Below are 139109 nucleotides of genomic sequence, written 5' to 3'. Positions count from 1 at the left end.
ACAGGACGGTCATTTTCCCTCCATCACATTTACCCAAATGTCTGAAGACACACATTTCCAGAATGTTAAAGATCCTCTTGTGGAAATAATTTGTAGGAAAACTGGACTCAATGACACAGGTGAGGACAGATGAATCATATTTGAATATTCTACAGCCAAACGAGAACATCATCACACACAGAAGGTCCTGTGGAAATAATATTTAGTTTGACTTCTGAGACCATCCTTGGGTCCACTGAGGTTGAGTCAGTCTGAAAGTTGATTAAGGCCAATGGGATGTGTCTGCAGACACAGATGCTGCGTGTCAACAATGTCTCATTACACAATCTGAAACTGAACAATGAAATGAAAAATCTCAACCATGCCACAAAAGTCATTTCACATTAAATACTTAAGAATATGCTTATATATGTAAAATCATCAACAAGTAGATGCCCTGTGCACAGTGCTGTCAGCCTTCACTTCCTGGTGCAGGTGATGCCAGGAAACATCAGATGAGTCATTGAAGAAGGAGGCTGAATTGCTTCACTTTAATTCATCTTATTTAAAAAGTACAAAAAAAAAGCATATGCGAACAACGTGTTTCGCCGACTGGCTTCCTCAGGTTCGCTCTCTTTGCTTATATGCTTATTATATCTACATGCAAAAACTTTTTTTTTTTTTTTTTTTCGATTTCAGTATAAAATCACTGAAACATCTCTAAACATCTTGTAGAATATATGCCTTACAATAAATTTATTTTTCCATATGGGTGATCTACAGTTGTTGACTTGGAAAGAACCTAACAATATATATTGATGATTCAAGTTTCCCAAAAATGTATTCTGGGTCTGTGAGTAAGCACGCTTGCCATTGCTTGCTGTTTGTACTGGTGCGTTGTGCGTGTATGCACTTGGACAAAACCCTGTGATTCACCTGTACCCAGCCGAGTCTGGTGGAAGTCTTTTCATGGAGGAAATAAATCACCTTGAAACTGAGCTGATCTTGGCAGAGCCCAACAAGGCTCTTTGATTGAGGCCTAAAGTAATGTCGCACTCGAAGTCTGCCTGCCTGCGCGTGTGTGTGTGTGTGTGTGTGTGTGTGTGTGTGTGTGTGCGCGTGTCTGTGTGTGTGTGTGTGGTGTGTGCGTGCGTGCGTGTGCGTGTGTGTTTGTGTGTGTGTGTGCGTGTGTGTTTGTGTGTGTGTGTGTGTGTGTGTGTGTGTGCGTGTGTTTGTGTGCATGTGTGTCACAGCAGTAACACCGGAGCATGCCACACAGTGAGACAGCGCTGGGATCCGTCATCAGAACCATTATCCTTTGTTGCAGTCAGACCCACCAACGTCAGGCGATGAAAGTTCAGGTTAAAGAGCACTCGGCTGAGGAAAGCTCTCTGCTCTCTGCTTTCTTTAATGCCCAAATTAATTTGGCCTGATAGGACGGAAACGTTTGCATCCATTACATGGCTGTGTGACTCACTGTCCAGTGACCTTCAAGAGGAACTATTTAAAGATATTTATTGGTGTTAGGGTTCCATCTAACTGTCAAGCGAGATCTTAAGCAAACTTTTGTAAATGCAAATGAGGTGCGTTTCTATCAGCTGGGGTTGAGACAAATAAATAACAATTCTTAAATGTCAAGAAAACACATCTGTTACGGCTCCATCCATATTGTACGTTTGACTGTTCTGTTTCAGGTATTGAGCCATTTTTGTCTCTTCTTCTGACCATAACGACACATTCCCTCCATGGAGTGGCATGAGGTGATTGTAAAGTGTGTGAAGGACAACGGCAGAATACAGACTCACACACACCTACAGCACGTTCCCTCTGAGCCTTACAGACTCACACACACCTACAGCACGTTCCCTCCGAGCCTTATAGCCTAACCACAAAACACACGAGAGGCCACCCACAAAAATGTTTCTCATAACAGCTCCCATCTCCACTGATAAGCCCTGAGCCAAGATAAATAAGAACACGCTCCTCTGCCAGCCTCCTGGTTTATACTGGAAATACTGCCGGAGTGTGCGTCGTCTACCACAGTGATTCCCAACCAGGGGTACGTGTACCCCTAGGGGTACTTGAGCAGCTTGCAGGGGGTACTTGGAAAGATTTGGGATTATCATTTATTTCCAAAATGATGTGAAAATAATAATTTCATTTCATAAGACCATTGTTAAAATGGGATGTGCACGCCGCAACTACTTTCCCCCCGACAGGTGTCTACTGTTACATTACTGATAAATGGCCTGGGCCTAGGCCCGCCCACTTCTTGCCTAGGCCCATCCAATCACGAGACTTAACACACGTAAAATTCTGTCATGTAAACATTCATCATTATCATTATAACATCATTATCATTATAACACCCTTCATCGGACGGCTTGTGCCCCTGCCAATCTCTAGGGGAGTGCCGCAAGGCTCCATCTTAGCACCCATTCTTTTTGCCATCTACATACATCTATAGGTCACTCAGTAGGGAACTCCACCTCTATGCCGATGACACTATTTTATACTCTTGTTGTTATTTCCTTTCGCCAAACCCTGTTCCCACAGGAGGTCTTTTGCCTCCTGCCAGGCCATTATTGTAAGTAAGAATTAGTTCTTAACTAACTTGCTTGGTAAGATAAAGGTTGTTGATGATGATTGTTTGTCTCTCTAAACTTCCAGAGATCATAGGCAGTTCTATTTTATTTCTATTATTCATTCATATTATTAACATTGTATTTCTGAAAGTGTGGTATTTCAGCAGTTTCCATTCATTCAGAGGTCTGTGCACACACACACCTCGACCTCCCCCTGAATTCATTATCACCTCTCATGTGTAAATGGGAAACGGATGAAAGAGATCATTTGAAGCCCCTTGTGTTTATCAAACAGAAGAGTTGGTCAAATATCTGTCCAACTTCAGAAGGGGAGAAGGTCGAACCGCTCTCCAAGGAGAATTAAGAAGAAACATCGAGTCTCGTGTTGAAAGACAACTGATGGAACGGAAGCAGAGTTGTGCTTTGTTGGCTGGTCAGGTGTCGTCTGCCCACTGACCCCAACATAAGCCACAGCTTTCAAGCAGCAGACACAGCCTCCACACAAACCACAGGCCACATGAGACCTACTGTAGTCCCCACTCATAGCACACTGGGCAAGCAGAAATCCATGATCCGTGATCCGATTTTCTGTGACTTTTTCTTCATACCTTCTTCATTAATTAAAAAACCCCACATCATCTTAAGTTCATAAATGATTTAACTAACCGTGGGGGGTGGGGGGTTTGGGGTGGAGAGGGTGTTCTCCTCTATTTCCTTTTAATTTCTTTTTGTTTTGTGGTAAATAAAACTGATGTCATTCATCACATGTTCTGATGGGTATTGGGTGGGTGATATGAGTGGGCGGGTGGTAAGAGGGCTCATACATCCTGGCTAATGTCTATCAACAATGTCATGTACTTGTATTGAATGAATTATGTCAATAAAAAATGTATCACAAAAAAAATATTTAACTGGCACTATGAGGGACATTCCAAGGAGATATTCAAATTTATGTCACACATATTGCCTTGAAATGCATATTCAGGGCCCTTACTATTACTATATGTACATATATTTGGATAATATGTCATTCTTTCCAGCTACTATATGCACATACAGTACTGCAGCCAATCAAACGAAATATTGCCCCTAAGCTACAACAGGCATTTGAGTTTTTAGTCAGGTATACAGTCAAAGCCCAAATCTATCTCACCCATGTTCTCATTCAAGAGCCATTGGAACCCATATTTTTTCCATGTGTATTGTTAAATATCTGGCAGGCTGTCTCCTGAGGCAATGTGCTGCCAGCCCATCACTCATGAGTGTCTTCAGTGTCGGCGTATTCCTCCATACTCATCATTTGATGATCTCTTCTTTGCCGGAAGCCTGGAGCTTAATACTTCTGTTAATAGTCTCAACTCCTGAGAATGTGCCTGATCAGACAGACACCGCGTGCCCGGCAGACTGAGGTTTTCTAAATGGGGAAGGTGGGAATTCCCTATATTGCCACTGATGAACTCTTCCCTATGGCATTTCACAATGAGTGCTCACTAATTGACTTATTATAAAATCAAAGCGTTGTGGCTTGTGCCAAGGTTGTCACTTTGTGACAATAGCTATCATGAGATATGGCTTAGCCTATTATTCAATTTGTTTCAGTAGTAAAATGTCTCTTTAATGAAGAACATTGTAATTCTTTATGAATTACACTGGACTGGAGATAAGTGAAATTGTCTTGACCACAAAGGCTCTTCACGTAATAATAGACGAACCATTGCGCTGTTCAGAGAAAGCTGTAGCACCAATAATGGCTGAATGTCTTCACCACCTCCACCAGAGATCAAGAGGGACACATGTACTTCCAGGATTTCTGGGTAATGAAGTCCTTCAAAATGTCAAACTCTGAAAGTAATCAAAGTTGCCCAGTGCAGATGGACAATGGACAGTTTTTGCAGACTGAAAACAACACAGTTCTGAGGCTCGCATTGTAAGAGACTACATTACATTACATTGGACTGTAAGACGTGCATTGGGCTATATATTAGTGACATCCATGGTTATTGGGTCATTTTGATCTTTATGTCAATTTTCAACAGTGTTTCTGAAAACCTAGTTTTCATCTAAATTTTTTGCTTTAGTGTACGATGTGGCATCGCTACGCTACTATAGGTGAACCCCTGGTTGATATATAGCTTAACCCTGCCATTATAAGAGGTCATACTCGCATGCTAACACACCAGCAAGCACAAGCAGGAACACATGCTTACATAAATCAGCCTTTCACCCTCTCTGTAGCTGAAGATACTGATCTACAGCATCTACTGTGTGCTTTGCATCAACGCAACCATGAGCACCGGGAATGCCCATACGGCCCAGCACAGCAGCAGGTTTGCTGCAGCAGCACTATCGATATGAAGAGAAGTTTCTCCGTGGTCTGCAACTCAATACCTGCTTCTCCCCCATCAGCGATGAGATGTCTTTTGATCATGGGACCCCTACCCGGTTCTCACGTTGCGACTCGGCCATGCACTTCACGTGCACTCCACGTGCACTCCACGTGCACTTCACGTGCACTTCACCACCACTTAAGAGTGCATCACTGATGGTACATTTCACAAACACCGGTGTGAAAATGGCTGCTGTCATTGATTTGATGAAGACAGGTTCACTGTCCTGATGAAATGTCCCATTAAGATGCTTCATAGATCAGCACTGCTTCAGATCATGTTTGATCAAAAGCATTTTCCATTCAGATATCTCCATGGCCTTTGCTTCTGATGTGAGGAAGAGATGCGTAAAAACAGTTATTATCATTCATATTATTTCTTATTTGAAATATATGATGATATAGGCTATATGTGTTGAACACTTAGTTCTGATTGGCCGAGATATTTCCTTTTTTATACTTGCAAAATGCAGCTTTCAAACCATTCCTAACATACAATGATGTGAGCAAGTAAGTGGCAAAATAGCAGGGAATCCCAACTATACTACCGGTATACTACTTTATATTGCTATTACTATTACTATTACTATTACTATTACTATTACTATTACTGCATTAACATTGAACTGGAGCACAGCAACTAAGAATTTCATGTGTAGGCTACTTGTGCCTGTAGCCTAGATGACAAATAAAGGTTACACTTGATATTGCACAGGCCTAGCTCACATCTCCCTAAAGTCAGACTTCGGCAAATATAAAAACTGAGATGTAAAATCACAACTGAAAAGATAAACTCATGTAATTCTAGCAGCTGCAGGATGATTACATGCTAAACTTGGGTTGTGCAACAGATCTCAACTTTTCCTCAGATCCACATCTTCTAAATTTGGCACATTTGCAGAATTAGGACATTGTTAGTGTCTTATAGAAAGGACACCTATCCAGATGTGCGTGCGTGCACCCACATGAACATAAAACTACGTGCATAAGCCCACATGTGTGCGCACGCACACGCGCACACACACACACACACACACACACACACACACACACACACACACACACTCACTCACTCACTCACTCACTCACTCAAGGTTGTGAGTCGAGGCCATTCCATACGCCCATTCTATAAGGAGATAAGTGTGCAAGAGGGGAGATAGCCTCAAACAGCTGGGATCTGAATGAGTGCACAACAAAAGCCAGGTATCTAGCAATGATATGCATTCCATATCTGTTTCTGCTGGGTGGCAGAGACAGTAATCTGCTGTGTGTGTCCATGCTGCAGGCCTGTATGCTGTGTGTGTCCATGCTGCAGGCCTGTCTGCTGTGTGTGTCCATGCTGCAGGCCTGTATGCCTCCGGCTATAGTGAAGCACAGCCAGGCTGCTGGCCTATCAGGCTTCAGCTCAAACCTGGAACACAGAGCAGAAGGATCGTCTGGGAAATGTCAGAACCTCACACATAATTCCAGCCACAAATAGACAAGATACAGAGTTTCTCCTCCCATCCATTCTATATTAGGGAGAACACTGAGTCTGACACTACTAACAGGTGGTGGATTTTCCAGACTCTGCTTTGGAACAGCGCTGACCGAGGGCCTGGGAACAACACGTTTTCTCGGAAAATAACTAAGCACCTCCGCCCAGGGACAAACCTACAGCTTCCCCTCTGTTCCTGAATACTTTAGGAGGACAAAGGTCGCCTCAGAAATGCCACCTTTCTTGGAGGTGATGGGAAATCTGCAGATCAAAGGTGCAAAAGCATCTTTTCGAGAAACAATAAATTCGTGTCCATCTTTCACAATTAAAGTCCTAACTATTACAGTCATCGACTGTGCTCTCGACTGCCCATTTGAGTAAGCTCAACATGAGTGTTCCATATATTTTAAAGGGTTTTATGTGATATTTACGCAGTGACATAAAACAGACCTGTATGTTGAGTTACGATGAGCTTATCAGGGCTTTACGTTCAGGACTACAGAAAAGCTACAGCGCCAAGTGATATGCAACAACATAATGATGATGTCTTGATGTCACCAGCAGAAAATATCATTATAGTTAACGACCTAGCATACAGTATACTGTACAAGCGGGCCATTTATGAAAGCCCTAAGGCATAAACCGTATATTTGCATACCGCTGCTCTGCCACTGACGGACAATGATTGACATTTACACATGATAAGAGCGCGGACTTAATGAGTTTGTCAGTAGGAAGAGATCATTCATCATGTTGGGAAAGTGAGTCAGAGAGGGTCAGAACACGCAACTGTTAGTCACATGCGTCTTCCTCATTTCCTCAAACACATTTTGATCCTCCACCAAATGATTCATCTGCACAGAATTCTGAGATCAATAATCTGTGCTCTGCAGACCTGCCAGAATATAGACTGCATTTCACCATCTGTGCTCTGCAGACCTGCCAGAATATAGACTGCATTTCACCATCTGTGCTCTGCAGACCTGCCAGAATATAGACTGCATTTCACCATCTGTGCTCTGCAGACCTGCCAGAAGATGCTCGTGGTGGAAGAGATTGTATGCAAATGAGTCACGAAGGCAATTTAATGCTCTGTTGATGATGCTCCTAAATCAATGTATCTCGCCTTATGGTGACATCCAAAACGTGTTGAATTTCTTTCACGTTTCGATCTGACGAGCATGTATGTGCCTTCGAAACCTCAGGGAGATTGACGAGGGCGTTCTCCAAAGAAAATCCCTGCTGTAAGCGTCGCGGCAAACTCCTCCTCATCTCTATGTCCTGTGGACTAAGAGGTTTGGAAGGAGCGCAGGGAATTACCATTGTGCCCCGGGGGCCGAGACAGAGAGCTGATAATGGCTGAGCTGCGGTCATCACGGCACGCAGTGAGTAATTAAAAGCTACCTGTAGCTTCTTGCTGCCGTGCACCTTCAGCTCACCGAGGGCTGATGTGAGGAGTGATAGAATCTAGCCTACTCTAGAGCCGTGGTTCTCCGGGGCGTCTGGGTAGTGCAGAGGTAAAAGCCCCCGTGGAGACGCGGGTTCAATTCCCGGCAGCGATACTCTTGGCTTGGTCAGACGTTCCTACAGACACAATTGGCCGTGTCTGCGGGTGGAAAGCCCGGTGGGGTATGAGTCCTGTACTGCCCCCTCTGGTTGGTTGGGGCCACCTGTTTGGGGGGAGGGCAACTGGGGGGAATAGCGTGACGTCGCCCTGCCAGTGAAACACCTCGCTGTTAGGTGAAAAGAAGCGGCTGGGCGACCGCACGTGTCAGAGGAAGCATGTGCAAGTCGCACGGCTCTACCCAGCTCGGCAGAGGGGGTGGAGCAACGACCAGGGACAACAGGGAAAATTGGCCAAGTAGAATTGGGGAGAAAATGGGAGGGACAAAAGAAAACAAATAGAACAGTGGTTCTCAATGTGGGGTCCGGAGACCAAATTGATGCTTTGTTTTTTTTACTTCAGCATTATTTAATGGACAAGAAGTTCAGTTCAGTTGGAGAACACGCTAAAAAGGTGAAAGAGTCTTTGTTAATTCCATTGTAACGTTAACACTTTGCTCTTCACAGCTGAACTATCTGTGCGCGGTGCAGCTTTGCTCTCAGGGGGCGGTGTGTGTCGGGCGACCTGCGGGTGACTCAGTGACCCCAGGATCAAAGCAGATGGTGTACCTGTGCGAGCATCACTTGTTGAGTACAAAGGCCCGTGCTGTCAGACTGACCCACCATGTAGCTGACCTGCAGCACCCACACCGACACACTCCCCTCCCCCACCCCCACCCCAAACACACTGCTGGAACACTTCAAACGCACCACTCAGCTCCCAACTTCATTACCTCACATGAAAGACACAGAGTGATCTTTCGTTTGAGCCAGACGTTTCGTTTGATGCGATGCACTGGATGGTGTTCAGAGACCTATATGTTTGATGCAATGCACTGGATGGTGTTCAGAGACCTATATGTTTGATGCAATGCACTGGATGGTGTTCAGAGACCTATATGTTTGATGCAATGCACTGGATGGTGTTCAGAGACCTACATGTTTGATGCAATGCACTGGATGGTGTTCAGCGACCTATATGTTTGATGCAATGCACTGGATGGTGTTCAGAGACCTATATGTTTGATGCAATGCACTGGATGGTGTTCAGAGACCTATATGTTTGATGCAATGCACTGGATGGTGTTCAGAGACCTACATGTTTGATGCAATGCACTGGATGGTGTTCAGCGACCTATATGTTTGATGCAATGCACTGGATGGTGTTCAGAGACCTATATGTTTGATGCAATGCACTGGATGGTGTTCAGAGACCTATATGTTTGATGCAATGCACTGGATGGTGTTCAGAGACCTATATGTTTGATGCAATGCACTGGATGGTGTTCAGAGACCTACATGTTTGATGCAATGCACTGGATGGTGTTCAGAGACCTACATGTTTGATGCAATGCACTGGATGGTGTTCAGCGACCTATATGTTTGATGCAATGCACTGGATGGTGTTCAGAGACCTATATGTTTGATGCAATGCACTGGATGGTGTTCAGAGACCTATATGTTTGATGCAATGCACTGGATGGTGTTCAGAGACCTATATGTTTGATGCAATGCACTGGATGGTGTTCAGAGACCTACATGTTTGATGCAATGCACTGGATGGTGTTCAGATACCTACATGTTTGATGCAATGCACTGGATGGTGTTCAGAGACCTATATGTTTGATGCAATGCACTGGATGGTGTTCAGAGACCTATAGTTTGATGCAATGCACTGGATGGTGTTCAGCGACCTATATGTTTGATGCAATGCACTGGATGGTGTTCAGAGACCTATATGTTTGATGCAATGCACTGGATGGTGTTCAGAGACCTATATGTTTGATGCAATGCACTGGATGGTGTTCAGAGACCTATATGTTTGATGCAATGCACTGGATGGTGTTCAGAGACCTATATGTTTGATGCAATGCACTGGATGGTGTTCAGAGACCTACATGTTTGATGCAATGCACTGGGTGGTGTTCAGAGACCTACATGTTTGATGCAATGCACTGGATGGTGTTCAGAGACCTATATGTTTGATGCAATGCACTGGATGGTGTTCAGAGACCTATATGTTTGATGCAATGCACTGGATGGTGTTCAGAGACCTATATGTTTGATACAATGCACTGGATGGTGTTCAGAGACCTATATGTTTGATGCAATGCACTGGATGGTGTTCAGAGACCTATAGTTTGATGCAATGCACTGGATGGTGTTCAGAGACCTATATGTTTGATGCAATGCACTGGATGGTGTTCAGAGACCTATATGTTTGATGCAATGCACTGGATGGTGTTCAGAGACCTATATGTTTGATGCAATGCACTGGATGGTGTTCAGAGACCTACATGTTTGATGCAATGCACTGGATGGTGTTCAGCGTCCTATATGTATTTCTTAGGCCAAGGTAACACACCTGTAATGTTTTGACTGGCCAGTGGTCACAATGGCAAGTGGACAGGCCAATTTGGTTCTTTAGCTTCCTGTACATACTTATTTAACTATTTAAATAAGAAGGAAGCCTAAACACAACTGATTTCCTGCTAAAGTGAAGTGAACTTAGCAGCATAACATGGCTGGTGCAAAGTGTTACTGTAATATAAGTAAACCCAAAATTGTATGTATGTATGTACAGTATGTATGCATGTATGCATGTACTGTATGTATGTATGTATGTACTGTATGTATGTATGTATGTATGTATGTATGTATGTATGTATGTATGTATTGTATGTATGTATGTATGTATGTATGTATGTATGTATGTATGTATGTATGTATGTATGTATGATTGTATGATTGTATGGGCAATAGACAGACAACTGTTGAACCAAATAATGATAAGTTACACTTCAACCAGGTTCCCTGAAGGTGGGAAAGAATAGGCCTACAGTATGTTAAGGAATGATAAATGCGCCTTCACTTGGCTTTTATTTTTTTTGCCTTCTTTTTACAGCCACGTGAGTGCTTGGTATGTCACACAAAGTCTCCCCCTTCCTCTGGTCATATGTGTGATAATATGACGCTATATGATGTATCGGTAGTTATAGTGTTCACTCCTTTCACCCCAGCAGACAACAGTGCTCCTGGTGTTATACTTGTTCCAGCTTTCAGGGAACCTGGTTTACAAATGTAACCTACGTTCCCTTTCAAGGGACTGTATCATCCCACCCTGACAAGGCTCTGAGAAGACAGACAGGCTGTAACGTCCAGATTAAAGGAGCCTCCACTGACCCGAACACACTTGAGATCTGGCGGTAAGAACATCCACTATCCAGGCAGTCACCCCTACCTATTAGGGCTCACTGGTTTTTATCGCTTTCTCAAGTTTTCATTACTAAGAATATGGCCCGAAATCATTCAGATCACATTCCTCATCGTTGTTAGAAGAACAAAGAGGAAATATCATTAAAATTAACTTGTGATCTTAGACCGGTCATGAAAAACTGATACGGAGCCATCAGAACCATGATAATGCTACTGGGCCGTAGTAAAACCTGGCCATGTTGCGCCACCACAGGCTGCAGCCAATAAAATGCCGTTTTCACACCGACAACCGTATTTCTCAGCCATAGCTTCATGCAAAGCCTGCAGAACATTCTGCTCTATAAAGTTACTGTTCGAATCAATGTAGGCTATTTGTGAACTTCTACCTCAATGGCTGACTGAAGGTAACCTACTGTAGTCCTAAGCTTTGATATCAGACTGAATTGTCAACTCTTTACACTCCATTTCCTTCTTCAGTCTGACATTGCCGCCACTGTAACCGACTTCCATAGGGGAAATCCCCCGGGGGGATTCCATTCTCCCTAACCAATCACTAGAGGCCAGCGTATCCACCTAAATATAATCCAGTGTGGGGGGCTGCCTTCAAAGCAGAGCGTTCAGGTTTCAAAGTAATTGACCTTTTTTTACGTCCGCTGCTCCTAATCGGCTTCCCCGATTCTGCAGCCACAATTCAAACGATGAATCTCGCCAAAACTCCTCTCGATGCTCCTGTGAGTGTTAAGAATCCACTCAGGGTGTGCTGACTTTTTCATGTTGTTTTGTTATTGTCTGCGACCACTATATCCACTAACCTAATGGATATTAAACATGCAGGATTTTCCACTGGCAAACGCTCCACAATCCAGAAATGCAAATCTGATCTCGCTTGTGTTATTGTGTAATTTCTTTTTAGTATAATTGCATTTTTCAATCTGTGTACCTTTCCACCTATACCGTGTAATTAAGAGGAGCTCTGGGAGCCATTACGATAAAAACGAGGGGGAATTTTCCATAACGCGCATATCCAAGAAAAATAAGAAAAGACAATAAAAACTCCGTCATCTGAAATAGCATTTGCGTGATTGCAGCTATGACAAAGACGAATCAATCAAAATGAGACACCGCCGGTCACATCAAGAGACATTCCTAAACACATTAAACCCGGAGAAGAGCGAGATAAGCATGACTAATCGTGAGTGTGCCAACAATTGCAAGGTACGCGGCGCGGTAAACAAAGTGGTGATCTTACGCAAACAGAAGCTCTTTGATTCGTCGGCGGTTTTCATACACGGCCTCACAGAGTACTACTGCATGATAGGACTAATAGAGATCAGAGATCCCTGAGATCAGACACAGAGTATAAGATGAATTATAGTGTATAATCAGCCAATGATAGGCATCACTGAACCGGAGCCCGTGACAGGACCCGGCGTTGCCGTGCCAGCGTGGGAGCCGGAGCCTCTGCTCGGAAAGAAAGCATCATATCTACCTCTGGAAAAGCTGACTCAGGTCTTCTTCGCACACGAGTCTGATTAGCTCTGATTATCGCAATGTCACATTCGGAGCAAGTGTGGAAAACAAAGCGTTTGAGGTGAGATGTTCTGTGGATGAGAAGCTGCAGCAGGCACGGTGGCCGCCCGGCACTGAGCGGGGAGGAAACCCTTTCGGGGGGAAGAATGTGTTTTCACTCGCCATCCATTCCAGCATGTGCCGGAGTGGAAAATGTAGGCATGCATCTGATGCTCAGACAGGTTACGCAAGTGTATTGTGCAAGTGAACATTCTTTCATCAGCGTGCTATGGCTGTTGGATTAGTACAGTCTGCCCTCTATTGTCTACCTGCAGCTCACTGCTGGTGCCATGAGGCTTTCAAGATGATTACTCTGTTATGGAATGCTACAGTAGTGTATAGGTGATGTAGCCTTACCGATATGACACCTGATTTTGAGTTCATGACGATATTCTCATGACATCAGACGTGAAAACAGAGTATAGCTGTAAGAAGACAAGAACTAAAGCAAACACAACAATAAAACAGAGGTATGAATTACTATTACTTACATACATGGGTTTCTATATGTGTTGTAGCTATATAAATGATGTAAAGTATATCAATAAGGCCCACAAGGTGCAGTGTGTGATTATTTTGTTCCACAAGATATTGTGACAGTACATCACCTTTATAGTAAGTGTGTTGACATTTTGATAGGTTGTCACCTGTAATCCCCCCCCCCCCCCCCCCCCCCCCTCAGATGAAGGAGAAGATCTGAGTCCTTTTATCTGCTGGGAGAAACAGGCAGTTGTGCAGAAACCCCCATTCACATGGTGACTGAGCATCCATGATCAGACAGCTCCATGTCAGATAGCAGCCTTGTGGAGCTGTAGACCATAAGAGGATTGAACACATGCGAGTGGGGTGCATGTGCTGGTTTCTGCCTGGCTGACAGCACCAGCAAATGGGTATAACGCAATTAGCAGCAGCAACCCTGGACTGAACCCTGCAGAGAGCAACTGATGTGAAGTGCCAGACTGTGAACTGAGTGCTGATGCGATGCGAGCTACAGTCTGCGTGGGGCTTTATAAGGAGCAGGATTGTTATAGTCTGGGTTTTTTTCAATTCTCCACCTGGTCCTCGGTCTGCCCCCCTGACCTCCTCCCAGCTGGACGTGCCTGGAAAACCTCCCTGTGGAGGCGCCCAGGGGGGCATCCTTACTAGATGGACGACCCACCTCAACTGGCTCATTCTGTGTGAAGGAGAAGGGGCTCTACTTGGAGTGATTACATCTCCACACTGGCCTGGGAATGCCTTGTTGGGATCCCCCAGTCACAGCTGGGTAATGTGGCCAGGCAGGGAGAGGGGAGTTTGGTGTCCCCTGCTACCTCCGTGACCCGACTCCGGATAAGCCAGTGAAGGTGAATGAAGATGGATGGGGTTTTTGTTCCTTTTTTTATTTTTATTTTTTTCTGTTGTCCGGGTCTTTGCTCCACGCCCTTTGCTGATCTGGGGAGAGTTGTAGACTAGCACATGCTTCCTCCAATACATGTGCAGTCACCAGCTGCTTTTTTTGGGGGGGACATTTTGCCTTTATCTGATAGGCCAATAGGCAGACAGGAAAGGTGGGGAGAGAGAGAGGGGATGACATGCGGGTCGGTTTCATACCCCGGGTCGGCCGCGCAAAGGACCGAGCCTTCGTGATACGCGTGCTACCAGAGTGAGCCACCAGAATGCCCACCAGCCGCTTCTTTCCACCTGACACTGAGGAGTTTCACTGTTAGGACGTAGTACGTGGAAGGATCACACTATTCTCCCCAGTTCCCCTCCCCCGGCCCGAACAGTCGGCCGACCAGAGGAGGCACTAGTGTAGCGACCAGGACACATTCCATTCATCTGGCTTCCCCCCCCCCGCAGACATGGCAAATTGTGCAAGTATGGACGCCCAACCAAGCCAGAGGTAACATGGGGGCTCAAACCTGTGACCCTCATGTTGGTAGGCAGGGAATCTACCACTGTACTTCCCCGGACGCCCCGGGTGGGGTTTTTCCCAATTGTTTATTTTATTTTCATGTTGTTTTTTTATTTTTTTATTTAAATTTCAGTTTAGTTTTAGTTTTCAGTCTGGTAGTTTTAGTTTAGTTTTTCATTCTAGGTTCCACAGCCTAATGCAGTGAAGCTCACAGGAGTTCAGCTGGTAAAACTGCCTTCCAGCTTGAGGCTATTTGAAGTAAAACCTGCTTGATTTCTCTGCTGCACAGAGCCTTCGGTCAGGTAAGAGCTCTCGTTTCTTCAGATCTCCACTGAAGATCAAAGCCAGCCGGCCTGAATCCTCAACGTGTGTGATGTTGCTCATTTGCATCAGCACATCACTGATGGTCTCCAGAAATACATTTTCCATAAGCGGTTGCTTAGCTGTCATTTCAAGGCCTCTTCACTAAACTAGGATGTCATTTTGATAGGGTGAAACTGTTATGGGTTTTTGAAGGCTGATGCTGAAATTTTAGCATTGAAGCTGCTAAAAACAACAGTGTTTCATCCACAATGTGATTGTTGTCAGGATGGAAAATCCTTACTTTAGTGTTCCTGGGACCACTGGCGGTCCGTGAGGCTCCACCTGGTGGTACTCAAGATTCAAGATTTACTTGAAGAAAAAAATGTTGGGAGGTGGTACTTGGGAAATTTGTTTTGGTACAGTACATAGCGGTAGCCTACTTGGTCTGAAAAATTGGGAACCTCTAGTTTAGACGATCATAAAGACAAAGGGACCGACCGCACCTATTCAAATTTGAATTGCCAATTTGAGACGCCAGTTGTCTTGAAACATGGAGACTAAAACAATGATAATTTTCCTTTTTGCCGCTGTCACACAACTACTGATAAGTAGGACTTTTATTTTGGAATCCAACACAATACAAGGGAAATTAATCTTCATCTCTGACATCATCTGAGTCGCCACAACTTCCTGTGTGACCTGCGATGTCAGCCGAGTGGTCGGTGTAGTTTTTTCCCCCTGCTCTCTCTATTCGGCAGGACTCTTAACACTAAACCCAGGAAAGGGTCATTTTGTTATTAACCTTTTTTGTGTTTCAAATATCTATTGTTTTGTTCTAATAAACTTCACAGAGCCCACAGTCTGGGACTTTCCCTAAAATAGCATCATTCATCATTTCACAGACTTAGAACGAGGCAACAAAACAAAGACGTTCTAAGCATTTAAACGTACTTCAGCCAAAAGGTCAAATTGACCCCTGCTTGGGGGCGTCTGGGTAGTGTAGAGATAAAAGCACTGGCTTACCACCGCGGAGACCCGGGTTCAATTCCCAGCAGCGGTACTTCCAGCCTGGTCAGACGTTCCTACAGACACAATTGGCCGTGTCTGCGGGTGGGAAGCCGGTGGGGTATGAGTCCTGGTCTAGTGCCTCCTCTGGTCGGTCAGGGCGCCAGTTCGGGGAGAGGGGAGCTGGGGGGGAGAGGGGAGCTGGGGGGGGGACAGCATGATCGTCCCACACGCTACATCCTGCAGGTGTAAGCCCTCGCTGTCAGGTGAAAATAAGCAGCTGGTGACTGCACATGTATCAGAGGCAGCATGGTGCTAGTTTACGGCTCTCCCCACATCGACAGAGGGGATGGAGCAATGACTGGGACAGCAGGGGGGGAATTGGCCAAGTACAATTGGGAGTAAAAATAGGAGAAAGAAAGAAAGAAAGAAAGAAAGAAAGAAAGAAAGAAAGAAAGAAAGAAAGAAAGAAAGAAAGAAAGAAAAGAATTTGGCATTTGGCATTGGCCAGATCTGCTTTAAAATAATTATTAACTCTGAATAATTATTTTAACCATCATTTTCTCTCAATTTATTCTCATTTAGCGAAAGTGAATCTCTGTATGAATTTTACATTAGATCCTCATGTTTTTGTGTGGAATCAGTGCAGTAAAACTAGATGGTGTGGAATTAACTTGTTGCCATTTTTAGGCAGTAGTAGAATAACACTGGTTTGTCTTTCCTGACCTCACCTCCCTCCATATAATGACTGTAGGTGTCTTCTTGATAAACCTTTGAAGGAAAGGTTGATCATCACATGGTCACACATGGTCACATGGTCACACCCCTACATGTGTGGGATGCCACCTCAATAGCCGGATGTGTCTGTGCGTCAGATGGAAGGAAAGAGAGGCCACCCAGTGTAACTAGGCTCAGCAGTGCCAGACCAAACCCCACCCAATCAGCAGCATGGACCATTGCTTCTTGTGATGAAGGTATCTAAATACTTGTCATGGAAAGGGTGAAATGTAATGAATGCATAGGGATGAAGATGAATATCGGCACAAAAACAGCTTATCGGCAGCTTCAGCTCAAAAACCCTCTGGTCTTCTTCTGGCATCAGAATATTGGTCCCTATATTATTTATTTACACGGTGACCTGCCAGAGATTGGTCCACCCTACTTTCCGGTTTAAAGGCTATCTATTGGCTGATGTGCACCATGTATTAATAGAGCTGTGGTAGAACGGCCCACACCCTTTCCAGGGTGGGCCGACTGGAGGGTGTGACGCACAGCACACACTCCCATGGAGCAGTGAAAGGGGAGATAAAAGGAGTGAGGATAAGGACCAGTGAGACTTAATGAGAACTGGGTCATCTTCAGAAAATAAGGGAGGGAGAGGAGCTGTAGAGAGAGTGTTTAGTTTAAGTTTTAGACCCAGTTACTGTATCTACTGTACCGGGTGCTGAGACTCGTCTGTTGCTCTGTCTGCCACTAGATGGAGCTGTTGGCTCACTGTTCACTCAGGAAGGAACTGATGTCCATGGGCACCAGTGTTGCGTATTAAAGTGGTTGATGATGTGGAAAAATTGACAGTGACATTTTGGCAGACACTGGAGTAGAATTTAATCCGCACTTTTATTGAGCAAATGAAAACAGTTTGGTCATTGTATGTCGATTGGTGAGATGTAAATGATATGTGGCAGCTGAAACTGTACATGCTGTGTGAAGGACTACTGAGGAACAGTCTGGGGGTGTAACCGCAGATCCGATTCATTCCTGTTCGATACGGAGGAGTTTGTCAGGTGTGTACAAGACTGCATGATTTTGCCCTGAGATAATTACAACACAGTAACACAATCTGATATGTCCAGTAATAGGGAAAGAATATAAAGTGATATCGACAAAAACTCAACATTAATATTCTCAGTGCTGCGTTTTCCCATGCATTTCCCGTGGCAGGGTTGAATGCTTTCTGGTATGTTTTGCACTGGATTTCAACACTTAACATTTTAACAAATCAAGTCTTTAAAAAAATAATATATACTAATCTTTTTTCCATCCACATAAAAAAAATTGAGTGGTGAAAAGTGCCCCGATTTGACTTCTAGTGCTGAAAAGGTTTATTCTTTTCTTTTTCTTTTCTCAGACTTTCATGATTAATTCATAATCCTCATGAAAATTAACATTCATATTAGGAGGTCAAAGAGCAGGAGGCTTAAAATGAGTAAAGCAGAGCGCCAACTACCGACCTGGACCTGTGCAGTGACCTGTGACCTGTGTAGCACCTTGCCACTGGCCAATCCATAGGGAGACACAGCTTGGCTAGGCAACATTCTAAAAACGTGGTGCATAGAAGCAAATTACACTGGCAATATTCAAGCTGATAACAGATACTTTGGTAAATATAAGGGTTCATGGGGGAACGTGCCAGACTGGCAGTTTGATAGATCTGGCAGAACCTTTTTGATTGTGCGACGGAAAAGGAGGCGATAAGGTCTTCGGCCATCAAAATGCTTGAATATGAATGTTGAGATGCATTACACGAGGAATTTGCACAATACGCTGAGAAACGTAGCACCATATGAAATTCTCAGTCATTTCTCTGTCTGTCTGTCTGTCTGTCTGTCTTTGGGGAAGAGAAGGGTCTCACATAGAGCTGGCAGTGATGAAGACGTAGATCCTGGCCAGGAACGTGGTGACCGTCCCCTGCCGCAGCAGCTTCATCTCCACGTCTATGAGGAAGTCTTTGGGCTGGTGCACCTGTCTCTGCAGGTAGACGGCGCCCGTGAAGCCGTTGAGCTTCCGCGTGCTGAAGTAGCCCTCCTCGTTGCCCCTGGTGATGCTGATGGCGATGTGGTCGCCGGAGTAGGCAGGCGACGGCCCGATTCGGAAGATCTGTGCAGGGATGACGATGTTGGTCTGGAAGCTGAGCTGGTAGTAGGTGATCCTCAGCGGGGAGTTCTGGCACTCTAAGGAGTTGCTGGGGCAGCCGAGCCTCTCGCAGCGGCTGGAAACCAAGAAGCCCAGATTAGCCGTGTTCCCATTCAGATTCTGCGCAAATTCTAAGTGCTGTTTCTGCCCACTGGAGCGTAGAGGGGCCGGCACTACAGAGAGCGCCCCCCACTGGAGCGTAGAGGGGCCGGCACTACAGAGAGCGACCCCCACTGGAGCGTAGAGAGCCGGCACTACAGAGAGCGCCCTGGGAAGCGCAGGCCCAATCAAAGCCATCTGGCTCCATCGGTGGGAATCGTGTTCGGTCACCAGCCAATCTCAATACCTGCCATAGATTCACCAGGGTTAACAAGGGCCTGCTGGGCTGCAAGGGCATATAGTATCTCTCATTATATATAGTATATAGTATCTCTCATTATATATAGTATATACATATAGTATCTCTCATTACTGCAGCTCAGTCTGTCTGTAGAGAGACTCTATGGTCAAATCCTAGGGTGCAGGCCAGTGCCTAAAGGGGCAAGACTTCTTACTGCCCCCCCAAGCACAAAATGACTGTCACTGTCATGTCTGGGGGTCCTCCCCCCCTCCCTACTGCCCCTTTTTCCCTACCCCCCTTTCCTGACTTGTAAAGCGACCTTGGGTTTCTAGAAAGGCACTATATAAATTTGATTTATTATTATTATTATTATTATTATTATTATTATTATTATTATTATTATTATTATTATAAATCTTTCGGTGATGAGATTTCTGGCTTTCAAATCCAGCTCTGTTTTGGAACTCCTTGGAATTTCAAGGCACTTCCAATCTCAATCCTGATCTCGTGACTCTCACGCGTAGCTACAGTATGCAGGCTAAACAGCTTTGTTCTCAAGCCAAAGATACAAACAACAAAGCATAATTGTCAGGGGCAGAGACAGACTTGTGTAAGACGCCATAAGTTATACAGATGATGTTGCAATTCCTGCTGCTCACCACCTGGGGCTGGGTCAGTTATGATACCAGTACCAGTACCCTTAACCCATTGGTACCTGATGCAGCATTTGCGTGTATATCCCTCATTTGTGTGCGTATCCCTTTAAGACCGCGAACCGCGTTAACGCGGTTCGCGGTCTTAAAGGGATACACACACAAATGCTGCATCAGGTATCAATGGGTTAAAGTGATACCGATACCAATAGAGGACTTGATTGGATACGTTCTGGTGGCATTCCAGCATGCTGAACAGCCAACTCCATCACATACACCACACTCAACTTCACCACCATAGACTGTATGGGTTGTAGCTGCTAATCACATGTCACATTCAAATCTTGCGGTGATTGGCTGCGAGCAAAACCATACAAATACTCTCTCTTTTTTTCTAGATCTGTGTACAAAAAGGATTGAATGCAGGTATCGTTTGACTTTCTATACTACTTGGTACTGGGTTATTTCATACAGAGTACGGTTACCCAGCCCTATCACCAACAGAGGGCGATAAAGCTCATAGGGCAATGATAATATAGTTACTGTAGACTAGTTCTGGGTCAGTACTTTGATCACGTCTGAACTCTGTACTCTCTAATGCAGAAACCAAACCAGCCATATAGAATTATAGCATTTAAGCATGTTTTGCACGAGTTTGTTTGTATGATCTATGTACTTGTGTACATGTGTAATGTGATGTTGTTGAATGTATTGTGGTGTGGTGTGATGTGGTGGCTCGGAGCCCAAGACAAGTTTCCCTACGGGACAATAAAGTATATCTTATCTTATCTTATCTTATCATATACGACTGTACTGTAGGGGAGATGCAAGGCTGGAGCCAAGCCATTTTAAGAGGCTTCGGGAATTCTTGAAATAAAGAAAAGGGAAGTGTCCAATTTAGAGATAGAACAAGACTCACATGTCTGACACCTTCTTGTAGTTCTGAGGACAGTCGAATGAGAGGCATCTGAAGCCTCCCTGGATGTTATAGCAGCTTTGCCCAGATGAGCAGTTGTGGGCTCCAGTCGTGCACTCGTCAATATCTGAGAAAGATGAATAAATAAAAGGATGAGCAGTGAAAGAATATCACGTAGCAGCACACTTTGATGATGAGTTACATATTTAGCACAAAATGTCAACACAGTAGCACATCCAATACAGGAGATATGATTGGTAAAAATCGAGTTCTTCCTCATACTATCGACAATCTTTGTCTGCATAGTTAAAGCTGGAAACACAATTTGAGCTTATGAAGATGTGCGCGGTATTGTTTTCCTCTTTTATTTGCATGCTTATGAAGATGTGCGCGGTATTGTTTTCCTCTTTTATTTGCATGCTTATGAAGATGTGCGCGGTATTGTTTTTCTCTTTTATTTGCATGCTTATGAAGATGTGCGCGGTATTGTTTTCCTCTTTTATTTGCATGCTTATGAAGATGTGCGCGGTATTGTTTTCCTCTTTTATTTGCATGCTTATGAAGATGTGCGCGGTATTGTTTTCCTCTTTTATTTGCATGCTTATGAAGATGTGCGCGGTATTGTTTTCCTCTTTTATTTGCATGCTTATGAAGATGTGCGCGGTATTGTTTTTCTCTTTTATTTGCATGCTTATGAAGATGTGCGCGGTATTGTTTTCCTCTTTTATTTGCATGCTTATGAAGATGTGCGCGGTATTGTTTTCTCTTTTATTTGCATGCTTATGAAGATGTGCGCGGTATTGTTTTTCTCTTTTATTTGCATGCTTATGAAGATGTGCGCGGTATTGTTTTCCTCTTTTATTTGCATGCTTATGAAGATGTGCGCGGTATTGTTTTCCTCTTTTATTTGCATGCTTATGAAGATGTGCGCGGTATTGTTTTTCTCTTTTATTTGCATGCTTATGAAGATGTGCGCGGTATTGTTTTTCTCTCTCTCTTTGCTGATGATTTCCCGAGTGTCTCTAGCAGGAACAGTAAATGCAGGCACCTCATAGACCTGCTGATTCGTCCTATACTCCAATCAGATTGAACTGTTACATTTTTATTTTTTAGGTTTAGGTTAGGACCAATCAGGGTCATTTGATAAATGCTGGATCTAACTTACATCTTGCATCTTTCTCCTTACATTTGTCAAAATTAAATAGACCTAAAATCACTTCACAGGACAGCAGGATTACTGGTCTTACAGTCAGTCCACTGCTGTGTCCAGGAGGCACATTTTCATTGGGCCCTCACCTTTGCATGTGCGTCCATTGGCTGACATGGTGTAGCCATGGGGAGGACAGGCACACTGGTAGCTGCCAGCAACATTGACACACTGGAAGGCACAGAGGTTCCCAATGCTCTGGGCACACTCGTCAATATCTGCCAAGAAGATACACACACACACGCACGCACGCACGCACGCACGCACACACACACACACACACACACACACACACACACACACACACACACACACACACACACACACACACACACACACACACGTTAAACTAGTCTAGTGTTACATTTTCTCTTGATTATTCAGTCAAAATAGTGGGTGTTGCTTTGTAGCCTGGGTAAACCCATCACTAGTGACTGAGAGCAGGGTAAGCCTGAGAGCAGGTCACGTGGGGGATGGGTTTACCCAGGCTAGTTGCTTTGCATGTGTTTGTGTAGGCTATTTCCCTCTCTGGTTCTAGTTATGGAAGCTACACCTTAAGGCACTGTCACCTAAGACAACATCCAATATATGAGTGATGACAAGACTCATGGTGCCATTGATCCAGCTTCAGCACTCATAGAAACATTGTATCATCTCTTGAATCAATGGAAGCTAAATATTAGCCTCTGTGTGGACCTTTGATTAGAAGAGGTACAGTAGGAGTTAGTCCCCAAAGTGTTTGCCTGCGTGTTCTTTTTAGAGAGCGGCTCTGTGAGAAGCACTGATGTCTAGGGATGGTGTAGTGATTAACATCTACCCCTGCTGGCCTGGAATCAAGCCTGACAGAAACAACGCCTCCACTGTGGTTCCCATACTCTGTCTCTCCTTCTACCTTCGTAGAGCTTCAAGCTTTTCTTCATGCCAACTGGCATTCGCTTTTGCAATGCTGCCCCAGCCTAGCAAAATGTCAAAAGCCATATAGGTATATAGGTATGTTGGTATATTATAATATATATAATATATTATTATATATATCATTTTATATATATAATATACGTATATATAATTTTGGTAGCAAGTTGAACATGCTGCTTAGTGCTTATCCTCTCTACCATTATTTATTGTAGTAGCGTTAATTAATTACAATTAGCCATTTGGCAGTAATTGTAATTCATTATTGACATTGCAATCTACACTCTACTCTCTATTCATACCCAGTCTTGATTTGTTGATTTTTATTTTTACTTTGAATGATGCAATTTCCCCACAGAGATCATTGAACTTTCATCTCTCTCATCTCATCTTCCTACGGTCTCAGTAAAGAAAAACACTACTGGAACAACTGCTAAAAGTCAAAACAATCCCAAAGCCTCGACCAGGTATTCTGGAGAGGAGAAAACTCTCCTTTACCTTCACAGGTGCGTCCATCCTCCTTCAGGTAGTAGCCTTGGCGGCAGTAGCATTGGTAGGAGCCGTAGATGTTGGCGCATTCCTGGCCACAGGGTTTTTTGTCACATTCATTCGTATCTGATCGAGGATAAACACAAAGATGATTATAGATAGATAGATAGATAGATAGATAGATAGATAGATAGATAGATAGATAGATAGATAGATAGATAGAGTACTTTATTCATCCCCGAGGGGAAATTCTGGTGTTACAGCAGCAGTAGCATCAATGACAGCAACAAGAGCATCAATGACAAGAGCATCAATGACATTAAACAATTAAACAATAAAAAAAGTTACACAAATAAAAAAAGTTACACAACTAAGGTAAGGTGCAGAAACAGCAGTATTAAAATATTGCAATAAGAAAAGAAACAAACTCATAATAAATAAATAAATAAATACATACATGTCACACACACACACACACACACACACACACACACACACACACACACACACACACACACACACACACACACACACACACACACACACACACACACACACACACACACACACACAGAGGATCTGGACCTCCACCAGATGCCGGAGGTGTAACGATGATGTCTAATGCTGTTTACTGCTGCAGCCATACGTGTCTGAGAAGCACCAATCTGAAAAGCCCTCATCAAAATCTAATCATGTCACTCCACTAAGTCCTTAAAATAAACCCTGAAAAATAGATTCACCTTTGGGTTGTCAGCAGCAACGTTCACGGCTTGATTAAGTAGCCTAAATAATGGCTGTGGCGAGCACAGAATAATGTGCATCACACTGCTGGTCAGCTTTGCTATTTGAAGCACAACCGCTTCCACAACGAACGCACCCGTGATAGACTGCTGCACCTGGGCCAGGAAGCCATTATCTACGCACCGTCAGACATCCCCGCTACGCAACGCCAGTGACAGAGAATAAATTCATTTCCAGCAGAAAAGCAGTTTTGGCTGATAACAGATACTTGGAAATGGCTGAAATGGTTTGCTATCAACCATCTCAATGTCTCTTCCATTTAAACAAGGTGGCATTTAAAGTAATATTCCACATAGTCTTGGGGGTTATTTGGCACTTGACCGCCATGAAAACTAGAACATAAACTACTACTCACCACTACTCCATCTAGAATATAAACTACTCACCACTACTCCAGCTAGAACAAACTACTCACCATTACTCCAATATAAACTACTCACCACTACTCCAGCTAGAACATAAACTACTCACCACTACTCCAGCTAGAACATAAACTACTCACCACTACTCCAGCAAGAACATAAGCTACTCACCACTACTCCAGCTAGAACATAAACTACTCACCACTACTCCAGCTAGAACATAAACTACTCACCACTACTCCAGCAAGAACATAAACTACTCACCACTACTCCAGCTAGAACATAAACTACTCACCACTACTCCAGCAAGAACATAAACTACTCACCACTACTCCAGCTAGAACATAAACTACTCACCACTACTCCAGCTAGAACATAAACTACTCACCACTACTCCAGCTGGAACAGTGGTTCTCAACTGGTGTAGCCTCAGGACCCACTATTTTCCTTGTCATGAAGTCGCGACCCAAATTTCAGATTTTTTTTTAAACCACTCAAATTTATTGCACAAAAAATAGCGCATTCATTTAATACACAATGCCTTCATGCACTGTTATAAACCTCAAATGAACAAAAAAGTGCAATAGAAGTGCAACTACGGCTAAAATCCAATTGAAATAAGGCAGACTTGAATTACAGGCCTATATGTTTTTAAATTTAAACAAGTCAAACTGGTCATGCTCAGAAAGTCTTATTTGAACTGTATGAAATATGAAATAAAAGGCAGACTTATCTTGAATTACATGCCTATATGTTTTTAAACAAGTTAATAATTGGTCAATAAGTGGTCAGGCTAATCCAGTTTCAATAATCTGAATTTAACTCAAATGAAAATTTTTTTTTTGCCAATGTCCGCGACCCAATCAAAACAGCCCTGCGACCCACCTTTGGGTCGCGACCCACCAGTTGAGAAATGCTGAGCTAGAACATAAACTACTCACCACTACTCCAGCTAGAACATAAACTACTCACCACTACTCCAGCAAGAACATAAACTACTCACCACTACTCCAGCAAGAACATAAGCTACTCACCACTACTCCAGCTAGAACATAAACTACTCACCACTACTCCAGCTAGAACATAAACTACTCACCACTACTCCAGCTAGAACATAAACTACTCACCACTACTCCAGCTAGAACATAAACTACTCACCGCTACTCCAGCTGCACCTGATCTTGGCAATCCGTTCATATTCTGTCAAGTGCCAACTAACACCCATGTTAAAACTAAGTGGAATATTGCTTTGAAATTCTCAATTTGCTTGAAAAAAGTCTGGCGCATTGTACCTTCACAGTTCTTGCCATCAAACGCCAGGGAGAAGCCAGCTGTGCAGGAGCAGTGGTAGGAGCCTGGGGTGTTCTCACAGGTCTGGGCACACAGCCTTCCAGGATAGCGCCAGCACTCATTCACATCTGTCAGTTGAGGAGTAGGAGCTATTAGAGGACATACACATACCTCTGGGCCACCGTAGGCCTCATTGTCAATCCTCCTACAACCACAGACAAAAGTACTTTTTCCACAGAGTACACTTATTTTTTCTTTCATTCATGACTGGTGGCATTCATGATCTTTTGAAAGCCAGCAGCTACAGTAGCTAACTAGTTTACAACATACTGTTTTATAGCTATAGATTGGTAGAATTTTAATCCGGATGGTTAGCCAGGCTAACTAGCTAATCTAGATAACACTATGGCTACATTGTATTTTTTTTTTCAGTAAGTAGCACGCTTCATATAGCTTCCTCCTCTTTCACCCCTTGCCTTCTTCACTAGGGGGCAGTATAAAGTTACATGTGTTTCGCTTTTGCATCATACAGCACAAGCCGAAAAAACATACAAAATAAACAAACTGCAGTACTCACTTTTGATCATGTCGATTTTTATTATCTTGGACTCCCAGCATCAACGAATTTGACACTGTGGCTAATCTTTGTGATGCCAAGTGCAAGATATTAGGTGGCAGGCGTTATTATTTCCATTAAGTCCGACACATGAAGTGTTAGCCAGGTGTTAGCCAGAAAAACTGTGGTTCTTTGGCTCTGCCCACTGAGCCAATGAGATCATTTCTGCCCACAGAGCAGCTCTACTTTGAAAGAGATGTTTGTAGAACTAAAACAGCAGTGTCACAGACTTGGAGAGCGAGGCGTACCGGTGCAGACCTGGCGGAGGGCGTCATACTGGTAGCCCGTCTGACAGTCACAGCGGTAGCTGCCAGGGAGGTTGTGACAGATCTGGCCCGCTCCACAGCGGTGGCTTCCCATCTGACACTCGTCCATATCTACAGACAGGAAGGAAAATGCACCTCAACAACAACCAGGTCTCAGCATGAGAGAGGGGCTTCCTGAGACCCCCTAAACCTGAACCCACACACACATATACACGCACGCACGCACACGCACACACACGCGCACACACACACACACGCGCACTCACACACACACACACACACACACACACACACACACACACACCCACGTACACATCTTTCTCACACTCACTCGCTATCTCTATATCACACAAACACTCTCTGTCAATGTTGTAGGATGACAATGGAGTGATTAGATACATGAAGCAAGGACCGACTACCCTGACACTGCCAGATGGGGGCAGTATTGTCTTGTGAACACAATACCGCCCCCGTCTGGCAGGGTCAGGTTAAGGACCGACTTGACTGTATGTGAATGCTCACCAGTTACTTCAATGGTCCAACCTCACACCACACTCAAGCACACACCCTGTCCTTTAGATGGATCTACTTTGCCTAGTTGCTGCAGTGCCCCTGCTGGAGCAAATTAGGCTAGTTTTCTAAATGCTACATCTAAATGGCATGCTGCACCACTCACCCGAGTTGATGTCAAAATTGCCCCTGAAATATTGTACAGTATGTACTGAAAACTACCTCTTTCTAAAGTTCAAAACTGAAAAGGAGCTCCCCTAAGAAACAAGCAAACTGATGGACCGAAATATTTGCTTTGTCTTCACAATTAATTTTATTTATTTATTTATTTATATATTATTTATTTATTTATTAAGCATCTTAATGTTCTATTGTTGAGACATGATGCACTAACTGGTGTTTTAGACTAGTGCCTTAGTCAACATGTGGACTGTACCAAACATCTAGTGATGATGTTTTTAGACTAGTGCCTTAGTCAACATGTGGACTGTACCAAACATCTAGTGATGATGTGTTTAGACTAGTGCCTTAGTCCAGAGGTTCTCAAATGTTTTTCAGCCAAGGACCCCTTACAAGATAGAAAATATACCGGGGACCCCCTCATTCTGATTTGTGATTTTGGGCTAAGCTTAATTGTTTCCACGGGAACGTGCTCGACTTTTAATTTGATAGGTTTGTTATTAGAATGTAATCCATGAACCATTTTAGATTTAAAGCATAAACTATTTTCGTTGAACTATGAAGATTTTGCAAAAAAATATATATAATTTTTTTTTTTTTACATTACATTTACATTACGTCATTTAGCAGACGCTTTTGTTTTGTCCAAAGCGACTTACAATATCACAATTTGTCAACAGTACAGAAAACCACTATGCAACACAATCAATGACAGCCAAGATATTTTGATAGACTAGCACCATGTAGGAAGTAGTTTGAGAAGGAATAAGTAACATGTAGCATTTTTTTTTTTTTTTTTTTTTTTGAGAGGAGAGAGAGAGAGAGAGAGAGAGAGGAGAGAGAGAGAGAGAGAGAGAGAGAGAGAGAGAGCGCACAGAGTGGGAGACAAGGGCACCCATAATCACAGGCACGTGAGGTGGTTCTAAAAATCCATTTATCTCCAAACTCTCTGAAAATCTCTGAAACCATGCTGTACTCAACGGCTAATATCTACATAACTACTAACTCTGCAAACTAACTCTTTTAGACAGAGAAAGCACACATTCTATTAGTTATTTTTAGATGATTGGTGTTCACGAATTCTTAACAGAAAATAATCCTCGGCTCTTGTAAAATGAGCCAGAATCCTCAAAAAAAAACCTGGCACAACTTACCTACAGGATTGAAAAAATGGCTGGCACTCAATGTGTTAAATAAAAAAAATAAAACATTTTTTTTACCTGAACACTTTTCGCGGACCCCCTGGCAAAGTGCCACGGACCCCTGGGGGTCCGCGGACCCCCATTTAAGAACCACTGCCTTAGTCAACATGTGGACTGTACCAAACATCTAGTGATGATGTTTTTAGACTAGTGCCTTAGTCAACATGTGGACTGTACTAAACGTGTGTTCTCATGATCTCTTGTTCTCATGATCTTGTTCTTTCCCAAGTTGCCGACCTCCTGTGTCCATGCTGTGTCTGTGTCCATGCTGTGTGTTTGACTGGTGACTCTCACCGACACACTTGGCTCCATCAGGACTGGCCTGGTAGCCCGGGCCGCACATCACCACCTTCCGCTGGCAGGTGTAGGAGCCCACGGTGTTGATACAGTTAAAGCCTGGGCTGCACGGCTCACTCAGGGTACTGCACTCATTTATGTCTGCAGAGAGAGAGAGAGAGAGAGAGAGAGAGAGAGAGAGAGAGAGAGAGAGAGAGAGAGAGAGAGAGAGAGAGAGAGAGAGAGAGAGAGAGAGAGAGAGAGAGAGACACATCCAGAATACAAATGGATGAAAAAATGTACAGTTGCACACAAGAGTGATTGTGGGGGAGGTAGCTGTATAATCCTGACTGACAGACTATCTCATACATGATTGTCTATTTTCTGCTAACAATTCCAACTGCACAATTATTACTATGCAGTCAAGTATTTACTTCTTGGCAATAATCACACTTTCTTAGCATATATTGGTTCCAATACTGGGAGCGCAATGTGATGAAACAACAACAGTTACACAGTATATGCATACAGTCATGTAGGTGGTGGACAAAATAACAACAATGACACGATTTATTTTTTTAACTTTTAACAATTACAAAGGCAGCACACATAGTCGAGTTACAGTATATATAGCAAATAGAAGTACTGTGTCAGCTTTAAAACGAGTCTGATAATTACCACTGTTATGTCATGCAACCTGAGGCAACAGAGTTACACAAAGGCTGAACTGAATTGCAGGTGCTTTAATCACAAAATGTGCAAAATTATTTCATGTACAAGGGAAATAGTCTGGAAAATCATAATTGCCAAGTGAGACAGCATCAACAAAGAGGAAGTGTGATTATGAATTGTAGCTCACCAACATTTCCAGACAGGCTTTTTCATGGAGAAAGCCAAAGGAACCCCCCCCCCGCCCCCACCCGTTTCCTCCCCAATTGTACTTGGCCAATTCCTCCAGCCAAGCTGTCCCCCCTCTGCCGATCTGGGGAGAGTTGTAGACTAACACATGCTTCCTCTGATACATGTGCAGTCACCAGCCGCTGCTTTTCACCTGACAGCAAGGAGTTTCACCGGCAGGACACAGCAAATGGGAGGATCACACTATTCCCCCAGTTCCCCTCCCCGCTGAACAGGCACCCCGACTGACCAGAGGAGGCGCTAGTCATTAGGTTTGATTATTAGTTTTCATGATTGTATATTAGCCAAGGAATAGGTCATTTTACAGGACCAGAAGAAAAGGTCCAGTATCTATTACAGAGGTCCACACAGTTCAGGATGCAGTATGACAGCAGGCAGGACAGCGAGGACTGAAGCTGCTACTACTCACAGTATTACATCTGATAATTATATATTGTCGTTTGAATTATTTTGTCCACCCCTCTGCTGTATGACAGTGCTGCGGTTTGTAAAGTTCAGAGCCAGTAGGGGGCAGTAACATCTCTTACCGATACAGTTGCCATGGGAGTCTTGTGTGAACCCGGTGAGGCACTTGTGCTTGGGGTTGCACAGGAAAGAGCCGTCTGTGTTCTCACACACAAAGCCAATACCGCAGTTATGGGTCCGCACCATACATTCATCAATGTCTGTAAGAAGGGAGAGATTCCACATCAACACAACCTGTGCAAATGGGCCAACTTGAAACACCAGAATCCGTCCACACTGCGTTCCCTGCCAAAAACATTGTAGCTGGTTAACCAGCTATCAACTCTCTCAGATATGAACCACAGAATTGGAGTGAACATGATATTGGTTTGAGCTCACAAGTGAAGAGTAGCAGACAGACAGTAGGTGGCACTGTGGTTCAAGGACAGATACACGTGAAGCATCACAGAAACCCAAACTTTCAAAACTGTATGTTTAACTCGAGGAAAAAATTCCCCCCCATAAAAATAGAAGTTGTTGTAACTGCCGTAATTAACAGAAGTTGAACAGAACTTCTCATATGACAGTTATTGGATCTCTTGAGCGATGGCTGGAGTCTAAGTGTGAGATTTGTTCTTGCCTTCTTAGTCTCAGGAGGACTTGTTTTATTACAGGAGGCCCTCTGAGATGAGTGCCGGGGAACATAGAGATGTCTTCAGCCCTCTGAGATGAGTGCCGGGGAACATAGAGATGTCTTCAGCCCTCTGAGATGAGTGCCGGGGAACATAGAGATGTCTTCAGCCCTCTGAGATGAGTGCCGGGGAACATAGAGAGATGTCTTCAGCCCTCTGAGATGAGTGCCGGGGAACATAGAGATGTCTTCAGCCCTCTGAGATGAGTGCCGGGGAACATAGAGATGTCTACAGGAGGCCCTCTGAGATGAGTGCCGGGGAACATAGAGATGTCTACAGGAGGCCCTCTGAGATGAGTGCCGGGGAACATAGAGATGTCTACAGGAGGCCCTCTGAGATGAGTGCCGGGGAACATAGAGATGTCTACAGGAGGCCCTCTGAGATGAGTGCCGGGGAACATAGAGATGTCTACAGGAGGCCCTCTGAGATGAGTGCCGGGGAACATAGAGATGTCTACAGGAGGCCCTCTGAGATGAGTGCCGGGGAACATAGAGATGTCTACAGGAGGCCCTCTGAGATGAGTGCCGGGGAACATAGAGATGTCTACAGGAGGCCCTCTGAGATGAGTGCCGGGGAACATAGAGATGTCTACAGGAGGCCCTCTGAGATGAGTGCCGGGGAACATAGAGATGTCTTCAGCCCTCTGAGATGAGTGCCGGGGAACATAGAGATGTCTTCAGCCCTCTGAGATGAGTGCCGGGGAACATAGAGATGTCTTCAGCCCTCTGAGATGAGTGCCGGGGAACATAGAGATGTCTTCAGCCCTCTGAGATGAGTGCCGGGGAACATAGAGATGTCTTCATTTGGGCTTTTCTCATTCGATCATCATTAGAAGAAGGGCACATTTCCCACATCAGAGAAAAGATTTGTGCTTTCTTTCATGCAACTAACTCGTTGTTTCCCTGCTAGCTGGTCGGCTAAATATTACCTCCATGATCCAGCTGCATTGATTAGTCCTCCCTGGTGGCAAGTACTGATGACATGAGCCACAGAGCCTCAAAGTGCTTTGCCACACAGGTCAGGACATGCTGCCTTTCAGGCTGATTCAAACACTGAACCTGGCTACCTGCTGAAGCCCAAACATCACCAGGCCACGCTGCCTTTCAGGGTGGTTCAAACACTGAACCTGGCTACCTGCTGAAGCCCAAACATCACCAGGCCACGCTGCCTTTCAGGGTGATTCAAACACTGAACCTGGCTATCTGCTGAAGCCCAAACATCACCAGGCTGCCTTTCAGGCTGATTCAAACACTGAACCTGGCTACCTGCTGAAGCCCAAACATCACCATGCTGCCTTTCAGGCTGATTCAAACACTGAACCTGGCTACCTGCTGAAGCCCAAACATCACCATGCTGCCTTTCAGGCTGATTCAAACACTGAACCTGGCTATCTGCTGAAGCCCAAACATCACCAGGCTGCCTTTCAGGCTGATTCAAACACTGAACCTGGCTACCTGCTGAAACCCAAACATCACCAGGCCACGCTGCCTTTCAGGCTGATTCAAACACTGAACCTGGCTATCTGCTGAAGCCCAAACATCACCAGGCTGCCTTTCAGGCTGATTCAAACACTGAACCTGGCTACCTGCTGAAGCCCAAACATCACCAGGCTGCCTTTCAGGCTGATTCAAACACTGAACCTGGCTATCTGCTGAAGCCCAAACATCACCAGGCCACGCTGCCTTTCACACTGATTCAAACACTGAACCTGGCTATCTGCTGAAGCCCAAACATCACCAGGCCACGCTGCCTTTCAGGGTGATTCAAACACTGAACCTGGCTATCTGCTGAAGCCCAAACATCACCATGCTGCCTTTCAGGCTGATTCAAACACTGAACCTGGCTATCTGCTGAAGCCCAAACATCACCATGCTGCCTTTCAGGCTGATTCAAACACTGAACCTGGCTATCTGCTGAAGCCCAAACATCACCATGCTGCCTTTCAGGGTGATTCAAACACTGAACCTGGCTATCTGCTGAAGCCCAAACATCACCAGGCCACGCTGCCTTTCAGGCTGATTCAAACACTGAACCTGGCTACTTGCTGAAGCCCAAACATCACCAGGCCATGCTGCCTTTCAGGCTGATTCAAACACTGAACCTGGCTACCTGCTGAAGCCCAAACAAAACCAGTGAGGAGCCACGAAGTTAGCACAAACGTTAATAAACAATCATTTTACCAGGTGGCACTCACTATCAGCACAGCTCTGCTACGGGCAACTGAACACACACACTCACCAAAATGCCCGTCTTCTAACAGGAACCATGTCATGGAAATGATTGCAAATAATGTGTAACTCTGCACATTTCCTCTAATGTATGCAAACCGCTGAGAAGCTTTGGGGAGATCTTCTTGTTGTTAATGTGCATCGTACAGTTCTCTCATCTGCCCCGGGTTTGGGAATGAAAATGAGCCGTCTAAATGTATCCCAGAGGAAGACGGAGAGATCTCTGCTACAGAGCCTCATAGGAAACAAGGCTCTGTCATCCATAATAGCGAGACACACCAACCGTCTGATTGTGTTCACTTATTTATAATGTGCTACTCTGCAGTCCTGTATCACTTCTGGGCTCCTACTAAGTCCTGAGAAGCCATTTAAGGACAAATTAGTTTGGGTTTGTCTGAGATACACTTAGAAACCTCACTACTACAGGGATCATGACCAAGACCATAATAGTGTGTCCACTGTGCTGCAACGTGTGCCTGGGGCGTTTAACTTCTGTTGGTTATTATTACTGCTACTCAATCTGCCAACTTTCACAGAATTACCAAGAGAGAGACAGCACACGTCATGTTTAGCATGAAACTGCCTGATTCATGATTCAAGATTCACGATTCATGATTCAAGATTGATTTGCCATGTCAACACGTTGATTGGGATTTGTGATTAGTGAGCTCACATACAAAGACAAGCACATAAAGTCATGCATTCACACAATACAAAACAACAATGGAGAGAGCATGATTTGGCAATACTGCATCATAATACATTACTGCAGCTGTAAACACTATGGGAAGGAGGGGAGCAGCAACATTACGTAGTGTTTAAAGTGCAATGTAGGCCCCCTGCAAAGTGCTACAAGTGCATTATCTGAATTCTACAGTTAGTGTGTAAGACTAAGGGTGTTTAGAAGGTGGACAGCTTCAGGGTATGTGCTGTTCTGAAACCTGGATGTTCTGCTCTTAACACTTGTGAATCTTGTCTGAGAGGGCAGGAGGTTAAAGAGGCTGTTTGCTGGGTGAGACGGGTCCCTTAACATCTTCAGGGCCTTCTTTTTAAGCCTAGCCTTGTTCTGCTGGGGGTGGAACATTGCATCTGATGATTTTGGATGCACTGTGCACCACTCTATCCAACTGTCTCCTGTCCTCAGCACCACTCTATCCAACTGTCTCCTGTCCTCAGCAGACAAGTTTACTGTGCACCACTCTATCCAACTGTCTCCTGTCCTCAGCAGACAACACTGTGCACCACTCTATCCAACTGTCTCCTGTCCACAGCAGACAACACTGTGCACCACTCTATCCAACTGTCTCCTGTCCTCAGCAGACAAGTTTACAAACTTGGGTACTAGTAAGGTAGATATGGAAGGTTCCTCTGTTCTGCAATATTGTCCATGTTTTGAGTTGTTTCTGTTTTCATTCCTTCAGTACAAGAACCATGCACTGCACAGTACTAAAGTAGACAGCATCAGCATTTTAACACTGCCTGTGGAAATATTTGCTGTCTACATTGGCTTGATGACACACGTCAGGGACAGTGAACAGGGACAGGGACAGTGAACAGGGACAGTGGACAGGGACAGGGACAGTGAACAGGGGCAGTGGGACAGGGACAGGGACAGTGGACAGGGACAGTGGACAGGGGCAGTGGGACAGGGACAGGGACAGTGGACAGGGACAGGGACAGGGACAGTGGACAGGGGACAGGGACAGTGAACAGGGACAGTGGGACAGGGACAGGGACAGTGGACAGGGACAGTGGGACAGGGACAGTGAACTCACCCTCACAAACATGGTTCCTCCGTTGGTAGCCTGCGGGACAAGTGACCTGCCGCTCGCACATGAAGGCACCCAGCGTGTTGACACAGCGCTCACTGGGCCCACAGCTGTGGGTGTTGGTGACACACTCATTCACATCTGCAGGAGGAGAACAGCAGTGAGTGTGTGTGTGTGAAACGACAGAGAGAGAGAGAGAGAGAGAGAGAGAGAGAGAGAGAGACAGAGAGACAGAGAGAGAGAGAGGGAGAGAGGGGGAGAGAGAGACAGAGAGAGGGAGAGAGAGAGACAGAGAGACAGAGAGAGACAGAGAGAGAGACAGAGAGAGGGAGAGAGAGAGACAGAGAGAGAGAGAGACAGAGAGAAAGAGGGAGGGAGGGAGAGACAGAGAGAGGGAGGGAGGGAGAGACAGAGAGAGGGAGGGAGAGACAGAGAGAGGGAGGGAGGGAGAGAGAGAGGGAGGGAGGGAGAGACAGAGAGAGGGAGGGAGAGACAGAGAGAGGGAGGGAGGGAGAGAGAGAGGGAGGGAGGGAGGGAGAGACAGAGAGAGACAGAGAGAGAGGGAGAGACAGAGAGAGGGAGGGAGGGAGGGATGGAGAGAGAGAGGGAGAGAGGGAGAGACAGAGAGAGGGAGAGAGAGAGGGAGGGAGGGAGGGAGGGAGGGAGGGGGAGGTACTGGAGGTGAGGGTTGATGAACAGGGCCTGTGCGCGTAATTCGTCCCGGTCGGCCCATTCCTGCATCCTGCCTCTGTCACTGTGATGGAGTCCATTGAGTCAGCAGCAGATGGGCGGCGGGCAAATAAATACCGAGCCAAACGAACAAAGGAGGTCATTCTTACCTCGAGGAGTGCGAGGGCCGACCCGGGAACTGGCGTGTTTTGCTTTGGCCCGCTCCAAAATGGCCAGTCAGTTTGCTTTATGTACTGTCATGAGAGTGCCATGCCAGGGCACTTATTTTAAACAAAGATTTATATGGTGGCAGTAGCACCCGGACCGGGGCTCAGACACGTTACGCTGACAAGAACCTGCAGGTGTCCTGAAGTGCTGTTACCTTACCGCTATGTCAACTTTGGAAAATGACTGCTTTGTGTATCCTGAGTCAAATCCACAATACCAGTTCTTGGCCCAAGCTAAGTGTTAGTTTTCTTGTTAAGCTAGTTTGCCTCATCTGTATGGGTGAAGGAAAACAGGTGGAAACTGAAAGCCTTAAATCCCTATCAGTCAAACAGCACTACACCCGGTAAACACACACTGTTGATTTATGACATTAGCCGGTTTATGCCAAGATGGTGTTATCCTCTCTGTTGTGGCTCATCTTTATCAAGCTGCTGCAGTCCCTTATCATCACGCACGGCAGCGCAGGGCAGATTAGCTGGACGTGTGCTGATGGACTCTGCCATGTTGTGTTTGTTGTATGTTGTGGCGCTCCTCTCTGCCATGTTGTGTTTGTTGTATGTTGTGGCGCTCCTCTCTGCCATGTTGTGTTTGTACTGTATGTTGTGGCGCTCCTCCAGATTTGAAGATCACCCCTAAATATGGCGCATTCCACAGGGACGCCGACAAAAAAGGTTCTTCTGCATGTGGGAGCCAGCGATGGAAACGGCAGGAACAAGAGAGGCATATATTCTCTCCTGTGTTGCCCCATGCATCTGTTGGCAGCCGCTCTCTGAAATTCCTCTCTCCACTTTCAAAGCTTTCTCCTACAGGGGATCTGTATGAACTGTGAGCCTCGGATAGGAACACCTTCCCAGAGGGGAAGCGAGTGGAGGAAAAGCACTGATCTGAGGTTTCCGAGCAACATCCCCGAGTGCTTTTCCCCTTAAGGTTATTACCCCCGCTTGCAAACAGCAGACAAACGTCACCTCTCACAGCACAGCACAGCACAGGACACAGTGTGCTGTGCTGTATTAGGAGAAGCCTCTGTAGAATTGCAGGAAAACATTTGTCTCGCTAACCACAATTAACTGTTTTCCCTTTGATTCCTTTTTGCACAACACCCAGTAGAGTCTGTGGGACTCGTGCTGGAGAACAAGCACAACGTGGAAAACACTTGTTTTGGGGCTGCGGGAGGAATCGGTCGTCCTCGTTGTAGGGCAGCATCAGTGTTGGGCAAGTTACTTTCAAAATGTAATATACTACATATTACTAGTTACTTTCATTTGAAAGTAATAAGTTACTTTACAATATTACCGTCTGTGTAGAGTAACTCGTTACTTATTACACTACTTTTGCATTACTTTGACCAAAACAACAGCAGCAGCAGAATGACCATCGCTGCCCCGGAACCATCCCGAAAAATAATTTCAACCACCTTGAAGTCGGTGTAAACAATCCAAAATTCTACATTTTATCCTTTTCCTTTGTTATTGTCATGTTATTGTGGTTATTTGCATAAAAACACACAGTTTGATTAGGAAATGATTGTATCTCTTTTTTAAATATGTGATTTGATTTAATACAATGTAACTCAATTTGTAACTTGAGTTACTTGACAAAGTAACTGGTATAATATTACTGAAATCCTATAAGTAATAAGTTATATTACTGAGTTACTGCTAAAAGTAATATATTACATGTAATATGTTACTTTTGTAATGAGTTACCCCCAACACTGGGCAGCATAGGGCAGCATGGGGGCAAACAGCACCCAGACCTCTGTGGCCCTGCTCTCCAGACAGCTCTGTTTCCAAAGTGTGCAGAGAGAGTGGTCTTCTCCCTCCACTGTAGGGCTTTGGTCTTCTCCCTCCACTGCAGGGCTTTGGTCCTCTCCCTCCACTGCAGGGCTTTGGTCTTCTCCCTCCACTGCAGGGCTTTGGTCTTCTCCCTCCACTGCAGGGCTTTGGTCTTCTCCCTCCACTGTAGGGCTTTGGTCTTCTCCCTCCACTGCAGGGCTTTGGTCTTCTCCCTCCACTGCAGGGCTTTGGTCTTCTCCCTCCACTGCAGGGCTTTGGTCTTCTCCCTCCACTGCAGGGCTTTGGTCTTCTCCCTCCACTGCAGGGCTTTGGTCTTCTCCCTCCACTGCAGGGCTTTGGTCTTCTCCCTCCACTGCAGGGCTTTGGGGGCCAGTATTATTTCCAGTGCGTCATTCGAAGAAGAGGGGGGGGACGTCTTATTGCCTCTAGGTCCCCACCTTCCACGACTCTTCTCCAGGGGCAGCCAGATTACACTGTTGTTGGGAGTGAAGTGTGCCAATACAAGGCGGACACTAAGACTCTATTTTGGAAAATACTAATAGCGTAGCCGTACGGAGAGAGGGGGGAAGCTTTGGCAGGGTCTCGTCCAGAGAGCAGAGGAGGCTGTGCACAGAGACGTGTCTGAGAAGCAGCACAATTAAGCAGAGAGGGAAATGCACAAAGGAAATGCACCCGGGTGTATATTCCTTCACATCGATTTTGTAAAGAAAAACAAGAAGAAGAAGAAGAAAGTTCCAGCTGAGGTAGATGAAGTTAACTTGGCTTTTGGAGGCAGGCAGCTCCAAACTGTGAGAACGATCAAAGAAGAGTGTTATTTCTGAACCATCAGTCACATGGGATGCAGATTCTGAATGATGTGCCACTTAAAGGGTGTAGAGATGGACTCAATGTATAGATGTGTCAGATGCTCATTTTCAGTTTTCCAGGCTGTATCCCGAACCAAAAGGAACTATTATTGAGTAGCACACACTATAAGTCCCAATAGGAATATTATAGCAATATTATGGTGGTGTTGTTGTTGTTGTTGTTGTTTTCACTAGGGATGACCTTGGTCTGGCAGTGATGACCTGACTTGACCTTGGCCTGCTAGTGGATAGCACCATGAGGCGTTTCTCTGTTTGGGCGGGCGGAGTCGACATTTCTCAGAATGATGCGGTGAATCAGACTTTAATATCTTTCACAGATTCTTGTGGATTGGAATAATAGCGCTGTCCAAGAATCCCATTCACGCAAAACTAAAGATTACGTTAGCAATTCGACCACAGAAAAGGACAATAAAAGCTTATATGCTGCGCAGCAGGCCTTGATTGCGATTTGGTGCAGGGCCTCATCCGTGAATCCCTCCATGTAATACTCGATGTGGTTGTTAATGAAGTCTGAAGGCTTCCTGTGATCTTCCTGCATTGTTTTGAGTCGTGCAAAACAAAATCCGCCCATGCTGCCCACAGCAAGTTGTTCTGTCCTCCTCAGAGTGGATCTCATAATAGGGTGAAGATGGCAAACCGCATGCATGGGAGCTGGAAACCACTATGATGTCTGAATTGGAAACTTCTCTCTCTGCCCCGTGTGCCTGTGCCGTGTGTGTGTGTGCCGTGTGTGTGTGTGTGTGTGTGTGTGTGTGTGTGTGTGTGTGTGTGTGTGTGTGTGTGTGTGAAGTGTGTGTGTGTGGGTTTGCCTGGGAAACTTCAGAATATCCATTCACAGCTTGGTGATGAGTAGAATTAATGCCACAGCACTGCATTGCTGTCTTAGCCACACACTATGTTCCGGTGTTGAATTCATTCCCATCTTTACACAGTTGACAGTGTGAACCACAGGGAGAGGTACCGATGGAACAGAGACAATCAGCTTTGGTTTAGTTACTCTGCAAAACTATGTGAATGAAACATATCATGTCATCCATCATATTTGACAGGTGTGCGTACATTTCCCCAACTGATGACTTTACAGTACGAACACACGCTGTGCAAACATCCTAGGTGTTAATGATGACTTTACAGTAGGAACACACGCTGTGCAAACATCCTAGGTGTTAATGTGACTTTACAGTACGACACACGCTGTGCAAACATCCTAGGTGTTAATGTGACTTTACAGTACGAACACACGCTGTGCAAACATCCTAGGTGTTAATGATGACTTTACAGTACGAACACACGCTGTGCAAACATCCTAGGTGTTAATGATGACTTTACAGTAGGAACACACGCTGTGCAAACATCCTAGGTGTTAATGTGACTTTACAGTACGAACACACGCTGTGCAAACATCCTAGGTGTTAATGATGACTTTACAGTACGAACACACGCTGTGCAAACATCCTAGGTGTTAATGATGACTTTACAGTACGAACACACGCTGTGCAAACATCCTAGGTGTTAATGATGACTTTACAGTACGAACACACGCTGTGCAAACATCCTAGGTGTTAATGATGACTTTACAGTACGAACACACGCTGTGCAAACATCCTAGGTGTTAATGATGACTTTACAGTACGAACACACGCTGTGCAAACATCCTAGGTGTTAATGTGACTTTACAGTACGAACACACGCTGTGCAAACATCCTAGGTGTTAATGATGACTTTACAGTACGAACACACGCTGTGCAAACATCCTAGGTGTTAATGATGACTTTACAGTACGAACACACGCTGTGCAAACATCCTAGGTGTTAATGATGACTTTACAGTACGAACACACGCTGTGCAAACATCCTAGGTGTTAATGTGACTTTACAGTACGAACACACGCTGTGCAAACATCCTAGGTGTTAATGATGACTTTACAGTATGAACACACGCTGTGCAAACATCCTAGGTGTTAATAATGACTTTACAGTATGAACACACGCTGTGCAAACATCCTAGGTGTTAATGATGACTTTACAGTACGAACACACGCTGTGCAAACATCCTAGGTGTTAATAATGACTTTACAGTATGAACACACGCTGTGCAAACATCCTAGGTGTTAATGATGACTTTACAGTACGAACACACGCTGTGCAAACATCCTAGGTGTTAATGACTTTACAGTAGGAACACACGCTGTGCAAACATCCTAGGTGTTAATGACTTTACAGTACGAACACACGCTGTGCAAACATCCTAGGTGTTAATGCGTGTGGGTTTTCACAGCTTATATGATGTATCTACAGGGTGGTAACTGTTCAAGCACTCCAGCTTGCGTCACAGTCTAGTTGCATTTATGCATTGGAGTCAAATGTTCAAATTAATCCCAGTCATGAAGCAGCACCCCCCCCCCCCTAGCCTGACTCTGGCTATTTCCTTTGTCTCATTCCAGACTAAAGTGAATGTTGGCCACCCACAGGTTAACATGTGGGAACACTTTATAGGAGAAAGTCCGCTGAATGAAGTGATAGGAGGGGAAAACATGAACTCTTCGGCAATGCTTATGCATTCAGAAGTATTATCTCCCCTCAGATTAAATCAAGCCAGCGTGGACTGCACTTACAATCCATACTCTTATCTCAGCTCAAATGAAATCAATTTTTCCACAACAGACCCTCAATACATAAGCAGCACATCAGAGCACGGTAGCCCGGTCACGAGGCCCTTACCTAGGCATATACAGCCATGTTGTTTTGTTATATAAGTGACTTCCTTCTCGACGATTTCACTGATGCTTTCTTTCTTGTTAAACAGTGCAATTTGGGGGCAGGAAGGAATTTGGACAAGAGAGAATTATTGAGCTGGTGTGTATTGAATTCCAGGAGGTGGACCATACATCACATCTTTACAAAGGGAAATCACTGCCAAGTGTTAGCCTTGTAGCAAATCCACGGATCAATTTACTAACTACTGCACCAAATTTATTACTGTAAGGCCATTCATGGAAAAATAGTCTTTGGCATGGAAGCAATTACATTCTCTTCTGGGGAGAGGCTGAACGTAGATCGTCCAATATCAGCGGATTGAGTGCAACTTGAAGAAGTGAAGTAGCTAAGTACACAGTTGTAATGGCTGCTGTTTGTTATTGCAGCTATAGCTGCCGTAGAGTAATTGGCTATGGTTGACTCGTGCTCTAGGCAACAGGCTCCTCCACCAGGAAACAGGAGCCCAATCAGAGCAGGCATTGTTAAGTGTCACAGGACCTGCATTTTCCTCCTTCATGAGTGACTGAATCCAATTAAAAAAGTGTCCGGATCTCTGGACAAACTGCTCCATTGCCTTTTTGTTTTGCTGTCAATGGCTGTATGTATACGTATGTGTGTGTGTGTGTGTGTGTGTGTGTGTGTGTGTGTGTGTGTGTGTGTGTGTGTGTGTGTGTCCATTTGTGTGTTGTTTGTTACCTTGTGCAAACCCAGCTTGAGGGCGACGGCTTAAGGGATACATAAGAGCTTTGTGAATTGCACCAATTACTGGCGACACCAACACAACACAGGTGGTCCTCACCTCCACACAGAGAGTGGTGGTCCTCACCTCCACACAGAGAGTGGTGGCCCTCACCTCCACACAGAGAGTGGTGGCCCTCACCTCCACACAGAGAGTGGTGGTCCTCACCTCCAAACAGAGAGTGGTGGCCCTCACCTCCACACAGAGAGTGGTGGTCCTCACCTCCACACAGAGAGTGGTGGCCCTCACCTCCACACAGAGAGTGGTGGTCCTCACCTCCAAACAGAGAGTGGTGGTCCTCACCTCCACACAGAGAGTGGTGGTGGCCCTCACCTCCACACAGAGAGTGGTGGTGGCCCTCACCTCCACACAGAGAGTGGTGGTGGTCCTCACCTCCACACAGAGAGTGGTGGTGGCTCTCACCTCCACACAGAGAGTGGTGGTGGCCCTCACCTCCACACAGAGAGTGGTGGTCCTCACCTCCACACAGAGAGCGGTGGTGGCTCTCACCTCCACACAGAGAGTGGTGGTGGCTCTCACCTCCACACAGAGAGCGGTGGTCCTCACCTCCACACAGAGAGCGGTGGTCCTCACCTCCACACAGAGAGTGGTGGTCCTCACCTCCACACAGGGAGCAGTGGTCCTCACCTCCACACAGGGAGTGGTGTCCCTCACCTCCACACAGAGAGTGGTGGTCCTCACCTCCACACAGAGAGTGGTGGCTCTCACCTCCACACAGAGAGTGGTGGTGGCTCTCACCTCCACACAGAGAGTGGTGGTCCTCACCTCCACACAGAGAGTGGTGGCTCTCACCTCCACACAGAGAGTGGTGGTGGCTCTCACCTCCACACAGAGAGTGGTGGTGGCCCTCACCTCCACACAGGGAGTGGTGGCCCTCACCTCCACACAGGGAGTGGTGGCCCTCACCTCCACACAGAGAGTGGTGGTCCTCACCTCCACACAGAGAGTGGTGGCTCTCACCTCCACACAGAGAGTGGTGGTGGCCCTCACCTCCACACAGAGAGTGGTGGTGGCCCTCACCTCCACACAGAGAGTGGTGGTGGTCCTCACCTCCACACAGAGAGTGGTGGCCCTCACCTCCACACAGAGAGTGGTGGTGGCCCTCACCTCCACACAGAGAGTGGTGGTCCTCACCTCCATACAGAGAGTGGTGGCCCTCACCTCCACACAGAGAGTGGTGGTCCTCACCTCCACACAGGGAGTGGTGTCCCTCACCTCCACACAGGGAATGGTGGCCCTCACCTCCACACAGGGAGTGGTGGTGTCCCTCACCTCCACACAGGGAGTGGTGGTCCTCACCTCCACACAGAGAGTGGTGGTCCTCACCTTCACACATGCGTCCATCTGCCATCAGTGAGAAGCCTGGGAAGCAGGAGCAGCGCGCCTGGCCTGCCACTGCTGAACACTGCTGACTGCAAGGTCCATTTCCTAGAAGGGACAGAAAAACAAGCAGCATGTCACAATCATCTCCAAATTCCACACATCTATACCTCTGGGACAGTCTGTCAGTTGCAATGTCTTAAATATCCCCAGCTCCTTCTGTTTCTGTCCCGTCCTGGTAATGCATGGCCCCATTGTCGCGCTCCCCAAGGCTCCTCCGGACCCCGCCCTCCCCCCCTCGCTCCGATCAGCACTCCCCGCTGAAACAGGCCTCTCATGAACTACCTCATTCAGCGTGAGTGAATCAATTGTCCCTCGTGTATTTAACAGCTCCATAGTCACAAAGAGGCGTGGGCCAGGGACTGTTTCTGCACAGTTTCTCGCCGACGCATCCCTCGCTAAAGCTCTCCGGTCAAGAATTCGACCTGGCCATTCTGATAATGAACGATCAGAGGCAGTTTTAAGAAGTGGGGACTTTGGGCGTGCGGGTAGTGCAGCGGTAGATTCCCTGCCTACCAACACGAGGGTCGCAAGTTCGAGACCCGTGTTGCCTCCGGCTTGGTCGGGCGTCCATACAGGCACAATTGGCCGTGTCTGCGTGTGGGAAGCTGGGTTAAGGGTATGTGTCCTGGTCGCTGCACTACTGCCTCCTCTGCTCGATCAGGGGGCACCGGTTCGGGGGGAAGGGGAAGTGGGGGCAATGGCGTAATCCTCCCATGTGGCGCTATGTCCTGCCGGTGAAACCCCTCGCTGTCAGGTGAAAAGAAGAAGTGGCTGGCGACTGCACATGTATCAGAGGAGACATGTGCTGGTCTACAACTCTGCCCAGAGCAGCAGAGGGGGGTGAAGCAAACGGCTGGGACAGCCTAGCAGGGAACAGTTGGGGAGAAAATGGGGCGTAAATCAGAGAGGGGAAAAATTAATAAAAAAATAAGAAGAAGAAGTGGGGACTTTGACTCATAAGGGTGTTTCGCCCTGGGGCAGTCACATCACGTCAGCTCCTCTCAGCCCAGCCTGCCTGCCTGCCTTGTTTCAATCAAAGCAGAGCTGATGTGTTGGCCAGATGTATCCGGCCTTACTGGGTTCCTGACACACTGCACAGCGGAGTGGAGGAGACACCGGAGTAGAGCAAGCAGAGGAACCCACTGGCTGCTCTCGTGAGTTGTGCTCCACGGCTTTATATGAATCACCCTCGAAACCCCAAAGCACTCTCATCACTCATTACACATAACGCTGTAGCACATAAGCCCTTAGCCGAGGGAGGACTTGCTGAACAATATCACAGTGGGAGGCAAAGATCAGGGCCAAGAATCCATCAATCACATCTTTCTCATATTCCTACATGAAGGTCTGTCCTCCTGGTGGGTCGGTGGCCTGAGGCGCGTGCCATGTAGAGGGGGGCATCCTGCTTTCAAATCTGGCCCGCTACCTGTGTCGCAGGTCTATCTCGGGCATTCCTGTCTCTCTGCACTTTGTCTAATGAAGGCGACCATGCTACAGACACACACACACACACACACACACACACACACACACTCAACAAATGTACTAGTAATGCTGATCTCTAAACACTGGCAACTTTTTTTAATGCAATTTCTGTCAATTATCTCAACGCCTGCAAAATATGGCATTTTAATTTCAGCGTGGATGGTGATTTCATTGCCTTCCACAAGCCACCCATTGTCGGAAATGAGAGCAATCGGCATTGATCTGAACGTAGGCCTAACTTATGATCTGAACGTAGGCCTAACTTATGATCTGAACGTAGGCCTAACTTATGATCTGAACGTAGGCCTAACTTATGATCTGAACGTAGGCCTAACTTATGATCTGAACGTAGGCCTAACTTATGATCTGAACATAGGCCTAACTTATGATCTGAACATAGGCCTAATTTATGATCTGAACGTAGGCCTAACTTATGATCTGAACGTAGGCCTAACTTATGATCTGAACATAGGCCTAATTTATGATCTGAACGTAGGCCTAACTTATGATCTGAACGTAGGCCTAACTTATGATCTGAACGTATGCCTAACTTATGATCTGAACATAGGCCTAACTTATGATCTGAACGTAGGCCTAACTTATGATCTGAACGTAGGCCTAACTTATGATCTGAACGTAGGCCTAACTTATGATCTGAACGTAGGCCTAACTTATGATCTGAACGTAGGCCTAACTTATGATCTGAACGTAGGCCTAACTTATTTTCACAAGCACAACAGGCAAAAAGATCCCAGGAGTCGGTAGATAGCTGCAGTTTGTCACCTCTGTGAACTGCAGTTTACTGGAGTGCTGTGTCAGTGTGAGTTGGGGGAAACTGGCACACTGTGCTTTTGGTTCTACCATAGATATATGGCTATAGATGGGTCACCGCAGGCCCCCGCCAATTCTAACAAATGGTAGCAGCAAGTCTCCTAAATTGTCACGTGACTCCAATAGACTCAGACCGGCCGAAAGCCTCCTAAGTGGGCGTGTCCGTGGAAAACCATGGGCAAAACCCACGTGACAAAATGACAGGAAGTGAGTTGAAGTTGGCCCGTCTTGCTTGAAATCCCCTCGTCTTTGGTTAAACCAAAGAAGGTGTAAGTGCTAACTGGCAAAGTTCACAAGCTGGGCACTACTAACTGACTACTACTATCCAATGACTAACGGTAAAGTTACCTGCACATGGATTGAGGGGAACATGCGTGGTGGTGCTGCTGGTGGTACTAGGAGTAGTGGTGGTAGTCGTGGCTGGTGCTGGGACCAAGGCAGGGTGGTCCTCCTCTCTGACTCTGTTGTCTTCCTCAGGACTCACTGGATAAAAAAGAATTGGGTAATTACTTAAAAATCTATTTAAGAAAGACTGAATAGTAGGGATGTCACAATATATCATCCCACAATATATCATGATATCAAAACGTGACAATATGTATCGTTGAGATGAAATCTCATATCGTGAGAAAAAGAAGTTGAACATGGTGGCACTGATCTGCATCTGATCGCATGCTCGCTCTCCTTTTCATTGCTTTGTTTGAACAGACGAGGGACGTTACAGACACACGGAGGAGGAAAATGGTGAAATGACTCAAATTAGCGTGGAGGATGCCCCCTCAACTTACAAATCGATCGCAAAAAAATATTGTTAAAATATCGTATCGTATCGTTATCGTGAACCCAATATCGTGTATCGTATCGTATCGTGACTAGGGATGGGGGAGAGTACTCGGGTACTCGAGTACTCGTTTGTAACGAGAGTACTCGAGTACCGTTTCCGCTGTCCGGGTACTCGCCCCACCCCCCTCCCCTATAAAAATGGCCGATCTAACGTTAACAGCGTCTGGCGAATCGCCAGCAACACAGACGTCCATGTATATTAACGCAATCTATATTCAGCAGATGTAAAATAAACAAGATTTGATTGCAGTTGTTTTCCGTTCATGGCCAATTTATATATAGATGTGCAAGCAAAGATGGTAACGTTAGATGTTTTTTACTCGGACGGACCACTTTGACTAACGGACCCCTGACAGTAACTTTGTTTACCATAGCCAAACGTTCCGTGTTTCACCACGGGCGGGGACCATCACTCGGATGTTGTTGGTGGTTTTTGCGGTTAACGTTAGCCAACATTATTACTGTTTGCAGTTATCATGTTTGCAGTTATCACTTTTTGGCAGAACACCAGAGTTTTTAATAAGTGGATTTACTTAACAGTGATCAAGAAGCAGTATGGAATGATTACCGACATGTATTGGGAATTACTTTTACTGAGGTAGGCTAACTGCTAACACCGGATCACCTTATCACAGTCAATCTGTAAAAACTAAAAAGTGCACCAGGCAGCGCTTTTTCCATGCAAAATTGGTAATGTGTGTGAAGTTGCTGTGAACAGCCCCATACAAAGCAGATCACCCCTGCTCTCATCACAGGCATTTGGCGAATGCTAATGGTAACTGCTTAACATAGCCAAACTTAGGATCTTTCATGTGTGTGTGTCGTTCCCCCGGGGGGGGGGGAGTACTCGAGTACTCTTTCATAACAGAAGGAGAGTACTCGAGTATTTAAATCCCTTACAATGCCCATCCCTAATCGTGACACCCCTACTGAATAGCCAACAGAACTTGCATGTTCCTGGTAAAGTTATATGAAACCAATAAAAAAGTAATAGTTAGATTAAAGTATAATATTCCACATTATAGCACTTTCCTAATGGCGGGACAGAATTTGCCCGGCCATTTATGTCTTTTTGCTCTTAATAAAGCCGCCTGCTTTGTGAATTAATGACCTTTAATTTGAGGTTACTTTATGAGTCTGTTTAAGTGGCCTTTCCTCAAGTGCCATAACCAACTAGTGGTGGTTTAACCACACCATCATCATAGTAAAATAACCATAAAAATGAAGACAATAAAATCAAGATGCCTGTATTTAAATGAGTGAGAGAGAAATACTTTTTTAGTTTTATTGGGCCCTGGTGCCCTCATTCCCTGTCAGAGAATTCCTATCAAGCATCTGTGATATGACTAACCAGTGAAACGAATTGGAGTAAAGATGTATTTGAATCAATGTGAAGGAGACTAACCAATAACCATACTGTATAGAAACAATTGTTATCAGACTAGGCTGTTATCAGATCCACGTTTGCATTAGGTTAGTGTCATATGGCTGGTGGGGATGTCAACAGTCCAGCATCACATCCATGGCCATGAAGCATTTTAGATAAAGACTATCTGGGGGGAAATGGCTTCTGAATGATTTGAGAAGGACATCACTGGAACAGCATAAAAAACAGTCTGTATATTTAATGTGGATATATTTTACTGTTGGTCTCTGAGTAGCTCCACTGGAGCAGTTGTGGGTTTAATGCTTGGCTTAAGGCACCCGGGTGGTGTATCGGTATATTCACTCGCCTACAAACACGTGTTCACCTCCGGCTTGTTCGGGCGACCATACAGGCACAATAGACCCTTCTCACGGGGGCCATTTTGTGTCGAAAAGGCAGGGTAAACACAGGTGCAAGCAAAACAGTAATGAGGCTTTCCAACTTCCATGATTGGAAGTTGGCGGTTGGGAAGTCGGATAAGGGTATGTGTCCTGGTCGCTGCACTAGCTCCCCCTCTGGTCAGCCTGTTCAGCATTGAGGGGAACTGGGGGGGAATAACATGATGAAACTTGTCGCTGTCAGGTGGGAAGAAGCGGCTGGTGACTCCACATGCATCGGTGGAGGCATGCGAGTCTAAACTCTCCCCAGATCGGCAGAGGGGGAGGAGCAACGACCGGGACCACTTAGACAGGGCAGAGGGGGAGGAGCAACGACCGGGACCACTTAGACAGGAGGGGGAGGAGCAACGACCGGGACCACTTAGACAGGAGGGGGAGGAGCAACGACCGGGACCACTTAGACAGGGGGAAATTGGCCAAGAACAATTGGGAGAAAAATGCTTTGGCTCAAGGTCACTCTGACAGCAGCATTACAAAGCTTCACCACTTTGTTCTGCACTTCTCACAGCCAGTCAGCCAGATTCAAACTGGTGACTCTGGTCTTAAATCTAACGTTAACCTTTCAGCTACTGGAACATTTTCAAAGTCAATCTTTTGATTTCACACATGTACACACACACACACATGCACACACACACACACACACACACACACACGCGCGCATGCACACACACACACACACACACACACACACACACACACACACATACACACACACACACACACACACACACACACACACACACACACACACACACACACACACACACGCACGCGCTCCAAAAATGTTTAAAAACTCGGAAGTTTAAAAGTAACATATTTTAGCCACAAATCCTGCCTTTTTAGTGAATGCTTGGTGTTAGAAACCTCATATGACTTGATCAATCAAGCTAAACTTAATTTGATTTGAAGGCATGGGATGGGAGCTGCAGTTAGCTGGCTAGGTAGTTAACCTATAGCTAACATTTTGGAGAAGTGCTGTTAATGTACATGATTCCTTCTTAAAAAAAACAGTCACTACTAGTCAAAGCAATACAGAGGCAGCATGTCAGATAGCTACATATGAGATTAGCCTGCAGGCAGCCAAGTAATAATATTGTATTGCAGGCTGCTTACAATCCTAGATGTCTAAAGTCTGTCAGGCAGTTGGCTCTTTGCAGACAGAGACAAGCCAGTTGGCAGCCTTGTACTGGAGGAGGCCGCTGCCTGACAGAGGCCACTGAGGGTACTGCATGTCCCTGGGTGCTCACCGGGTGCACAGGAGTGTCCGTCCGGCTGCAGTGTGTAGCCCTGGTGGCAGCCACACCGGTACGAGCTCCAGGTGTTGGTGCACGTGTGCTGGCACAGCTGGCCCACGTACAGCTGACACTCATCCACATCCTCCTGCTCCTCCAGCGCGTTGGCAGCCTCGTCTACGCCGTCTATGGAGAAGGCCTCCTTGGGGAACTTGCTGTCGGAGACTGCAAAGGAGTGGAGGAGGGGGGGGGGAGAGGGGGGGATCTCAAATTAGAGACAGCACCAGATTGCCTGTATAATCTCCCCGGCACACTTACCTCATGAAATTACCTCAAACACATAGACCATCTGCTCCTCCTTTACATTTCAACTACTTAACGGATGTTCTTATCCGGAGTGACTTACCGGGAGTGCAATAGCAGCATAAGCTTCAAACTCCAAAAGACGGCTTGTAAAGATGGGTTTTCTTTTCAGCTCCCAATGTAAGACCTCGTCTCTACCTACAGCAACTGCTTCTATTACCTGCTGCTCCTTATCAAACTGTTTCCATCGTGTTTGTTCAGTTTCACTCTCGTCCAGAGTGCAAGCTGGAACTCAGCAGAAGATACGGTACACAAGGCAACCTTTTGGGCGGTACGGACGGGCAAACACAGCCCTAAAGGAGACGCCTCTCAGCAACAATGTTACAGTCATTATATAGGAACTTGTTGCCAAGGTGCGTTTTTGACGCATTTCACTTTGGAATGTTGCCCCATCTACTATAGTAGATCTACTACTACTATTATGAGGTGAACGCCATAAGTTACAAAGTAAACAGCAGTAACGGGTCCAGCACATATTTCTCACAGTCATTACCTGGGGTTTAAATTCAGAGGAGCAGGGGGAGATTAAATGTTTCCTGTTTTAATTAAAAGGCGGTGAGTCATAAGACTGAAAACATATCCCCCATGGAAATAATTACAGTGCATCTCATCCATTTTTTCGTCCATAAAACACTCTAAGCTAAGGCTGGAGCCTTGAAGCGTCCCGAGAGAAGGAGGGAGGGAAGGGGAGAGAGAGAGAGAGAGAGAGGGAGAGAGAGAGTGAGAGAGAGAGAGAGAGAGAGAGAGAGCGCACGTGGACAACTTTTACGGGTCCTAAACCTTGCACAGCTTTCTGCAGGTTGACTGACGCTCAGTTCAGGCTGACATCATTCAAAACAAATTCCCTCTTTAAAGTTGAAGAGAATGAGCTGCAGCGGTTGGTCCCATTAAAAGGCGGGATGATGAAGATCTCCTCTGATGTTGTAAGTGAAATAAAAGGCTGAGTCAAGGAGGAGGAAATGACCTTACCTCACCACCACACTTGGGTACGACAAGCCTCATAATTGGACGACCACTGTCCCCTGACTATCCTAGTACAAACCTTGGTGGCATGGGACTGTCATTTTACATTTTCTCTCCACTAATACACTCGTAAAAAAAACAACTAGAGCTGACAAATGGGTCTCTGTGGTACCACGTACACGATGCACTAACATGCCAATCCCTTTTCATGGACCTACCAGCTGCAAACAAGACTTTGTTTGAGGGCCATATTTGGAGGAGACTGTATTAAATAGGCAAGCAGATGAGTGCACATCCAACCTGATGTACGCCAAGTGCTAGATAAATGTAGGCATAGGCCTACACTGTGAGTAAAAGTACAAATGGTACTGCCTCTTATTGACATGCTGCTTTAGGAAAGGCGCCGGGTGCTTGAATCTAGTGTGTGGACCAGCTTTCATTTGTGCTTCAATGTTTTTGCAATGAGCCATTCTTATCCCACTCCTGCACTGCGAGGAGAATCCATTGATGTGAATGTCACTGGCACTTGGTCCTTGATGGATCAGAGGCAGAGGAAAACTTTGCTGGCTCAAGTAGAGACACCAGCCTGAGCGGCCATCTGCTCCTGATTCATCACAGCTTGCCTACATCTTCCCCCATTACTCCAAATGGTAACGTGACACCTGACCAATCAACCTTGAGCATCTGTCTTTGTGAAGATCAAACTCAGCCCGTACTCCACCTCTGTGACATAAACCTCAATGAGAGATAGAAATACCTCAACGTACGACTCCGTATTTTAGCTCTATCAAATGTGTTGATGGTTACATTAGCCACACAGGGATACTAGCTAGCTACATGTTTTTACACAGAATGGAGTTTTATACAAACATTTTTCAGAGACATAGGTGCTGTGGAGATACAATTAAGAGCCAGGTTTTTGATGCTAACTGATTTTGGAACTGATGTTGGTTCATATCTCCTGTTCTTTTTATCTTTGACTGGTCTGTTCTATTTTGTTTATGTGATGCTATGTGTTATTGTTTGCCCTGTTGTATAAGAAGACCAGGGACCATGTTGGAAATAAGTCTTTATACTTTTACATGTATATCCCTTGGATGTTGTTGTTCTTTATCCAGAATAAAATCAATCAATCAATCAAACAAAATATTCATGAACAGCATTCATGATCTTGGGAGGCTAGCTAACTGCCTTACCTAACTAGCTAGAGAGTGCCTATGCTCCGACATTGTGAGATTGCCCATGGGACCTGAGGAAGTGAATTCTCCATTCATTTCTCCATAGACGGTTTGGAAAATCTTTATAAAAAGAGTTTTACTTGGCCAAACCAAGCAATTGAACTATATTCAGAATCACGAGAGACAATAGAACTTTTTTCTTTTTTGGGGGGGTCCATGTGAATGTTCTATGGTCGCTCCTGATTCTGAATATAGCAAATTCCTTGGTTTGACCAAGAAAAACTCTTTTTATAAGGATTTTCCGAAACGTCAATGGGAAAATGAATGGGCAATGAAATCCCTTAGGTCCCATGCCGAACCCGGAAGAAGGCGTGACTTAGGTGCTCCTATAGGCTAGTATGGCTAGTTTGAAAGTAAGCTAGGCTTATTAAAACTAACCGAGACAACTTAGTATGGCTAGACTTCAGCTAGGCTTCAGCCAGAGAGCTGGGCTTGATATGAGCTTATTTCTGCCTCCAGAGAAACTCCGCCTCCAATGTTTGTATAACTAAACTCCAACCTACTATTTTAACACTTCATCATAATGTACACGGCTGCATGCTCAATGTCTTTTCCATGTCAGTGGACCACTGCTGTATAGTATAGTTACCTTTCCTGGGCATAGCTGTGGGCCTGGGCTTCTCCTTCCTCCTCAGTTGCAGCTGGCTCAGACCCCCCTCCTCCTTCTCCTCCTTCTCCTCCTCCTCCTCCTCCTCCTCCTCCTCCCCCTCCTCCTCGCAGCAGGTGAGGAAGATGTGGCCACACGGGTAGCCCAGGTACTGGTGGGCATCGCACCCCCGTCCTTCACTACGCACGCGTAAGCCAAGGGCACAGCAGCTGCAGCACACCTGGCCACCCAGAAACAACAGCAGAGCCTATTAGGAGTCTGTCACCAGGGTGCACGTCACACCTCTAATCATCACCTCTCTGCTGACAGCCCTGTTTAGTCAACAGCAGAGGGCGGGGCATATGCTGCCAGCCCTGTTTAGTAAACAGCAGAGGAGGGCGGGGCATATGCTGCCAGCCCTGTTTAGTAAACAGCAGAGGAGGGCGGGGCATATGCTGCCAGCCCTGTTTAGTAAACAGCAGAGGAGGGCGGGGCATATGCTGCCAGCCCTGTTTAGTAAACAGCAGAGGAGGGCGGGGCATATGCTGCCAGCCCTGTTTAGTAAACAGCAGAGGAGGGCGGGGCATATGCTGCCAGCCCTGTTTAGTAAACAGCAGAGGAGGGCGGGGCATATGCTGCCAGCCCTGTTTAGTAAACAGCAGAGGAGGGCGGGGCATAGCTCAACAGACGAGCGGGCTAGTACAGCCCTGTGCAGCAAAAAACGGCAAATTCCCAAAGAAACAATGACTCCCTTTACACCTACTGCTGCAGCATTAAAATGCATCTTGTATCCAGATTGTATCTACACAGTATGATTTAACCTGATGATTACATTGACACCCGGTATTAATATGTGTCTCCAGTGTCCACATTGAGATCCGATCGCTAATCGCTCTTGTTGCCAGATACAGCTGATGGGTTTCCAGCCCAAGAACTGTTCAAAAACCTGCCAAAACACACACAAAACCGCCAAAAATAACAAGCACAAAAGAAGCGACTTGACACCCAGGGAAAATGCCCAATCAGTGACCGAGTGACGAGTTGTTTGTCCCGACCGACGGCAGAGGAGCCCACGGGGCAGGCTGCCCGTGAGCACTGCTGCTTACACACTCCACTCTGTGGGCTGTCTGCTTCTCTCTGAGCTCGCTCAGGACACTAACGGGCTTGGCTTTATGAATGAACAACAAGAGAAATGGGCGCCATCGACCAATGAGAGGGATGAACCGCAGCTGAAAAGGTCTTGATGGTAAAGTCATGTGTAATGACACCGTGAGGGAAGCGTAGAGCAGCGCCATCAGCAGTGACTGTTGTATGTGGATTGAGAACACGTTTGCATTTACACTTTACACAGAGGTGGTTTGGCCGGTTGGATGACTTTACACCTGTATTTTCAACTTAAGTGCACATGCAATCCGATCAGCCGAAACACATTTTAATGCACGGTGTAAAAGGGCCTCAATGATTCAGCTCAGCTGCCTAAAGCACCCGAAGAGTTAGCTGAAGAGTTAGCTGAAGATTTAGCTGAAGAGTTAGCTGAAGATTTAGCTGAAGAGTTAGCTGAAGGGTTAGCTGAAGAGTTAGCTGAAGAGTTAGCTGAAGGGTTAGCTGAAGAGTTAGCTGAAGATTTAGCTGAAGAGTTAGCTGAAGGGTTAGCTGAAGAGTTAGCTGAAGATTTAGCTGAAGAGTTAGCTGAAGGGTTAGCTGAAGAGTTAGCTGAAGATTTAGCTGAAGAGTTAGCTGAAGGGTTAGCTGAAGAGTTAGCTGAAGAGTTAGCTGAAGGGTTAGCTGAAGAGTTAGCTGAAGATTTAGCTGAAGGGTTAGCTGAAGAGTTAGCTGAAGAGTTAGCTGAAGAGTTAGCTGAAGAGTTAGCTGAAGATTTAGCTGAAGAGTTAGCTGAAGATTTAGCTGAAGAGTTAGCTGAAGAGTTAGCTGAAGAGTTAGCTGAAGATTTAGCTGAAGAGTTAGCTGAAGGGTTAGCTGAAGAGTTAGCTGAAGAGTTAGCTGAAGGGTTAGCTGAAGAGGTAGCTGAAGAGTTAGCTGACGGGCCAAACCGCCGGGCTTCCTCTTGGAGAAACAGGGAATGCTATTTGAGCCGACACCGAGACAAAAGGCATGGCTACCATTTCCATATGGAAGTATTCACAGGTCTGAAGGATGCGTATAAAACGGGGGGTTTTGGAAGCTCTTCGCTAAAATTTCCCAACTCCAATAAACACAAATAAACTCTTTGACCTTAATGAAAACGTGCACGCCGGGGCACAGCTATCTGAAATTGAAATCTCACTCTGGCCAAAACAACGCAGCATTCCAGGGGATGTTTAAACAGTTTAAATATACACTAAATATGCACTGCCAAACTCCTCCGCTTTCACCCTATTATCATGGCACATCCAAAGGAACTGCAGTATTTGACAGCTGTCTACCTCATGGGACCTCATGGCTTGAATTGTTTATCCTGTAGAGATTGGTCGTCTTGAAACATTTAAAATGAAAGTGTGCCATTCTCTACCTGACTTCCTATTCGAGAGTTCAATTATCCTCCTCTCTGTAACTTCCTGTCACTCTCCACTGCCTACTATAAAAAAGCAGATTAATAAAGCAGAAACCACTCTAGAATAATAATTGAATATGTACGTTGGGGTTTCTACTCTTTTAAACAGCGAGCCTGTACAGTGGAAGCAGTTGTCATGGTGGTGATGCAGTGGTGCTGGACTTGCCTGGTAGGAGTCATCTGTGCACTGCTCCTCAACATCTACTTCACAAGTATCTCCTCCTCTGGCTGCAGTCATACCCGACGCACACTGGCTCTCCTTCAGAGAGCTTAAGCAGCACTGCTTCTGAGCAACACTGAGAGAGAGACACACACACACACACGCACGCACGCACGCACGCACACGCACGCACACACAAAATAAACATATAGGCATACACCACACAATGAACATTATGTTGACACAAAGTCATGCACGGAAAATGGGGGCACAATTTCTGGTAGATTGGCGCTTCAGTTCTACAAAAACTTCTCAAAGGCAGAGCACCTCCAGGTTTTCCTCAACCAATGAGATGAGTCAGTGCCTCCAGCTGGGAGGCTCCGCCTTACTTACCTGCATATCGAGTGCTTGTCGTTGTTGTGAAGAGGCATGAGGTCACAGTGGTGCTTCTCTGTGGCCCATCGCTGGCCCACAGCACAGCAGCTATCCACCAGCTCTTCAGCAGAAACACCTGGACCTGCAGTGGCTGCTGGACCTGGACCTGCAACCCAGAGACATGCAGGTATGTATGCAGGTACTGTATGTATATGCAGACATCAGCAGCAGAGATTTATGGAGCAGAAAACCGTGGTGCTGTAAATCCAGCATGTCTGCATGGCATCATGGCCCGGCCTGGTGGAACAGACTGCAGCCCGCACAGCACAGCACAGTGAACACACTAAAGCAGTCCGACATATGGTAGACTACCCAGCCTCACGGGCGCCGCTTTATGCTTTTGACAGCTGACTAAAAGTGTATAGTCGTGTTGACAGAATACGGTAGTCTGTTTTATGATTGGAAACTTTTTTTTACTCCCCGTACTCCCAATTTACAGATGGCAAAAGGCTGGGTGAGGCTGGAGTCTATATATATATACTTATATATATATATATATACTGTATATATATATACCGTATATACTTTTCACTCTCAGGAATTGCAGTCCTCTGGTAAGGTTAGGAGTGACAGGCTGACACAGAGCGGAGCCCGGATCACACAGCATATCTGTATGCTGCCAGCAGACACACTGACACCATGACGGGAGGCTGGAGGATGTGGATGTAATTGTGGATATGTAATATTGAATTGGTAATGAAGCTGACATCAGATGTCGCTGTATGAATGGCACTGCAAATTAAATTGGCCCATCTTACACTGGCTATAGTGAGAGAAGCACCAACATAAAACTCCAGTAATGGTTCCTATTTAAAACCATCTCTCCACGTTATTATCATCCACTTATGATATGCAGAGAATCATTTCCGTGTCATCAACTGAGGGGAATGAGCATAAAACATGTGTCAAACCAGGAACTCATTAAATCCCATAATTGAATGAATGCATCTCATATTTCTTAACCGCACACATTTTGTGGTCCTTCCATACCAAAAATGTACAATCTCAGTTTTATTGGTTTCAGCTGATTGGACGCGAGCCTCGCCGACGTCAAAGAGGCCGGTGACGTGGCGGCCCGTCATACAGCCGTCGCTGACATTCTCCGCTGCGCTGGAGGTCCTGGAGGTCCCACAGAGACTGAAATGACCCCCCACTGCTGAGTCTGCAGCACTGAGCCTGAGTGCTGCTGTGTGAGGAGGCACTATAGAGCCATCACAGCTCCACTGACTCCCCATAGCCTTCCTGTCATACCCCAGGCTGCAGGCGCACGCGCGCACACACGCACACACACACACACACACACACACACACACACGTCTCACACACACACACACACACGTCTCACACACACACACACGTCACACACACACGTCACACACACACACACACACACACACACACACACACACACACACACACACACACACGCTTCTCTCCATGCCCTTTGAAGAAAAAAGAGCTTTTGTTTTTCAGTTCAATAAACCCTTGTTGGCGTATACAGCTTATTGATATAGAACACCAGGCTTATGCTGCATCACCATCATCATAACTAAAAGGGAGCAAGTGGGCTCTGCGATTTTTGTCCTGGATTTTTGTCCTGGATGTAACCAACTGGAAGTGATGTCATCAGTGATGTCACTTGAGCAATTGTGCATTGTGACCAGTCTATGATTGTGACATCACTGATGATGTCATAGGCATAGTGACATAATCAGTGATGTCATAAGAGCACGTGAGCCCGCGCAGCGATCGAGCTGCAGGGTGGGCGAGGCCGCGTAGTGGCCGAGCTGCGTATGCAAGCTGCAGGGCCAGCTCAGGGAGCTGCAGGGCGGGAGGCCGCTAGTGAGCCCACGCAGCGGGCACCGATGAATGAAGTACCGCAAATTTCAATAACATTCAGGAACTAATAGTGCTGCAATGCATAAAAGCATTGAATACACATCTACTATACACAGCTACCAGAGTCATACTTTCACTTCATTTCACTATAAGTCCTGTTGACACATAGAGCTTATTCACTGTAGTTAAGAAAAAGTGATGCCAACAAATACAGTATAGCAGTGTGATCAGTTTACTGCCTGTATTATTTGGTCTTTCCGGAGAAAGGAATGATTTAATATCAATTCCATTGGCCCAGGAGCGTGATTAATCTAAACTATGCTAATACTGCACAGTGTACATTCAGATCAAAAGAACCACTGAGTCATAAAATGGTTCTGCTTTGAGCGTCGCTTTGAATCTCCTTTTATTTCAATCTGCCGCATCCCAGTCCTGATTTCTCTAATGCTCAGGAAACCATCTTAAAGCAAACTGATTTCTCTAATGCTCAGGAAACCATCTTAAAGCAAACTGATTTCTCTAATGCTCAGGAAACCATCTTAAAGCAAAGGCTGTCTGCAGATTGCTGTGCATAATGCATAAGCAGTGTCTTCAAAACAAGTGCAAACCTTTAAGCACACGGCACAGTGGTGTGTCCAGTCAGCTTTATGGCACCACACCTGCTCCCACCACCCACATCCCCTTAGCCACTCCCCCTACCCACCGCTCGAATCCCAACTCTCTACCACCTTCCTATCCCAAGCTACGGCCCCTAACTCCCTACCACCTTCCTATCCCAAGCTACGGCCCCTAACTCTCTACCACCTTCCTATCCCAAGCTACGGCCCCTAACTCCCTACCACCTTCCTATCCCAAGCTACGGCCCCTAACTCCCTACCACCTTCCTATCCCAAGCTACGGCCCCTAACTCTCTACCACCTTCCTATCCCTAGCTATGGCCCCTTTTTTTTTTACCACAACCCCCCTTCCTCGCCCCCCTCCCACCACCCATATCCCCCTAGCCACCCATCGAATCCTGACTCTCTACCACCTTCCTATCCCTAGCTACGACCACTCTTCCCTAGCCCCACCCGCTTCACTAAACCCACTATACGTTCGTGAGCGAAGCCCCTTTTAGATTGGCCAAAAATGCCACTAATATCCACAAACTATTGCCTTTTTATTCTGTCTAAAATTTGCCAAGCCATCCCGATCCAGTTTAGCCGACCCTCGATGTGAGGCGGGTTATTAACGCCACGCCTGTGAACGGCACTCAATATAAATGTTGGCGGTGGTCCAACACTTTATTTTCCACCCTGTGTTCCTCTCCTCTTGATTTAATGTATTTGCCTCTCCTTTTCCTTTCTTAACAGTTATTTACTTTCAAATGTACATTGACGGAATATGACGACAGAAAAAAAGCATTTCTCCCCATTTACTGCTGGGTGTCATGCGCATAGACTGTAAATATAGGCCGTCAAGTCAGCCAGAATGTAAGTAGATCATCCGCTTTAGGGATTTCAAAATAAAACCCTTGTTGTAACGTTAACATTAATGTTCATTTTGAGTAATGCTTTACAGCCACAGTTTCACTCCATATGTAATCTCAACAGCACGAGTATTTTGGTTTGCTGCTTTGTTTGTTAAAACACCTTTTTCTCCTCCAATGTGCATCAGTAAGGCTATTTACTTGTTTAAATGACATTATTTTGAAAGTTTTACCCAAAAGTTTCCATTTTGTTTTGGCTGACCTGACACTGGGCCTGGACAGGGAGGGGGAAGAGAGAGCCTGCAGCGGTGGAGAAACTGAACACTTTGAGATCTAAAAGTGTAAAAGGCGATGTTGGTGCTGCTGCCCCCTGCTGTTTTCCTAGGTAACAAAAGATACGTTTATAAGTGGTACTTTTGATGTAAAAAAAATTATCAGTGACTGAGTGTCCTGATTTTGCCATCTTCTGACCGTGGTGGGGCCCAGCACTGTGGGAAAAATACAGGGCAGATTGAGAGAACCACAAAGTAAAAGGAACTTCTCCCATTTGTGAGCATATTGTCCAGAAAGACTAATCGTCACCACATCGCCATCTCAGGTTGACATATCTCAGTTTTATTGATAAGTCAGTCTAAAATGGTCTAAATACAATCTATGAGATCTGTTTCTAATCCCAACAATGTGCACTCTAGTAGATCTCCGTCAGTCAATCAGAAGATGATTCCGGCCCCTCTGAGGACAGGCTTATATATAATAATAATATAATAATAAAATATATACAACGTGACTGGAAAAGATTGCACACACCACTTCCCTCGCTGATCCCATTGAATAGACCTTCTGAATGCGTTGTCAGAAGGGATCAGCAAACACCAGCAAACAAACCATCTGGACTTCATACTGAGACCATGCAGGTTCATTTCTTCTTGCACTGGAGAGGAGACGCACACACAAAGAAGTGGGAAGCGATGTCATTTCCCACTGCTATGTGAAGTATGTTCCGGGAGTGTTTGCCAAAGGCCAAACATGAGGTTCAACCGGAGGGTCAGACGCAGCTTAACATTCAGGAGTGGCCTACTAATTAGCTGGGGAACAATAGAAAGGAGCACACATATTTAAAGCTCGTAAAGCAGACTTTTGGCAAAAGCTGTTGACGCGGGGAATCGGCGTGGATCCCAGGATAGTCTCGCCTCTTGACCAAACTGGCCGGTTATCTAGCAGATACACTAAAAATAAGAGGTGTGCAGCTGCCTAAAAAGTCCCCCGAAAGCGGCTTAAGTAGCTCCCATGGGGTTTGTCTGGAGTGATTAGGCCGGCCTCACACTGCTTGACCATCATTACTCTGTCTGGCCCGATGCAGACCTGTCTCTCGACACGTCCAGACGGGGTGTCAGGCACATCTGCGCCACTCCAGAGCCCATGACAGCATCCAGATACCAACTGTGGCGTACGAGCTAATTAATCGCCCAAGCCTGCAATCTCTTTGTGAGACGGATGCCTCTTGGTGCTCATGGTCAGCAGTTAGGGACAATTACAGACTGAGGAAGAGCTGCCGGAGAATATAGGCTGACATGAAGCCTGACATGCAATGTGACATGTTCTCTGATGAAGTCCCTTTGGATGAAGGTGTCTGCTAAATGACGTCATGTCATGTCATGTCATGTAATTGTTCGCCTAAAGGCAGTAATCCCAGAGTGTGTCACCCTGCCATAAGGAGCTGCTAAGCCTTAAAGAATGTTCTCTGTGTTAGTGCTGGGAGATATGGACAAAATCAACGATCACAATATTTTTGACCAAATACCTCGATATCAATATTGCGTTTGTAGGGATGACTATTGGTGCTTTCACAAAAATATTTACATAATGAGATCTTTGATAAATAATCACCATAATCAGTAATGTGTAAATAATGACTAAGTGGGTAAAAGCAAATAATACACTAGAACAGATAGTCTGGTAAGTTCAGAAAATGTGAAATGAAAAAAAGAAAACACTTAACACGTTCACTGCCATTGACGAGTTATCTCGGCTTACAGAATCCAACGGTTCACTGCCAATGACGAGTTATCTCGGCTTAAAAAAAAAAAAAAAATTTGACGGTGGGACGTGGATCAACGCTCCCCACGTCTCCTATAAAAATATTGGAGTCAGCGAACGTGTACAACCCATTCCACGGACCCACTAAGTGGCGACAGTGCTCTCCACACTAGGAAAAGCAGAGCCAAAACTGTAGGGTAACGCGCGAGGAAACCATTCTCTACTGTAAAATGGATTGGCGAAAACGCTTTCACTTTCGCGCATTATCGCGCTGGGAGCTGGCGGTGGGGGATTCCAAAAATAGACTGGGTGGAAAACACACTTTGAAACATGCAGCATAAAGCCTAGAATCGCACAAAGCTTCATCAAAGCTCTCAAACCCAAGAAACAAGTGAGCCCTATCCACACTCGCTGCCAGGGAGGGAGGCTGCTCAAACTCGCAGCAGCAGCAGCAGCAGCAGAACACTCGCTTGTGACAAAAGCTGCTGAAAGCCACCAGACACGCCCACGGAGGGAGGAGTTTGAAGGAGAGGGCATTCAGAACTATATTGTTTAGATGTCTGATCTCTCACTGATGCCAAAAATAAATGGTTAAAGTGACTGTTCTGCCTGTTTGATTGAATTTCACAAAACTGCGATTATCTCAGCTTTCACTCTCAGACGCTGAAACCATGCTGTACTCAACGGCTAATATCTACATAACTACTAACTCTACAAACTAACTCTTTTAGACAGAGAAAGCACACATTCTATTAGTACTTTTGTGAAGTTTGTGTTCACAAAGTCCAAGCAGAAAATAATCCTCGGCTCTTGTAAAATGAGCCAGAATCCTCAAAAAAAAACCTCTGGCAGAACCTACCTACAGTAAAAAAAAAAGGCTGGCAGTGAATGTGTTAATATGCAATATCATGATATTACGATATCCAAAATGACAACGATATCTAGTGTCATATCGTGACATCGATATAATATTGATATATTGCCCAGCCCTAATCTGTGTGATTAAATGGAGCATTTGTAGTGTAGTGTAGGTTTTTAAATGCTGTTTCAGAGGCTTTTCCACCAGGGTATACAATTCTGGGGAAAACACTCGTTTGGGAGGGGGGGTCTTTTTGCAAGGAAATTGACAAATTTAAACAAGCTGATATCAAAATATGGGTTATGGGCTGCTTATGGGGAGGAGTCACATGAGGTACAGTAGAGGTGGAGATCTGCCCTTACAGCCCTGGCTAACAGCAGCTGGACCCAGACCAAACAGCACAGTTTGAAGAAAGGACTTCCCTTCTTTCCTGTTGAACTTTCACAGGCGTAAAACATGATGGATGCCATCTTTCCTGGCTCTGAGCGCTTTCTGTTTCGATGTGTTTATTTGTGCAGGGAGCATGTATGGATCGACTAGGCTGCCCGGGCATTCAGGGAGTGTCGTTTTTACGACGGTAATAATAAAACCCGAGCAAAGCGGTTAATGGCTTAGAACAATGCGAGGATGCTAACTGCTCTGACACGGTCGGCAAGCATTCCCTGCCCTGAAACACAATAGTGATGGCCATTCATCGAATGCTTCCTAAACAAATAGACCACACAAAGCGCAACTGACTTACTAACCTGCTCCACAACAATTTGGGGAGACTGCCAAATATCTTTCAAAATCCCCAAAAAGCACCATATCTAGGTTGACGTTGCCAAGGTACAAAGTTCCAGTAGGAATATGAGTAAGTATGAGACTCTGCTTCGCTGACACCGGTGACCTTTATCAACATAAATGAGCACACACACACACACAGTGGATGAGTTTTCAAATCTCAAAACAGGTACAACTTGAGTTGTGATATGTGAGATATCTCACATTAAAAAAATAAAAAATAAAAATAAAAACAACTTTATCCACAGCGACCATGACACATACCCATATGTGGCTTACCACCCGCAGACATGGCCAGTCCACCTGACCAAGTATGTTCCCTGGTATGCAGGGAATCTACCGCTACACTATCCGGACGCCCATCATTTTCACTTGCATTTCATTTTTGGGAAATCCACTTTACATAAGAATCTTGGCTAGTGTAGCTTTGCTATAATCAAATAATACATAATACTGCTTCTGAATCCCATACAATGGATAAATAGCTGGCCAATCAGTATTATGCAAGTATCCTCTCCCTTTCTTCTCACTCAGACCCCCAGGGTCTCATCTGTAAAGCAGATGGGAATATCATGGAATATAGAACAGATTGCCCTTCCATTGCATCAGGGTTGTCTTTGTGCCTGAAACATTTTGGTGGTTTCATCAAAATAACCACGTAATGTATAAAAGGAGTAAGAAGAGTACAGTGTGGCCCTCTCTGTCCCACACTCGACCATCCATATCGACAAAGGCAGACGTACTGTATTTGTGCATCTTCTGCCTGTTGTTTCTGAAACAATGGGAGCATTGAGCTTTGTTGTTACGATCGAGTAAAATGGCTTTCGTTTCTCCGGCGATGCCCGCCGCGCCCGTCGCCTCCCACCACCAATCAGCCCCTTTTTCATGTCTGGCAGTCTATCAGTCCCAGACGGCTGGCTGTCCAGAGCAACACTCTGGGTTCCTCATGAGAAACGTCTGCCGCTGTTTCCCTCCAAATATGAGACAGTAGGAACGGCTGTCAGCATTATGAGATGTTCATGCCAATAGTCACGTATATGGATGAATCAAAACCACTGACCTGGCTCATCACCATCATCCCTCAACTAATTGGCACAAAGACTGGCCCATAACCCCAGGTCAGCCTCTCTCTCTGTCATAGTGTATCATGCTTAACTCATTGAGTGCCAGCCACTTTTGGAGAACGGATGCTCCCAGTGCCAGAGTTTCAGAGCGTTTTCAGTGATTTCTCGAGGCCCACAGAATATTGTGTGATATTACTATGTAAACACTGAACACGCACAAAGAACGATGAGACTCTATTCTATCATCTGCAAAAAAAAGTTTATTGATCCCATTTTCCGTTCTTTAGTTATGAGCCGGAGAAGATAGGCTGTTTTGAGCAAAAAGACACTTTTCAAATTAGAAGCTGAGTTATTCCGCCTTTTGTGAAATGCAGCATTTCAAGCACATTCACTGAGTCATCTGGTGGGCATCGGATATTCTGGCTTGCGTTTGTCAATCCTGTCCTGCTGCCTGGGTCTGTCTGGGTGTTGTGTGTGTGCTGCTCTGCGTGCCCCCTCCCCCCCCCCCCCCCCCCGCCCCGCCTCGCCTCAACTGCACACTCCTCCTCCTGTCTGTGGTGGCTCTCTGCTGAGTTTGCTGTGCGCACAGTGAAGGGTGCTAGACATCCTGCTTTTTTACAGCGTTCCGCGTGTGTTTGTCACCGGCAACGATGCTTCCAGTTGGGAATAATAACAACTCCACGGTGTGGATGTGCGGATTTGCTGTCGCAACCGACACGGAGCGGCTCAATTGTGGGAGCAGATTGGCTGCTGCAGGCACAGCTGCAGTAACGTGCTTCAGCATATCGATGCATACGGATGCGATGCGATTTCCGTTTCCATAACGACTTCTTCTTTGTTTTTTCCTTGCCTTTCTGTTATGTGGAGAGCACTGTCGCCACCTAAGGGTTCTGTAAAATAGGTTAGACACATCCAATAGCTATAATATTTGTACATCAGAGGCAGAAGGCTTTGATCGACGCCCCACCGTCAAAAAACGCAATTGACGAACATGTCCGTCCTTGGCACTCTACGTTACTAATTGAAATGACGAACATGTCCGTCCTTGGCACTCAATGAGTTAATACTGACGACATCAGGCAGAAGCATTGTGGTAGGAAGTCACCCAACACAAGGCATTTGGATGAGATCTGAGCTGTGGACCAGACGGGGTCTTGGACGGGGACTTTGGCCCCTGGGCAACAAAACACCGAGACCCCTGCCATTTGGCGTTTTGGTGCAAATGTACAAACCTGAAGGCAAGGATACATTTAGAATATTTTTCCGTAAGGAAATGAAGCTTATGACCTCTTGGAGGGAGGATCCATCCGTTAAACTTTGAAAGGACTAGATTCTCGTGGCTACGCCCAAGTATGGTTATGGTAAGGTGAGAAAATAGTAACTACAAAGCTCCTTGTGGGGAAATTGGCTATATAATTAGCTAACCACACTGTATACTGTTCACACGTCCTAATCTGTAAGTGCATGTATGGGAAATATCAATATAGAAATGACCAAAGCCAAAATGCTGATGCAAGTGTCGTACTGCATGAGGTTAGGGTTAGGGTAAGTGTCATACTGCATGAGGTTAGGGTTAGGGTTAGGGTAAGTGTCATACTGCATGAGGTTAGGGTTAGGGTTAGGGTTAGGGTAAGTGTCATACTGCATGACGCTGGCTGCTGTTTTCTCTAATTGTGAAATTGTTTTCCTGACTCCTGGTGCACAGGGTCTTTATATTCTGAGTAGTATTTTCCTGCTGTCTACTCAACCAAACGCACAATGTGACTTTTGAGTATAATGCCATCCAGAAAACATTTGGATGCTAAACATAGCACCAAAATGAAAGCTGAGACGAAGTCCGTAGTCGACGTCCATAACTGCTGCCTGCATCGTCGTGGTGAAATCGGAACCTAAATAGCTTTCTGATATCAGTTCAAAAATTCCAAAAGCTGTTTTAATATGATTTTCTGCTTTTTTGCTTTGACGTTGAACATGTGTAACCTGCGTTGTGTTGACAGTTCTGGTAGCAACCCATTAAGGGCTTGCCCAGGGGTGGAGGCGGGACTCCATCGACCAATCTCCCGCTTGCAAAAGTGCACACATGCTAACCGCAACCCCAAGAGAGCTAGCTGCCTTGGCAGAGCTGGTTAACAAGTTGAATCAACTTACTCACTAGCACTCGGGACTCGAGGACTCACATTCACTCGGTTACACTCGCTCACCTCCTTGTCATCTGCTAAATCATTTTCAATTGGAAAAATAGTCCACAGCCAAATGTTCCATTCACCAACATTCTGCTCAGGCTTTGATTCCTGTTGTTGATCTACTCGGAAACCGGATGAGACACATTACATCTTTACTAGATCACCCTTTATCTATCCAATAAACTACTTGAATTGGAATGTTCTGTATTGGCATATCTGGTCTTGATCGTGAGCTTTGAAAAACTCTTAAGTGCTTAACTCCCCGCTCCGGATCTTAAGCCGTGACTTCCCATTGTTTCTCACGTCCTCCATACAAAGATGTGTTATTACAAGAGGGAGATCGTTGCCTCGATTAGTTAACGAGAATAGCGATGCTCAGTTTCCCTAATGACCTCCATCTCCATCCCCATTCACAAAGAAACAAGACGTTTGGTGTCTACTCAGTGAGTGACAGGTCTGAGTGTGTTTGTTGACGAGCTCGTCAACCGCGTCAGACATCCGACAGATAATCAAGCAGGTTAAATATATGGTGGCGCCGTCAACATACATACAGCCGATGAAAGCGCAACACAAGGGGTGAGGCCATCGACCGTCTAAACGCCTCTGACGTAAGCCGAGAACAAAGCAAGAGACAGCGCCACGACGAGAGACGAGCGCTTTCACAGATCCACTTAAGATATCTAAAGGAAAAGTACATCAGTACATCGGCACAGTTATATGCTTTGAAATAAAAATGGGAGATGAGACTCGATATCATCCATTATTCATAAGATCTGAAGTCGCTTTTAATGCAGACATCTTAAGAGACATGTTGTGTGAATACCAATAAAGAAAATGTTACACCCAGACTGTCTACGAACAGCGGAGCTCGATTCTACTCCGGTGCTTCTGAGCGGAGGAAAAAGGCTGCAGGCAATGGAAATGCAGGAAGCATGATTTCTTTGTGTGTGTGTCTTACATTTTGCTGACATGACACAGAACGGGGTCACGTCTAGGTTATATCCTTGGCAGCAACAAAAATGTTGGCTCACCCGCTCGCCTGTTGCACCAGTAAGGAACACTGCAACACAGCCTTCAGTGAGTGGCCTATATTTCTCTGTAGTCACTATATGTACAGTGTGTTTAGCCGCTATTGTTCTGGTGATTGGGGTCATAACTGTAGGTCAGGACGGACCTTCATAACAGCAGCCTCATCCGGGGACAGCAGAGCCACAGGGAAGCCACGATGAGTGTGGAGGCTCAGGAGGATGGTACCGAGTCCTCCTGAGTCCGAGGCAATAACAGAACCCTCCCATCCATCACACGTAATGCACTTCTCACACGCTGACTTCAGATTGGGGGGAAAAGAGAAGAAGAACGTCCTCAGGGAACCGTGAAGATCCCGTGCTAAATCAGGGGATAGGAGAAGGTGCGTAGCCCCAGGCAGGCAGCAGGAGACCCCGGGGTCGTTCGTCTCAGAGCCGATAATCGCACGGAGCTTCCACTAACATCGTAAATAACTGGGGATTCGGTCCCGCCTCTCCACTCCCTCTGCGGTGCAGGAGACCCTCACTAGCCTAGGTCACGTCAGAGCTGTGTGCAACACTATTAAGACACCCTGATGATTTGTGACCGCTGCTGCTGAGAATGTTGACTTCATTTCAGGGCTTTTCTCTCGACCTCTTCACCTCAATAGCTTGACCCCGGCAAAGGTCAACCTACCTAGGCCCAAAGATGGGCTCTGCAACAGCTTATATGGAGTGTTCTTAAGGACTCCATAAGCTGTTGTAAACCTTGCAGCCTTATTTTTTAGCTCAATGGACATGCATTTTTCTCTTTATCTATTGGTTTAGAAATGATTTAATCAACCCAAGGTTTGTTGAAAGAAGTGAGGACACAGGATAGTGGACCCAGCTGATACCGGGTGTTCAGAACAGCAAATGTAAGAGCTTTCACGGACTGATTATAGCTTGAATCATCATTGTATTATTTCAAATGACAGAGGATTTTCCCCCCCACATTTAGTGAAATAAAAAATGCAGGTGATTATTCATTTAATTGCCTCTGCCTGCCCCAAATTTACCCCTCTCCCACTCAACCTCACACACTAATTAATTTGCCATTTTGTGGCAGTCATTGTGAATGAGCTGAGTTTGAACAGACCTAATCAGTGGCAGTGTTGGAAGAAGCTTTGGATGATAAAAACGTTGGCTTTAATTTCGGGAGTTGCAGCCAAGGACAAACCACAAATGGTTGGTGGTATTAGGTGGTAAAAGTACTATTAATGAAGTCAATCCTAAAGAATGCAGACTTTCAAGTGCTCAAAAGATGACCACTCATCAAAAATGGGTGGTAATTAGAGTTTTTATAATGAGTACAGAACCAGGTGCCAAGGCTGTGGTGGGACAACAGTGAGTTACAGAGGGCGCCATCAGATTGCAATCTGATCACCCAAAGTGCATGCTAACGCCTGGTGTAAATGAAATCAGGGTCTAATGTGGTCAAGTACTATCCGATTGCAATCTGATCACAGAAAACGCATGTTAGTGCCAGGTCAGGTGTAAATGGCCTCATATTTGTGTCATGTATGTGTCCTGGTCCCTGCACTAGCGCCTCCTCTGGTCGGTCAGGGCACCTGTTTGGGGGAGGGGAACTGGGGAGAATAACGTGATCCTCCCAGGCGTCACGTCTTGCCGGCGAAACTCCTCGCTGTCAGGTGAAAAGAAGCGGCTGGTGACTGCACATGTATCGGAGGAAGCATGTGCTACAGTCCACAACTCTCCCCAGATTGGCAGAAGGGGTGGAGCAACAACCGGGACACAAGCAAGGTCGAGAGGCAAGAGATTCACACAGATAGTTCCTCTTGATGAGATGGAGCCAGAAAACAATCACCGTCTTTCTAAAGCCCAATTTATGCTTCGTCTGCCGACACTTTTGAAACGGTCGCCGACAGAAATGAGGACTTGAGTCGACACTTTCAAGTGTCGGCGAGAGGTGTCTGCTACCTAGTGAAATTTCTAGTGTCACTGACTACGTCACATAATGTCGCGCAAGTGTGATTGGCTATATAGACGGGCACGCGCGTGACTTCCTTGTTTTAGTTTTCGCTGAAATGAAATGAACATGTCCCCGCTATTTCTTATCAGCCTGTCCTTGATGTATGACTTCGTGAAAATCACAAAGAACACCGTGACCAACTTCCCAGAGAGAGAGGAGGTGAGTGGTGTGGTTGTGTGTCGTTATATGCGGCTGCAGTTACATCTTGCCTCCGACGTGGGTTCACTGACAGCATTCCCTCTCTTGGCTGGCTGTCTGCACTAGTTCTCTGTCTATAGCGTTCGAGTGTCACGTGACCGTTGAGCCCAGGAGAGAAGCATAAATGCAACACCATGAGCGACACTTTATTTTTCGTCTGTGACCATGTGCTGAGCGACACTTTCTAATAAGTATAAATTAAGCTTTAGACTCATCGTAGCAAGTTTTTAGTTTGTGTCATCCTTATTAGAAGAGGGAGCATGTGGGCAATGTTTCTCTGTTTCAATTTTTGTGCCGGCCACAGCTATGTCGTTTTACGTGCGATCGGGCTGAAACTTTCAGGGGGTGTAAAGAGCACCCGTGCCGGATTCTTTAATTACGTGATTGCCATAATTACCTAATGATGTAATGTCATCAGTGATGTCATCAGTGATGATGTCATCAGTGATGTCATCCTTCCTGGCTGAGGCTATAAGTTCAGTGATGATGTCATCAATGATGATGTCAATCGTCGATGATGTCAGCTCGCGTATGCGAGCTGCAGGGCCAGCTCGGCGAGCTGCAGGGCGGGCGAGGCCGTGCAGCGACTGAGCTAGTGAGCCTGCGAGCCTAGGAATTGAGCACCCATAGCCGTGCCTAGTCAAGAAAAAACGCTGCCTCCTCTTTGGGTACATTTCGGAAATCTGCAATCATGTGCATCCTGGACAAAGCGGGCAAAGACACAAAGAAACAGCATATTTTCAACGCACTTAAATCCACAATCTACACATGAGTCAAATCTATGAGACAAATGCTTCAACATGAAGGAACTGCGACCGCAGTGACATCAAGAGAAATAATCCACAAATGTGGTAAATCCAGTCCCAAAGCATTTCTTCAGTTGACTCGTCGTGTGTTTTGCATATCATGGCTAAATTCTAACAGTACGGTCCTGCTTGAGCTACTTAGCGCTTTGAAGGAAAATAATAAATGTCAGTAACCCTTCTCATCACTCGCACACAAAATAAATCCAGACATGCAGAGAGAGACGTGTGTGTTTTGAGTTTTGGGTACATTGGTACTGGTGATGTGAAAAGTCAGCTGCCAGTCCTTCTGTCTATTTACAGTATAGTGTGTAAAAGTGTGGCGATGTGGACAGCCATGACCGGTCCGGATCGTGTGAAGCACATCCCTTGACCATTCTATCTGTCAGTGAGCCGGGGAGCGTGACCACTGCTTTGAGTGTCATCTTTTCTCCCTGGGATCGTCCGGAGCCTTGAATATGGATCGCCCACAGAGGCTCCGCGGGCCCGGAGGACACTACGGGCGTCGCCCACAGAGGCTCCGCGGGCCCGGAGGACACTACGGAGACGTTTGGAGTGTACCCGGGCCGAGCCAGGCCAGGGGGGTGGATCTTCTGCAGTTGTGATGTGTCTTATTTTATTTCGTTTTTTGCTGTCCTATAGCGCCAAATGCCCCCTCACACACACACACACACCATCACCGCCTATTTGTAGACCCAGTATTCCAGTATTTAGCTAGATGCTTACTCCTCTCTGTTCTGGAAACTGTATTAATTCTGTGCATTACAGGTAAGCTGTGCCACACCTGTTGATGTTGCAGTTCCTTTGGTTGCGGATAATATAGGTTGAGAAGAATCATACATTACTTAACGCCTCTTTAAATGTATAGCTACACCAGCAATTCAAAGGTTTATGTCAGTAAAGGTAACAGTTTTATCCTGGGTTGAGTATCAAAGGAGCAAATCAATCATGCTAAACAAAACCGAGGGCAAAGAATTTTGTGTGTGTGTGTGTGTTTAGTTCACAGGAATGGCAAAGATGTCTTCAAAGCAGAGAAATGTAACAGATCAGAATTTGAACCATGCGTCGGCTTCAGACTCCGGCTGTTCCCATCATGCACTATTTATCATGATGATGGCAACCTTGGTGACTTCAGGACTGACTCACTGTCAGTCTGGACACGCAGAGTGTGAAGAGTCTGGACACGCAGAGTGTGAAGAGTCTGGACACACAGAGTGTGAAGAGTCTGGACACGCAGAGTGTGAAGAGTCTGGACACGCAGAGTGTGAAGAGTCTGGACACGCAGAGTGTGAAGAGTCTGGACACGCAGAGTGTGAAGAGTCTGGACACACAGAGTGTGAAGAGTCTGGACACGCAGAGTGTGAAGAGTCTGGACACACAGAGTGTGAAGAGTCTGGACACGCAGAGTGTGAAGAGTCTGGGCACGCAGAGTGTGAAGAGTCTGGACACACAGAGTGTGAAGAGTCTGGGCACGCAGAGTGTGAAGAGTCTGGACACGCAGAGTGTGAAGAGTCTGGACACGCAGAGTGTGAAGAGTCTGGACACGCAGAGTGTGAAGAGTCTGGACACACAGAGTGTGAAGAGTCTGGGCACACAGAGTGTGAAGAGTCTGGGCATGCAGAGTGTGAAGAGTCTGGACACACAGAGTGTGAAGAGTCTGGACACGCAGAGTGTGAAGAGTCTGGACACGCAGAGTGTGAAGAGTCTGGACACGCAGAGTGTGAAGAGTCTGGACACGCAGAGTGTGAAGAGTCTGGACACGCAGAGTGTGAAGAGTCTGGACACACAGAGTGTGAAGAGTCTGGGCACACAGAGTGTGAAGAGTCTGGACACACAGAGTGTGAAGAGTCTGGACACACAGAGTGTGGAGAGTCTGGGCACACAGAGTGTGAAGAGTCTGGACACACAGAGTGTGAAGAGTCTGGACACACAGAGTGTGAAGAGTCTGGACACGCAGAGTGTGAAGAGTCTGGACACACAGAGTGTGAAGAGTCTGGGCACACAGAGTGTGAAGAGTCTGGACACACAGAGTGTGAAGAGTCTGGACACACAGAGTGTGAAGAGTCTGGGCACGCAGAGTGTGAAGAGTCTGGACACACAGAGTGTGAAGAGTCTGGGCACGCAGAGTGTGAAGAGTCTGGACACACAGAGTGTGAAGAGTCTGGACACACAGAGTGTGAAGAGTCTGGGCACGCAGAGTGTGAAGAGTCTGGACACACAGAGTGTGAAGAGTCTGGGCATGCAGAGTGTGAAGAGTCTGGACACACAGAGTGTGAAGAGTCTGGACACGCAGAGTGAGAAGAGTCTGGGCACACAGAGTGTGAAGAGTCTGGACACACAGAGTGTGAAGAGTCTGGGCACGCAGAGTGAGAAGAGTCTGGGCACGCAGAGTGTGAAGAGTCTGGACACACAGAGTGTGAAGAGTCTGGGCACGCAGAGTGTGAAGAGTCTGGACACGCAGAGTGAGAAGAGTCTGGGCACACAGAGTGTGAAGAGTCTGGACACGCAGAGTGTGAAGAGTCTGGACACACAGAGTGTGAAGAGTCTGGACACACAGAGTGTGAAGAGTCTGGACACGCAGAGTGTGAAGAGTCTGGGCACGCAGAGTGTGAAGAGTCTGGACACGCAGAGTGTGAAGAGTCTGGGCACGCAGAGTGTGAAGAGTCTGGACACGCAGAGTGTGAAGAGTCTGGGCACGCAGAGTGTGAAGAGTCTGGGCACGCAGAGTGTGAAGAGTCTGGGCACGCAGAGTGTGAAGAGTCTGGGCACGCAGAGTGTGAAGAGTCTGGGCACGCAGAGTGTGAAGAGTCTGGGCACGCAGAGTGTGAAGAGTCTGGGCACACAGAGTGTGAAGAGTCTGGACACACAGAGTGTGAAGAGTCTGGACACGCAGAGTGTGAAGAGTCTGGACACGCAGAGTGTGAAGAGTCTGGACACACAGAGTGTGAAGAGTCTGGACACACAGAGTGTGAAGAGTCTGGACACACAGAGTGTGAAGAGTCTGGACACGCAGAGTGTGAAGAGTCTGGACACGCAGAGTGTGAAGAGTCTGGACACGCAGAGTGTGAAGAGTCTGGACACGCAGAGTGTGAAGAGTCTGGACACGCAGAGTGTGAAGAGTCTGGACACGCAGAGTGCGAAGAGTCTGGACACGCAGAGTGTGAAGAGTCTGGACACACAGAGTGTGAAGAGTCTGGGCACACAGAGTGTGAAGAGAAGAGTCTGGACACGCAGAGTGTGAAGAGTCTGGACACGCAGAGTGTGAAGAGTCTGGACACACAGAGTGTGAAGAGTCTGGACACACAGAGTGTGAAGAGTCTGGACACACAGAGTGTGAAGAGTCTGGACACGCAGAGTGTGAAGAGTCTGGACACACAGAGTGTGAAGAGTCTGGACACGCAGAGTGTGAAGAGTCTGGACACGCAGAGTGTGAAGAGTCTGGGCATGCAGAGTGTGAAGAGTCTGGGCACACAGAGTGTGAAGAGTCTGGGCATGCAGAGTGTGAAGAGTCTGGGCATGCAGAGTGTGAAGAGTCTGGACACGCAGAGTGTGAAGCCACGCGACATGACAAACAAATCACTCTGGCTTGACTGACGAGCCACTGAATCACCCTGACAGGCTGTTCAGGACATCTGACTGTCTTCAGCATCCTTCATCTGACTCACTGCAGGCGAACGACAGGTCAACAACAACAAACCGGAGGGGGAGGGGGGGGGGGGGCGTATTGTGACTTTTTTTTGTATTGCGATTTATTACATTCTGAAATATCGCCCCTTCCCTAGAAACCGTTAACATCAGTTATGGCAAGTTGTAAGCAGATGTGTTTCAAGCCGATAAGCAGGCGAGCCAAATCCTGACTTTCAGCAGCGTGCTTCAGACAGATAACCCAGAAGCACATTTTATAATAAATTGGGTCATTTGTGCCAGAAGTTAAAGTGCTGCCAGCCAAACGCTGCACTGCTCTGCCCGGCCCTCTCCACCGGGCTCTGCGCCATCAGCACTGATAAACTACTGTCCTGCTTCATTATCAGCCGCCCGGAGAGAGAGAGGGCCTGCCTGGACTTCCCCTCTATCTCCACAATATAAGATTGTGAGCAGGGAGGACTCATCTGTAAGTGTGGAGTGCGTCTATCTGGAGGAAGCAGGTTATCTGGAGAGAGCGAGAGCCCCCTGCCACACCGCCAGATAAGCCACCCGTAGCTTATCCTCATGCAGGAGAGGAGAGGAGAGGAGAGGCGCAACGTGTCACTTCTATCAAGTGCCACTGAAACTAGGCGCCATGCCGCTGCACAGAAGCCCCTCCTTCATTATTCTGATTCAATGAGCACATGGCCGGAGAGTAGATTAAATCTGGCACACGCGATGATTGTGTAATTACATTATCTCGTCAAAAGATTAATTGATCGTGACTAGTCTCCTAATAGATGAAGAAACGGATCACATGACTTTTCTGCATGCTCCATTCAATGGGTTTTATGAGCGAATGTGCCGAGTGTACACGCGTCACATTTGATATATCAGGCTGCTATGTAAGGCACATACTGTCTGTATATCCGAGCGCCCAGGGCACCAACATCTGGATCTGCTGCAGTGGCTATGCTGCTGCATACTTCCTCTAAAGACGACCGTTCTTATGCACCAGTAATGTATGGACTAACCCAAGTGTCTCATATAAAGTGCCACCATTTAGACCAGAGGTTAAAGTAACAATCCTTGATGTTTACATGTACTTTTTCTTACTCTCTTTCGTCAACTGCGATAACACAACAGTGATTCGACCGATAGCCAGTTCATGAGAGCTTTTACATAGAAGAATTGGGTAGTTAGCATGAGCAGCGATAGCCACATCATGGCTGAACAGACACATGAAAACAGCGCCACCTACAGAAATCCAAGGACACAGTCCCGCCCATACAGATTGATTAACAGGTGATCTCTGGGAAGTGCAGTGGGAAAAACAGCACAGGAATGAGCGTTTATCACAGCTTAACCCACATCTTTTCCTTACGCCTAAAAGGCTAGAAGACAGAGAGAATGTATCACCAAACACGGACGCCCTAGCTTGCTAGTCTTTCTCCAATGGGAGAACGTTGGTGATGTGCAGTAAAACGCGGAGCGGCCTTGTGTGCTGGGTGACGGATGGTGGTGACTGGTGGGCTTGTGAGTCCACTGGGAGGATGTTTGTGCACCCCAGCATGGCTGTTTGACTGCCTGCTCCAGACAGACGCCTCTGCTCTGTATTTACAGTATGTTCATGGCCAGGCACCTGGGGACCAGAGTGTCTCCACTCCTAACATGCTCACATGAAATATGGCTTGTCTTGGTATTTATAACCAGAAAGAGAAAGAAAACATTGTTCTCAATGTTTTGTAGATAAACATTGGGAAGACTGAGTGTCTAGATTTACATGATTTATGCTGATCCAAATGGGACACAGAATGCTGGACTCTATTTCATCACCGTTGTAAATTTTAATTCTCAGAATTGCTATAATTCAGATTTATGAAGTGCAACACAACTATATCCACAAGATAGTGCAGCTGACAGTGTCCCAATTTATTTCCCTCGCCGCAGTTTTTCAATTCCGATCTGGATCACATGGTTATGTGGTACAAAATAAAATCCTGAATCATCGCTGTGCAGGCTCACTTGCTCCCTCGCCCACCCTGCTGCATACATCACTGATGATGACCACTGCGCATCGCGGCCTCGCGCCTGCTCTATAACATCGTAATTAGGTCAATCACCTAATAAAAAAATCCGGCTCCGTCAAGTCACCCACACAGCCCACAGGCGGAAGCCATCGTGGTACTCCCATCACTTATATAGCCTCAGACTGATGACATCACTGATGACATCATCACTGATGACATCACTAATGACATCACTGAACTATAGCCTCAGCCTTGGGGCAATCAGCCTTAGGGCAATTAGGGCAATTAATCTGCCCTAATTTAAAAAATCCGGCTCTGTCAGGTCACCTGCACGGGTGCTCTTTACACCCCCTGAAAGTTTCAGCCCGATCGCACATAAAACGGCATAGCTGTGACTGGCACAAAAATTGAAACAGAGAACACAGAACAGAGAACAGACATTGCTCACATTGCCAAATTTATAGATATATAGATACTGTAGATACATAGATAGATAGATAGATAGATAGATAGATAGATAGATAGATAGATAGATAGATAGATACTGTAGATACATAGATAGATAGATAGATAGATAGATAGATAGATAGATAGATAGATAGATAGATGTACAAGAGAGCACAAAACAAAACTTAATATGTTCAAAACAAGTGGAAGAAGCGCAAAAACAGATGTGACATCTTTTGTTATTTTTACTCCTAGATGTGGGTCCCTACAGCCTAGCATAGACATGAACTGTCATCCAGGAAAAAGTAGCGATTGAAATTAGCATGAAGATGTGTGCAGTGTGAACGTGGCCTATTGGGCTCGAGGAGAAGAACAGTGTGCAGTGTGAACGTGGCCTATAGGTTTTGACTTACCTCCATCAGGCTTGAGGAGGAGAACAGGAGTGTCTTTCGCCTTGTTCTCTTGCTCTTCCTCCACCGTCTCTGAGTCTCCAGTGTGACGGTGAAGCAGCATCTGAGGTGGCTTTTTGCCAGGCTGACTCCCGGGCACATTGACCCTCAACGGCGGCTGGCTGGTGGTTCGGCTGGTGGTGCTGAAGCGGACCAGGGGGGTTGTTGTCTGGGGCTCGGGCGTCCCGGGCGAGCTCGTGCTAGGCTCGACAGTGGTCTTCTCATAGTTACTGGTTGGACTGCTGCCACCTGGTTCTCCGTGGCTTCTCTGCTGTTGTACCGTCTTTATATCGTAGGGCACATCCTTTCCTTCGGGCCCGGTGACATTCTGCAATGTTACTATCCTTTCCTCTCCCTCGTCTTCCTCCTCCTCTTCAATCTCATCTTCAGCGATCCCATCCTTATCGTATGGTGCCGCGGTCGCCTGTAATTGGATCTGATCCTTGGCACTAGCCTGGCGACGGGTTGGAGTTTCTGGGCTTCTCGGCGGGTGTAGTGGAACATCTGAACTCTTCTGCGGGCGGGTTTGACTCTCTGTGCGTCTCGCTGGATGGAGTGAGTAGATCTGACTCTCTGAACCTCTAAGTGGGTGCAGTGGGAGTACCGGCACACTATCTGACCCATTCTTTGTATGCGTCTTACTCTCAGGGTCTGTATGCGGATAGATCTGACTCTCTGACCTCTCGTGTGGATGAACCAAGTGCTTTTCACGCCCCGAACTGCTGCGGTGTAGTGGAAAATTCACCCAATCTGAACTCTTCTGCGGGCGGGTTTGACTCTCTGCGCGTCTCGCTGGATGGAGTGAGTAGATCTGACTCTCTGAACCTCTAAGTGGGTGCAGTGGGAGTACCGGCACACTATCTGACCCATTCTTTGTACGTGTCTTACTCTCAGGGTCTGTATGCGGATGGATCGGACTCTCTGAGTTCTCCTGTGGATCAACCAAGTGCTTTTCACGCCCCGAACTGCGCTGTAGTGGAAAATTCACCCAATCTGATTCGGAACCCTTCTGTGGGCGGGTTTGACTCTCTGCGCGTCTCGCTGGATGGAGTGAGTAGATGTGACTCTCTGAACCTCTAAGTGGGTGCAGGGGGAGTACCGCACTACGTGACCCATTTAGTGTCTTACTCTCAGGGCCTGTGTGCGGATGAATCGGACTCTCTGAGCTGTCTTGTGGATGAACCAAGAGCTTTTCAGGCCCCGAACTGCGGTGTAGTGGAAATATGACGCTGTCCGATCTGCCATGCGCATGCATTGGATTCTGTAAATCTGTCTGTGGACTGACATGACTCGCCGAGCTGCTTTGCGCTAAACCCTGTGTGCTGCTTCGGCGCCAGGCGGTAGTGGCGTCGTCCTGCACAGCTGGCCCGGCGGTACTCTGCTCCTCCGTCATGGGACTGTCTGTCACTTCCTCTCCGTCTGTGGGAACCTCATGAACTCCATGTCGCTCCCTCAATGCCAGCTTGACTCCTCTGTCAAAGCTCTGATGTGTAGGGGTTCTGTCAGCTCTGTCAGACCCGCGGGGCATGGAGATGACCTTGCTGGAGGGGGAGGACTGGGTGGGGTAGACCAGAGGCTCAGAGTAGGACTCCGTAACGTCTGCGGGACCATAATCGTAATCGTCCAGCTCCTCCTTATCTGATGAAGGCGGTTCGAACGGTTTGAACAGAGGAATATTCCCATTCGACGAGAGGCGGTACGGCGCGGAGAAGCGATCCACGGGGCCTTGTTGGTCAAACTTGTACGGGTCGCTGTAGTGCCCGGCAGTGGTGGCGGCGGCGTTCTCCTCTGTGGGGGAGGCCAGCATGGGTTTCTGGGCTTTGCGCGGGTCACAGTCGGGTACAGAGTAGCACATCAGCTTCCCGCCATCGTTGGGGCAGTGACAGACCCTGCAGGGGTCCATGTGGAAGGAGTGGCCAGCCTCGTACTTCTGCCCGCCCTGGACGCATCCCACCCGTTCACACTGGATGCAGCCGTCTGTCGGCTCTGACACCTCAATGCAGTTAGCAGGGAGGTCGGGACAGCTGATGAAGTGGCAGCTGATCCGGCCGCCTCCCTCCGGGCAGGAGCATTCCGTGCTGCCGTAGTCGACAAAATACGAGTCTCCCTCGGGCACCTTGCCGTTCTTGAAGCCAGCGTTGACGCAATCATAGTATTGGTAACCCTCGCACGTGCAGCCGGTGTGCACGCACGAAGCACAACAGGCGGCGCTCTCCAGGACTTCCTCGATGCAGTTGTTGAGCAGAGGACATTCCACTCCGGTGCAGTCACGCTGGCACAAGCTAGCACTCAGGTAGAGGACGAGCAAGGCGCACTTCAGCAATGTCACTTCAGCTCTTAGGAGTCTGGCCATGGCCACCAGGGAAAGACAAAACAATCAGACGTCAGATCAGATGTTGCTCCACGGCCTTTAGTTTTTCTTCAAGGAGTTTTGCCCTGCTCTGTCCCCGTGAATCACCTCAACGCTGAACCTGAAAGAAATAGGAGAGAGAGACAGACAAAAGACAGAGAAAGAGAGAGAGAGAGAGAGAGAGAAGGGGAGAGAGAGGCCTATTACACACACTGAAAGCAGACTTTAGTCCCAGAGTCCAGGCCAACATCTGGCTTGGTAGTTGAGCTCAGCCTCTCATGTGAGCCCCACTTTTACAGCCTAATGGTTGTTCAGAGTCCTAACATTATGACTACATACATACTACTCATTAACATCAATTGCAGTGAAATGGTTTTGAATCATTATGCAGGTTGTCATGATCAAACCTCCTAAAATGGAAAATTGTTTAAGTCTTAAATTTCTAGCACGTCCCATGAAAAAAAAGAAGAGAAAAGAAAAAGAATCTTGGTTCCAAGCCTCCCTACAGACTCAAGGCGGAACCTAATTGCGTCGGGTTGCTTTGGCAGTTGGGGTTTGTTGGCATTATTGATGACACATAATGGAAAGTACACTCTTTGAAGTAATTAGCAGAGTGGCGACTGTTTAGTGTTGGTTACAATGTGTCCACTTTAATAAGAGCTGCAGTTTGTGACTCAAAGTGGCTGCAATTACACAGCTACATAGTCGCTTCGTTACCTCTTATATTTCATAGTTCATTTCACCATCAGCAAGGAGGGGGTGGATCTAATTTTTATTTTATTTTGAAAAATAGAACCAGCTACAAAGCCACACATTTCACACAAATTCCATCTGTTCCCTGTTCCCTAGATTGTGAAAACAAAAAAAATAGAACAATTATGCCATGTGAGATCAAGCAAATAAATCTATATGCAGAGAAATGTTTGCCCTGTGTCTCTTGGCCAAGATGATTTTGGACAGACTAATATTCATCATTAGTGAAGCTAGACATATTTTTCTCATGGCAGTTTTTTCTCATGCTGGCTTACAGCAGGTTGTCTCTGGTAAACAAACTCCCCCAGATCATCTCACAGATTGTTCTATTCCTGGGCATATATTCATGTAGTGTCTAGATTTGTTGGTTCACCAGGCAGTTTGCCTCTTCAAGTCGCTGTCGATCACCCACTAATAGGTATGTTTCTTCTCCCCCCTCTTTTTTTGTTCTCAAGTTATGACTAGATTTACTATCTTGTCTAAAGAATGGCATAATTATGTATATTTTGTTTTGACTACTAAATGCAGTTTAGAGCCAGTGAGGATGGCTGCAGGTCTTTCAGTTTACTGTAACTTGACATGATAGAAGTTGGCAAGAGACACCACAAAAGAATGCCAACTGAGTAGTCTGCCTCTCAACTAAACAGTCCCTGGTCTTTCCCAGACAGAGCAATGAGGGAATCCTCCTCCTCTGCCTGGACACACACACACACACACACACACACACACACACACACACACACACACACACACACACACACACACACACACACACACACACACACACACTCAGCTGATTTCTAACTCATCCCTGATGTCATAGCCAGGGGACATGATTCACACAAAGATCCCCCATACAATAGGCTAGTGTAGGCTATACAAAAATGAAGGAGTAATATTATAGGAAGAGTATAGCCTATTGAAGCCATAAGAGTTTAAAATACACAGTAGGCTAAATTCAAATCACTATAGTAAACTCACTATAGTGTGTAGCCTACTGCAGACACACTAAATCCCTCCCTATAGGAATACTGTATTATGTTTTTTTTCTAGTGGGTCTATATTGTAGTTTTCGTGTCTTTGACGGGCATTTGTCCCAGTTCGATTGAAATATTGGGTCTTTAAATAATTGCAGCAACTTGCAATAAAACAATGGAGACGATAGTTTATTTTTAGGCACTCCATAACCATAAGTCATTTATTTATTTTTTCGTCGAACTGAAAAAGTTGTTTAACGTTAACTTCATTTGATGATTGATTGCAACGCAAATTGATCATCTACAAAGTTCGCATCTTCATCAATAAAACGGTCAATTGAATAAGTAGGCTAGTATGCAGCGCTACTGCGCGGCTCATAAAGTTCTTACCCCAGCAGCATCCATGGATTTACGCACATGTTACACACGCAGGCGAGCGGACTTTGTGTGCAAAAAGCTGCCGACACTTTCACGGTTTAACAAGTAGTAGGAAGCCGTTTGTACAACACCTACAGAGACTGCTTTATAGTTTACTGTACCTTGGCTTGTTGCGTGTGTTGGACAGGCGCCGACTGCGTCCTGGGAGCGTCGCAATGCAAAGTCTGAACGTTTTGCGCATCGCACTGTGCAGGGACCATGCAGGCAGCGCAGACGGAGGGAGGGAGGGAGGGAGGGAGGGAGGGGGAGCCTAGAAAAAGTTTCCCCTGCAAGTAGACAAGTAGACAGATGAGGAGGATGATCCCATCATGATCCATACATACATACATACTGCACAGACAGACAGGGGGCTCTCTCTCTATGGGGCCATGATGCCACACGAAACGGCAGGTAAGGTTGGATGGAGAGATGAAAGATTTGTTGAACTTCAATTATTAGAAGAAGTTTTGATGTAAAAAATGAAACGAAAATGCATTCCACCCACTTTGTTATAAATAGCAGCACACATAGCCCAATTAGCATACTGTAGCTATTACATGGGCCATATGTAATCATCAACATCAGCTATTTGATATGCTTGGATCGGATCAAGACCATCTTGATATGATCAGTTTGATTACTATGACTTTAAATTTGCATCATAAATATGTATCCCAGCCTAAATAAGTGAGTTTGGATGGGTTTACCCTGTGATACAATCCTGGCCTACACATAGCCTATGATACATAATCATACTGTATAACCTGTGCTCATGCATTCCCTTGTGTTTAGAGCCATGTTGTTGCCCCTGTAAAAGGCCCCCAGGGGTGAAGTTCAGCTGCTGTCCAACAACCGTGTGCCCTTTAGGACCTTGCATGTACCTCTTAAATGGAAGGCCGTAACCTTGGCTAAACACAGTGTTGTAAAAACGAGCTTTAGCGCCTACATCATCACTCACCGTCTCCTGCCATGAAACAAGACCATGGGCTGTCTGCTGCACACGAAACACCAAAATCCCCCTCGCATAGCCTACAGGCCTGTCTTTAATTATCTGTTTTGATCCCTGTATCTGTGTTTGGATTGGGTTCTATCTGGGGCTAAGCACCAGGGCCATACTGAGCCCTGTTCCCTGGAAAGATAAAGAGGCATGTCTTTCAAGTGAGCCCCCCGTCCATATATGCACAGAGCCATATGGAGCGTATTCTCTGGCTTTCAACCTGTCTTGTAATCTCATATAATTTCTCTTTTTTTACAGGGAGCACGACCCTGCAACAGCAAATGGCAAAAGACTAATTTGCTTTACGACTCGAGACCGGTCTCGTGTCTCCGCTTCACAGCACCTTTAAACAGCACCCGCCCCATTATTTGAAGTCGCCCCTTTGGAGGGCATCGTAAATTTGGCTCCTCTACCTCGTCTGGAAGTCCCCCCGAAGTTCAAAGAATGCTGGGAGCAAGTAGCCTGGGGGGGGGGGCGGAGTTTGAGGTCGGTGGTGTGTGAGGGTGTGCAAGAATTCTGTGTCAGTCATCATCCTGGAGCAGAGTGAACAGATCAACAGGCTGCGCCCCCCCCCGCGGCTAGCCCAAATAAAGGTCCTAATGAGTTGCTGTCAGGGCCTGGGGTGAAGTCGTGGTCGGTGCTGTGATAAACAGATTGGTTCTGATCCTTCTCGCAGATAGCCCACTGCCAGAGGAGAGGGCTGCCTTTCAACTGGAGAGATGAGAGATGAGGCAGAACAATGGAGTGGACTCGCATTCAGAGTGCATGTATTGGGTCAGTGGAAGAAGGACATGTCAAAACTTGCTCATAGGCCGCCTACATGTTCTATTTAACCTTCTGTGGGGCCAGCTGTAGTTTCTTCACAAATGAAATAAGGCCATGCTTGGCTGTGACAGCACGCCTCATGGCTGCCTCAGAGTTAGCCGTCTCTGGTCCGATGTGGCAGAGATGACACAATGTAGGACAGCAAGATCAGAGTGGGTTACCATGGCGTGATGAGCAAACTTGGAACGTAATGTTTTGCACGTGTTTAACAGAATCAGGCTCAGCCCTGCTATAAAACACGTGTTTAACAGGATCAGGCTCAGCCCTGCTATAAAACACGTGTTTAACAGAATCAGGCTCAGCCCTGCTATAAAACACGTGTTTAACAGGATCAGGCTCAGCCCTGCTATAAAACACGTGTTTAACAGGATCAGGCTCAGCCCTGCTATAAAACACGTGTTTAACAGGATCAGGCTCAGCCCTGCTATAAAACACGTGTTTAACAGGATCAGGCTCAGCCCTGCTATAAAACACGTGTTTAACAGGATCAGGCTCAGCCCTGCTATAAAACACGTGTTTAACAGAATCAGGCTCAGCCCTGCTATAAAACACGTGTTTAACAGGATCAGGCTCAGCCCTGCTATAAAACACGTGTTTAACAGAATCAGGCTCAGCCCTGCTATAAAACACGTGTTTAACAGGATCAGGCTCAGCCCTGCTATAAAACACGTGTTTAACAGAATCAGGCTCAGCCCTGCTATAAAACACGTGTTTAACAGGATCAGGCTCAGCCCTGCTATAAAACACGTGTTTAACAGGATCAGGCTCAGCCCTGCTATAAAACACGTGTTTAACAGAATCAGGCTCAGCCCTGCTATAAAACACGTGTTTAACAGAATCAGGCTCAGCCCTGCTATAAAACACGTGTTTAACAGAATCAGGCTCAGCCCTGCTATAAAACACGTGTTTAACAGGATCAGGCTCAGCCCTGCTATAAAACACGTGTTTAACAGAATCAGGCTCAGCCCTGCTATAAAACACGTGTTTAACAGGATCAGGCTCAGCCCTGCTATAAAACACGTGTTTAACAGAATCAGGCTCAGCCCTGCTATAAAACACGTGTTTAACAGAATCAGGCTCAGCCCTGCTATAAAACACGTGTTTAACAGGATCAGGCTCAGCCCTGCTATAAAACACGTGTTTAACAGAATCAGGCTCAGCCCTGCTATAAAACACGTGTTTAACAGGATCAGGCTCAGCCCTGCTATAAAACACGTGTTTAACAGAATCAGGCTCAGCCCTGCTATAAAACACGTGTTTAACAGAATCAGGCTCAGCCCTGCTATAAAACACGTGTTTAACAGGATCAGGCTCAGCCCTGCTATAAAACACGTGTTTAACAGGATCAGGCTCAGCCCTGCTATAAAACACGTGTTTAACAGGATCAGGCTCAGCCCTGCTATAAAACACGTGTTTAACAGAATCAGGCTCAGCCCTGCTATAAAACACGTGTTTAACAGAATCAGGCTCAGCCCTGCTATAAAACACGTGTTTAACAGGATCAGGCTCAGCCCTGCTATAAAACACGTGTTTAACAGAATCAGGCTCAGCCCTGCTATAAAACACGTGTTTAACAGGATCAGGCTCAGCCCTGCTATAAAACACGTGTTTAACAGAATCAGGCTCAGCCCTGCTATAAAACACGTGTTTAACAGAATCAGGCTCAGCCCTGCTATAAAACACGTGTTTAACAGAATCAGGCTCAGCCCTGCTATAAAACACGTGTTTAACAGAATCAGGCTCAGCCCTGCTATAAAACACGTGTTTAACAGGATCAGGCTCAGCCCTGCTATAAAACACGTGTTTAACAGGATCAGGCTCAGCCCTGCTATAAAACACGTGTTTAACAGAATCAGGCTCAGCCCTGCTATAAAACACGTGTTTAACAGGATCAGGCTCAGCCCTGCTATAAAACACGTGTTTAACAGGATCAGGCTCAGCCCTGCTATAAAACACGTGTTTAACAGAATCAGGCTCAGCCCTGCTATAAAACACGTGTTTAACAGAATCAGGCTCAGCCCTGCTATAAAACACGTGTTTAACAGAATCAGGCTCAGCCCTGCTATAAAACACGTGTTTAACAGGATCAGGCTCAGCCCTGCTATAAAACACGTGTTTAACAGAATCAGGCTCAGCCCTGCTATAAAACACGTGTTTAACAGGATCAGGCTCAGCCCTGCTATAAAACACGTGTTTAACAGAATCAGGCTCAGCCCTGCTATAAAACACGTGTTTAACAGAATCAGGCTCAGCCCTGCTATAAAACACGTGTTTAACAGGATCAGGCTCAGCCCTGCTATAAAACACGTGTTTAACAGAATCAGGCTCAGCCCTGCTATAAAACACGTGTTTAACAGGATCAGGCTCAGCCCTGCTATAAAACACGTGTTTAACAGAATCAGGCTCAGCCCTGCTATAAAACACGTGTTTAACAGAATCAGGCTCAGCCCTGCTATAAAACACGTGTTTAACAGGATCAGGCTCAGCCCTGCTATAAAACACGTGTTTAACAGGATCAGGCTCAGCCCTGCTATAAAACACGTGTTTAACAGGATCAGGCTCAGCCCTGCTATAAAACACGTGTTTAACAGAATCAGGCTCAGCCCTGCTATAAAACACGTGTTTAACAGAATCAGGCTCAGCCCTGCTATAAAACACGTGTTTAACAGGATCAGGCTCAGCCCTGCTATAAAACACGTGTTTAACAGAATCAGGCTCAGCCCTGCTATAAAACACGTGTTTAACAGGATCAGGCTCAGCCCTGCTATAAAACACGTGTTTAACAGGATCAGGCTCAGCCCTGCTATAAAACACGTGTTTAACAGAATCAGGCTCAGCCCTGCTATAAAACACGTGTTTAACAGAATCAGGCTCAGCCCTGCTATAAAACACGTGTTTAACAGAATCAGGCTCAGCCCTGCTATAAAACACGTGTTTAACAGAATCAGGCTCAGCCCTGCTATAAAACACGTGTTTAACAGGATCAGGCTCAGCCCTGCTATAAAACACGTGTTTAACAGGATCAGGCTCAGCCCTGCTATAAAACACGTGTTTAACAGAATCAGGCTCAGCCCTGCTATAAAACACGTGTTTAACAGGATCAGGCTCAGCCCTGCTATAAAACACGTGTTTAACAGGATCAGGCTCAGCCCTGCTATAAAACACGTGTTTAACAGAATCAGGCTCAGCCCTGCTATAAAACACGTGTTTAACAGAATCAGGCTCAGCCCTGCTATAAAACACGTGTTTAACAGAATCAGGCTCAGCCCTGCTATAAAACACGTGTTTAACAGAATCAGGCTCAGCCCTGCTATAAAACACGTGTTTAACAGAATCAGGCTCAGCCCTGCTATAAAACACGTGTTTAACAGGATCAGGCTCAGCCCTGCTATAAAACACGTGTTTAACAGAATCAGGCTCAGCCCTGCTATAAAACACGTGTTTAACAGGATCAGGCTCAGCCCTGCTATAAAACACGTGTTTAACAGAATCAGGCTCAGCCCTGCTATAAAACACGTGTTTAACAGGATCAGGCTCAGCCCTGCTATAAAACACGTGTTTAACAGAATCAGGCTCAGCCCTGCTATAAAACACGTGTTTAACAGAATCAGGCTCAGCCCTGCTATAAAACACGTGTTTAACAGGATCAGGCTCAGCCCTGCTATAAAACACGTGTTTAACAGGATCAGGCTCAGCCCTGCTATAAAACACGTGTTTAACAGGATCAGGCTCAGCCCTGCTATAAAACACGTGTTTAACAGAATCAGGCTCAGCCCTGCTATAAAACACGTGTTTAACAGAATCAGGCTCAGCCCTGCTATAAAACACGTGTTTAACAGGATCAGGCTCAGCCCTGCTATAAAACACGTGTTTAACAGAATCAGGCTCAGCCCTGCTATAAAACACGTGTTTAACAGGATCAGGCTCAGCCCTGCTATAAAACACGTGTTTAACAGGATCAGGCTCAGCCCTGCTATAAAACACGTGTTTAACAGAATCAGGCTCAGCCCTGCTATAAAACACGTGTTTAACAGAATCAGGCTCAGCCCTGCTATAAAACACGTGTTTAACAGAATCAGGCTCAGCCCTGCTATAAAACACGTGTTTAACAGAATCAGGCTCAGCCCTGCTATAAAACACGTGTTTAACAGAATCAGGCTCAGCCCTGCTATAAAACACGTGTTTAACAGGATCAGGCTCAGCCCTGCTATAAAACACGTGTTTAACAGGATCAGGCTCAGCCCTGCTATAAAACACGTGTTTAACAGAATCAGGCTCAGCCCTGCTATAAAACACGTGTTTAACAGGATCAGGCTCAGCCCTGCTATAAAACACGTGTTTAACAGGATCAGGCTCAGCCCTGCTATAAAACACGTGTTTAACAGAATCAGGCTCAGCCCTGCTATAAAACACGTGTTTAACAGAATCAGGCTCAGCCCTGCTATAAAACACGTGTTTAACAGAATCAGGCTCAGCCCTGCTATAAAACACGTGTTTAACAGGATCAGGCTCAGCCCTGCTATAAAACACGTGTTTAACAGAATCAGGCTCAGCCCTGCTATAAAACACGTGTTTAACAGGATCAGGCTCAGCCCTGCTATAAAACACGTGTTTAACAGAATCAGGCTCAGCCCTGCTATAAAACACGTGTTTAACAGGATCAGGCTCAGCCCTGCTATAAAACACGTGTTTAACAGGATCAGGCTCAGCCCTGCTATAAAACACGTGTTTAACAGGATCAGGCTCAGCCCTGCTATAAAACACGTGTTTAACAGAATCAGGCTCAGCCCTGCTATAAAACACGTGTTTAACAGGATCAGGCTCAGCCCTGCTATAAAACACGTGTTTAACAGGATCAGGCTCAGCCCTGCTATAAAACACGTGTTTAACAGAATCAGGCTCAGCCCTGCTATAAAACACGTGTTTAACAGGATCAGGCTCAGCCCTGCTATAAAACACGTGTTTAACAGAATCAGGCTCAGCCCTGCTATAAAACACGTGTTTAACAGGATCAGGCTCAGCCCTGCTATAAAACACGTGTTTAACAGGATCAGGCTCAGCCCTGCTATAAAACACGTGTTTAACAGGATCAGGCTCAGCCCTGCTATAAAACACGTGTTTAACAGGATCAGGCTCAGCCCTGCTATAAAACACGTGTTTAACAGGATCAGGCTCAGCCCTGCTATAAAACACGTGTTTAACAGGATCAGGCTCAGCCCTGCTATAAAACACGTGTTTAACAGGATCAGGCTCAGCCCTGCTATAAAACACGTGTTTAACAGGATCAGGCTCAGCCCTGCTATAAAACACGTGTTTAACAGAATCAGGCTCAGCCCTGCTATAAAACACGTGTTTAACAGAATCAGGCTCAGCCCTGCTATAAAACACGTGTTTAACAGAATCAGGCTCAGCCCTGCTATAAAACACGTGTTTAACAGGATCAGGCTCAGCCCTGCTATAAAACACGTGTTTAACAGGATCAGGCTCAGCCCTGCTATAAAACACGTGTTTAACAGGATCAGGCTCAGCCCTGCTATAAAACACGTGTTTAACAGGATCAGGCTCAGCCCTGCTATAAAACACGTGTTTAACAGGATCAGGCTCAGCCCTGCTATAAAACACGTGTTTAACAGGATCAGGCTCAGCCCTGCTATAAAACACGTGTTTAACAGAATCAGGCTCAGCCGCTATAAAACACGTGTTTAACAGAATCAGGCTCAGCCGCTATAAAACACGTGTTTAACAGGATCAGGCTCAGCCCTGCTATAAAACACGTGTTTAACAGAATCAGGCTCAGCCCTGCTATAAAACACGTGTTTAACAGAATCAGGCTCAGCCCTGCTATAAAACACGTGTTTAACAGAATCAGGCTCAGCTCTGCTATAAAACACGTGTTTAACAGAATCAGGCTCAGCTCTGCTATAAAACATTACAGACTCAACAACGCATGGGTGAGATTTGTGGAATCCTGGTGTGATCTCCGGGGGAAGCCATCACACACAGACAAACCTTTGAAATAGCCCAGGGAGGCCCCAGGGAGGCCCCAGGGAGGCCCCAGGGAGGCCCCAGGGAGGCCCCAGGGAGGGCCCAGGGAGGGCCCAGGGAGGCCCCAGGGAGGGCCCAGGGAGGCCCCAGGGAGGGCCCAGGGAGGCCCCAGGGAGGCCCCAGGGGGCCGGGCTTCATCTGCGGGGTCACTGGGGAGCTATAGGCTCAGAGTCACTTCTGTCCTTCTAAGAACAATTTATGCCACATGCTTTTATTGCTGGGTATCGCTACTCGAGTTGAGACCTTTAAGGTATCGAGCGAAATAACCCAGTACCAAGTATCGAAGCTTCCCCAGTCAAACGATACCTGCATTCGATCCTTTTTGTACACAGATCTAGGGGGGGGGGGGGGGGTGCTATTTGTATGGTTGTCATCGCAGCCAATCACTACATGCATTCTTCGATTCAATGTGACATGATTGGCCCACTACAGCAGCATCTGCTACAACCCATACAGTATGTGGTGGTGAAGTCGAGCACGGTGTATGTGGTGGAGCTGGCAGTTCAGCGTGCCAAGATGCCACCAAAACGTAAAAAAAAAGGATCAAACGAATATCGGTATACGGTTAAAGGTACTGGCATTGGTATTGTACATTGTACATTTTCTTCTGTTTTTAGCCATTTTTATTAGTTGTCCTTTCAATCCTACATGCGTATATTTGCAGCGTATATTGGAAATGAAATTGTACACAAGCATGGAACAGCTGCATTATTTAAATGATTACAATTATGAGACGTTCCCGTCCAACCCTCCCCTGAGTCCAGATCTTCAGAAGAATGATTGCCCAATCAAGGATAGCAGAAGGAGTACGGTAATAGCTATCCTACTTTTTTAAATAATAGCCAGCCCTAGAGGCTTTCCAGCTGTGTCACAAATATCCTAGCAGCCATCTCTGGGGCCATCATCCATTGGAAACGTGTCTGTAAGTGAAAAATGTCTAAATGGGCTAGAAAAAGAGAAACCTGAGAGAGATTTTTGTGGTGTCGTGGGTATTGTTTATTTCACTACTGTTTCCAGGAAGCTACCTGTACTGCACAGTCACTACATACAACTGCTGGAGGCAACAAACTGCTCATGAATTCAGTCTGCGAGTTCCACAAAAGTCTGACTGAAAACCTAGCATTTCTTGTCATAATACTGTGAATCTTGCACTGGAGACAGTGTTCAGAAGCTTTTTTTCTTTGAAGTAATGTTAAGTAAAAGTGGATAAGTCTGATAAGGTTTCTAAATTTAGCTGTGACAGTCTTGTCTATATGCCCTGGCCTAGACAGTCTCTCAAAACACTCTGAGCTGTAGCTTGAATTCAACACGTGTTAATGTTAAGATGCATACTCACCACTACTAACAGTAGCGTCTACTAGACATAAGCTAGTGTGAAACATTAGCTAGTGTGAAAACCAGATTTGTGTACAAGTGATGATTCGGATACAGAGTGGCCACCTTATGGTACAAGACCTTCATTACACAGGGCAAGACAAGATATTTAAAGCCAATGCTGGTTGGCTGTTGTTACAGATCGCCATGCAGGTGCAAACAATATTTATCTAGACACGATCTGTGAAATGTTATTATAGCAGTACTCTTGGTCACGAAACATACTTTATTAATTACTGGTTTCCACGAAACTGCCCACTGAAAAGCAAACGTTTAACTGTTACAGACACCTGCAGATTATTACAAGTAATTGACAAACCTACCAGGACATGTCTAAAAGACTGATGGCACCATGACTTCAACCTGTATTGATAATATCTTCACAAATGCGCCAGGACTCTGCTCTAAAGTTATATCTGTTCCAGTTGGCTGTAGTGATCACAATTTGATAGTAATTGCAAGGAATACAAAAGTAGCCAAGCCTGCATGGACCTAAAGTACTATTTAAAAGATGGTATAAAATGTTCAATCAAGACAATTTTGTCGATGAAGTTAGGAATGTATGTTAACCAAGGGGCAGCACCGACAGCATACCACCATTTGAACAGTTCACAGATACGTCACTGATATCCTGTAAACCATTTATTGTACATTGTGTTAGAGAATACAATAATGCCCTGCACAATTCTGCTGCTATATCTCAAATTGAAGAATGGTTTTCTACATGAATGGCTGAAAAGATTAAAGAAAAATATATGAAGCACTTTGATACATAAAGCATCTGACAACCAACAACAAAGCCTTATTTTATTTTATTTTATTTATTTTTTGTGGCGTACTGGACACTGAGGTAGACTTCACTATCCTCCATAGTTTATGAGTTATTACAGTGCTGATACCTGGGCAAAGCATCCACCGCGACCTACAGCATCACTGATTCACTTAGTTGCATCACTTTGCCAACCGCACAGAATAATTTTGACTCCTGTGAAAAGAGAAGCAGGGGAACTATTTTCCCTTGTGTATTGTTCCATACATGCTCACATGGGTTCTGGCCAGGCCCGCTGGGTTTATCTAGGGGATACAGCGCTGTGAATTGCAGGGCAAAAGTGAACTCTGAAGAGAGAGGGGAAGTGGGTGGTGTCCTGCTCTGGAATCTCCATTAGCCTGGCGCTGTAGTAGGGGATGCAGCCAGCGGCCCGGCCCGCTGTCAATGATTCTTTTAACGTGGTGGCAGGTAACCAAGGGGCTTCCGAAAGCAAAACGCAAAAGAAAATGTTCGGTGTCCCATTTAATGTGCCGAAATACCGAGTTTAAAAAGAGTCAACTGGGCCCTATTCATGTCTTAATCCCTGCTGCTTTCCATCTGCCTTTGCTGGTGTACTGCTATTTCATCTCTGTAGCAACATTAAGGCCTCAGTGAAATCCAAACCGCTACCTGGGTGCATCAACAAAAGCCTTATGCCATGACCTTTCCCTCATGGCTGTTGTGTCTACGGAATGCAAAGTGGAATTAGACTTCCCACTCCGCTTCATTCAAAATTGTGACTTGCCCAACCAAACATGTCTCAAAATATGAAGGTATTTGGCAAAACAAAACTTGTCAAAGTGGGGAAATGCATGGCATAATGGCTAATCTGTGTTTGCTGCCAGTGTGTCAGCAGACTTAGTTAGTGGCTGACTTGTCTCTGTTTGGAAAGAGCAGAGTGAACAGAAAGCAGGGCTCTGACAGACATGTCCTCTGACTTCTCCTCGTGCCAGACCAGTCAACAGGATGCTAGGAGGCTTTCATCTCGACGGCCTGACTGGAGACGTGATTGGAGGCATGTCACTTTCAACCATGTGATGGAGTGGGAGGAGTCCTTCAATCTCAAGTTCAAGTATAATTTTATTTATAATAATATAATTATATTTTATTATATGCCTGACTTTTTTTTTTTTTTTACATTCACTCCTCTGCTAGATACTGCATATCCCATTCGTCATTTGTATGATACAGTAATATATATCTCAAAAACTATATTTCACATCGCTTATATTCTGACATTCTGAGTGAGAGCAGAATTAGCTCAAGAGTTTGATGTATAATATATGCATGTCGTGTTAAAGTTGTGTGAACTGTCGCAGTTTTTAAAATGTAAAGAGAGTTAGACGGCTAGAGTCAGACACACAAGCCTCGCGCCACTTGGGCTCCATAGGGTTCCATTGCCATTACCACCCAGTGACGCGGTTTGTTTACCAAAATGCTGCTTGGCTGGAGTGAGGAGAAAAGGCCTTCACATGAACGCACCTGTAATGTCTATAATGGAAACATTGTAGCGACTCGTTCGCCTCTTTATATTAAGTCAGACAATTTGGCCTAATTAGTTTGCATTGAAAGATTGTGGCTTGGGGGTGATGTCATGTCTGTCAGAGATTTTCCATTGAGTTTCAAACTGAATGGGATCCTCCAGTAGGCACAGTGGAAGGTAATGCAGCGTCACATTTCTCATTGTGTTCTTTGAATGACAGTGGGTCTCGCTGGGTCTGTATCAGCAGCAGAACAGAGACGGAGGTGCACACAGGTTTGTGACATGATGACATGGCGGTTGGCAGCTACGAAGAGGACTCACAGTCCCGGTCAAAGGCAGCACGAGGACACGAAAAATAGGGAATTGGAATTGCACAACACTGAGGCATGTTTCCAGTTGAACTTCGAGGAGGACTTCTCTCTCGGGTTAAGCCGACATGATGGAATCAAATATTCATCTATGCGCCATCATGTAGCTGTTGAAGCTCTTTTCAGGCATTCCTCGATGTCTGAAAATCAGAGGTCACACAAAGTGTTATGCACAATTTAATTAACCCAGTTGAACTCAAAAAGTATCTTTCTTTGCATCTGACAATTGCTTTGTCGAATAACTATTTCAGTTAATCAGCCTGTGATTTCATGAAATATGCATGTGCTACCTGCAGGCACTCAGCTGGGATCTTTGCTTTCCAAAGGTCCCAAGCCATCCAAATTATGCAACGCTCCAAATTGGCTGTCTTCATCGTTCGAGGCTGCAGCCAAAGCGCAGTCGTGACTAACATGCCGTTACAATACAGCAGAAGAGTTTCAAACTGTGAAAGACTGAAATCAAGAAGGCCACATTTCCTAAAACCTTCTTTGACCGTGTGCTTAAGACAGGTTGGTGCTGCTTCATTGCACTGACAGGAGGGTGCATTCCACTGCTGAGCTGATCAATGGACCTTCAAGCAAAGTGTGAGCATCCACTGCCTCTTGTCGACATCTCCCTTTGAGTCAATGGAAGCCGTCGCTAAGCCACTGGACAAACAGCCGGCGTTGAAAGAAAAGGTCAGAAATAAAGCACATCTGGAGACGCGTTATCTGTTCCTTCTCTCAACAAGGTGTAATAACTGCAGAAAAGAGTGTGTAGCTTGTCACATCACAACACTTCGACCTTTAGCTGGAACTAAAACAGAGCTCTGTAGAAAGCCATCGCTGCAGGACGTGCTCTGTAAATGTCAGATATTATCCTGTTTTCCGTGAAAAACTACTTCCCTGGGTTTTCAAAGCCTCTACCCAATAACCTTCATCTATTGTGTAGAGATAATAAACAGCAAAGTTATTGACTAGTGATATTGATTTGCTAAAAGCTGTTGAAGCGCCATGGTGTCTGTCCTGCCAAAAATATCAGTGATAAAATGATGCCTCTTTGGCTCATTAGTGACAAACAGCATTATGGCTGTACACACGGCCATCCCATTCTCGTTAAGGCGCTATCTCAGGAACGTATTGAGGAAAAATTGGACTCAAGGATGATCTGATTAGATGTTAGTTGGCAAAGGTCAAAGTTCAAGAAACGCGTAAGCGTTTTGTTTTTTGTGATGTGAGCCAATAAATCAAGTGAAATGTGAGTATTTTGTCCTCCTTGACTTTGAAAACTGAGATGTGCTACCCTTTCAGCCCTTTTTTTAAACATATTTTGGATTTTGGGTTTGGCACTCCACTGAGAAACCCATTGTTGAAGCGCAACCTTCTTTTTCTAAACGGTCAAAGTTCAAGGTCACTGTGACCTCACGTCCATCCCATTCTCGTTTACGCGCTACAGTGTATTACATCTCAGGAATGCCTTGAGTGAATTTCTTCAAATTTGGCGCAAATGACTCAAGGATGAACTGATTACAGTTTGGTGGTCAACGGTCAAGGTCACTGTGACCTCAGAAAATATGTTTTTGGCTACAACTCAAGAATTAATATGCTAATTATGACAGAATTTCACACAAATATCTAATAGGATACAATTACGAAGTGGTGACATTTTATATCTAAAAGGTCAAAGGTCAACTTCACTGTGACACCATAATATTTTGCTTACCACTAGCTGAGAAAACGATCTTGTGTCATTCTGACTTTTGCAGACACCAAAATCATTTAAATTGACCTAATAAGCACATTCACTAACACAGATCACACCATGGTTAGAATGAATATATGTTTATTGATAAGTGAGTGTGGTGCGATTGCTTGGAGACCCTTCTAGTACACGGCACAGCCGTGTCCGGAACCAGGATTGCTTGGAGACTCATCTAGTACGCGGCACGGCCGTGTCAGGAACCAGGAACCCGGGGGTTGAGACTCTGAGTGGGGGTACGTCTCTGGGCGTAGCCTGCTAGGTCCTGCGCCCGGGCGTAGCCTGCTAGGTCCTGCGCCCGGGATGGAGACCGCATCCTGGGTGGGAGCCCGCTGGGCTCGGTGTCCCAGGATAACGTACGATCTCCACCTACCCCCCCTGGTTCCTGTGTTCAGAGGACAGAGAAGCAGATTAGGCATGTGCAAAACATATCTTTAACAGTCTGCGGGAGGAAACCGGAGTGCCCGGGGAAAACCCGCGCAGCACGGGGAGAAAACCTGCGACTCCGCTCGTGCTGCCCGTAGCGAGATGTGAACTAAGGGGTGTGGAGGGGGGGGTCGTGAAGACATGACAAACGGGAGAGAAGTGGTATGCCAGTGAGTATATAAAGGCTACAGGTGATTGAGCTGATAGAAGCCGGTGTGGCTCGGTGATTGGATTGGAGGAGCGCAGGTGAATGGGTGATGGATTAGAGTAGGTGGCGGTGAGATATGATGCGGACCTGGTGTGATCTTGTGTTCCTGAACCTCAGTTATCAAGCTAACTCCATTTAATTATATTGATTTGGACCTCAGGACCTTCTTCACTTCCTCTCCCTGGATGACAACCAGGACTGATATTGAGCTTCAGCTGATGGTCATTGCACCATATGATGAAGCTCTCGATCAGTCCTCTGTACTCCTCTGTAAGAATAGGACGAATCAGTGTGACGTTACGACCACCCAGAAATGCGGCACCCCACGGCAGTTAACTAGTATGAGTTGTGCCAAACCAACGTTAATATCTCAAAAAGTATACATCACATCGCTTATATTTTGACATTCTGAGTGAGAGCAGAATTAGCTCAAGAGTTTGATGTATAATATATGCATGTCGTGTTTAAGTTGTGTGAAATGTCGCAGTTTTTAAAATGTAAACAGGGTCAGCCGGCTAGAGTCAGACACTCAAGCTCATGCTCCATAGGGTCCCATTGCTGTTTCCACCCAGTGACGGTTTGTTTACCAAAATGCTGCTCGGCTGATCCCTCGTATAATCTGAGTGAAGACTGCATTATTCTCACTGGAAATATTATTCACTGGAATCATACATGTCAATTAAGCAATATCACACAAGAGGGAATGCGGTTGTTGGCAAATATCGGCACTGCTGTGATTCGGTCGTAGGCACGAGGCCGCAGGCCGAGTGCCGAAGATATGTGCCGATATTAGCCAACAACAGCACGACCTCGAGTGTGATATTGCTTTTATACAACAGTTCTATTAAACAAAGCTGATTAAAAAAATGAGCTGAGAAAATATATGATTTCTCTATTTATTCCTCCGCCAACAGAAATAGTTCCCTCAGCTTTCTGCTTTGCCGAAAATGTAGCCTAATCAGCCTAATTAACTGCAGGCTGTCTACTTTACTACTGTCTACTCTACAGCTGTGAAGCATTTGTTGATTAGGGCAGCTGTGAAGCGGAGTGATCTACACACAGTGAAGCGCCAGTGCATTATCATGAAATATTGGCACTGGTAGGATCCCTCTTGTACAATCAAATTGCCTGGCCGGAACTAACTGTTGTATAATATAGTGATAACTTACATTTAGCACACAAAAAATACACTTAAACCATTAAATTCCTTCCAAGTCTTCACTACATATATTTTATGAGTCTGGACAGACGTGGATGCAAACTGCAACTTGACTTGTTGGCGGTGGGTGGCATACGACAGCATGCCATGGCGGTTTAAAAAAATAGTTGACTCTTATTCAAACGAGTAGCTTTTGAATTCTGCAAATGTCAGTCAAACAATGACCGTGATGCATGTTGACCATGTTGTTCTGAGCGAAGGCCCATTTGGACAAAGGATTTCTGGCCATATGGACAGCAGATCCACAAGACTCGGTCTCCGGCACTATACGCTCTGTCTGCCAGGGAGAACTACTGGGAGAAACACAACACACTGTCTCCTCTCAAAGCTGCTGTTGTTAAGGCCAAGCGTCATGTCATTACATCACCAGTGTGTGATGCACTTGCATCACTTTTGGGGGGGGGGGGGGGGGGGCGGGAGCAAAACATTGCGTCCCCAAGGAAGTAGTGCTAAGTATGTATCTGGCACGCTGCGCAGTGTTTCTAGGAATGCGTGGCCGTGGCGTGACGTGACGTTTTGGGTTTGCTGGCATCTTACAATGAAACCAAATGGGCCGGATCAGTTCTGCATGTCCAGTTCCATAAAGGCCAACCTAGGTCTGTGTTTGCCTTAATGATGTGTGCAATTTGCATAGCTGTGCTGTGTCGTCCCGGCTGGAGACGAGCACCACAGGAGGCAACCGGATGTGAGGAGAGTGCAAAGAACATCTGGGTAAACCCACAGAATGCATTACACTGGTGGTGAAAACATGTTATGAGCTCAGGTTGGTGGTTGTAAATGTGAATTCAGAACAAGTGAATATTACATCATCACATGAGGTCACAACAGGTTGGAGCACATTTGTTGATGTAGGCTCTGTTGGGCAACAATGCTCTGAACAGCTGCTTGTGTTTGTAAATGTACTAACTTGGCCGTCTCACGCTCAACAGACTTCAGTAGACATGGTTAATTCCTGTGCTGCCTGGGAACTGATCGTTTCGATGGTGTGTTTCAGCTTGTTATAACTAGGTGACCAGACGTCCCTGATTTTCGGGGACAGGCCCCATTTTGGCTGAACTGTCCCCAGCTGGAGCTGGCCCCCGAAAATGTACCCGTTCTAGTACTCGTCGCCCGCGGCCGACATTACTGTCTTTCATTTTTAAAGATAGTATAAAAACACGAGTTATACCATGGACGTGTTCCATTGGCCCTCAGGCACTGTCTGGGAGTGGTGTGATGTCTGCTATGCAGGAGCCTGCGAGGCAGAGTGCCAACCATGTGCTACATTATGAAAAACGCTTTATACATTACTCAGAATATGTCACCCGTTTGACAAGGCAGACTTGGCAAGGCTAAGTATCTGCGACAATTGAAACCATTATGGATTGCCTGTAAAACTGTACAAATCACAAATGTTCACTTGTACAAAGAATCACTCAATAAAATCCAAGATCTTGTTAAAGGCAAAGACCCCTGAAAGCTGGTCTGAGGGAAAGCAAACAGTCCTGACTTCGATGTGGGTTCATGTAGCATTATTTCCCAGGACGTCATCATGTCTAAATGAAATGGCCTTGGTTGTTCTGCTGGGAAAGGCTGATGACAGGCCGCGGGGGTAACACAGGTTATTTAAACATACGATGAAGAACATACATCTACATTTATTGTATATCCAAGTTTTAGTCAAGTCCTTTTTATTTATATAGTGCTAAACACACACACACACACACACACACACACACACACACACACACACACACACACACACACACACACACAGAGAGCATGGAGCACCAACAGCAACATGAGGACGTATGGGAAATAAGAGCATGACTTACAGCACAAAGTAAGAGAAACAGAGCAGAACAGCTAGGACATGTCAAACTGTGAAAAAGCTAATGAATAAAAATAGGTTGTAATGAGTTATATACAAATCTGAAGTCAGGTTCTTATCAAGGACTAAGCTTTTTTTTCTTACCCGTCATAACTCAAAATACAGGCAAATACATTCAGAAAGAGTGACTCCATAACACTCCATACTGCAGTGGAAACGGTGTGGAGTGAAGCTTCTGATCAGAACACACACTCCTACAGGAGCCCTGGGGGTCCCCGGACCTCACTTAGGGAAACCAGCACCGCCTCAGTGCATCTTCTCAGGGTCCATCTTTGGGGATCCAGAGAGGGCCCTGCATGGGAGCTGAGGCTGTGGGCAGTCTGCAGGCATCTCGCTGGAAACAGCTCACTCCATCTGTCTCAGCAGCTAATCAGTGTCCCACACATCCTATGTTCTCTACAGACTGAGCTACTTTTCCTCCCATTTCTAGTTGAAAGTACAAACATAAAGGAGGTCTGTAGGGGCTTTTTCCCTCTTTTAAGGTGTTTCTACCCCGACAGTAATGCCTATTTTCCTGTTCTTTCCTTTAGCTTATTGATTGACAACACCCAGGCCATCTGCAGCCTTATTCTACTAAAACGTCATAGATGTTCATAGAAGCGGTCCTCTATCTCCACGGTAAGAGAAGCGGGGAGGAACAAGACAGGAAGTGAAGTTCAAACAGGCGAGAGGACATGATGGTACCTGATGACAAAGGCTCTTGGGGGGCGGCGGGTTTCATTTTCAGAACAAAAAACACATTCTCATCTGATCTCTTCCTTAAAGGTGCTCAGCCATCAGCTTTGATAAACCTTATAAAAGAGCCTGGCTGTGCCTTTCTACAGGCCATTATTGGGGGATTTCTCAGAGGCGGAGGAAACGACGGGATGCTTTGATGCACTCACTGCAGGGAGGGTGGCAGCTCAGTCAGGAACTCTCTGATTCTGCTATTTGATCCCTGCTTACAGACTCATGTAGAGGGGTATATACTGTATACAGTAAATGAAGATTTATGAAACACAGAACTAAGAACAACATGAAACTAACTTTGTTTCTTAAAAAATGCTATGTGCTGTATTTCTTCAGTAATATTGCTGTGAAATAAGTTCCACATAAAAAATAAAAAAAGGGACCCAGCTGTCGTCTTTATAACCAATAGCCCCAATCAGCTGCCTCACGCAGCCTCTCATTTAGTCTCATTTGAGAATTTTCACGCTGATATCTCAGAAAAACTTTGGGCTAAACTGATGAGCTCTGCACCAGAGAAGGCAAATAATGATACGCTGATAGGAATGAGCTCACAGGGACTATACAGAAAGAAGAAGCACTGATGGCCATTATCACACATTTATTTGAAAAGATGATTATATTTGGAGAAAATCCCACATGGATTACACATTGCTGTTTATTAAGGCTGTTACATTCCCATGTTTGACTAGGGGGACATTAGGATAATATAACATAAAGAACATAAACCGCGGGTGTTCGGAAGAGGTCTCCCTTGACCTCCTCCTAGAACTCGCCCCGGGCGCCCCCTGCTCGACCCCCAAGTCCCCTAGAGATCTATGGGGCACTCTTCCTGGTGGGCTTAGGGCACCTGGGCCATCGGGCGTTTCGCTTTGACTCGTAGTTAGCCGGCCCTCGCCCACGACAGGATGCAGAGATCTGATATCATTGATGATGTCATCGGGAATCGTGATGACATCGTCGGCTACAAAGGTCCATGTCATAGCAGCGGATGATGACCGGTGAGGTCACCACCTCGCCGAGGTGCCACCTGTTTTGAAGCGGGGACCTCCGAGGGACGAGGTGACAGTTAGTGAATGGCAACAGCTTAAACAGGCAACAGGATAACTTAACTTAACTTAACTTATGTCTGTTTGTAGCATGAGAGGGCAGAACAAACAGGAGGAGCCTACTATGCCTATGGAGAGGGGGGCGAGGGAGATCGGGGCCTAATTGTACCAGAGGCCAGCGTTTTTGTAGGTTTCTAGGTAATTAAACCACATATCAGAAATAATATGATAGCTTTCCACAAAGTTTCTATTACATTTTATAATTACATTTTCTCAGCTGGCTGTTCCTAAACCTGCACCACTTCCTTTAACACCTGGGTGTGTGTGTGTTTTTTTTTATCTAATGTTGTCAGCACTATTAAATAAACCAATTATACCCAGTCTGCACAGAAATCTACTCTCATTACTGAATCGAGATGGATGTTAACAAGTGTGGACTTGGAGTAGCCTATATAGGCCAACTACCTGGCCCAAAGCATGAACCTTTGGTATTATATTAACATTGTGAGGTGGTGGGGTATTGTTAACATCCTTGAGAAATGGAAAGAATCCCCCGACAGGCGGACAAACTACAGTTAAAGCCTCTACAGCGAGCTAGTAGTTCTTGACATTGTGTAGCTTGAATTCATCACACTTTTTCCCCCCATGTTTCTGTTTTGTCTTGCCAAGATTCCTGCCTGGTCTCTGAGAACATCAGACAGAGAGGGAAGTTGCGAATCAGCAGCAGGAGCGAGGAGGAGACTCCAGGCGGTACCATCTGGATGCGTTTGGCTCATCCCTTCATGTGCTATCACCACACCAAAAAAGCACACCAACTGTAAGAAAAACATCCTAAACTCTAAACAGGATTTTTTTCTTCTAACTGCCATGCCAATGTGAATGTGTGACTCATTCAAACTCCAGCGCGAGATGCATTCCAGCAGATGCTACGATCTGAATGTACACGCACAGATCAAAGTGGGATTTACAGGATTATCTGCCTTATGGAGTCCTCGAGAAGACCTTTTGAAAGCAATCCGTCTCGTTCTCAGTCGAGTGCTCTCGCAAATATAACCTGAAGACTGAAGAGTGTCATGAACACAAATCCCAACCACTCTGAACTGAATGATGACACACTCCATGTATGAATATGTAATTGGCTCTACCTCCATTTGGTAAATGGTAAATGTCCTACATTTATATAGCGCTTTTATCCAAAGCGCTTTACAATCAGTAGGTACAGTCACCCATTCATACACCGATGGCGGCAGGCTACCACGCACACCATCAGGAGCAATTTCTCACACAGTTGCCTGATGCACCGTTTCTAGCAGCCATTTTGCTTTTTATTGGATAAACATGTTGACCCTACCCAAGAGAGAACCAGATTTGACCTCCGACCCGACCTGCGGCAAAGATTTCACACATGAAGAAGTAGCCACCTGGTCAGATGACATGTATGTTATGACAGCACAGCACTGCAAGCGTTTCTCTGCTGTTTAGTTTCCGCACTCCCCCAGTTTCACAGTAACGCAGTGTTCTGGAGCACACGGCAACTTCAAACGCCTTCAGACCTAAAGAAGCCTAATCCTAGTAATAATATATTCACCTTGTTATGAAAGGTCTATTGTTTTCCTAATTCCCCAGCCCTAATTGCCTGTGGCAGCTTGGATGTGGACGGTGGTTGCTCTCCACGTGTGCGTGGGTTTTCACAGAGGGGTTCACCGACGGCCTCGTCTGGGGTGGAATGGATGAAGAAAAACGCCTGGCTCCCATCCGCGGCCCAACAGCAGCCCGATCAAACGAGGTCCAGAACATGACTTCTTTGTTGTCTAGACTGCCTGAGCAGCCGGGTTCCCCAGAGGAAACACTTTTAATGGGTCAGTTAATCGACCTTTGAGTCTCCGCTGCAGACACCAAACCCCCACTCCCCTATTTGTCTGTGTTAAATGAACATCACCAACTACCAAGTCGGGTCTCTCAATTATCTACAAGCCTTTTGGAATAGTACTTATAGTTACTTGAAAGAACATCTCAAGTGGGTCAGATTACTTTTATGCTGCACTAGGCAGGAATTTTCTGTAAAAAAAAAAAGCACACTTCTTGTCAGTCTAAAACCCAACGAGGGGCCTCAGGAGAGAGAGGACTGCCTCATGGGGCCTCAGGAGAGAGAGGACTGCCTCATGGGGCCTCAGGAGAGAGAGGACTGCCTCATGGGGCCTCAGGAGAGAGAGGACTGCCTCATCCTCCGTCATTGAGATGCCATTGATTTGCCCAAATGAAATTCCGGGATCACGTGTGGACGTGTGGATCACGTGTGGATCACGTGTGGACGTGTGGATCACGTGTGGACGTGTGGATCACGTGTGGATCACGTGTGGATCACATGTGGACACGTTCTTCTCTCCCGTCCAAATCATCTCCATCAAGAGAAAGCTGGACCCACCAACAGATCTTTTTCATCTCTGTGCCCTTCAGCATAAAGCCACTACAGGCATCTCATTGCATGTTTCTGGGTACTGAAGTTTAAGTTTTTCATAGTTTCAAAAAAAGTCCCACAGCTTTAAAAACTCAAAACGATTCTCAATTATTATCATTATTATTTTTTTTATGATTAGAATTGATAAATGTTGTTCACCGAAAGACAAAAAGGGGAACCTCTCAGACAAGCCACATTCGCAGATAACATTGTCACAATAACAGAGACATGAAATCATGATTTTCCTGAAAGCCTACACCGTGTCTTGGCAGGACAAGTCAGCGGCTTGATTGATTATCATTGGGTTCACATCCAGGCAGAGGGCCACGTCTCTGATCCAGGCAGAGGGCCACGTCTCTGATCCAGGCAGAGGGCCACGTCTCTGATCCAGGCAGAGGGCCACGTCTCTGTGGCTGATGGCGGATTGAACGATGAAAGTGCGGTCCTGCAGCCGTGCGCGTCCTGCAGCCGTGCGCGTCCTGCAGAGAGAGAGACGGCCTCCTCCTGTCTTAAACATACCTACATGTCCCTGGAGCTACAGCCTCTATTCTGAGAAAACAGGGATGGGGAACGCGTAAGTTCAAAATCGCGATTCAACAATAACAGTGTGCAAGTGGATCGCCCAGACTTTGTGGAGATGGATGTTGTGATTGCAGAGGGTAATGGATCTGGTTTGCTGTACATTATATCTGCTTAATTTGCAGCCTTGGAAAACTGGTCCACATGCTGCACACGAGTCAGTGCCAATGATCACAATAAGGGATCGAGGAATGTTGGGATATATAACTCCTGATTTTTACAGTATGATCATATGAGCCCTTAAGGAAAGCTTATGCTCCAGCTGCGAACCAGACCCAAAAGGGAGAAGCAATAACTTCCCATGAGCAGCTCTTGTCTCCTTGCACCGTATGGCACGAAACAATGGCAACACAAGAACCAGTGCAGCAAAGTATGTATAATAATGATTTAATGTACAGTGTATTTGTTGTACTGTATAGTCTGAAGTATGTCAAACAGCAATATAAGGCATATAAGTGCCTATGGGATTAAATAACATCATCATAATCCCATATAGGCATCCAGGAAGTGAGCGCGGGGCGGGGGGCTTTTTCCAAGATTTGTCTGGGGGGAGGCCCACAGTCTCAGACTTAAAAAAAAAACCTGCATTAAAGTATACATCAATCTTTAAGCATTTCAACCTCACAGGCTGTGCTGTGCTGGACACTCAACTATTGGTATGTACCTTGGAAAGCACCTCCTCCTCTGCCATTGGCCATTGCCAACAACCTGTAATGTCTTGCTCGATGTGTGGTTTCTTCTATCTTGAATAAAAAGTAGAGCCCCGCACACTGCTGTTGAAATCTCCCAGTAGATTTATTTTTGACGTTTTGGTGAGACCGAAACGTCTGAAGGCCCTCCAGCATCTGCACCCCAATGGCAAATATTTCACTTCCCCCGGCTCCATCAGCCAGGGATCACTGTCTACTACACTATCCTGCACTGTGGCAGCATGACAATCTGACTTCAAGGATGCTCAATGCAAGACTTCCTCCTGCAAAAAACTCCCCCTACATGTACATGCCTGCTCCATCATGTACCGCCAGACAGTTCCAGGCCCACTCCGCCTTGATTCAATGAAAGCCCACCAACACAGCCAAGAACTCTGTCTCAAAGCATCTACAGCGATACGGCACATTAATCTACAAAAACTTAGCTTTTGGGGCGCAGGCCGCACTGACAGCCCCATTTCATCCTAAGAGCCAAAAGCAACAGTCTGTTCCTCACATGCACCCCGTTAAGATCCACTTTCTTACTCCCAACTATTCATTGTGGTCCAATCAAGAAATCTTGGCTACACTGCAGCGACAAAAGGGATATATTTTTTTTTGCGAAAGTATCTACTGATCATTTTGCACAAATGGAGGTCAACAGTAACAGTGTATGGCTGAGAAATAAGGTGGCTTAATTACTTGAATATTTCTGTAATATTTGTGGATCTGAGAATGTAATTCATTATTCATACTTCTCTCTTGTGTTACTGTAGGTCAGAGCACAGCACACACATAGAGCTGGATATTCCTTGCTGTTACATTCTCAATGGGAGAAATCCTGTAACTCATTTTCAAGACTCTCCTCCAAAAGTGTGTTGTGTTGACATAATGAGAAAGCCCCATTCCATCCTGACTGTGCATACCTGCCATCTGCATGGGGCCACCTGCTGGTTGCTGGCCCCAATTACAATGCATAGAAATTAATAATTCATGGCCATCTGTAAGGTGGGCAACGTTCAGAGCGAGAGCCAAACAGCAAGACAGCCTGAGTCATAGCATTCACAACATCAACAAACAACAAATCACACAGCTGCCAGCAGCACCCCCTGGCTCAACATGAGGCATCACAATGCAGATCCTGGCATCATTTGATGCCATTATTTTATCTCAGCCACTGAAGCCATATTATATATATATATATAGCCATATGCACAAAATGAGATAAAACAAGAGACAACAAAATGGGAATTATCCCGAGGGGGAGAGTGTCAGACTTGCCATGCTCTGTTGACCGGGACGGAGCGTGTGGATTTGATCTGTTTTAGCAGATAACTGAAAACCACAACTCTTGTGATGCATCTATGTGTATGTATGCACATACGTACCTACGTACATACATACATACAGTACATTATGTAGTGTATATAATAGTAGTACTGTATTATAATATAACATCATAGTGTGAAGGCCTAAAAACATAAACTCGCTGCAGTGCCCGCGTGGGTGAATTTTTCTGCTGTATTTGATCCAAGATTTATGACATCACTGATGATGTCGCAATGACATCTGTGATGTCACAATGTTAGTGGGAAGCAGGGAAGGGATGGTGACGATGTCACAATGGCTCTGTGAGGGTGAAGACCTAAAAACGTAGAACATCGCTGTAGTGCCCCCTCCCGTCGGCGCATTTTTTCCATTTCTTTTTGCAACAGATTCATTCCAGAGCCCTGAAAAGTGTTTTGGCAAATTTTGGAGGCGATCGGATCGGAGCAACAGTGTGCCTTGCAACTCCGGACAGACAGCTCTCAAATTATAGTATAGAAATGATGCGCCTGATGAGCATCTACAAAGTATACGAAGGTCGCCGTTGAGTCCTGCTGAATATTTTATTTTATTTACTTTTTTGTCCTGTATTTTATTCTAAGTCGTTCTTGTGTGTGTGTGTGTGTGTGTGTGTGTGTGTGTGTGTGTGTGTGTGTGTGTGTGTGTGTGTGTGTGTGTGTGAGAGTGTGCGTATGCGTAGGTCTTGAAATAGTGTGGGGATAATGGTTTGGGTGGGTACATTATGTTGTGTTGACTATTGGATCGCATACTTGTACAGCTTAACAATGTCAAATTGTTTTGTCTGTATCCAACCTGTACTCTCAGGCAATAAAAAAAAAAAAAGAGTCCTGCTGAATATGCTGTGATCAAAACGGGGGGGGAGGATGGGGGACACCCCCCTGTGATCAAGTGAAACAACTGAATAATATTAATAATATTCCCACTGCGCTGCAGGGAGCATTATGTCATCATGTTTCCACTGTGAGGCATTTGAAACAATGAGGGAAAAATCCCTGTCGTAACTGTCTGTCACAAATATCTCACGAGCATCACTTTCTAACACTCATCAAACTCAGACAGCACTGACACAACACACACTTTAAAACCGCTCACTTTGATGATCACAACAATTATTTATTGTTAAGCATTGTCGATTATTGAGCAGCTTATTTGTTGTTTAGAGATCTTCTGGTTAAGTGTCTGACAAGTGTCTAGTCAAGCCGAGACCAAAGCAAGCTGAGTCCTGTTCAAACCAAGACCAAAATAGGTCATACACATCGATTGCCTTTAGGGTGACCAGACGCCAGCAAACCAAATCTGGGACAAAAAGTATGTTTGTGTGGGACAATGTGGGACATGCTATCAATGCTGAGTAGGGCTGTACACCTAAGAATTATTTTAGACTGACCAATTCATCATTTGATCAATAAATGTCACATTGTAACATTGTACATTTATTACTATCATCAGTTACATGTTAACCATTTTATCTATATTGTAACAACGCATTAGGCAATGCAATATTTCCCTATTTTCTCTGCACGGTACATTTGAAGGTTTGTGAAGATTCTAAACAAAGAACAACAGTACACATAAGAGCCGTTGATGGAGGGGTTACAAAAACAGTGTTAAGAAATGTCAAAGCACAACTTGTGTTCCACGTACAGTTCAGTGATTCTCTGCACCACAGGTGCCACTTATTGCAGGCAACAGGGCTCTGTTGTGAGAGCTGAAGAGTCATCTGTGCTAAAGCCTGAATGACTTTGAATCTCGTCCAACGTCACTCTGAGACGTTCGGCTTGCCCAAAAGCTCCAAGATCTACTGTGTTTGGTCAAAGTCTGGCCAGTAACCTCGTGGATGAGTTGTTCGTCACGCAACATTTGTTCTCAATTATTTTCCCAGCCCTGAAAATCTCTTTGACCTCTAGTTTTACAGGCTAATTAAAAGTACTTCTAATGTCAATGTTGTTGAGGTCAGGTTGTTGTTGTCATATGAGCCCTGGGGTCTAATAAACACTTCACAAACCAGGGCACTGAAACAATCAAATCAGCTTTGTCATTTATTTCAGAGTTTTTGTTAAGATCTCATTCTTCAGAGACTCATGGCCAAGGTCAGAACATGTGGCTTGGAAATCCTTCAAAGAGACCGACGGCAGTATTGTGAATTTTCCACTCACTTGGATGATGGATAACCATAAACAACACTGAGAATATACACTCACTGAGCACTTTATTAGGAATACCCCTCTTAATACTGGGTGCGTATCAATTTTCAGCTCAGTGTCAACCGGCTACCAAAGTGCCATCTGCCTCAAGGTTCGACGTGTTGCATTCCGAGATGCTTTTCTGCTCACCACAGTTGTAAAGAGTTTTTGTTTTTCACAGCCTTCTGTCGTCCTTACATCCTTACTAACTCTAGAGACGGTTGCCCTGGAGATCAGCAGTTTCAGAAATACTCAAAGCAGCCCAGGCAGTCAGGCACTAACAACCAGGCCACAGTCAAATGAACTGAAGCTGCTGACCTGTATCTGTAAGATCCTATGCATTGCACTATGAATGAATGAACGAATAAGTTTATTTCGGCACAAATAAAAGACTGATTTGTCAGCCTGCGTAACCGAAAGGGTGTAGGTAGAAGCAAAGCTTATACTGACCTACCCCTTTTACCTTACAATTACCGTATATGATTCTCACAACCAATAAATAAGAAATAAAAAAGAGCAAAGCACAAGATTTGAAATCAAATACATCAGTAAACTTAAATTTCCCATAACAACGAAATGAAGAAAAGCACACAATGTACAATCCAAAAATAATAATCTAATAATGATAATATCATTATTATATTATATTATATATATTATATGATCATAATAATCAGTAAACTTAATTTTCCACACTATAACGAGAAATTATATAGTTTTTATAGTGTCTTTTAAATGTGATTAATGTGCTACATAATTTAATAATTTCAGGACACTACTGCCACACGAATGTCTGATTGGATAATTGCATGAATATGAAGGTTAACAGGTGTTCCAAATCAAGTGCTCGTGAGTGTATTTTCCTTATAGTGCTGGATTGGGAGGAAATCTAGACATCACATTATGCTAAGTGGACTAGTTGGTGCTGTCTTAGTTTACCCACAGGCAAACTCTAATAATTCTGTCTGGTGACATTTCTATCTAGATCCCAATGTCAACCTTTTCTGCAGGTTTGCCCCATTTGCTCTGACAGGACAGCCAGGAGCACATGGTGTCACACACTGCTCAGTAATGGCCTTTATAATGATTATAATGACATCTGTGAGCTGCTTTGGAAACACACGGGAGACACGATAGGATACTCGACTTTTTGCCTGTGCTACTTGTTTGCCCCTAGGACGATTCCGTTTGTACAAGTGAAGATTTACAACTGTGTCCTATCGACTGTGTCCTCCTATCGCCGGAGGAGTTCTGAGTTTTGATCTGTGATGCAACACTGATGTTCATCTCCACAGAGAACATATCAGAAGAACAGATGGAAAAGGAGATTGACGGCACCAAGGATGACTGTCTGAGAGAACGGGTACATCTTCAGAACAGAGAGCACTGCCATTTAACATTTGAATAATGCTCCTGGGTCATGTAGTTCAAGCAAATACCCTTACAACTGCCCCCCCCCCCAAACACACACACACACACACACACACACACACACACACACACACACCATCTCTCTCTCTCTCCTTCTCTCTCTCTCGCTCTCCATTAACAGAGAGGCCTCCTCCGAGCAGGTGTCCTCCGAGAGAGAGAGGAAAATACCTGCTGCAGACGGGACACGCCCACACATTCCGCGGGAGAAAATACACTCTAAAATGTAATTGATTCTCATGACTTTTGCCTTCTCATGACTGTCAAACCTAAATTTATATACTTTGCGACGTTCATCATCGTTCCAATTTGGCTGGTGGCTTATTAACATAGGTTCCTGTGATGAACTCAAAATGCTAAATAATAAAAAAATATTTCTGGTTTCCAGGGACTTTAAGGTTGAGCAGCTCCAGGTTGTATATCATTACACGCTTACAGATTGAGGCTTGCCTCTCTTTGGGGTCCATGTTCACAAATATTGATTGGAGCCACTTGAACCATGAGTGACCTTTGCAGTTCAGTCTGGGGTTGCAGATCCATAGACTGTACTGTGAATGCTGTGAGCCTGTCTATAAACAGCTTAGCAGAACCCAGTTTACAAAACATCTCTCTAAAAGACCATAAAACTCACATTACCACAAGTTGGATAAAAAAGAAAAGGCCAAATGGAACTCTCATTTCATTAACTGAGTGTTGTTAACGGCTTTCACACTTGCCTTGTTCAGGCTTGGACTGTTTATCCCCCCTGAGTTTGGTGCATCTTGCTTGGTGATGAGAGCATTGCAATGGAAGCACCCACCAAACAACCGCCCCCTGCTGGTTGTCAGCCCTCGTCCAAGTGAACCCTGGAGCAGCTCATTTGAAGTAAGATGCAGTCCAAGAGCCAGGAAAACAACAGCCAGTGAATCATGTTTAATTAAGCTTATCCACCATGATGTATTTCTGTCTGTCTGCGTTTGATAATTAATGCATTAATGCCATTAGCTTCACAAGTGCTTCTTGTTTTAAGCTTCTCCCGTACGCTTATACCTCTATGAATAAGATAATTAAATGTTTGCTTTTAGTAAATGTAAAATGACTAATGGCGTTATAATACTGAACAAATGACACAGCAGTGCACATGCATCATCAATCACTGAAAGTGGAACGGACACCGTGAACAAGTCAAGTAGGCCTACAGTAGAAATTGTATTTTTTGTTATGATTCAAAAAATAATTTGTTTCTCAGTTGGCAATCTAAAACAAAACCGGGGGGGGGGGGGGGGGTTCACCTCTGATTTGGTCCAATTCAAATGAACGGTGAGCTCAAACTTAGCGGGTGCAACCATGAACGATGACGTAAGGGGCTTAACTTGGATGTTTGGGCGCTTGGGATCCCCCCATTACATCATACAGAGCAGGGCCGTGGAAACACCCATATGGGACAAGCGTGTTAAGAAAACAGTCACTTACTGTGCTCCGCACCATACAGTATAAACATGCTAACCTGACTAAAAATCAATGTTGTGTAAAATGTAATAATTTTCCAAGCACAGATTATTATTTTTGCAAGTAGATGAAGCAATTCAATAATTCGATATTGCAAAACAGATCTTTGGGTTGTTACATGATTTATTCAATGCATAGAGGTGTCATTCCAAGTCAGTGCAAACCACAAACACCCAAAGTAAACGCAAAGCTTAGAAAAAATTCAGGAACCTTTTTTGGCACATAAACATTCAAAACAAATGGTTAAAATGCCGGTGAAAGTAGGAAGGAGTTGATGAGCTGGAGTCGGCTCGGATCGAGTATTACCAACACGACTGCATACATGAAGTCATATTGTGAGTCCTAATTAAAGCTAGACCGTGTTAAACCTTCAGCCCCATTCAAAAGCAGCACGTCAGATCAAAGACTTGAGTTAATTAGCACCGACTGATAATAATGGCCCGCCTTTCAGTTTCATTATGGGTCTGTCCAAACGGCTTCCTGGATAAGCAACACAAGACTACTTTTTATGCTGTTCAAAGACATTTTAATCCTTTAAAAGACCATGCTTCCCCTAACTTTTCGATTATTTTCACTGTAGAGTAGAACTAGACCAGAGTAGTGGAAGATAATGAATGTGAAAACACATTAGAAAATCATTACGGCGGCAGGCAGCTGCCACTTCAGGTCCACTCAGCGGCACCACAGCAACACATTTCTAACAACGGCAAACAAAGTCCAAAGGCTGTGGTTTCATCTATATTATAAAAGGGTGGGCAAGTGGGCAATGTTTGTTTCCATTTTTGTCCCACTGATGATGTCATAGGAGGCATTGTGACATCCCTGATGATGTCATCAGTGATGTCATAAGAGCAGAATCATCTTATGACATCACTGATGTCATAGGCACTGATGTAAACTTGGGACACACACACACACAGGCGCATGTAAACTTAAGGGGAATAACATTTTGTGAGCAACACACACATACACACACCCACGCACGCACGCCAATAGAGCAGGCGAGGCCGTGCAGCAGCCGAGCTGTGTATGCGAGCTGCAGGGTGGGCGAGCCCGCACAGTGGGTGAGCCTAGGAATCGAGCGTGCGTAGCGCGCAAGATGCCTAGTTAAACTCTCACAGGGTCACATTCAAGGTCACAATAACACCTTCAGGCCGCCACTCTCAACATTTTGGTCAGCAACTTCCTGTTTAGACTTGTCTTACTCTTCTCCGTGGGCTCTCCTCACACTTATCCAGCACCTATAGGGGCACCTATAGGTGCTGGATAAGTGTGAGGAGAGCCCACGGAGATGGGTGAGAGCAGGATGCAGGAACGGGCCCACGCATCCGTTTATGAACACAACCCACAGTGAGAGTTTGTCAGTAGCCAACAACACAAGACTGTACTGGGCAACTCTCAGGTGTGGAAATGTGTGTAACTTGCCTTACCTTCTGCAACTCCCCCAGGCTGCTGCTGTCAATAAGAACGTGTTCTTAAGCTGCACTAGGCAAGATGTTTGTGGGTAAAAAAATACCCATCTCATCAGCCTACATCACTCAAAGCGGGTGGCAACAGAACAGAGTTTATCTCAATTACACTAACTCTCGTCATTTATGACACACACATGCACACAGGCATGCTGGCCTGTGCAGACAGTGTTCTGTCTGTGCAGACAGCGTTCTGTCTGTGCAGACAGTGTTCTGTCTGTGCAGACAGTGTCAGACAGTGTTCTGTCTGTGCACACAGTGTTCTGTCTGTGCAGACAGTGTTCTGTCTGTGCATACAGTGTTCTGTCTGTGCATACAGTGTTCTGTCTGTGCAGACAGTGTTCTGTCTGTGCAGACAGTGTTCTGTCTGTGCAGACAGCGTTCTGTCTGTGCAGACAGCGTTCTGTCTGTGCAGACAGACAGTGTTCTGTCTGTGCAGACAGTGTTCTGTCTGTGCAGACAGTGTTCTGTCTGTGCAGACAGTGTTCTGTCTGTGCAGACAGTGTGCTGTCTGTGCAGACAGTGTTCTGTCTGTGCAGACAGTGTTCTGTCTGTGCAGACAGCGTTCTGTCTGTGCAGACAGCGTTCTGTCTGTGCAGACAGCGTTCTGTCTGTGCAGACAGTGTTCTGTCTGTTCTGTCTGTGCATGATGGAGAGTCTTTAGGATCCTTTGTAAGCTCATGCTGTAATATTGTTCCAGCTGCTGCATCAGTCAAACTGATCTATTCGTCAGGATCCCCTCTTCTCTTGAGGCTGTCGGCTTGTGTATCCTGAGGGGGAAGCACGTCGGACTTCAACAAACCGATCGTAAGTGAAACTTAATAAAAACCTTTCTGGAGTGCATTAGTATTGATGTTAGTCCATCAGTCTGCACTGTACGGGGCCGCTCATTCATCACTGAACAATTGTCAGTTTGTGGACTTTCATCTATAGTGGATGACAGAAACATGTAGATGACGGAAACATGAATCGATGCCGCCCGCGTGCATCGATTTTCAGGAGAGAGGTTGGAGATGTTCAGCTTTGCCACAAACCAGTTAAAGTGCTCAGCTTCACATAACATTGTTACGCGTTTCAAATTTGTTTTCAAACTTAGATAGGCCTACTATAGTACCGATAGTAGAGTCATATTGGGCTCATAACCATTTACTTAAGATATCAAAGTGGATTTCAGGCAGAAAAGTGCATCGTATGTATAAAACACCCTCAATGGTTGAGCATGATTAATGAAACGCTGTGATTTCTATATGATTAGAGTATGACTTGGAAAGATATATGGAGTAAAACACTAATCTAATGCACTACATGATTAAATCAAATGCTAATGAGGAATGAAGAGGACATTATTATATGCAAGGTTAAACATCACAATTACAATTATGTTTTATAGTTAAAACTTTTTAGTGTAATTAAATGTATCTCGTCGTTTCACCTCCATAACCATAAACTGAGTTGGAGGATAATCAATATACCTCCCATGTAAGTACAATAAGCCCCTGTGCCGTTTCAAGAGCTACATTTCTGATATTGTGTTATATTTCCTGAGATGAAAGAATACCGATTCTACCCCTAACATACATAAAACATGATGGCTATTCTCCCACCGATGACAATTTAAAGAACCTCTTTTTGTGTTGTATGAGAGTGTATGATGGTTGCAGTCAGGAGTGCACTATTGTTTCTCTTTGAATCATTATTCCCTTTGAGTAACTGCCAGCTCTCATACAAAATGTACAAATCCGCTGTACTGTAGCTCATGTTCTGGCTCTCAAAGTGCAAACAGACATTGGGTAAACCCCCCCCTTCATCAATTTCAAATCAAGACATTTCCGTGTGAGGGCAAATATGCTACAATATCATCACTGTTATGATTTGCTATGCTACTGCATAACTCACTCAGTAACTACTGCATAACTCTACTGCATAACTCATAACTCAGTAATTGCCCAAGAGAGGCCACACCCCCGAGTGCTGCACACAGTATATTAATGCTGTTCAGACAGCCGTTTGTGTCGATCCGGCGGACGGCGCGGCGCTGCACATCATGCTGGTCACGAGCGACGATAATCCCTCCCCCTCCGGCGCCTCCGGTCCAATCAGGCCCTGCCGATGCAGGTTGAGGATGGAGTCGGCGATGATGCGGGCGGTTTTTTTCTGGTATCCCCCGGACGTCACCATGAGGATGGGGACGCCCCGTCGCCTGGCGGCCCTGAACACAATCTCATCCCGCTTTACGATCCCCTGGCAGCATGGGACGAGGAGAGAAGAGGAGAGAGGAGTTGCTCTGTCAGTCTTTCCACCGCCTCAGATAGGCATCATCATTATTTCTGGGCACACTGTCACGCCAGTAAAGCTAATGTGTAACTCTACAGGGAGGGGCTGCAAACTGGCCTGACTGTTCTCATGTGTCACGACTCCCGGGTTGGGAACGCTATGCTCTCTGGCCCATGCATAAGGGAGGGACTGGGCGGGAACGCAGATCCCCTGTTCATCTGGGGATTGAGATTGGGAACAGCTTGTGGCAAAATTCTCATTTATTATGGAGCAATTTCTGACACAAGGATTCATTTGATACATTATTATTAGTTATGGCAGAAACACGTCATGTTAAACCAGAACCTTTAAATAGCAACCATTTAAAGCACACTTAAGCAAAGAGGATGTAAAAATGCACCCGTTTAACCTCCTAATCATAAAGTAGGCCTATAACAGAGAAGAGTGTCTCCATTACCCACTAACTGAGACGCTGTAGATTCAAGCTTTTTGCCACAATTAATTTCTTTTGTAAGTAACAAATTGAAACTTAGTGAAATACAAAGCTAACATCACTGAGTGAGCGCTCTGTCCAGAGAAAGCTGGACCAATGATGGCACCAAAGAACATCCTTGGAGTTTGCCGCTTGTTGACATACTTCTACAGCTTGTGATACCAAATGGGAGAATTGGTTGCAGATTTGAAATCTCAAATTCTTTCCTACTTATCCTTATCTACTATCCCACTGGGAAGGTGACCGGAGCGTTTTGTCCCCCGCCGGTCGGTAGGTCATGTTGGTCATATATTCACGAATGGAGCATAAGAGTGCACGGTGATATCGCCTTACAAGTTTTGGGGTTTTGAAGTCTTCAAAGTTCAAAGAGTTTCCTCTTGCTGCCACTTGGGGCGCCAACGTGTGATGAGACTTTCTAAGATGTTGAGGATTTTTGTTTCTAATGAATACGGCTGTGTCCTTACACTGAAGCACCAAGATGAAACCCCATCAAAATAATATGACAAAATTACCAACAATCTCGATTTGACCACTAGTCAATTTACTACCAATATTGGATAGGACACTACTTGACGGCAGGGCTGTTAACCACCATAGATTAGTCAAAGTCAATTGCGTCCAGTCGAGTTCAAGTTAAGACCAAGTCCAAAGGGGGAGGAGTCAAGATTGACACTAGAGCAAATCAAGTCCTATTCAAAACCCAAATAGACAATGCACTTGGCTTACCAAATGTAAAAAAGTGTTCTAGCTGCCCTTCCTGAATCATTTGGCTGCCGAGCTGGCTGACAGATACCTGTGGTGATATGCAGAGTCCTCCGAGCGGGTCTCCGTCCAGGATGTCTGTCCCTGCGTTGTAGACGATGATGTCGGGTCGTACCTCGTTCAGCGCTCCCTCGAGGTGCAGCTCCACTTTCTGAAGGTACTCCGAGTCCTCGGTGCCCCAGTCCAGCTCCACCTTCCTCTTAATCGCTCCTGGAGATACAGAGAAATAAAAAGGGTCAATAAAACGGCCATGATGAAACTAGCAGCAGCTATGCTTCGCTAAAGCCACAGGCCTTACATTAGTATAATTGCTGCAGTACGTCATGCAATAGGGTTTCTTTCAGCACAGCCGGAGTTAAGGATTTCCAAATCATTCCTCACATGCAGTGCAATGCGTAGCTCAAATAAACCTGTCAGATAATCAAACACAATGTTCAGGTAATTGTGTTTCTGTATCTTTACAATGCTCATAATTCTGTTTCAGTACTTTAGTTAATTACTATACATTTTGAATACATTAATGCAAATGGTGAAAATAATAATTAATAAGAAGGCCATCATGTTCAACGTTCAACGTTCAAACAGAATTAAGTAGTGCACTAGCATGTGCTAATGGTGTTCCCACTGTTTTTAACGATACTTGAAGAGGAAAACAGTGTCCAGAAAGGCTGTGCTTTATTGTCTTTGAAGATACTTAAATGTCAGAGAAATACTGTAAGTGTCTCTTGGAGGAACAACACAAAGTAGAATGTAATTCTAGGGTCTTTATCTTACACAAACCAGAATGTACAATTATTTCACTTCCTGTAGGATACATGGAGAAGAGAGCCTTAAATGCCAGGGAAATAAATGTCTCTTGGAGGAACAACATAAAGGGATTCTAAACCATAAACCAGAATGTACATTTATTTCACTTACTTGGTGGAGAGAGACAGACACACGACTAAGTGTTGAATAGGCCTATATTCATTTAATTGCGGGCACAAAGACTTCTGGACAGAGAGGTTTTACATGAGGACCATAACATTTGATATACTGAATAGTCATGGCAGCCCACTGTGGTACGATCAGGACGTGTGCCAAAAAAATATTGTACAAATATTTTAATTGTATTTGATCTTTTTAACTAGGCTATAGGCTAATTGTGCAGTCAAGAATGTGAGGCAGATGTATGCATGTAACTATGATTCAGTTCAGTCGGCTATAAGCTATAACAGCAGTCAGAAGAAACGGTTATCTCTCTGCCCCACAAATCTAGTGATATAGTGCTACGATACGCTACTTAAGTCAGTTGGTTGCTAGCGACCTGAGGCTGGTAACATTTTATTATTACTCTAAGGCAGTGAGTCAAGGCCCACTTGAAAATCTCACAGCACAAACAGCACTGAGGTAATGTGTTCTTAGAGCACCTTTTATTTGAACAATAAAATGAGCTGTCCATCAGCACCACACAGAAATCAAAAACTACAAGTGAGGGGCTGTCTGCAATAGGCTAATTAACAAATAATTGATTACAAATTAAATAACTCTATCATAATAATAATAATAGTCCCCAGCACAAAGATTGTAATATTTTGCAAATGATTTGGCAGCCCACTAGCAATACCTTCATGGCCCACAGGTTTGGATGGCTGCTCTATGGCATACAACACACATACGGCAGCCACACACAATGTGGATGCGTTGTGAACATCACATATTCATCTGTATACTTTTTGTCCGACTGCAGGTTTCAGTTGGGAGAGCTTAGTCAGAACAGGCCCACATCATCTTACTAGTTAAAAACGCAGGCTAATTTTGTACTTAGGTCTATAGATGATCACTGAATAATTAGCCTCTGCGAATAATGACTAAATTAGTAAGAGTAGCAGTAGTAGCCTAGTAGTCAGTTAGTCATTAGTATCACAGAGCCACAGTAGGACCAAGGGGACAGAAGTGTTATGATACAAGGAAGAGGAAGAGGAGAGGTGAAGAGAGGAGGAGGAGGGGTGGAGGGGGTAGCGGAGGAGGTAATGTAGTGAGGTAAACACTGCTGCCGAGAGTTGGGGTTATGTAGTAATGTTGTGTCACATCCACTTTAATGTAGGCTATCGATATTTTAATGATGTAAAATCCCTGATTATGCTAACAGAGCCACATACACACACACACGACCCAGGGATTGCAAGCCAGTATGCATTACATTAAAAGTTTAAAGTACCAAAGAGTACCAACTCTAGTAAAGTACCAACTCTCTTGAGGATATACTTTTTGATTTTGATGTACGCTCAGATACTGTCACACAATGAAGGACAGTGAAGTGTCTGTGTGACTGGCAGTTTGACGTTTCTAATCATAAAACAACAACAAATACGCAGTACGACTGCAAGGAGAGCCTCATTCCGCCTACAGATGCTTCTGAAATGAAATCGTGTGAATTCAGGTGACAGATAAAAAATAAAAAATAAAAAGACAGACAGATGTAACATTCACAGTGCTTTCACTCACTTTTGGCAAATCCATCTCCTGGATAGATGGAGCGATTATAAACGTCCATGATGAAAACTCGCTCGTCGTCCAGGAAGTCGCGTTCGTGTCCATTTCCCTATGACGGGGGGGGGCGGAAACCAAGACTTTCATTACAACCAATTATTTTAATAATAATAATAATAATAATAATAAATTGAACTTGTCTTGCACTTTTCATTTTGGGTAAAATCTCAAAGTGCTACAGTAGTAAAAAGAATAAAAATTACTAAAAGAATAAAAATTAAAAGGGAAAATAAGATAATAAAAAAATTAAAAGATTAAAAGAACATTAAAAGAACATTAAAATTAAAATTAAATTAAAATTTTAACACCGTCACCTCCTCTTTACATTACGTTACATTACATTACGTCATTTGGCAGACGCGACAAAGCGACTTACAATAACACATTTTTTGTCAGCAATAGAGCAATCAACTATGGAGCACAGTCTATGACAACTACAACTTCTGAAGGAACAGTGGTACAAGTTTAGTTTAGTATTTTTTTTATTTTATTTTTTTAGGATTTTATTTTTTTAGGATTTTTTTTTAATAGAAAGAGAGAGAACGAAGTTAGATCAAGAAGGGCCCAGATGGAGCCTGAAAAGGTGAGTCTTTAGTCTTTTCCGAAAGATCGGCAGTGATTCAGCAGTCCTCCTGACCGAAGGTGGAAGCTCGTTCCACCATTGAGGTGCCAGGGACGAGAAGAGTCGAGATCGGGATGAGCGACTTTTGAGCCCCCGTAGTGAAGGAGGGGCGAGGCGACCTGCACTGGTGGATGAGCGAAGGGAGCGCTGAGAGGTTTGGAACCTGACCATAGATTGCAGGTACAGGGGAGCTGACTGGTGTACTGCCCTGTAGGCCAGAACCAGTGTCTTGAATTTGATGCGAGCTCTTTTAACATCATCCCACAATGACAAGCTGGATGCAGCAAGTGCTTTGCCCCCTCCATGATGGCCCCATTCACTCCTTCATGTGCAACACAAAGCAGCCTATAACTCCAGGCTTTGTGACAGTCTGCTACATCACGTCTCTTTGTGACAGTCTGCTACATCACGTCTCTTTGTGACAGTCTGCTACATCATGTCTCTGTAGGGCTTTGTGACAGTCTGCTACATCACGTCTCTTTGTGACAGTCTGCTACATCACGTCTCTTTGTGACAGTCTGCTACATCACGTCTCTTTGTGACAGTCTGCTACATCACGTCTCTTTGTGACAGTCTGCTACATCACGTCTCTTTGTGACAGTCTGCTACATCACGTCTCTTTGTGACAGTCTGCTACATCACGTCTCTTTGTGACAGTCTGCTACATCACGTCTCTTTGTGACAGTCTGCTACATCACGTCTCTTTGTGACAGTCTGCTACATCACGTCTCTTTGTGACAGTCTGCTACATCACGTCTCTTTGTGACAGTCTGCTACATCACGTCTCTTTGTGACAGTCTGCTACATCACGTCTCTTTGTGACAGTCTGCTACATCACGTCTCTTTGTGACAGTCTGCTACATCACGTCTCTGTGCCAAAGTCCACACAGATGTCACTTTATCCATTTGTTTCCCTGTGATACGCCGCTGTGACTGACAGGGCTGCGATGAGGGATAAATAGTCTCGCCGACCGTAGGCATTAAAATGTTAAAATACTCGTAAAAAAGTCATGACTACTCCATCACTTTTCATTTCCGCCCGTCCATTTGTCAGCGCAAGTGTCTGCCTCCTGTCAGCTTTAGATTAGGCATTGTGCCAAAGCTGCGTATTAATGGAGGAAAAGGAGGATAGATGAGACCAGGATGGGACAAGAAGAACAATTTGATGTCAGCTGAACATCATGCACAAGCCATTGTCTAAATCCACCCATGTTTGAATGCTATGCAAAAAAAAAAAGGAAAAAAGAAAATCCCTGATGGGGCATTATGGGCATTGTAGTACCACTTGGCCGCAACCCAGGCAGAACACTTTTTTCCAGCGCCTGCTCCAGTATTGTTTTAGGTGAAAACCAAACAATAACAAAAATTTATATACTGACTTAACTAGTGTAAGGCCCACGGCTGGCTGGCTGGCTGGCTCTGTTAACCCATTGATACCTGATGCAGCATTTGTGTGTGTATCCCTTTAAGACCGCGAACCGCGTTAACGCGGTTCGCGGTCTTAAAGGGATACGCACACAAATGAGGGATATACACGCAAAATGCTGCATCAGGTATCAATGGGTTAAGAGATTTGAGCTCTCTAATATTGTAATTGGAGGAGAGAAAACATTTCTTTTAAAGGGCGATTAAGTCATTTCTGACTTTATTCAGCTCTATCAGCACCCAAGGAGGGGCTTGTCCAAACAGAGGGTTCAGGCTGGAAACACCTAGCCTAGTCATTTTAATAAGAATTATATCAACAACACGCCAAAGATATTTTATGTTCATCTTGTCCTACGGGGCTGTAACAATCTTACTTATTGCACATTTAATAGGCAATGAGATTATGCAGCATTATGTACCATCGATTAGAACTCTAGGTAAACAAGTAACTGAGTGTAACAGTGAAAAGGAAAGTCCTATACTGTAGGCTTACTGTACTGTAGACGTCCACATGTAAGCCAATTCTCTGCTCTCCTGCACCTTCAACAGATAGCGGTGACTATAAATCATATTAGTCTTGTCCTCTCCTCCACACATTGTACAATAAAACATGGCTATTACTCTACCATTTGTTCATGTCGCCCCCAAATCCCTTCAGTGCTAAGATGGAAGAGGCCTTTTCCTTCAGTCCTTTAAACAAATGACTTTCCTTCCCGAGTTCAAACAATGTAATAAATACTAGAAGCATCCATCACTGCTTAACAAAGCCTGATCAAAACGGCAGGACGACTACAAAAAGATACGCTCGCACACAGAATATTAAAAGGCTTTTGGTACAATTATGCATTCTTTTTTATTTGTCTAATTTTTCATCCAAAAAGGAACAGAAAGGCCATGTCTTTCTGTAGCAAAGGTTGCATTGCCATGCTATGACAGGATATCACCAGTGAGGAGCTAGTAATGGTCTCTTCAAGGTCCTATGAATGTACAGCAGTTTCCCAATAATGTCAATATGAAATCAATGGTTAATAGCATAGCATTCTACATAGATTAGATTCTGTATATTAGATGGATCACACATCGCCCCATTTCATGGATTCATACATAGATAGATTGGCTGTTGGGATGGACTAGAAAGATGGATTGATAACTTAGACAGACTGACAGACAGACAGACAGACAGACAGACAGACACAGACAGACAGACAGACAGACAGACAGACACAGACAGACAGACAGACAGACAGACAGACACAGACAGACAGACAGACAGACAGACAGACAGACAGACAGACACAGACAGACACAGACAGACAGACAGACAGACAGACAGACAGACAGACAGACAGACAGACAGACAAACCGACCAATAGATATACTGTAGATAGATGTTTTAGATGTTCAGTGTTTTTCCATGCACTGCGGTGACATGTCAAAAACAGCAACAAGAGGAAATAATGAAATCTTCCAATAACAAACACCAATCTCTTCACATAGAACATGGTGGAAGATATAGCATTATGTGACTCGTACATGAACTTCTACCCAGAGAATCTCACCACATACAGGTCATGTTCACTTTACTGGATATAGCCTACACACACAAGACACGGGAATTGACAACTACTGTATAAACCTGCCTGCCAACCCAGGCTTCAGTCAAGTAGTTTGTTATGCTGACCTAAAAATGATCATTACTGTTTTAGCCTTTCAGTGCTTTTACTCGAACAATGTGTTGCCTTGGTGAATAAGCAAAACAGCTCTTCTGGCCATATCATCTCATAATAATTTATGTGGAGGACAAGAGCACTTCAGGTGTCATGTTGCAGTCTTAATTAGGATTTTACCACGACGCCACCCCAATATCTCTCTCTGCACTAATTATATGCTGAGACGAGCGATTCTGGCCCATCTCCATGAGTCCATTCAGATGTGCTCTTTTGTTCTCGTCCAGCCTTCATGAATTATTTACTTAGCATCTATATTGATCCCCCACTTCTGTCAATAGGGGGCATCATTACCATCCAGCCATACTTCAACATGAATAAAGCTGTACTCCTGGAATACAGCGACTGACCTCGGGAACCTTCAGACATCATCAATGTTAACGAAGTTCCCAGGGCTAATTGGAGGTGGATACGAGTCATTATGTTGAAGACACCAAGTAAGACTGAAATATGATAATCAAGCCGCCGTAAAATGTTGAGTCAACTGCTAACGAGATGAGATAAGCTCACACCAACCGCTCCACTGTACATGAACCACATGTGATAGCAACATGCAAACAAAACACTGTACATGAACCACATGTGATAGCAACATGCAAACCAAAGTGTGTTTTGTGCGGATCAGATCAGAATAGAGTTGGAGTTGATTCAATTGAATCAGCTCAAAATGTCAAGGGGTATAGCATTAGTTCTTGATTGTTTTGGAGCAGAATTGTGGCCTAATAGTTAGAGCAGTCGTCTTTCAACCAGATGACCTATAGGTGCAAGCCCTGCGTCTGCTCTGCTGAGGTGTCCTCGATCAAGACACTGAATGCCTGGCCCCTCCAGGACTGCTGCTCTGTATCTGACCCTGACCTTTGACCTCTGAGGCGTGCAAAAAGAGTATTTCCCTCTGGGCAACAATAAATGATCATGTTATTAATAAGACACAGTGAACAGTTCCAGCCTGCTATTCCTCGTCTGTGAAGCTGATGTGTTGTGAGGCTGGACAACGCCCTGACAAGCCTTGTATAGAGACAGTGCGGAGCGCGTCATCATTCAGAAACCACGCCCAAACCGGGGGGAAACAGAAACCCCCCCTCCAATCCTGGCGTTCTCCTATGTCGCGTGCATGGTTGCGTGTTGCACAAAAAGATCGTATATACGGAGGATGAACACTCCAAACTTACTTCCTTGACAGCTAGATCCACATTTTTCTTCTCGCCAATTCTCAATGGCTTCCTTGTTTTGCTCGGGAGTACAAAAAAACTTAAACTGGCGATTTTTTACATTTGTTGTCTGCGCAGCCCCACCACACAACAGCTTTTAGCTAGGTTTAATTCAAGGAAAATGATGCTGGTCTATGGGAGTGAACGGAGCAATTTCCCCCGTGATGGGCGTGGCCTATTTCATGCAGTGTCTCTATGGGTCTTTTTGGTACCAGCTTTGTCTGCCTTAGCTCTGACAGCTTTTATAAAGTCTGTAAAATGAACGTACACTGGCTGGCCCCATATAAAGAGGCTTAGTCAGTGATGGAAAAGTCAGTGACCTACTGCTGTGCTGCAGCACAACAGGCCTGTTATTCCAACCCTCGCCCATTCTCTAAGTCTCACTGTGATGAACAGCCAACTGCCACTCAGCAAAAACAGGCTTTCTATACCAGAACAAGGAGAGTTAAGGCTACATTATTGCTTTACCGCACGATTTCCATGATAAAATCAAAAGTGATGACTGCAATGGCTCATACTCCTTTCTTTGTGGGCTGAATTCCCTTTATACTCTACATTACAAGATGTTTGAGCTGGGTAATCGGGTACAGAAGATCAATGGGAGAACCTCTCTTTGCAAATGTTCAGTTTACCCATCATCTTTAATCTAGACATTGGAACAAACAAAAGAGCTTTGTCTGGGGCCCAAACCAATTAGTGCTTTGAATGGAATCAATAAAACCTTAAAATTGATTCTCAAATCAATCAAGGACAAAGTAACTAAACTAAGACTTATATGATCTCTCTCTGCACTCTAGTCTAGTTAAAACCTCACTGCGGCATTATAAGCTGCCTGCAGAAAAGAAAGAGCTTTACGGCAGTGGCAATAATACAGAGTTTCCATTGTGATGGGTTTTACTCAAGTCAAATAAAGAACAGAAATTACCTACTTTTGGAGATGGTTCTCATCTGGTAGAAAGGTTGGAAAAACAAATTTGGACGTACAATTCAGGCAGAATCAAAAAGGACTCAAATATCTGGCTAAAAGCAAGCGTGACATCGCAATAGCTGTGAAGGTGAATTTCCAAAATGCAGGATGGAGCCCACCCTACTCTGCCTCTGCCACCCTGCACCCCCCCCCCCCCCCCCCCCCCCCACACACACACACGCTAACTGCTAACAGGGAAGATGTGGCCAGCAGCCGGCAGCCCCTGTTTGCAAGAAGAAGTTCCAACCTGTGTGACAACCAGCGGCCACAACAGAAGTGGGGTCGTGCCCAGGCTTCCAGCCAGCACCTTCTGCTGTGCTGCTACCACCAGCGGGTTCTGACCTGTGGGACAACCGGCGGCCACAGCAAGAAGCAGGGTCACGCCCAGACTGCTTGCCAACAGCTTCTGATACAGTGTGGTTCATTTTTAACCTAGATCTGTATCAGGCTATCAACTGGTATTTTCTGTACTACTCTCTTCATATTGCCATGCCTCCTAAAGCATAATCCTAACGACAACCCAGGGGAGAATATCACCATGACTCGGTACAGGAACTACTTGAGCAGCAAAAGGACTTCTATAAAACTCTTCTTCTACAACAACAACAACAGGGGGAAAAACTTCAAATCCTGTGTTGAAATTCTTGTTGACTCCTCAAACAAAAAGAGTTGGGGAGCTGCAGAGAGAAGTCTATGACCTCGGGGTTAGTCTGGAATTCATTCAAAAATAGTTTCAAGACATTAAACACTACTGCAAGACATGTGGTGAGACAGACCTACCTGCAGAGAAACCAAGATGGATTTGGAAACAATCTGCAAGAGTCTTATCTCACCCAGTGAAAAATCGGATTATATTGAAGGTCAGTCTTGACGTAACAATATTATGATTGGCGGCATCAATGAATCACCCAGTGAAAAATGATCTGATTCTGAGGAAACAGTGAAGAAACCGATGTTGGAGCAGCTACAGATTGACCACCGCAAAATTGAGTTAGAGCGGACATAACTGGCATTCCAGGAATATCGCTATTTACCATGGCTCGTCGCACACTTCAAGACCAGTGCCTACAGCGGCGGCCAGCACTCTCCTTGGAGTAGGAGGAGGCAGCACCTCACCTCCTCACATTCAGTCAGTCCAGTGCCTCACCCCAGACCTGCCGATTTCCCAACAGTCAAATCAAACTCCTCCACACATGCTATGCCCCACTTCTCTACCCTGTTTCAGTCGGAATATGACATGATAAGGAATCACACACCCTGGGAATGAATCACATACCCTGGGAATGAATCACATACCCTGGGAATGCCAAATCAGCTTGACTTTAAAAGACACACACAAATAGCATACTGTTTTGAACTACTACTGACTACTTGACTACTTTCCCTCTTTCCATAGGAAGTGCATGTGGTGGGCAATGTGTACAGCTAAGCATCACTGTGCAGTGGATGAATATCTGGCTGCTCACCTGAAATGATTCCAAGAGGATACATTTGGATACATCAGATATACTGAGCTAAAATGTATCAATCTAGAGGCCATCGATTAAAAACCGCTACCAAGTTTTTATTACAAAGAGATCAATCTTCCTACTTTGAATAATGCTGGTGGCATGGTGGCATGCTAGAACTCTACATAGTGCATGCCAAAGTGTTTACATGGACCACTGGAGCAAATTATCTTCCAGGTACACTTGGACGATTTTGGTGTATGTTCTCATCACTTAATGTGTGAGTTATCGGTGACCAATGGGACAGTCGTCTCCCACAAACTTGGTGTGGTAGGCTACTTTACATTTATCAAGGCTATTTGTAATAGTAGCACTAATAACGAACGTAACAGTAGTCGTAGTTAATAGTGGTAGCATTTTGCCACAAAGCCACAGAAAGATCGTGCTTATAAAACAATGATGAAAATTAACACACATATTATTACAGTTAACAGCGTTGTGTAGGTGGTACTTGCAGCAACCCATGTGTAGGGCTTGCCCAGGGGTGGATACGAACCGCCGACCTTCGGCTTGGGAGTCAAAGACACTAACCACTCCACCACTCGGGACTCACGAGGAATCCGCGCTGATTCACCTCGGTTACATCAGCAAGGCCAAAACTACAAGTGGCTGACATTATTGGTTCTGCAGTTACCCCAGTGATATCCCAATGTTCTCCAAATCCCGTATGCACTCAACAGCTGTTTGGCAGTGTTGATGATTTTAGGCACATTCCACTGAATATGACCCGTGAGGGCCCATTGTGGCCGCAGGGAGCCTCATTGATTGGTATAGTGGTAACAGGGGGCGTTATCTTGTCATCAATGTCAGTTCCCCGCAGAAATGCACTTTGACACTGAGGGAAGTAATGGCCTCGGCTCACCTGATGAGCGTCCAGATCGATGATGGTAGCCCTGGAGATGCCTTCCACTCTCTCAAACAGAAACTGCAGGGATGAAGGGAAAACATTATCTTTCTTTTTCTCTGGAGAGATGAGGACACATTCACAGTTTCCCATTCTCACTGAGAAGAATCCCAACTTTTACTTTGCAGATTGATGCCATGAATGCTGTTTCAATAACTATTTTTAGGTACATTTATTTTCATTTGGGTTGACGCATGTAAACGTCATAAGTGGGTTAGAATAACCGGGTTAAGCTCATACTCTGGTTATGAGGAAGCCAGTTAAAATGCTTGGTGTAATCCCTTATGGTACATTTAACAAGACATGATGGCGAGTGGTACTTAATTATTATTATGATTGAGATCTTTATTTCTTTCCCCTGTATTACAAGTAGCCTACTGCTCAGGCAAAGAGGCATGGGGTAGCTGGCAGGTGGACAAGAACATTCTGTTAACTGGTTTATTTCTGGCAACAGGGAGGCTCAATTACAGGGTAACAAAGATTTGAGTAAACAGCTTAACTCATAAGACCTTAAAGGACATTTCCAGTGTGATCGGTGTATTTGCTATATCCAATTCCTACATTCCCTTACCGCTTTGCATCACTCTCTGTAAGCTGTTTTCCAATACCGAATTAGAAGTATGGAGTTGGTTGGCATGCCATTTTGAGATTGCATGAGCCCGAGAGGTATGGCAAAACTGATTTTAAATGGCTAACGTAATCATGGTGCAAGCATGAGAAAAACACTCCAAATTAAGATTAAATGGATGTAAAACATGAGCAAAAAAAAATCACTATGCTTTGACCTGAGTATGAGCATCATAATCACGAATCACGTCACGACACTGCAAAACACCCGGGAACCACGGCAGTTAAGTAGTATGAGTTGTGCCAAACAAACGTTAATATCTCAAAAACTATAGATGACATCGCTTATATTTCGAGATTTTGAGTGAGAGCAGAAGTAGCTCAAGAGTCTGATGTATAATATATGCATGTTTAGTTCAAGTTGTGTGAACTGTCGCAGTTTTTAAAATGTAAATAGCATAGCCGGGACTCGAGTGAGAGACTCACGACTGGCTCCATAGGGTCTCATTACCATTTCCACCCAGTGACGCGGGTTTGTTTACCAAAAGGCTGCTCGGCTGATCCCTCGTATAGCCGGGTTTCTCCCTGAATAGCGGATCAGTCTTACCTTGATGGCTAGAGTGATGTCAGCGTAGGCACAAAAGCCGCCTCCCTTGTCACTAGAGCAGTGGTGGAAGCCTCCCCCTGGGACACATGCAGAGGGCCATTAGATGGGCCTAGCAGGTCATTGTGCTTCGGAGAACTCTATTATTCAAAACGGCCATAATTGTCTCCTTTAAAAAGGCTGTTATTGAGTTTATTTCTGCTGGTTACAAAAATGGCTGCTATTCCCCTGTGGAACAACGACGTGTGTATTGACACCAGAATGAGGCTCGCTCGATGAAGAGTAGCCATGGACAGAGTGGCACACAAAGACTGAGAGAAGGCTTTATCATTGCAATAATAACCGTTCATTCAGGTTAAGAGCTATTCCCCTCTGCGACACTTTATCTTAACAGGGATATAGACGGTTTTTACCGCCACCTGAATTGTATCAGCTTCACAGTGCTAACTATTGACAGTGTCCACTTTCTCAGCCGTTCAGGGGAAACACTGACATAGCCTACTTCTATTTCTATTTTTTTTATGTAAAGATAGGCCTATGCGTGCAATAACGTACTGATAGTCAGCTTACACATGTAGCTTTTATTAGCCTCTCAGGCTAGCTCCGCGGACCAGACAACAACACTTCCTACTACCCAGGGTGTGCATGTCTTTCCAACAGGGGTGGTTGTTATGGCAACTATCAACAACAACAACAACAACTACTACTACTACTAACTACTACAATACATAAAGACCGAAATAGGCTATGTTGTTAATGTGTCTGTCGGAGACACGGCCTAACGTTAACATTTAATATGAGCCGAATATCAGCCTGCGCTCAGCTATGTATACAGGAAGTAAACCGGATATTCAGGTGGGTTGTGACGGTTGTTATTGTTGTCAAGTTAAAACAGTCTATAAGGAGATGGGTATGATTAGTGTATTTATTGTCTGCCCTCTTTCATTACTACGCCTTTACATACTGTTGAGACACAATATGCAGATCTGGGATGCATCTGAATAGGCTTCATATCTCCATTAAAATCATGTTTGTTGATGCAGAACAATCTTTCGCCTGATTCATCAGCAGAAGGTGTGAAGTAGCTGAGTCAGCAGGAGGCACAAAGTAAAAGCCTGAGGCGGCTTTTTCCGCTCACTACTTTGGCACAAACCAGGAGCAAAAGAGAGGATGACCCAAAGACCTCCCACTCATCACAATCAGAACCGGCCCGGACGCCGACGGACACTGATGCAGTGAGTCAGAGGAGAATGCAAAAGCATCAGGCAATGCAGCGCACCGCACCGCCAAAGATGGTATGTACAGTATATGGATTTATAGAACATTTTATTAGTTCTATGATCCCCCCCCCCCCCCAATAGTGCATCACATTCAATTACAGGGTAAGACCGATAAGATTCACTTTTGAAATGAGTTTGTATGCTCAAGGACAGTCCTGCATTAAAGTCAAGAATGACGACTGTCTTCCACATTCAACCGAGAGAGAAGAATTTGTCTAAACAGAATCTGGTCACACTAAGGCCCAGCTCCACTGGAAATGAATGGAGACGGAGGGAAATTGTGACTATGGCAATTACCTAGGATGACTTTCTCGAGATAAAGCTATATTTTCTGATTGAGACTATAACACTGTTCTAACAAAAAGCTGAAAGATGTTCAAGCTCAGAAAATATTCAGAAAATTATGTCTCAGATTCAGTGGAGGAGATCCGAGCTGTATCAGCCTGACGCCACAGATAAGAGTCCTGGTTCTTTGGTTTCTGGCTTTGACAGGGAGTTGCTCATACTGATCTGATCTGCCGATTGAACTGTCATATATCCTGGAAGATATGGAAGCTATGAATTCTGGAATTGAGCGTTGTGAGGGGACCCGCCTGTGATTGTAAAAGAAAGGTCTCAGCCCTACATCAGCTTTCAAAAGCCATTGACACATCAGGGCGGTGAACAGCTTTGCCGTTAATGTTGCGCAAGCATTAATTAATACTGATGAGATCTATCAGGTTTACCATTTCCCCCGTTATACCATTTAGGTTCGCCTGGTAAAACCATCCTGATAACGTGATCTTACTTTCACTTTCGCTAAAGCAAAACACAATGTGAGCTCAGGTTATTGAATTGAATTGAATTGAATTTTTTATTTGTCTCGAACAGAAATTAAAAACACATTCATTTACAAAACAACATATTGTGTCCGAGAAGGGACAGAAAGAAGCCATGCTTATCTAGTCCTGCCCCTCCTTACTACTTCATTAGATAAGGTTTCAATAATAATAGCTGCTTTACAATACAAAACAGATAGCCTACCAGAGGCAATCCAACTTAATGCTACGAAATGTAAAATAAAATATACTAAGTAAGTGCAATACTCATTTTTCAAGCTCTTATACATGTCCATGATTGATAGTTTATAGATTCTTTTGAAATTTCCTATATGATTACTCCTTTTGATTATTTCGTCCAAGCCATTCCAAAGCAGCACCCCACAATCAGAGATGCACATGCTTTTTCGAGTTGTGCGAACCTTTGGTTGTTTTAAATTCAGTGATCCTCTTAAATAGTAACCCCCATCTCTACCAGAGAACATGTGTTGAATGTTTTCTGGCATCATCTTGTTAATAACTTTAAACATAATTTGCCCGGTTTTATATTTTACCATATCCATGAACTTCAGAGTGTGAGATTTTAAAAACAGACCGTTTGTGTGTTCTAGATAACCAACTTGATGTACTATCCTTATGGCTCGTTTCTGCAATGTGCATATCTTTTGTAGGTTGCTTTTGTAAGTATTACCCCAGATTTCAATACAGTATGACAGATAAGGTTCAATAAGTGTGCAGTATAAGGTATGTGAATGTACAGAATGTGAGCTCATGTTATCTGGATGGATTTACCAGAGTTGAGACCAGAGTCTGTACTTATTTAGAGTTGAGACCAGAGTTCTGTACTGTACTGGAAATGGACTCACCTACATTTATTGCCCATCCACGGTCAATGGCCAGTTTCCCTGCCTGTGGAAGATACAACATCTGTGTTCAACATTTTATAGCAAGAGAGAAAGCTACAGGATTCATGAGCTGTTTGAGTTGACATAGAATACAGATTTCAAATGTATGTTATGTGCGTCTTCTTTGTTTACTGGACACCACAGAATGCAATCACAATCACCAAGCTGCTTCTGTAGTCAACATCAATACAATGAAATTAGAAATACGTGCCAAGGCCCCGAGGCAGTGCATTCAAACGCCGCTCTCAATACAGGGAACCCACAAGGATAATGACAATGTACGGCCAGCCAACATTAACCTTTTGGCAGACCTTTCAATCCGTAACAAGGATGTCCATCAAAATAGCTTCTGGATTCACTATTACTAACCCACCACCCCTTTCTCCAAGAATGAACATCACATGCTTTTATTTTTGACTGGAAAATGCATGCAGGCCATCACAGAATCACCCTGGGGTTCTCTGAATGCTGCTGTACAGCAGTCATGGAGTTGAAAGGAAATGTAATCACAGATGTGTCAATGCGGAACCATTACAATGTTACCATTTAGAGGTTTGGCCTTTGGCCTGCAAGCCCCCTCTGCACACAGCACATGTAGCGTTGGTGGGAGGGGACAGGGGAGGGCGTCCTACGATCAAAAGGTTACAGGTTTCATCCCCGGAAAAGCCAAATGGGTCGATCAACGGCCATGTGTCCTGTCAAAGTGTCCTTGAGCAAGAAGAGGACCCCCCCCCCCTTACCAGCTCAGCTTGTAAATCACTCTGGAGAAGAGCATCAAATAAAATGCTTAAAATGTAAATGTAATGTCATGCAAGAGCAAGCATGTACCTATGGAAAAACAGTCTACAGAGCATCCATGTTTTTATTTTCCCTGAGGGAATCCTCTCACAGCTCCTCAGCATTGAATACACACAGAAAGGAGGTTTTCACTCTCACATGTTGAGAGCTATACAGTACCACAGGAATGAGTCCGGAAGACCTGGATGTTGGCACCTCTTCTTGCGTGTAAAAGTCAATGGGGTTTTTGTATGGGGATTTTGGTTAAATGCTTGAAATAAGTTTTATTTTATTTTATTTTTTCAATATTTTATTGTCGACTCTTCTTGAACAACACACAAACAGGACAGATGAACAGGCCCCAGACACAGGAAAAGAAAAGAAAAGAGAAAAACAATGAATAATAATAATTGCTTGAAATAAGGTTAACAAAAGTTTATGAAACAGTGAAGTTTGTGTTCAGCCAGATAATCTTCACAAATGAGGATGATTTTATGATTTTCGAAGCGTAAATGTCTTTTTCTTAAATGCAATTTTCAGAAAACGCTTCACAAGTCATAAAAGTGGTCCTCATTTCTGAACATTATCTAGCTGAACACGATGTACGCTGTTCCTACACTTTTATTAACCACAGACCTTATTTCATAGTTCAGGCATTTAACCTAAATGCCCATGCAAAAATCCCATGGACTTCTACACGTAAGAACCAGGAAGTGCAGGGACTTCTGGACAAGCCTACAAAAATACCTCATCCCTGTGGTACTCTATTCCTAATGAATATGGTGCATGGCTGCCCATGAGGGGGTCGTACAGATCTAGTCGTGCCACTGGCTCATCCTCCTATAAGAAACCTTGCAGGGCTTACCTAATAAATACACTTCTCAAATAAAGGACATCTTTAGGAATCTAATAAGAAAAAGTTGGAATTGATTGGCAAAACACAATCAGATAGATCATAAATACATAATCTATAATGAAGGAAACTCCTCTCTAAGAGGAATGCTGTGACATGCACACTGACAGCTGATCGTTTCAAAAGGCAGGTCAAGATGTCTTTCCTGGAAGAAAAAGGGAGTTCTCCTCCACCATGTATTCCAGGAGCTCAGCATGCAGGAGGACGCCTGAAGGCTGGAGATATGAGCTGTGGAGATTGTATGTAAATGCAAATATGGCTCTCTGATGGAAGAGTAATAACACACATTAGCATGTATGCACACCCGCTTCCCGTGGTTGAACCTCTCTGTGCCCGGGGGAAACAAGCACTCAGTAAGCAGGCATGCCAGGCATCTTTTTACTACGGCTCTAATTTCATCTGCATAATGGCAGGAAACATCAGTCATAGAACGCAACTCTTCGCATGAGAAGACCTTTGGCATGAGGCTAAGCCTCAAATCATTTGAAATGATATTAAGTGCATGCACTGAACATGGATCTGTTTGGCAGTAATTTCAGAATGCCATACAGTGTGTCTCCTTTCCAAATACTAACGAGCTCTTGTGCATTCGAGTCTGGTATTATCTTATTAGCTGCTATTTATTCCTTTAGTCCTCCTTTTTGCATAACAAGCATACAGCTCTCACTTTCCTCCTGCTCTACTGAACAGACAGTAAGCCACACACAGAGTTAGTGGAAGGAGAGGAAACAAACCCAAATGACCAGTCCAGATAATCTGAGGCATTACATAGATGAGTGATGATGATCATCACTAATATCAGCTTCAAATCAGCTATTCAGTAGTACTGGAACTGGACCAAATGGGTAAAATAAGCACTTTATAGCACATCAAGGTGTGACAATTAGCATTTATGAAAATAAAGTTTTTCCAATACAGGTGGAGAGACTTATACAATAGGGAGGGAAAGCGTCAATTTACGCCATCTGCTGTTTGCGCTCAAAGAAAAAAATGTATCACAATTAATTTTCCCATAGGGGGATTTTAAATAATTGATTATAAATTGGTAACAGCTTGAACTGTCATGAATCAGACATTTTGTGACACTCCAGCACATTATCTATGAATGAGATAAAAAAAAAAAAAAAAGAAAAAGAACTACAGCCACAGCCTGGCTACTGCACGGTACAGTATGGTTGTGTGTCAGTGAGAGCGTATAACGTATAACGTTATTATACGTAGATGGATGTTAGAGCTCTCCAGTGGATAAAAATGCATTGCATCAGAAATATGTTTGTCTATGGCAAACTAATTGTCTAGTCCTGCCTTCAAGTCATGTTGGAAATATCCGAATTATGAGTTGAGAGAAAAAATTATTGAGAGAAATCAGAATGTTGCCAACATGTGAAATTTAGGGGCCGGAGAGCACATAATCCATGTCAACAACCGATGGTAACAAGGCCTCAATGATGTAGGTTAACTTACTTACTACATGCTATTGTTTGCAATATTGTCCATTTTAGACGGTGTAAAAAAGGTCGGGAACCCCTGGTGTATGCAATTGAATGCACGGCAACTCGTATTTACGACCACCAACTTCGGAAGTAGGATCATAAAAAAAACATGGAAAGAACAAACAAATAAGAAATACAGCTCTCAAATTCCCTACCATTATGGTCCCCCCCGTCTGCGTCCGCAAAGGCCTCAAAACCTTCCGCTGCACCAGGAAGTTCGGCAGAAACAGGAGAGGTGGAATTTCTGTGATGGTCGCCACCACCAGAGACCACTAAAGTGAAAAACAAACAAACACCACAATTACATACAGTATAGACATCATTTGTGCCACGACTCTGTCACTTACTCACATGGAAGATATTACAAAAACATAGATGACCCGCAGTGGACTGGAAAGCACAAAATGCAAACTGGGAACGCATTCTTCCAACGTGTGTACACCAGGGTTTGGAGATAAAAGGTGCAGAAAAGCCGACAAGAGAATAACAACATGGTGCTGATAATGGATCTGTGCATACATATCTAATCTCAGGTGGAAAGTGGACATGTAGAATAATGCATTCTTCACAGTAGTGGACTGAGATACACCTCTCTCCAGGCTTCTGCATGCAGTAGAGGGGAGAGATAATAAACACAGTGCATGGATGTCTTTGAACACGACAGAACCGCTGTTATCAGCTCGGCTTCACCTGCAGCAGATACTCTTGTGTGGGAGATGTACCATCACGTCTCTGAGATTCCCGCAGCAGCACATCCGTAGAGTATGGACTGTGGGCAAACTGCCGAACTGCATCTTCCCAAACCCACTCGGGAAGTATGAGCCACTCTGTGGGTCCGTAAAGCAACTCCTGTGTGTGTGATGAATTGCGAGGGGGGTGACTAATGCTAACTCCGGGGACTCGGAGAGCAGCTATCTGCTGAAATTGCTGCAACAAGATTGATTTGAATGAGAACCAATTCCCCTATGGGAGAATCCACTGCATTCTGATGTGCACTCTTTACTCTCTCGTGTCACCCCTTGCATTACAATATGAGAGGGAAAATGTCACGATAAGAAGGAACAATAAGCATGGAAAATGTGGTTTCTGAAACCCATTCACATTCATGTCTGACCTTACTGATTATTGATAATAATCTTTTAAAATCCTGATACATCTCTCCTAACTGATCAACCTTTTCCCAGTCCAGAAGCCTGCTTCTGAGTGATGACTGTGATGCAAGGAGGAGAAAGAGAAGACGTGAGGAAATGTCGTGAACACGGCAAGCTGTCCTAATGAAAGACACGTCGAAAGCCTGGGAACGTTGGGGAATAAAGCCAGCTACCTTTAATCTGTTGAGGTAGCGTTTGGTGTGAGTCACCAGCAGATCCTCCTCTGTAGCTTCACGGGCCTCCACCATGTTCCCATCAGTGATGAACTGCTCCTCTGAGAAGAAGGGACCAAGTGAAGGGTAAAATAGGGGGGTGAGTGCAGTATTGAAAAATATATTATTATATTGTATATACTGCTATTACCTGAAAGCCTTGTAAGTTTTGCATAGTCCTGCATAGCAGTATTGGCAGACTGTGTTATTACACCCTCTGAAGCATTATTTGGACCATATTGCACCGTTTAAATTTCAATTACAACTGGAGAAAATTGTGTTGTAAAACTTTTGATCAGTAGTGTATTCTCCTCTCATTACTATCTCCTCTCCTCTTCATATCTCTCATTAACCACAAGCTTATCTTCAATTCTTTATTTTCAAGGTCTCATGGGATTGACGCTAATATTGGTATTCATACACTTCAGGGTTCTCAATGTGGACTCTTATGAATATGTATGCATCTGTTAGATAATAGGCTCTCTTTCACCCATGTGGAACACCTGGCTAAAAAGTCAAAAGAAAGAATTGGATTCCTATATAGAAACAAATATTGCATTTCTGTTGTCAGTTGGAAGACCATTGATTGTACAATCAACAATTATGTCTGTACTTGATTATGGTGATATACATGCATGCCTCTCCTACCTTGAAGCCTCTTGATGCTGTGTTTCAGTGCTCTGTGTCATATCACTTGAGATAAATTACTCAGATTGTATTTTATACAAAGAAGTGGGTTGGCCATTGTATTTTGCTTATTTATTTATTTGATTAAATGTATAAGGCCCTGCATAATATGAAACTTCTTTATTATCTCAGTTCCCGTTGAAAAACAGCAGATCATGGAATCAGGTCACAGGACTTGTTAGTTTTAAACACAGATAAAACAGAATTTTAAATATTATGCCCCATATACGGTACATATAAATGGAATGAGCTACAGAGGACCTTAAATTTGGAGTGTCTCGTTCCACTGGATGATTTCAAAATGTTGACCTCTCTTATGTTGGATGTTGCTTGTGATTGTTTCCTTTTAATCTGCATGTTTGTTTATTGTCTAATTGTGTTTTATATGCATTGTCTGAACGTGTTTTATTTTATGTGTGTTGTATGTACACAGGTCTCGCTTGGAAAAGAGATCTCGATCTCAATGATGCTACCTCTATAATAAAGCACAAATGAAATGGAATGAATTTCTTGCACGTATAATGGAAGTGACTGTATATGATCAATACAAGCTCTAGCGTTTCTAAATCCATTTTGCTCATCCACAAGAAAAACCTGTCCTCTCAAGGTGGTCTACAATTCTGCAATTTGAAAGTGAGGAATACAATTTACACACACAGCTAATAAGATTCATACCCCTATAGCTGATAGGTAGCTTGGGATTATTTTTCCAAGATTTGTGAATAGGTTTAATGCTCTTGTGCCACTATGCAGGAATAATTCCACTGTCAAAACAAGATTGAAACAACTCAAATAACACCTTAAACAATCTCGGCGAAATTTGTGTCAATTCCAGAAGCTTTTTTCAATTTGCATTGATCTATTACATCTTTTACCTCTTCAATAGAAAAATGTGCATTCAAAAACACATTGTTAGTTTAAATCAAATCAAATGAATTGCTGCAACCAGAAAACTAATCTGCAAAGTCTTTTCCCCACTTTTGCAATATAACCCAAAACCCAATACACCATTCTCTAGTTACCTGCATGGGTATTTCCCTAGACTTTCTGGGACCCAGTCTATTCATTTGATTCCAGAACTGTTGGGGATTATCAGTTTGTAAGTAATCAATATACAATGAAAGACCTCTATTAAAATTGTGTTATAGCATGTAATCTCTTGTCAAATTTGGTTTGCCTTTTCTTAAATTCTATTCTATCTCTTCTCTGCCGTTCTTAAATTGTCCCACAAAATCTACAAATCTCGACCTCAGGAGGATATGTAAGATTTTCTAAAACCTTTACAGCTATTACATTTCCTCTTAACACATTTATTCAATGCTGACACAGCCGCACAATCGATCATACCAAGCATCCAAATATATTTGGCTATTTTTAATACATTCCAACTGCTCAATAAACTCCAGCAATATGGTGTTACATTGGCTAGAAGACAAAAACGAATCAGGGAAACTTAGATTTGACCTACTTTCACACAAACCATCTTGATTTATATAATATCTCTTCTTGTCTGCTCGCTATGTTTTGCAAATTACAAAAATGTTCTGACCATAAGTTAGAATTTTGGTCCACTGGCCAGCTAGAGGGCTAGCGGATCATGTGACATGTTTTATCTGCTTCTACATTTGCTTTTAACTCTTGTTTTATTTTACTTCTGCTTTCATATTTCTTTTTCTTTTATTCTTATGTGATACTTTTTTTTGGTATTCTATTTCATTGTTTGTCTGTCATGTAATGTAAATTGTTGTCTTGGACCCCATGAAGGCTAGCTGTCATCTTGGCATCAGCTAATGGGGATCCTTTTAATAAACAAATAAATCTTTGTGGTACGATTACTGTAAATGTGAATCCACTTTATGAAAATAAGGCCTTACGTGAACCTTTAACATCACTAAAGAATGGTCAGGTAATTTACTGTACATCTATCATCCAGTAAGGAGAAGTCCTCTCCCCCAATCTCTCAATTGACTCAAACTCATTTAGGGTGAAAACAAAACCTAACAATTATTTAAGCCTTCATGTTGGATAATAATGTAGTCTACTACCGCTTTTCCCTTAGCTGAAACTGAAGTGAAGTTATGCTTGCCCAAAGGTATTCAACCATTGAGCAAGGTTCTCCTCTGTCAGTAGTGGCAAAGTATTGGTTTGTATTATGCACTCTGAACTTCTTTATGAATTCATTAAAACTAGACACCGTATTCTACGGCAAAGATGTAGCTGCCGACTACACCTGCAGCTTCCCAGAGGGAGTTTTGTCTAATTATCTCTGCCTTTCCCCTCTCCACCAACTCATTCTCACCTCTCCACTCTGAGGGATAGGCTATTCCATATACATAGGCTCGGGGAGATGTCCTCCCCATCTGCTGCTGCGTTCTTCGTTGTCCTACCTTTTAAGAAGCCAATGACTTTCCCCCACTTTCCCGCATCGAACGGATGGAGCTTTTCAAGGCCCATGAAGGTGATATTGTAGTCTGGATGGTATACAATGGGCATACATGTTTGTGGGACGCTGGCGTACAATTGAGTGTGATGAGAGCTGGGAGGGAGAAGAGAATCAAAAGCTAGCTACAGTACTCGACAACATTGCTGCTGCAGAAGATGTACAGGTGGGCAAGTGATTTCCCTGGTGGCCTAATAAGCACTGTTGGAACAGTCTTTGCTGTTTTACTCACCTCTTTTTGCCTTCATTATCTTCTTCGTGAGACATTGTTTTCAGGCATTCCTACTTTCATCTGGAAATGAAAAATGTTCACCTGTCAAGACATCATTATATATAAGGCCTAACTGTACAGCTGTAATTTAAATCTCTAACTCAGTAGAATTCTGACACAATGTAGACAGGATTCCAAGTTTAAGAAAAAGCTTAATGTAGAAATTCAGTGTGCTGAAACAGGTCATCAGTTTACTGTAGTGACAACAAGAATGAAGATTTAAAAAAAACTACAAGCCCCATAATGTTCCCACACTTTGCGCATGCGCCCTGGCATATAAACATTTCCAAAGACGCAATGGGGCACAAGGAAATTGTTTCTCCCGACAGAGCTGTCTCCGTACTTGAAACGATGTGTTTATTTGAAGGCGATGTGATGAGTTATAGTTCATATCAATGTTAAGACGAAAATAGAAATACTAAGGCAGCCGCTAAGAGAAACTACCTCGACGGGACACAGGATAGAAACAGGACTGGCTTTACGTCGCATTGATTTGACTCACC

At 44.9% G+C, this 139109-nt stretch overlaps 2 protein-coding genes across 2 annotated transcripts in view; both read right to left on the bottom strand.

Annotated features, from left to right (window-relative positions):
- Positions 1–17669: 17669 nt before the first annotated feature.
- fbln2 (fibulin 2) lies at positions 17670–81454 on the bottom strand. The gene is made up of 19 exons (XM_083660978.1): positions 81412–81454; positions 78078–79263; positions 76757–77246; positions 55931–56078; positions 55544–55673; positions 52938–53067; positions 52830–52907; positions 49692–49901; positions 46123–46257; positions 43402–43503; positions 35007–35141; positions 30395–30532; positions 28968–29111; positions 26764–26892; positions 25902–26027; positions 23456–23572; positions 22135–22263; positions 20842–20965; positions 17670–19005 (listed from the first exon to the last, which is right to left on the bottom strand). Exons 2-19 carry the CDS (start codon positions 79143–79145, stop codon positions 18645–18647), a joined length of 3894 nt encoding a protein of 1297 aa, XP_083517104.1. The 5' UTR covers positions 79146–79263; positions 81412–81454; the 3' UTR covers positions 17670–18644.
- Positions 81455–112703: 31249 nt separating this feature from the next.
- hdac11 (histone deacetylase 11) overlaps positions 112704–139109 on the bottom strand; it is a 26522-nt gene continuing 116 nt past the window's right edge. The window contains exons 1-11 of the mRNA XM_083660575.1: position 139109; positions 138568–138627; positions 138283–138431; positions 135170–135270; positions 134001–134117; positions 130624–130666; positions 127663–127739; positions 126447–126509; positions 118083–118179; positions 115627–115805; positions 112704–114307 (exon numbers count right to left, since the gene is read on the bottom strand). The exon at position 139109 is cut by the window's right edge and continues 116 nt beyond it. Of these exons, the coding sequence (XP_083516701.1) occupies positions 114062–114307; positions 115627–115805; positions 118083–118179; positions 126447–126509; positions 127663–127739; positions 130624–130666; positions 134001–134117; positions 135170–135270; positions 138283–138431; positions 138568–138602 (1107 nt within the window). The 5' untranslated portion in view covers positions 138603–138627; position 139109 and the 3' untranslated portion in view covers positions 112704–114061. The remainder of the gene's footprint in view (positions 114308–115626; positions 115806–118082; positions 118180–126446; positions 126510–127662; positions 127740–130623; positions 130667–134000; positions 134118–135169; positions 135271–138282; positions 138432–138567; positions 138628–139108) is intronic.

Source organism: Poromitra crassiceps (genome assembly GCF_964638095.1).
Source record: "Poromitra crassiceps genome assembly, chromosome: 25".
Classification (NCBI taxonomy): Eukaryota; Metazoa; Chordata; class Actinopteri; order Beryciformes; family Melamphaidae; genus Poromitra; species Poromitra crassiceps.
This window is presented reverse-complemented; position numbering and strand designations above follow the sequence as displayed.

What these genes read in the sequence shown, in the direction of transcription:
- fbln2 (XM_083660978.1), bottom strand. Translation starts at nt 79,145, where the DNA reads ATGGCCAGACTCCTAAGAGCTGAAGTGACATTGCTGAAGTGCGCCTTG. An exon ending in GCACAGATGACTCCTACCAG is followed by an intron (nt 53,068 to 55,543) that starts GCAAGTCCAGCA and finishes CTGGGTGGCCAG; the next exon opens with GTGTGCTGCAGCTGCTGTGC. An exon ending in GAGGAACCATGTTTGTGAGG is followed by an intron (nt 30,533 to 35,006) that starts GTGAGTTCACTG and finishes CCCTTCTTACAG; the next exon opens with ACATTGATGAATGTATGGTG.